The following is a 115,465-nucleotide window of genomic DNA, read 5'->3' on the forward strand; positions in this document are numbered from 1 at the left end:
CTGCCCTCCAATTAGCTCCTGGAGGACAAAGCACAAAACAACAACAGAGACGCCACCTAACCCCTCTCTCATTTCTCAAATTGCACATTCTCAGTTCCTCTCCTCGTGTCTCTGTGCTTTCCATTAAAGATGTGGGGAGGAACAATGAAGAGAGAGGAGACGAGGCAACAGACATTTAACAAAATGAGACATCCTTTCCTCTGAGCTTCCTTTTTAAGTGACGTCAAGCTGCCTCATAAATTATTTATTCACAGCTCAACTACAGTTGTATTTTATGATTACACAGTTCATCATAGTTGATTCCTCCCTTCGTGGTTTGTATATTACAGCTGTGTGCCACACCTCTTTTTAAACACTTCTACAATGAATGCATCTGTGCACTATTCATTATATCTCCCCCTATATGGCCTCCTCTATTCTCAAGATGCATTTTTGAGTGACATCCTTCGGGATGGTGTACTGAGATTAATTTCTGTGTTACAGGCAGGAGCATGGAGAACATGAGGAGGCACAAATCAGTGCCCACTAACAATAAATATCAAGTATAGGTCATGATTGCAGGTGTCATTGTTTTATTTTGAAAGACTGCAGGTTTTCTGTTGATCCACATGGTGATGCTACCAGTCTTTTTACAAACAAACAGAGAGACAAATCTTAATAAATAGATTTTAATTAATACAAATAGACAAATAATGATGAATGAAGGAGGGCAATTAATAATTTAGTAATGTTTATACACACAAAACAAGCAAGAAAGTGCATTCATACTCAATAATGTTAGAGTATATAAGCATACTAAAACTATCTGCCCTATTTTTAGACATGTAATTTCCAAAATGTAGAATTTTAATGCTGAAGAATTCTGGAAATTTCAAAGTTAAATTTGTAAAGGTCATTATTTTCACACCTTGGCAGAGTGAGATGTCAGACAGTTTTTACTTTTCACTAGGTTGCTTATATTGTTTAAATGCTGGTGATATAAGAAAGTTGCAGGTCTTTTAAAGCCACCTACAGTGTGCGCTTCTAATTCTTTCATTGCAGTGCTTGACCCTGGACTTTAGTGGCCTGACAATCAGACTCTCTTTGCTGTCTTTGAGCACTGAGAGGCTGATGATTCAGAGGTCTAGACTGGAGGTTCAGTCCTTATTTAACCTAAGTATATTTTGCTTGGTGCAAGTGTGATTACAACCATGTGATTAGTTGTACTTTATCACTGAATTATCATAAAATGTGAACCCCTTTTAACATTTCCAGTCCTTTACTTCTCATCTAATCTATTGAAGGTTTATTTTAGATGAAACAATCTTAGATTTTGATGGAGAAGGCTTAAGATCAGGACCCCAAATCATTGTCATGCTGGTAAGAAGTCATGTAATTTTAATATGTAGCCTGTAGTTCACAAAATCACACAAGCCTGTGGCATTTGTCCCAGCCTTGTCATTACCTCTCCTCCAGCAGATCAGTGATAAATGAAGTTTTTAAAGAGCAAACAGTCATTCATTAATCAAGCTGTTGCGTGCTGAAAATTTGTCTACATAAATGGTCACGCCTGAGGATGTTATGCGATAAGAAGATAATAAGAACAACAACCCTGGGCCTATTGTAATGTGTGTGTTTGAATGAAGCTGCAGATAATGGAAGAAGATAAGATGGCTTTCTTTTGTCCAAGAAAGGATAAGGAGCGAGGCATAAATCAACCTCAGGCTATTTTACATAACAATTACATAATAATTCGACACTCAGCATTCAGTTGAAAGATCTCTGTGCAAGTATTTCTATCAGTTTTATTTTGAAAGCTGGAACAGGAAATTTTATTTTGAAGCTTCTCTGCTTAATTGGATACTCCTGAGTAAATTGAAACCTCACCATCCGGGCATCCCTGTTTGTGCTTACTTATTTACCAAGTTCTCGGTTACTGTTTAAAACAATGTCAGACAAAACGGAGATTGACCTAACTGGAGTCAAACAAAGTAAAGGCGTGTGGCTTGTGAAGGTTTGTGCACCTGGAAATGAGCAAATCACGACCTCATGTCACCTTTGCAGACGGTAACGGCTGGTAAACATGACTTTAAGAAGTACTGTTAGTGTATTTGTACACACAGGCAGTGGTTTGAGGAAAGATTTTACTCATCCATCTTACTTTAGGTATTTTAGCGAAATTTGTCAGTTTCATTGAAGGACTGAACGTTTATTCCGCATTCACGCGGTTTCTGAATAATCGGAAAAACGAGCTTCACGATTGTAAATTCGAACAAAATGTGAGTAGTTGGGAAACAATTCGGTAAATAGTTCTTTATAAAGAAATGTTAGTATCTATTGGCGTACATTAGGAGTTTTAACGAACTGAGTTTGTCAGTTTGTGAGGAGAAAAGCTATGACGTGTAAAGGTAATGTATGAGTTTATTGTGCATTCACGTGGTGTCGTGGTAATCGGAAAAATTTTCTGTAAATGAATCTTAATCCTATGTAATAGATCAAAATCGTTTTACTACATAAAAAGGTTTCATGAAAATATTAATAAAATAAAGGTAGAATCGCCCTGCTGTTGATGTTATAGTAAATAACAATGTCATGTAATGCAAATAGGTTTTATTAAATTAATTTGTATAAAGGTTTTAGCTTTGAGATGAGTTATGAAAGTTATTTGTTAGAAGTATGGAAGCTTGTTTCTGCCTTTAAAAAATTCCTTGGGTTATAATCTCACTAGTTCAAGTTATTTTCTCAATTTTCAGTTATTTTCTCAGACATTTGAGTTAGTAAGTCGAAGTTTTGAGATCATAATCAGAAATTTTGACTTCTAGATGGCATTTTTTTCCCAGTGGCAATATGACAAGCTTCCTCAGAGCAGTGATGCACTGATGTAAAATTAAGTTTATTTCAGTTTATTCAGTTTTATTTTTGTCATTTAGTAGCCTTGTAGAGACAAATAAACCTTGATTAAATAAAAGAGTAATTGAGTGCTTGCACTGGTCCTCCAAAAATTTGATCATAGGGCTATGGATCAAAGATATGTGATGAATTGCCAATCCATCAGTATCTGTACTTATAACAGCAGTAAATTAATATGGAAGAACAAATGAGAGAAACACCCTTCAACCATGTTATGAGCGTTGGTGCAGCATAGTTTGTCCACCAGAGGGCACTGTGCACCTTCCCTGTTGGTAACGTGTTTGAAAAGCCACAAACACTACAGCTATTTGATCCGAACGGAGTCGGGCAGGGCGGAGCATAAACAACTGAATAACTATATGTAAGAACTGTTAGGGGAAATCTGTTTTTGTGTGTCTGAAGAAGAAAAATATCAGCCAATATGTCGGAATATCAGATTTTTAAAAATCACCAAATATTGCTATTGGTCCTATATCGGGTCCGGCGCTACTTATGATTCCATTAGATGTGCGGCAACATATTTAAAAAACAGCACCAGGTCTATTTTTCAAAGAAGCAACAATGAGGACAGGAAGTCAGACACAGGAATGGCATATTTTCAAAATTTTGAAAATAACTCGTGGGGAGTAAATTCTCCTCTCCTGAAACCCTGTCAGTGCGATTTGTTGTCACCTCAATGATGCAAACCTGGTGTATTTCACAGCAGATAAATATCAGCAAATAGCTGATTATATTGGTCAGGAAGAGTATTATATACTGAACAAAGCTACCAATGTGTTGTTTAAACACTGAGCAACAAACTAGGAGCGATCATCTGCTTATTCCCACACAGGAACACAGCAAATTCAGCGGAGCCACTCCCCAAATCACAAATTCCATCCACCCCAAGAGCACACGACTGCAGCCTTTTTGTGATGCCTCTGGTATTACTTTAATGTTTTATTGATACAGGAGACCACTTTTAACTATTGCATCACTCTCCAGGTTCCCAAGTATTTATCTCAGCAGTGGGACAAAGCTGCAGAAAAGGGAGAAGTTGGAAAGATTACCATTGGAAAGTATGTACAACTGTGTGTGTGTGTGTGTGTGTGTGTGTGTGTGTGTGTGTGTGTGTGTGTGTGTGTGTGTGTGTGTGTGTGTGTGTGTGTGTTCATATTGGTTATTAGTATTAGAGTTGCAGTGATTAGCTGATGACAGCAAATTGATCAGCAGCTGTTTTAAAAAATTATTTGTAACCGAAATGGCAGTTTTTGAGTTTTTATCATCATAGACTGAATGTTGTCTGTACTGTAGCTGATTGTCATTAGTGACTTGAATGGCAGATTAATGAGTTACAAAGCTTAACCTTAGCTCACTTCTGTTTTCTCACAATCCTGACAGGAAGCAAGGCAAAACAGAGGTGAGTCAGCACACACAGAGAGCTGTACAAATTTGGTTTGTGGGTCTGAATACAACACACTGATTTCTAATTATGATCACATCACCTTTAAAGACCTTTGCAGCTGTTTGTTTGGTTACTTTCCTTGTTTTAGATTAGCAGGAACAATTCATCTAATGATTTTTACACATTCATACGGCATAAAGTTGGGCCCAATATTTTTGACACTAATTCTATTTTTATTTTACTTGCATAGCAAAAAGTTGCACTTACTGATGAATTGTGGCTTTAAAGTGCAGACTTAGATTTAATTTGAAGGTATTTGCTTTGAATTAGGATGAATGGTTTAGGGGTTACACCTTTTAGTATGTTGATGCCTCTTTTTCAAGAGACTAAAAGTGATTTATATAACACACTCAAATTGTGTTTTGAAGGTAAAAAAGTAAAATATTTTGTAATACCTGATCAATCACTTGATTCCAGCTTAATTCAGCATATAAAACTGTCTTGAGCCACCTCTCATTTCTTTGCTTTATTTCCAAGGAACCCAATTTTCTTGTAGGGTTTTTTTTTTTTTAGTGGTCTTGTTCTCCAGGCTTTCTGAAGGTTTTTTTTTTTTTTTTTTTGGGGTGGGGGGGGGGGGGGGGGGGGGGGGGGGGGGGGGGGGGGGGGGGGGGGGGGGGGGGGGGGGGGGGGGTTTGGACATTGGCTGCTTCATTTTTAGTCCAGTCCTTGTATCTGATTTCAGCTTTGCAAAGAACCAATTTTAAATAGTGTCTTTGTTACTTGCGGCTTGTCATGAAAACACACAATTTCTTTGAATCTTTGAAAAATACTAAAGAGAGCACAATTTGACCCACATAAAATTACACTTCTGCACAAACAAGGCAATTCCTAAAGAGCTGTTAGCTGATACCTTGACGTATCTCAGGACAGTGTGCAGTGTATCCTTAAAAAAATTGAGAAAACTGGAGGACAAAAGAAAAAGTGGCATCTGCTTCGTTGCGCCATCTACTGTTCGCTGAAGCCTCATCAGAAATGGTCTCAGTGGAAGGGCAGCTGTCAAGAAGCCATTCTTAAGGAAGGGAAACTGGGAGAAAAGCCAAATTACACAAGAACTAGACTGAAAATCAGTGCCGACAGGTCTGATGGAGTGAGGAATCCAAATTTTAAATTTTAGGTTCAAATCGTCATCAGTGTACATGCAGGAAGTCGGGAGAGAGGTGAGTGATTGTCAGCACTTATCTGTAAAACATGGTTGAGGCTCTCATCATTTGGAGCTGCATTTAAGCCAGTGGTGTTGGTTCTTGTTAAAACTGATGAAATTATGAACACAGAAAAGTGCAGTCAGACTTTGATGCACCATGGTGTTGAAGAATAAAGGCGGTCATACCAAATATTGACTTTGAAGGTCATTAGAATTATACAGACTGTTTTTTGCCTTATATACTGTATTTCCATGTATGTTTGCATGTTTCCATAAATCTCTGCACCTGCTTTCCATTTTCCTGTCAAAATATAAAGAAATGAAAGGTGGCCCTAGATTTATATAACACTGTATTTTACATGCTGAAAACAAAATGAAGGTTTAAAGAACACCTGACAAAACATCACAAAGGAGAAAACCCATTTATTGGTGGTGTCGTAAGTTTCAGATTTCAGACCGTTATTTTGTCAAAGTATTAAAAATAAGGACAATTTTTTACGTTGTCTGATGTATTTAAAGTGGCTTTCAAGGCTAATGTAAAGCTGTTTAACTCTTTGAATTAAAGCCGAGAGTCTGCACTTAATATGAATTGAGACTCAGTTGTTTCATCATGCATCTATTGTAGTGGCATACTGAGCTGGAATTATTAAATTATTATTAAATTGTGTCACTGTCCAAATATCTGCAGACCTACCTCTATATTCTATATTTAAAATCAAAGTTACACCATAGCTTGTTCTTTCTAGCTCTTTAGCTCTTTCTTTCTTCTTTATTACATCCCATCACTGTCTGCTGCTGCACTGACCCACCTCCCTCTGAGAGATCAATACAATTTCAGTGCATCGTGTTTGACCTCCAGCTTTGTTTCTCAGGCATGTTTCAGCCTCAATGAGGAGCTGACAGCCTTGGATGCTGTGGAGGAGAATGATGCATCACTGCAGGTCCCAAAGGATCATCCCTTCACAGTGCACACAGTGGGTGGACAGACCTTGGCGGTCTTCAGCCAGAGCGACACAGGTCAGTCTGAACCAGCTGTTCCAACCCTCGTCTCTGTGTTTCTTTCTTACACTGGATAATGCCATCTGGAACATGTTTGGTAGCCGCCTCGAGGGTTCAAACTGAAATAGATTTGAGAGCGTATGTGATTCCTGCAGTGTTCTGTAGCGCACCATGGTGCTTAACAAAGTCGAGAAAGACCGGTGTATGATATGAGAGGGACAAAATCTGAAAATTCCTTTTTGTATAATAATTAAAGAAACTTTTTAACGTTGTCACCCTGCTGAGCACAGGGCGAGCAGTATGGACACCCAAGTTTGTGAACACAAGAATGAGGCAATGCAGGGTTTTTAAATTGATACCATAGATACAGCTACTAAAAAATCTTGGATGAGTTTGAAGTTCAAGGTCGCTGAGCTAATGTTCTAGTAACTTGTCTTTTCATTTTCTGACCACCCAGCAAAAATTGCATCAAAAAGTTGTTTAACTTACAAACAACCAGGACTTTTAGGATGGATAAGAATTTGCTGGATGTATATGTAATAGCTCATCTGATTAATCACTCAAGTAACTCAGCTTTCAATGTTATTTCTATGGCACATAACACATGCAGCACTGTTTTGACATATTATTGAGTTGAGTAGAATATTTTTCAGAAACCTATATGGTCATAAAGGAACGTCCAACTATAGTTCTTACCATAATAATGCCAATCACAGAAAGTGACCATATTCTCAGAGGTTTATATTTATGATTTTTGCATTTCTTGGTTCTTACTTAGTCATTTGCTTTTGAATTGATATGGTGAATAAAGTCACAGAGGCTCATATGAAATCCCCACTAAGATCTTCTGAGACCTGCTAATTATATGATCTACTATAGAACTTGTACTTCCAGGGGATTCGTCCCCTCTAAAGATTGCATTGCCAGCAGGCTGAGGGCCGGCCGCCGGTAATTGTCTTTTTTTTTTGTCATATTTTTGTAGCTCTGAATATTGTCATATTCAGAGCTACAAGCTCTCCAATAAAGCAGGTGTAATGCTTGTTTGTTTCCACTGTTTGTAACAGTCAATGTAAGCATTCCTAAGACAGCTTATAGGAGTGAGCCCATTTTAGGAGATTGTGTGGCAGAGGAGGCACAAATACTTCTTAATTTTGTCCAGCAGATTGATTCTGGGGCCATGGGACCACTTTTTAATGAGGCTTAATAAGCCTATTTCCATCTTTATATTTTTATTCTTGGACTCTTATTAGAGTGCTTTACATAATTCACAGTTTAAAAAAATCTGATTTAAATATCTTATACCAGGCAGTGGTGCAGCCCTTGGGTTAATTTCAAACAAGCTGTTTTATGTGGTGCTTGGCCCTTTAAGGCCAGCTTTCTTCTGATTGGCTGCACCTCACAAACAGAAGGTTTCAGCAGCTCGCTGTTTGACTGAGATGACCATATTAGGGATAACTACAGTCACTGACATCATACAGAGCCAAGACTTGAATAAACTGCACTTGGAGCTGTATGAATTATGAGCTTTCAGCACACTGGGATTACCTGTACTCATTATTTAAAACTTTGTCCATGCATAACATGAACATCCACTGTTAACATTTAAATTTTGCTTTTAAGCACTGTTTACTTTTTACTTGTGGTTCAGTTATTTTTTTTTCCTTAATTACCCAGTGGAGCTGTATATGAGAACTCAAATGTCCAACTCAGTCAGATCAGATATAAAACTGGTTTTAACCTCCTAGCTCCATAGCAGAAAGTCAGTGTGATGGCCACCTCATTGATTTAGCCGGTGAGTTGTTATGCACTCATTAGCTGGTTCCAGCTTCCGTGGTAACATCCTGGTGTCTGTTTTGCCTTTTTTCCTGGGATCAGTTCATCCTGCCCTACAGTTCTTCTTACAAGAAGTGGCACATTGGGCTGCTCATATTCCACATCTGGCTACAGGCCAGTGAGCCAGGCTTCTCACCCATTAGAAGATAGAGAATAGAGATTGTTGAGGCCTTAAGGCCTCTAATTATTTGCTTTGCCCAATAAAGCAGAGAGACTTGGCATCGAGGATCTTGCAGGAAACTCTAACGGGAATCAGCTACTTGAGAGATCGGTTAGTCTTTCACTTTTAAACCCAGGACAGAGGACCAGTTTGCACATCAGGATCACTATGGGTCTTGACCAGAATCTGGCTTTATGGAGTTTGATGAGATTATAGCAGATATGGACAATTCACAGCAAGAAAACAGGCATTGTGTGTGTTACCTCCTGTGTGCTATACCCAGACAGCACCTTCGTCTAAACCTTACCTACACGCATGTCCAGACTTGATTTTCCAGCCATTATAATTTAAGGGTAGGAAGAGATTTAAAATGGTTTAAAATACAGCTTTTACTCAGAAAGCTAAATTTTCTAGGTCAATGGGGTGCTGAGTCATTTTCTGAGGTAGCACTGTCTGATTAAGAAGAGAGATGTTGTTATATCACAGAAAAACAGGAAGAACTGCAGTTTAGATTCAAGGCAGAGTTCAGCATTTCTCGTGCACGTGTTATATCCTATGTTAATATTGTGGAATGAGCTCCTGTCAAACCAACCATAAAAACCATTTTCCAGTGCCTCTAAGTGCGAAGTATTGATCAAGATGGCTCAAGAGAAAAGTCTCTAAGCTGCCGTGTTGACAACTAATGCAGGGGGAAAAAAGCTGTGAATCTGCTCAGGATATGACATTTAAGTAGCCTTCAAGTGTCTTAGGTTTACTCGCTCTGATGGAAAGCTGGTTTTCATAAATTCTGCACTGATTGCACTGTAAAATTCATGAGAATACTCAGAGTGGCTTCTGATTTGTGGAGGACGTTTGCTGCCAGGCACGATGTGTCATACTGCTTTCTGAGCCAAAGGGATTTGTCGGGATTTGCATCAGACCAAGAGCTTAAAAATAGCTGCAAGTGTATGGTTTGGTGTCTGAGAGTGTGTGTGACCTGTGAATCACAATAGATTAGGATGTTAATTTTAATGGGATAACTATTTTGACTCCTTCAATATGTCAAGCGAATCAAAGTGAATAATAATGAACTGGATTTAATTATTATTTCAAAGCAATACAAAGGGGAATAACTGAAAGTTAAATTACTAGAAAATGGAAAGAAAAGCTCCCTGACGTGGAATAAAAATGGGGAAAAAAAAATAAATCAAATGAAATGGTACCTCAGCTCAGTGAAAACTTCCATTTAGTGAAAAGGTAAATAAATAGCAGGGGGTGGGGTGCTCAAATCAGCAAAATGTCAAGAGCAATTCTGCAGCTCCCAGGGTGCCAGGGCTCAGTAACAACAAAATTACTGTTTGCGGTAGTTTTTTTTTTTTTTTTTTTAAAACAGAGATAAGGGGACGCACAGTTGGGTGGAGGTATATTTTGAGCATTCCCCAGGCGTTACCAAACTGGTTTTGACTGGAGACCAGAAGTCTGCCCAGAGGGGAACGCTCCAGATGGAGCACTGAATACATTTCATGGTCAGTTTGTAGAGAAAACTAACAGAAATTGTGATTTTTAACCAACAGCAACAGAACAGCTAAATAGTTTTGTTTTTTTTTTTAATTGCAAGACTTTTACTACAGCAAACCTCAAAAATATGTTATATCCATTTAGTTTTTAATCCTCTCTGTTTCATCCATTTTTGTCAACTTTGAAGAGATTTTGACTGCACTAAATTTTATGAAAGCTGCTTGACAAATAAAGTTATATTGATTGATTAATTTAACAGAAGATCCATTCATCTCAAATCATCAGATTTTTAGAACATTTTCTGCTCAGCCACCTCTGATTTGCTTTTTATGGTTTATTTTATGGTTTAAAATTTGGACATGTATAGTGATTGTGAAATTTTCACTTCATACAACAACTACCCGCTTCCATCACATTTATTCGCACTTTGAAACCTGAGACGATGGTTGGAAATGAATATCTAAACAAATATTAAAGATAAAAGCCTGAAATTTTCACTGACCTTTCTTGACAAATACTTTTAAAAAAATGTCTGCGTGTTGGCTAGTTGAAAATTTTTTTTGAATTTTATATATAGTTGTATTTTATAATAATGCAAATTAAAATGTTTAGATTGTTTTTTTTTGTTTTTTTTTAACTACAATTCTTAATCACAAAATTAAGAAAATAATATTTTCATTCAACATTCATGCTGGATTGAGCAAATATGACCAGTTATACCACAAAACAACAACAAAAAATGTTAGTAGATATTCTAATTTAAATTGAACAAAATACAGGAGTTTCCAAATGATACTCTAATTATAAATAAAAAAATAATAATTTTGTTAAATTTATACATATTTAACCTAACCCCAGTAACTGCATGTCTTTGGCCTGTGGGAGGAAACTGGAGTACCCAGAGAAAACCCACGCTAACACGGGGAGAACATGCAAACTCCACACAGAAAGACCCCGGCCAAGGTGGAACAGAACCTAGGAACTTCCTGCTGTGAGGCACCACGCCACTGTGCTGCCCTAGTTACTGGGGTTAGGTTAATTGATGATTCTAAATTGCCCATAGGTGTGAATGTGAGTGTGAATGGCTGTCTGTCTCTCTGTGTTAGCCCTGCGACAGGCTGGCGACCTGTACAGAGTGTACCCTGCCTCTCACCCTGTGACAGCTGAACAGGATAAGCAGAAAAGAATGGATGAATGGATGGATATACATATTTTTCATTTTTGAGGCCCACTTTTTTTTTTTTTTTTGGCCACAGCGGCTTTTGTCTACAGTGGTGAGTGACAGGAAATGGGGGAAAGATACGGGGGAAGATACGCAGGGAAATTGGCAACGGGCCCGCGCCGCCTGCACCGCGCCGCCTGCACCGCAACGTGGCGTATGTATGTGGTCGCCAGCTTCACCACTAAGCCACCCAGGCGCCCCTTTGAGGCCCACTTTGTATTCATGCACGTTCCCCTGGAGGAGACTGATTATTCAGGTAAAGATTAAAACATACTAAGATGCATAAAAAAGGTAACAAGTACCAATGTAAGATTTTCCATGCGTACAAATAAATATGGCAAAACAATTAAGAGTATTGAAAAAAGGATTAGTAGCTCATTTCACATGAGTAGTCTTGCAAGGCCAAGTTGTTGTGCCCACATGGCATGATTGGTAGTACGATGCAGGACCCAAACCACTCTTACCCCCAACCCTGATTTGAGATGGTATGGCCCTAAAATAAGGTAATGTTGGACTATATTACAGAGAAATTGAAGCAGTGCTGCTGCTTTGTGCTATGTTTTATATGACTGACATGTAAATAGTGACTCGGCTGTGCAGCTTGTATACATGGACATCAGTAACAATAGATTTTGAGAGCTGTTTTCTTTTCCCATCTTGTTTGACATGAAGATGGCGGTGTAGCCAAACCATTAATGCCAACACATGCACCATGTCAGCTTTGCAGACACTTTGGTGTTTGCTCTCGGCTGGAGTTCTGGATTTTTTTCTAGTTTGCTGAAGGAAAGTCACAGAGTAGATTTACAACATGAACAGATGTAAGTTCAGTTGTTAACAGGAGCATCCCATAGATGACCCCCTGGTGACAATATACAGCTACAGCATGTGCGCATGGATCTACAAAGGTCTGTGTAAAAGCAACCATGTTGTGCCCCTAATAATTTACACTTGCAGCCTTTAAACGGGTGAGTTATAAACAGACCCCTGTACAGTTGTTATTAAGATCTAAACTATCTACCATCTTGAGACCAAAAAAAATTGTACCAGGCTGTAAACATGTTTATTTAATGCTATTAATATGGGCAATTTAAAATGGGAGTGTATGAGGACTCACTTTTGGAGTGTTTTTTTTTTTTTTTTTTTTTTTTTTTTTTTCTTTTAGAGGAAATATACTTCAAATTGGCTTCAATTTTTTAATCTTCAGTGAAAATAGATTTAAATCCCTGTACTTCTAGATCTGAACTAGTATTTCTTTTGATAAAAATCACAAATCACAAATTTGCCCCCCCCCCCCTTTTTTTTTATTTATTTTTCATTCCACAGAAACTGATCACTTCTCAAATCCTCCACAACTTGCGTGTCCAAAAAAACAAATACATCCTCCAGCATTTGAGAGTATTATGCAACCCTTTTAAATGGTTTAATGGAACCCAATGTGACCGTGTCGGAAAGAAAATTAAATTTGGGTAAAATGTGTAGGCCAGTAGACTGACATTGACACAGCTTTTGTAGTTTTGCTTTTGTGCACCACCACAGTGGATTTTAAATCAAAAAATCAAAATGCGAGTGAAGTGCAGACTTTCAGCTTTAATTCAAGGGGTTTAACAAAAGTACTGCATTAACTGTTCAGGAATTACAGATGCTTTTATGCATAGTCTTCCATTTCCAGTGGCTTGAAAGTATTAAAAAGAATCTTTCTTTAAAATTATTTAAGTTTTTCTTAATACTTGGATGAAAAATGCCTGAAGTCTAGAACCCACTGACATCACCAATGCTGTGTTTCCTCCCTTGAGTTGCTCTGCCAGGTCTTTACTGCAGACCCCTTCAGTTGCTGCTTATTTGTGGAGCTCTCTGCATTCAGTTTTGTCTGCAGTAAAAAGTGGCTATATTGCATGGACATCAGGTGACAGACTTAGCTACTGAAGAATATCCCAGATTTTTTTACTTTATTTATATATATAGTTTTTGGTTTTGGTCATTAGTATTGCAGCATTTGGCCAAATTATCCACTTTAGTTGTCTTCTTTGATCTTTCAGGCGCTTCGGTGTTGCTAAACTGGCCAGTGCATTCTTTCTTTTAAAAATATACCAAATTGTTCATTTGGACACTCTTAAAGCTTCTGCGATCTCTCTGATTTTGGTTTTTCAGCCTAATGATGGCTGAAAAACCATTTAATGGAATACTTTTGTTAAACTGCTTGAATTAAAGCTGAAAGGTTGCACTTCAGTCACATGTTTCATTCCAAATGTCATTTTCCAAAACCTTATGAACCTAATTACATTCATGATAATTTGCAGTTTGCTCAAAAAGTAGAATAATAATCTATATCACCTTAATCAGCCAAATCTGTCTCAGAAAACTATTACCAAACTGTGATGAAAATTAAAATAAAGTGTTCTCCTTATCGAGGTTTATTCTATCACCGCCCTCACGCACTTTAGATGCACCCACACTTGCATGTGCATGTTAATACCTCCTACATGTGATAATGGATATTCCAGTTTCTCCTTTTCAAGGCTTTTATCTATTTGTTCAGTCCTTTTATTAAAACCATAAACCGCAACGCTTTAACACGTGCTGCATTGCAAATTTTCACCAGAAGTTTATAAGTTGCAAAAAAAAAAATTAAACAAAATAAAAAAAGAGGGGAAAAAACATTAAGGCTTTAGTCTGCAGCAGCAGCAGTAGTGGGTGGGTACAGGTGTCAGAGGATCATCAGATTATAATCTTATGTTTGTGAATGTGGAAACAGCATTCAGGAGGCGTTCAAACCTCTTCATTTTTTTTTTCTAGAAGGTGTCAGTGCTCCAGATGGCTGGCTTGACTGTGAGAGTGCACTGGAAACAAGACGTAGGATAATGTCCTCTGAGATGCGGTGGTGTGTAGTCTCTATTTACCTGACCGGCGCTCAGCTCCACCCCCACTCGCCCACAGGAAGGTGTACTGTATGACACGGTCTCCCACTCGCTTTCCCACAGTCTCGCTCTCCGAAACACACATGCACGCACACGCAAACATACAATTACACAGCAGCTTTTCAGCCTAACTGTACCTGCGCGTACACGCCTGCATCGGTTTGATCTGCACTTGCACTCTCGCTCTCACACTTTTTGCCTCACCTACTCAAATGTTAACAGATTCTTGACATCTCGGACGAAGCCGATTTTGAAATAATAGATTTTTATGTGATAAATTTGGGAAATTACATAATCAGCTATCAGTATTCAAATTTCTACTATATTACCATCTCGTGAATCCTTGTTTAACCTTTTTCTTCTTTTCGCGTGGTCCCTTTATGGGTCGCCTCAGCTGATCATCTGCCTCCATCTCACCCTATCCCAAGCATCCTCCTCTGTCACGCCAACCCTCTGCATCTCCTCTTTCACTACATTCAGGAATCTTCTCTGTGGTCTTCCTCTTTTCCTTTTGCCTGGCAGCTCCATATTCAACATCCTTTGTCCAATATATCCACTATCCCTCCTCTACATATCCCAACCATCTCAGCCTTGCCTCTCTAACTTTGTCTCCAAACTGCTCAACCTGACTTGACAAATCCTGGTCACAACTTCATCTTCTACTCAATGCTCCTGCTTTCCTTCCACCTGGCCGCTTGCACACACAATATATCCATCTTCCTTTTCTCTATCATATCAGCCAGCTTTACCAGTCATAGCCAATGTATTTAAAGTCCCTACTCTCACCCCTTTGTTAACCCCGTCAGTATGGAAATCTCATTCTTCAAAAGCTACATGTTTGAATTGGCAAAGATTTTAAGCCAGATGCCTTTCCTGACACAAGCATGCCCATTTATGTGAGCTTGGGACCGGCACTAGGAGTAAAGTTGTTTGTGCCCCCCACCCCCAAATTGGCTGGGTTTGAATCCTTGTTAATCTCAATTTAATAAATATGCACAATCATTATAGATGTTACATAATGTGTTTTTAATTGACATGTTCATAAATTAAACCTTTGTGCTGTATTTTCATGTGTTTTTTCACCATAAAAGCCAAAATTTGCTCTCTACCAGGCTGTGGCACATTGACTTCAGGTGTGTGTGTGTGTGTGTGTGTGTGTGTGTGTGTGTGTGTGTGTGTGTGTGTGTGTGTGTGTGTGTGTGTGTGTGTGTTTCATTTGAATTATAATTAAAGTTTGAGGAAATCTGCTTAAATTAAGTTGGATCACCTGTCAGACTGGCTGGTGCTGGTGCTGTTACCTGCTGGGGTGAATATTTCTTCAGATGCTGCTCTTTACCTGTTATTACTATTATCCACAGAATCTCACAAGATATAAATCTTGATATAGAGGAATCTTTGATATTTTTAGATAAATAACTTAATTAACATAGCTCATTATAAGTGGTGTTATAACTACTGTCAACAGTGTATTATTTCCTTAAAATCTTGTAATCAAGTGTATTTACTGTTTTCTATAGTGTTATTTACTATCATTTTTTTAAGGTACACTATATTGCCAAAAGTATTCACTCACCCATCCAAATCATTGAATACAGGTGTTCCAGTCACTTCCATGGCCACAGGTGTATAAAACCAAGCACCCAGGAATGCAGACTGCTTCTACAAACATTTGTGAAAGAATGGGTCACTCTCAGGAGCTCAGTGAATTCTCAGTGATAGGATGCCACGTGTGCAACAAGTCCAGTCATGAAATTTCTTTGCTTCTAAATATTCCACAGTCAATTGTTAGTGGTTTTTATAACAAAGTGGAAGTGATTGGGAATGAGAGCAACTCAGTTATGAAGTGGTATGCCACATAAAATGACAGTGGGGGTCAGTAGATGCTGAGGTGTATAGTGCACAGAGGTTGCCAACTTTCTGCAGTGTCAGTCACTACAAACCTCCAAATTTCATGCGGCCTTCAGATTAGCTCAAGAACAGTTCGTAGAGAGCTTCGTGGAATGGGCTTCCATGGCCAGGCAACAGCACCCAAGCGTTACATCACCAAGCGTAATGCAAAGCGTTGGACGCAGTGGTTGTAAAGCACACCACCGCTGGACTCTAGAGCAGTGGAGACGTGTTCTCTTGAGTGACGAATCAAACTTCTCCATCTGGCGATGGAAGAGTCTGGGTTTGGCAGTTGCCAGGAGAAGGGTACTTGTTTGACTGCACTGCACCAAGTGTAAAGTGATGGAGGGGGGATATTATGGTGTGGGGTTGTTTTTCAGGAGTTGTTGGGCCAACATCATATTAAACTCTATGGATTAAGAATGGAATAGTAAATGGACTGGTTCATATTTGGCGCTTTTCTACTCGAGCACTAAAAGCACTTTATACAACATGCCTTCATTCACTGATTCACACCCATTCACGCAAGCACTTTTTCTATGCCCAAGTGCTTTCTGTCTAACATTCACACTCCACAGAGCAACTTGGGGTTCAGTATTTAGCATATAACACAGAGTTATAGTTTTGACTTTTTAAAATTTCGGTTTTTACTTAGTTTCTGATCTGAGTTTGCACATTTTAGTTTTTAATAGTTTCAATATTAATTTTAATTGGGAGAGAAGACACGAGAACGTATAAGTTAGCATAATGAAAAGCATCCTGGGTTAACAAAGCAAAAAAACCTAGCGTCATGTCTGATATTCTCATGATGAACGCATGGCAGTGGCCACAAACCAAATTCAGGTTTTCAAAATAGAAATCCTCAAGCCAGCAACATCCATCTTTATTTATGACCTGTGTATATAACAGATGAAAATGCCATGCAGTTCAGTTCATGACAGAATAACTCTAAAACTAATTCTTAAAAGCAACTGCAGTGATGATTTATCACTGACAAACAACTGCTGCAAAGCTAAAACACCACCATCTTAGGGAATTATTGAGTTTAAGCATTAAAATATCTAAAACTGTGTGGCAGTGATATGCAAATTACATAAAGTGACGTACAAACATTTGTTCCATTGTAACATCCCAGAGTTGGCTGGGCCAGCTTTATCCCTGTCTGCTTGTAAGGAAATATGTAATTTAGCCAACCACGCAGTGTCTAATCCTTATAATCCAAACATTTCAGACTCTGTATAATGCATTCCTCCACCTCTGTTATACAAGTATTCAATGATCCAACAATTGTAAAAGGTTTTTAATTGTGACCATCCCTGATTGATACGAACACAAATGGTGCCTGACATGCCTTTTGTCCTGCAAGGCTGCTAGCTAAATGCTCCTCCATTATTTCCCCTCTCGTTGTTCTGCTTTCTTCCGGCAAAAGAACCAGGTATTGATTAAGAGGTTGCTAAGCAACAGGCTTAGCTGCAACAGTAGCGTGCAGAAGAGAAAAGAAAGCCAGATGTAATGTGCTGCTCTGCTACAGCAGGACTTTACCTCAGCTGTCTCTGTGAAGCTTTCACTTAAACTTTGCAGTCCTTGAGTGCTTTGAAACTATTCAAAGACACAGAACAGTTTGTACTCTTATTATTGGTGTTTTAAACCCTACAGGATGCACTTTAAGATCCATTACAACTTTGCACTCTGGTTGAAAGACTCAGGTGTGATCCTAGTCTTTCTCTTTTGGCAGTATGTTTCTGGTTTGTATTCGGGTCTATTGAGAATATTGTGGATGTAAAACCTTCTCTAAAAATGTTTTATTTTGTAGGGCCACTGCCAGAGCTTGTGTTCAATTTAATCATAGATTTCTGAAGCCTATTAGTGTCAGATATTTTATTGCTAAAGCTACATGCAATGCAATATAGTGTGTTGAGGGAAAAAAAAAACTAATTGCACAATTTATCACCAGGTAATGCTGCTAAAACTGGTACAGTTGACCTATAGTAAGTTCACACCTGAATATAACAGTCCTTTACTCATATTTGTTTATGAAAATGTAGTTGACTCCTCTTATATTATAAAGCGTTAAAATATCTGATTACTTGATTAGATATTCAAAAAAAAAAATGCAAATAGTCCAAAGTTGAGAAGAACTATAACTCTTAGGATAAATATTGATCTTTGAGTCCAAACCCTGCACTGCTAATTAGTGTAGAAGTCAATGCAGAGCTTTGCAGATGCTTGTCTTCCTGTGTGTTCCTGCTGTCTGCTGAAACTTGAAGGCAGTGTCAGAAATATATGGCCCTGTTGGAAATGTGGGTTTACTAGTGTTTGTGGCATCTGTCCTTCGGGTTTGCCTCTGCTGTGGAAAAGATGGAAGTCATATGCTTTTCATAATTCTAACGTATGCTTCCTTACATTACCTTTACCCTGTTTGTGGCTGCTTACTCCTGCTCAGTGAAGAGGAGGGTGCTCAGATCATTTAACCTTTTTGATTTATACTTTATTTGTTTTTTAGTGACCAACTTTTAAGCTTTATGTTTTCTTCTTTATTTTGGCAGTGAAAGTGGATTGTCTGTTTCTTTTAATTATTAATAAAAAGAACTTAGTTGTGCTGACCTTGTCCTTGTCCCATTTCTTTCAGCATGGACACTTTTGTTACTTCTCAACATTCCTTAGACGTTTAGGTGAATGTAACAAATGGGGGCTCATGCAGGATCCTGAAAATAGAAATCTGGAAGTGACACTATTTGGTTTTTTGTTTTACTTTGGTTTTGTTGGTGACTGACACAGTGAGTGCTCCTGTTGAATATACAACTTCTTAGTTAAGTCAAGTGAGTGTCCACAAGAGCTTTTGGAGTTCTTCCTTGAGGCACTCTTTTGTTATTTTAGTCTTTTGGATTTTTTGAGTAATCCTAGCCAGGGATAAGTTCTGAGAAGATTTCTTTTGAAATTATTTGGATTTCTTCTTTAGACAATAACATTTATTTTGAGTTTTGCATCCAGCAATTAAGCACAGTATTTTCTTACCAAATACAGTATTTAAAGTTTAACCTGCCTGCTGGCCACCATATTAAAAGAACAGATTTAGTTTTAATCTGAAACACTAATTGACAATAAAATAAAGTACTAGTTCAAAGCATGGACACACCTCTACATTTGACGATCTCTGTGTTGTGGAGCTTTATATTAACACCACATGAACAGCTTTACACACTCAACCAGGCCATCACCTGGAAAGCTTTACAACAGCCATGAAGGAGTTCTCACATATGCTAAGTACTTGTTGGCTGCATTTCTCTCACTCCAACTCATCCCAAACTCTCAGTTGGTTTTGGTTAAAGTGATTTTAGGAGCCAGGTCAACTGATGCAGCACTCCAACACTTGTGTTTTTTCAGTCAAACAGCCCTTACAGAGCCTGGAGGTGTGTTTTTAGTCCTTGTCCAAACAAATATAGTCTCCTAAGCACAAAGATTAATTAGACCAGTAATTCAGCTTAATATTGTCTCATTTGATTATTGTTCAGTGTTATGGAGTAGTGGTGCAGTGGAAACATGAAAAAAATTGCAGGTAGTACAAAAGGTGCTTTGTTGTAAATATAGAACATTTTAACTGCATAAATATCTTGGTTAACTTTTAAACAGTGATTACTATATTACTTACTTGTATTTATTAGGAATATTTTTTCTTACAAGGATTCCATTTATGATGTATACAAATTTTCAGTTTATACAGAAAGGTGATCCTAACAGGCTGCAGAAGGACATTTAATGCACATGACAGACGTGTGCCAGTGGCAGCCCTGCCAGTTCTTGCGTTCTCTGGCAAATGCCAGTCAAGCTGCCCAGTGCTAGCTGTGATCATAGGTCCCGCTAAAGGACGACGGGTCCCCATGCCACTTTCATGGAAGTCTAACAGTTTGGTCAAAAACATGTACAAGTATCCCGCTGGAATTCATTTTGTAGGCCTTTGTGTTCCTCCTGCTCTTCCTCACAAAAAGGAGCAAATACCAGTCCCACTGCTGTGTTGTTGTCCCTCTACTGCCCTGTTCTGCTCTCCGCTTATCGCCTGATATCCTCTTCACATTCTTGAGGCTGTGCTGGGAGACACAGTAAACCACCTTGTGGAGGTATGTGTGGATGCAGCATCCTGGAGGAATTGGACTAGCTGTGCAACCTGAATAGGCTGCAGGTACCGTCTCATGCTATCAGCAGTGACAAGGACACAAACAAAAAGCAAAACGAGAGAAAAATCAGTCAGAAGGGGTAAAGAGAGCGCAATGGTCTGTGGCCACCACCTGCAGAACACTTTTTAGGGGTTGCTTTGAAAAGCAGGTGAAATGGATTAACAATGGTTCCTGCTTTCTAACTAGACAGACTGATATCCCTGACATTCAAAAACTTTGTGTTATGCTGTGATGATCAAGTATTACCTCCAGTCAAAAGAAAAGTAATGTCTCAGGCTGTGAAAGAATTGAATATACTGCTGAGAAAGATAACATGAGAAATCAGAAACACTGGATTAAAACAAAACAAAAAAATATTAAAACAGTGTATCTTTTCCAGAGCTCCTGACCACAGGTGGAAATTACAAAAATTAGCTGCTCTGCCTCCTGGCTGTAGCTGAAGAGGCAAAATACTGCACTCCAAGTTGCATCGGAGTGTGAATGTGTGTTAGGTGAAAAAGCACTTAGGCGTGAGTAAATGGGTGAATGAGGGATGTTGTATAAAGCGCTTTGTGTACTCAGAGTAGAAAAACGCTATATAAGAACCAGTCCATTTAACGGGTGTGCTATAGTAATAGACTTATTTATGTTGAAATGTTAAGTTGTCACAAAGTTTGACAAACATCGGGAAGAACTTGTAAAGGAAGCAGTTGCCATGTATAAGGTTTGATTGTTGTATTCTAAGGAGCTTGTCTTGAGTGTCTGTATGTGTTTTGTTTTTGTTGAGATGTTGTTATTGTGCATTGTCACAATGTGAAGTTTTGTTTTTGCAGACCCCAGAAGGAAACGCAGCTAGCTAAGGTAATTCAAGTGACTTTGAACACAGTGTGGTTGTTGGTGCCAAATGGTCTGGTTTAAATATTCAGAAACTGCTGATCTACTGGGATTTTCCCACACAGCCATCTGTAGGGTTTACAGAGAATGGTCCAAAAAGAGAGAGAGTTTGCAGCAGTTCTCTGGGTGAAACTGCCTTGTTGATTCGAGTGGTTAGAGGAGAGCATGGCCAAACTGCTTCAAGCTGATAGAAAGGCATCAGTATCTCAGATAACCACTCGTTAAAACCAAGGATGCAATAGAACAGGAGGTTCTTGTCATGGATGTGCAGCTGACAAATCTGCAGCAACTGTGTGATGCTTTCATGTCAGTTTGGACCAAGATCTCAATGGAATTATTCCAGCATCTTGTTGAATCTAGGCCGCAAAGAATAAAGGCAAAAGTGGGTCCAACCATTTACTCGCAAGATGTACCTAATAAAGTGACAGGTGAGTGTATATGTCCTGTTCAAACCCTCAATCCACAATAAGACAAAGAGTGAGCAGCACATCCTTTGATTGATTAAGCATATTAACTTTGTCCAGCTTTATTTGGGAGCAACGCAGGGTCTCTGTTCCTGCTGGGGTGAATATTTCTGCAGACACTGCTCTTTAAAGGGCACCTGTTACGCTTCGTGTATGTATACAGTGTCAGTGGTGGATTAATTGTGGACAAAGTTTTAAAAATCCGATCTGGTCTGGCCGTGAGCAGAGGGGTTTCACCCACCTGTCGTTCAAACCTGTCAGTGAGGGGCAGCCAGTCAGAAGAAAGCTGGTTTAAAAGGGAGGGTGGCCTTAAAGAGAATGGAGCTATAAACACTTGTGTTAGAATTTAGACAGCGTATGAATTGAGGGGCTGCACCAAGGCCCAGTGTAAGCAAAATTATTAGAATTGTTTTGAATTATTAAGAGAAGATTTAAAGATATGAAAATATGGAGCTACAAATAAGCATAAGTCAATTTTAAGTACAAATGCAGATGGATTCGTGGGACACTCTGGGCAATATTTGTTGTTGCTCACATTGGCCAAATCATGCTTGGAGGAAATAATGAGCTGCTTTTGAAACAATGTCTGTAATGGCGATCACTCCTTTACGTTTTCTGAATACTGTGAAGTGCCTACTACTGTGATTCCTAATAAGAACATCTATAAAACCAGGGCCTCCTCCCACTTTGCAGCTCCATATTTAAGATGTGACCCTGTGTGTTGGAGTGCGACAGCTTGATAAAGTCACCATCTGTTGTCTGACTGATAAATACTGATTGGCTTGGCTGTTGTTCTGAACAGGATGCATCCTTTTACAACAACAATATCAGATCTCTGAGAGAGAATCGCTGACAAAAGTGGAGATGTGGGCAGCAATTCAGAGGGCTGTAAGCAGGCTAAATATAAAGCAGAAATTGTCCTGTGTTGTTATTTGAAATCCCTGTTGCACAGTAGCATCATGCTCAAAAGTTCTGGAAGTGCGCAGGCTGCTGGTTGGATCCTGGGCAGACTGTCGTAGGTGTTTTATTGAAGGAGTGTGTGTGGCTTAGCTTTGTAGGTTCATTCCACAGTGTGGTTTATGAATTGCTGAGGGTTTAACGAGGAATCTCTCTTGACTGGATACCTTTTTAGAGACAAGTATGGCTTTGTAGTCAGACGACACTACCAACTGACTTCATTCAGAAGGGTTCATCAGGCTTCCAGTATGAATTATTGGCATTCATCTCCAGATTTCAGCCATCCTCTCGTCATGCTGGAAATTGTGCACTAATAGTGGAAAGATTGGGCTGTTTCCATGGCTGACGTCAAAGAGCAGTATTTCTGTGTTTTGTTAGGCGAGTCAAGGCTGTGTAACGCCTGCGGTAATCCAATGGGAAGCTTCAGACTCGCTGTTTTCACAGGGCTTAAACCTCTTGGGCATCCGCATAGTCAGGGCTGGTTGAAGCTGTCAGCTCTCTCCTGTTGCAGTGCTCTCTCACAGCACAGAGCATATTTCTCAAAATATAATGTCACAGGTATCGTTGGAAGTAATTTGTTTCCAAGCTGGCATTTGTTTTGCTGTGTTTATGTATCTGGAGACGCTCACCTGAGCTCCATGCTTTTTTTCCAATGACCCCCCCCACACCCTTGTTTATTCAGGTCACGTTCGCACTGGTAGCTTCACATTGAGAGTGTAAGAATCCATTGTTAGTAATCAACACATACGTTTTAAAAGCTTTCATGCACCCTACTGTGTAGGAATGAAAAATGTATTTAGTGCTGCTCAATTACTTGCAAGTTGAGCAGAATCGTGACAGCACCGCCTCATCTACATGCACTCAGTGCCCAGTTTATTAGGTACAAATGACTCAGAAAAAAATGCAGTAGATCCCTCTATGATGAAGGTTACAGTGGTCATTTTTGTTGGAAATTTTGTAGACTTGTGTTAACTGCTTATGGTGGAGGGTGTAGTTTGTGGTGCTGATGAATTACACAGAGTTTTTTGTTTTTTTTTTAAAGCCTGTGATATAAATGGTTGGGACAGTTTCAGCTAAATGCACTTGGTGGTGATGTGTGCAGTTATGCATAAAGAATCAAGGCATTTGGAATATTTGAAAAATTTATGTATAAATGATACGTAACCAAGAGGAATTGTGTCATGTCGTCAAAACCACAGACTGTATTTAAAAGATGGATGTAGTCACCATGATGTTCCCCATTGGTTTGAGAAGTCTTGTTAAAGCACTGATTTGAGCTTTTCGGAAGGTGTCATGTTGGGTTTTTAGAGAGAAAATTGAACGTATTATTTTAGAAGAAGGTGCAGTGGTAAGTTATCCACTAACGGTAGCAGGCCTGGTTAGCAAGCTGCATCCATAGATTGTATGGGTGCATTGCAATGGTTAGGGTTGTACCAGTGGATGATGTCATTGTGGATCTTCAATTTTTTTTTTTTTTTTTTTTTTTTAAACTTTTATTTTACCAGGTAAAATGTTTGAGAACCAGTTCTCATTTACAAACATGACATACTCAAAACCATTTTAAACCCAGTGAAGAATTTAAATTCTTCATACCATATTTAGTGGTAAATCGAACAAAATTTCGTCACACATACAAATTTTGGTGACTGTTATGTGTGACAATGTTAGTGAAAAGTTTTGTTCAGATTGGCCCACCTGTTAAGGAGGAGATGGGATACATGCAGACATATACATCATTATAATATATTGAATCTGCCTCCGTGTAGTTTAATGTTGCATCTCTGCACATAAATCACACAACACAGATGTGTCTGGGTGCACACTCAATGCTCATACACTAATACACTTTGAATTTAGTGTGTGTGTGTGTGTGTGTGTGTGTGTGTGTGTGTGTGTGTGTGTGTGTGTGTGTGTGTGCGTGTGTGTGTTGGGGTGGTGCAACAGCACAGATCCGTCGTGATCATCAAATGAGCATAAACAGGAGGCTATTTCTGACTGCTGACTGATTTTTTTTTTTTTTTTTTAATTAGAGCTCGGTGTGGTGACACTTGGAGAGATGGTCCTTTATCTTGTCTCAATTTTTTTACAATTTTTTATGGGATATTTTTGTTGGTAAAAAAATGACAGTTAAACCATTTTAAACCTAGATAAAAACAGAGTGGAAAAGTCAGTATAACTACAGGTGTAAGGTAAAAAAAAAAAATTAAAGAACCATGCGAATGTTATGACTTAATACTGTAGTAGCTGTTCAGCTGATATCCGATCACTTATGTTCACTAATTATGTAAGTGATTTTAACATAGAGGCCTATGATCCGCTAAAGTGAGAAATGAACTCCCAGTGTGTGGGTTTCTCTTTCACCAGTATGCTGTTGAGTTTTTCTGTTTGGGCCCCACATTTTGCATTATGGAGGGTTGAAGGCACTATGGGATGATGGGACCATTGAACTATGGAGCAGATCACCCAAACCTAGTGGTGGGAGCAAAATAGTCCTAAGCAGCATACAGTATTAATAAAATAGTAGAGTTTCTGTACCACACAGCAATCCATATAATTCATCAGATATTTGTATAAAAAATTTCTTCAAAGGTCATCAACACCACAAACCCAGTCAAGAGGTCCAGTTTCATGACATGAAGTAAAGCTACAGGCCAGGCAGCTAGTGGCTGTAGCTGCTAGTTTATGCACCTACAGATAACTCAAAGCAGCCCCTAATAATACGTATCATAAAGCCTTAATAAAGTTAAAATATTATTATTAGTAATTTTTATTTAAACAGGAAGTCATACTGTTGAGATTAAGAATCTCTTCTGCAAAAGTGTCCTGGGCTCGCATTAACACATGAGGTGGCAATAAACCAGCATATTTTTTGATCATGGAAAAAACAAATGAAGGTCCCGATGAATTAACCCAAACCCTGAGTTTAGCATTTCTGTTGTTGCCATTTTGATGTTTTAAAACTGAACATAACCTGTGAGGGATGGATCAGGCTAAAAAGCTGAGGTGCACTGCACATTCATGGGCTCACAACTTGTCACTTCTACTGTATCCTCATTATTTACTCTAATTGGGATTCATTCAGATTCAGATAGCTTTATTGATTCCAAAAAGGGGCAGTTTGTTTGCAGTTTACCCACACAATTATACTCACACAACGTGCAATCTTTAAACAATAATTGCAAACACCAACAATCAATGAGGTCAGTAGATAAATAGCCATAAATGGTAAAATACATAAAAAATAAATGGACAAAGAAATGTGTCTAAAAATGAAGTCATAAAAAAGATGGTAAACTGAATGACCCCTGCCAGAGTTAAGTGATATAAAGCTGAGGGAATGAAGGATTTTAAGGATCTATTTGTTCTGCACTGAGTTATGAGGTAGCAGTGACCTGAGAGCAACTTCCTGAACTCAGATGACAAAACATGATCAGGATGGTTAATAATGAGGACTACAACATCCAAAATGAACATAAGGTTGTATTTGGTAAGGCTTAAAACATGCAAACTATCAGTAAAGGGTTTAGTGGGGTCAAAGGAAGCCAAGGGCCATTTTTCACATAGACTTCTGCATAGTCAGACATCTTACTGAAACCAGAGAAATCTCCTTTCTGCTGAAAGAATGCAAGTTTAAGGTATTTTGCATTGGCGTCCTGTTTAGCCCCAGAATCTGCTTCCATCATTTATATACAGTCTTCTCTTTTAACATGGAGACCTATGGGGACTGACTCGCTTCTGGAGATGGCTTCAAGTGACCGTTTGTGGCACTTCTGTTTGTAGCACTTCCATATTAGCTAAATTTTTCACCTCATAGGTTGGTGTTTGGTCAAACTGTGCAAAACACTGCTAAATATGAGCATTTAAGTGTAAACTGTCTGATTCAAATGTTGGTAGGTGAGATATGGAAGCAGTAATTAATTGTAGCTTTAAGTTACTGAAATATGGGCAATATGCTTATAAATTACCCAGACAGCAGGAGGACAGGTAGGTGGTTTTGTGCCTCTCTCAGTACATAAAAAAGCTACTGCACTTTACCAGAGAATGAACATCTAGATGAGTGGATTAAATTATTTATTTATCTTTTGCACCCTGCAGGGTTCTCAAAAATGCAGATCTCACATTTGTTTTTCCAGGTAGTCACGGTAAGGTGAATCACCGGCTCCTATTCTTCTCAGAGATGCATGTTTTGTTATTGCCCAAGGTGAAAATATGAGAGTGAGCCAGCAATTGTTTGGCTAGAGAAATGCCATGTGTGTTCTCATTTCTGTTTTGCTTCTTGAAATAAAGGTTTATCCAACCCCTGCTGCGCTCCCACACAGCAGACACGTGACACCCGGAATAATGATAGAGGGCTAAAATGTGATGTTCTGTCGCCAGTAGATACAATGTTCGCCTCTGTCAGTGGGGTGTTGAAAGGCTGGAGAGGTTTTTTTAGTAATGCACATTGGAGGGGAATGTTTTCAATGAAGTTAGAGGTGGAAAATGTTGAGGTTTTGTTACTTTCGTGACCCATGCTGCTGTCTACAAAGCCCATCATATTAATGGACTTTTTTTCCTTCCAGTTCATGTTGTTTAAATATATTTCAGTTTTTCTGTATCTTTCAAACAAGGTGTTCAGAGCAGCTAAACAAAGACAGACTTGATGTCAAAATAATTTCTGATAACTCCATTCTTTTTTCCCCAGCATTGGAATTACAGCTCCAATTTTTGGAATCTGTCTTTTTGTATCTGAGCCCAGTACTGTGCTTTATTTCCATCTCTCCACTGCTGTATTTCAAATGAGGAACCCAATTTACTCTAACAGCCCATTTCTGTATTTAACATCCAGAAGCCAAGCTGACCTGCACCAGTGGGTTTTCAGAGGTGGATTAGAGTCGACGGTTGCCTTTTGTAGAGTGTCATGCACACTGACACATGAATAAAAAGTATCACATTATTGTTAGGCTTGTGAGCATGAGCTGGTTGGAAACTCGGGCTGACATTGCCGCTCTTTTAAAATATAATTATATCCAATTGGGGGGGTGTTGTCCACATCAGATACTGTCTACACACGGGTCACACAGACCATACATTAGTAATACTTTCTGTGTGAGATGTCTGAGAAAGAAAAATTGTTTTATTTTGTGTGGGAGGGTTTTACTCAGCAGCACTGAAACCTGCCTGATTCACCCACCCATTCGTGTGGATTTCATTAGAGATTTGCTGCTTTTAATTTTCCAAATTAATCCTGTGTTTTGTAAATTGTTTTCAGATTTCATCTACTGCAGATAAGACAGATTATAGCAGGGATGTCTTAAAGCGCTTTACTGCTGCACATTTTATATCAGGCTGCGTGATAATGATGTCCTTGTAGAGCCTCGGGCAGATGTTTGTTGCTGTACCTCCTCAAGACACAAATACAAAGTTATAAAAGACATACGAACAAGTCAGCATTCCATAACACACACTACAGGTACACACATAGAAACAGCTCACTTACCCACACCCTGAGACCTCAGCTGTAGTAAAACTAATAAAAACAAATAATTGAGAGATTATTTGGCCAATATTACCAGCTGATACTGGCCTATCACAGATAAGACAGTATTGGCATATACGCACACCAGCTGCTTTATTAAGTACACCTTGCTAGTACTGGGTTGGACCCCTTTTTGCCTTTAGAACCAAATTAATTCTTCGTGGCATAAATTCAACAAGGTGCTGGAAACATTCCTCAGAAGTTTTGGTCCATATTGACATGATGGCATCACACAGTTGCTGCAGATTTGAATCTCCTGTTCCACCACAGGTGCTCTATTGGTTTGAGATCACGGAGGCTATATGAGTACAGTGAACTGTCATGTTCAAGAAACCAGTACGGTCAGAAATCGGGTATGATGTGAGCTTTGTGAAATGGTGTGTTATCCTGCTGGAAGCAGCTATCAGAAGATGGGTGCACTGTGGTCATAAAGGGATGGACATGGTCAGCAACAGTACTCCGGTAGACTCAATTGTGTGTGCTAAGAAAACATCACTGATACCATTACACCACCAGCCTGAACCATTGACACAAGGCAGGATGGATCAATGCTTCCATGCTGTTTATGGCAGATTCTGACCCTACCATCCAACTCTTGCAGCAGAAATTGAGACTACTCAGACCAGGCAGAGTTTTTCCAGTCTTCTCTTGCACAGCTTTGGTGAGTCACAGGACCTGACAGCAGTGGCATCTGGTGTGGTCTTTTGCTGCTGTTGCCCATCCATGTTTAACATGTTGTGCATTCAGAGATGCTCTTCTTGCATACTTTGGCTGTAACCAGTGGTTGAGTTCCTATAAGCCTGAAACAGTCTGACCATTCTCTCTTCTGACATCAATGAGGCATTTATACCCAGATATGATCACTGGCCATATATAATTATAGCATGCAGCTATGGAACAATAGGCAAGGGTTCAAATTGAATGCATTCAGGCCAGGCCCTCCATTCTACCTAAGCCCATCTTGGACTATGAGTCAGAGATATATGATGAGGTGTTGAGGAACCAAGACATACAGATATACTGGCAACCAGGACACTGATGATAAGTGGGCTACTGGAACAAGGAGATGGCACAAGATGAGAACAGGAAACTGTTGAAATGCTACTATTCATGTAACCCCAGTGGGACCTATAGATTCTTCAACACCCAACATCTAGACTAACACTGAAACAACTAGTAGCGCAGTGTTCCAACATCCGCAAGAAGCAACTGTTATCACAACTAGAGACTGATGAGGTACAACTCAAATGGGGGAGCCAGGACGTCAGGTCAGGGGGTCCATGACGATTTTCTGCAAACCCTGCAGATGGTTGTGTTGAAAATTTCCAGTAGTTCAGCAGTTTCCAAAATACTCAGATCACCAGTTTAAAAGGTATACCTAATAATGTGAACAGTGAGTGTATGTTATCTGATATGTGGCTGTGTGTATACTTATCGTACCGTGCAAAATAAAGCAGGAGGATGTTGTCGTCATACCGTCTGTCTGTGAGGTTTAACCTTTCTGGTAAAGACTCCAATACCACTAGAAGTAGAGCCATGAAATTTGGCAAATTTGTTCTTTACTCTTGAAAGATGTCCAACGTGATATTCATTAGGGGTGCAGGAAAAAATAGATTTGAGCTCGAATCGCGTTTCTAACATTGAACGATTCAGAATCGATTCTCATTTTCGAAAAATTAATTTTTTTTTGCGGGTGCGGGTGTGCCTTCTCAGCCACCATAGTGCTGGGCAAAACAAGGAAGCAGCGTGGCCTAGTAGGCTACGGGGGGGGGGAGGGGGGGGGGGGGGGGGTAGTGTCGTGTTACAGTGTTTGTTGTTGCGCCGCTAAATTATGGAGGATGAAGAAAAAGAAATCCAACCGTCTCCGCGGTCTTTGAAAGCAACCATTTGGAAACACTTTGGGTTTTACCGTCAACCCGGCCCGGGTAAGAAAGGGCACGACATGACTCATGCGTTTGCAGAGACTGTAACGGTAAAGTATTTCGGGAATACTTCAAATCCCCGTTCTCACCTGGAAAGACATCACCCAGAGCACGCTTCACCACTTTGAAAAACTGCCACTCGATTGTGAACGGGCAAAGAAGATAACCAAATCCATCGCAAAAGACCTGCGACCGTACAGCGCAGTGGAGAGAGACGGCTTCAAATTCATGATTAAATAATTCATTCATTCATGATAAAACCTTTATAATTATAAAATCTTTATAAATGTACTCTGCTTTCATGCCAGCAGACTGGAGTAGATCCTGAGAATCGTTTTGAATCGAGAATCGTTTTTGAATCGAATCGTTTGGATTTGAAAGAATCGGGAAAAAAATTGAATCGTGACCCCAATAATCGATTCTGAATCGAATTGTGGGATTCCCAAAGATTCACAGCCCTAATATTCATACGTCCTTCCATCTAGGCATCTGTCCGTGAGGTTTTACCTTTCTGGTCTACAGACTCCAAAACCACAAGGAGTTGAGCCATGTTGAGTGCACAGAACATAAATTATGGAACGGAAACAATGGATCATTAATAACATCTCTCCAAAGAGACTTTTTTGGCATAGACATTAATTAATTCACACGTAACACACACACACTCAGACACACTCGTCTGTTGCAGCCTATAATGTCGTGTTGTGTCAAAGTGCGTTGATTACCACTTTCACACATGCTCTGGAAAGGTGGAGGGCAGGTTTGCTCTGATTTCCTCCTCCACATTGTTCTGTCTCTGCCTCGGCTCTGCTGGAGATCCTTTTTGTATCTTTCTATTTTTGATCTGCTCTCTTTACTGCTTCTGTTGTCTGTGTTTCTGCCTGCCCCCATTTCATTCTCAATATTTTTTATTTATTCATTGATTTATTCACTATTTCATGGTCTATATTGTTACATCTTTTCTTTTTATGGTATATGGTTTCTTCTGTCACTTGTACTGTAACATTTCCCAGCTTTAAATTAGTTCTGTAATATGAGCTTGTTTCTACAACAGCAGTCTGTAAGTTTGAAGATGTTTATTTCTACTAAATTCATGAAGCAGCAAGCTGCACTGAAAACAAGTGGATTGATCTCACACCCATGAAGTGACTTCAGGGTTGAATTTGAAGCCAAACTTTTGAGACACTGAAGAAAATTACATAGATCTTGAGGAAAATGCTACTATTGACATTCCATGTCAATTACTTAGGGTTTGTGCATGGAGCTGTATTGGTAGTCTTTAGGTGCTACCTAATAACCACCAATCTGGGCTGTTCTGATTCATGTGTGTTGTGTTGCTCCTTTAGTTTAGCCCCTGCTGTGAGGAGCTTCTTTGTAGTTAAGTGAAGTAGCCATAGTCTGTGGTTGCCATGCATACTATTTTAATCTTTAATGTTTTTGGTGCTGCTTCCTTGAAAAAGCTCTCAGCATTTGAGCTACACAGTGTCACTGCTGTTGGACTCTCCCTTCTACATAACGCTCCATAAATGTACACCAACATGGGACTGTAAATCCTATTTAGCAGGCTATTTATGCTTGCTGTTCTTGTGCACAGCAACATGGGATCCTGAACATTTCGTCTTTTGTAACCTGATGTGTGTGTGTGTGAATATGGGGAAATTAACAGGAGAATAGAAAGGGATAATAACATTTCAGCCAGTAGCGTACGGGAGCAGCCAAAAGAGGGTAACCAAGGAGTCACAGAGACAAAAAAGGCTATTAAAAATGATGAGGAAAAGCCAGTACTCACAGGACTTGGGCAGAGTTTTGAACTACAGCCTGCTGCTGTAATGTTGATCTAGTGCCAACAACACTCCCGTCTTCCTTGGCATCGCCACCGTGGCTTTAACTCTACAGTTCATTCCCGTCCATTTTCATTCTTGTCCCTCATGCTCCTTGCTTTGCTCTGCTGCCTTCTTTTAAAAAGTGAGCTCATTTTGTTGGCTAGGGGAGATGTAAGAACTAAAACTATCTAGAGACACTAAAAGGAGTATTTTCAAACTAAAATCATGCACATAAACATGCAAAGTATGCACAATATAAAACAGCAATCTGCAGATAAAACAAATAAACACACTGCACAAAATAAAATTACTTCCACTGGGTGACATTTGCAGCATTGCTGGGCTCTACTGTGTGAGCATGTCAATTTCTATTGGCATTTCTATGATCTATCAGTGCAAGGGCAGGATTTCAGCAACCAGTTGGTAAGAGCCAACTTCTTTTTTTCTCTGCAGAAAACCTCAAGAGGAAGAAACGGTGCAATCGCTCTGTTTCCTGTTTGAGCTTCTGTTCCTAATCCTGCAGTAAAGTGGTGTCTTTCCTGAGCAGAGGCACCTCTTGTTTAGGAGACCATAACAGTGAGTCATGAGTGCCTCAAGTACAAATGGTTGTGGCCAAAACATAATATCCTCATATATGAGCCTTTTTTGGTCTTAAAAATCTGACTAGGATGCAGATATATTTTAAAAAGTTAATGAAAAGTTCAATGATCTTTAAGTGGTTCTAAAATGTATTTTGGCTTCTTAAGGTTTTATCAAGCGTATTACAAGCCTGGTTTAATATATATATATATATATATATATATATATATATATATATATATATATATATATATATATATATATATATATATATATATATATATATATATGAAAAAAGCTACAACTAATAATAGATTTATCTAATTGGTCTACTGTTCAATTAGCAGTTTTTACACATATAAACAGATGAGAAAGAAAAGCGGTAAAGAACCAGTGCTGATGTTGTAACTTAATCCTTTTTGACCTGTTCAGCTGGTATCTGTCCACTAATTACAAATTGTCCTTTGCCCTGCGTGAGCAGTGTTAACCGTGACTCAGTGCTTTCTCTACGATATCGGCAGTAAAGTGGGAAATAAAACCTCTTATAACAACTGTTGTGGTGGAAACCCTGTACTCAGACTGCAAACAGAAACCCACAGGGCTTCCCATACCAAAAATCTAGAGATTTTGCATAGCACATTCATACAGTACTTGTCTGTGCTGAGTCTGGAAGTGGTAGGGGCCTGACCTCCCCTCCCCCTCTTCTTCTTCCTTTCATCCTTCTTTCTTCCTCCTCCTCCTCTGCTTTTACTTCTCTTTCTGGAATTGAAAGATAAAAAATCTGAGGTATGTTAGTCATTTTCTGGCTGAGTGTCACCACACGACTGAGCCATCATGATAAGGAGGGGTGTGTTGGAGCGACAGAGGGGAGTTGAGTGTGGGAGTTGAGTTTGCCTGGCAACAGGTGAAAAGACTGAGATAGGACTGTTGATATTGGTATAGTTTGCGTTTTTCCTCACTGCTGTTACCGCCTCTCTCCTTTTCTCCACCCGCACCTGCTGCCGCTCTCATCGCCCTTTGCCAGCTTTTGATGAGGTGTGGATCTCTTTGACCCTGCAACTAATAAGGAAAGCAGTCATGCTCATAAAAATTGCATGGAGGTGATGTGCAATTAAAAACTGCCTTAGGTTTGATGTTGTTGACAGTAAAGTGTGAGTGACATCTGAACATCACAGCTTCACTGGGTAAATCTCCTCTTCAGGGTGTTCACATTTTACTTTCCTGCCATGTGTGTTTGTATATTTGTCGTCTGTGTTGGTTTGCAGAGAGTGGGCTGTGGATTAGGTTCGCCTGATGTCAGAGGTTGACGTGGGCGTGTGAGTCATGAGTGTGTGGTGGTGGTGGCGGTGGGGGGGGGGGGGGGTCTGGGTTGTTGGTTTGACGACATCCCCTGCTGGAGCAGATGGTTTCAGCTGCCGTGCCAGCGGAGCGCAGCTAGAAGTAAAACAAGAGCTGCTAGTCATCTGAAGGTGGCTGATTGTTGCTCTCCATATGGGCACGGTCTCGGTAACTCACAGATCCAGCAGGCAGGGAGAGGCAATTTAACTTGTTTCATGAAGGATTTTCCACTCCTAACAAGAAGAGGAGATGAATGCTTGTCACCGATTGGGACAATTGAATTTAAACATTTCCACTCCCACAAGTTTCCGTAAATGGATCTTGACGCATCCCTCTTAGCATTGTTTGGATGTACGCCAGGCTTTTTTGTATTTGCTTTGGTGCCGGAAATGTTGCCTAGTGCAGTTTTTTCATCCTTAAACGCTCCAGCCATCACACACACACTCACTAATGTTCTTTTTTTCCCTCTAAACCCATTTAATGAACCTCTTGGTTTATAACATGTGGCAGGACACGTGTATTAAAGAGTTTGCACTCTACTCCAAACACACTCAAATGAATTGTTACTAAAATTCACTCTATTGATAAACTCTGAGTGTTTATTTTGGTGTTTCATTATTTTTTTAGGGTTTGTGTTTAAGTGAAGAGAAAATACAGTGGCTGCTGTAACCTCCTTTTTTCCTCATTCTGATTGGAATCACTGTAATACAGTGAATGTTCAAAATATGTTATGCATTTGTCTTAATCAGTGTTCATTAATCTTATCTCTGCACAAGGACAAACAGACCTTGTGCAGAGAGCTATGCTGGTATTAAATGCTGCAGTGTCCACGGGTTATGCAATTTGGGAGAATTGAGAAAGGTTGCTTTTGTTTTTATTTGTTTTTATCTCTTATAAAGTTTTATATAGTTCAAAGTTTTTATATAGTTTTCAGAACTGTTGTGAGTGATCTTTGCACTCTTGAGATTGCACCTAATTTTGCTGTACATGTTACAGTGACAAAGATATTCTATTCAGGAGTCCTCGTTATTGTTTCTCTAATCCTTTTAAGAGTTGGTATTTAGTTTTGTGTTTGTCATTAGTTTTTAGTTTGTATTTGAAGTTGTCTTTTTTATTTCATTTGGTTTGTTTTGCTTGTTTTTGGGTTTAGGTTTTCAGATTTTTTTTAAATTAGTTTCGGTGTTTTAATTTGTACCAATTACTGTGTTAGGGGAATATTTGAAAGAGGCAAAAGCCAAAAAGCTCAGAACAGATAAATTATAAACACTTGAATGACAATGACATAAACATCCAAGTCTAAAAAAACTGTATCAGATTGACAAAGACTAAAACATTTTCATATATACATTCACTGGCCACTTTATTAGGTTCCCGATAAACTGATAAACTTAGGCACTTAGACATGGTCATGATGACCTGCTGAAGTTCAAAACAAGCGTTAGAATGTGGAAGAAAGGTGATTTAAGTGACAGTGAGTTTTTATTTTTATTTTATTTTTATTTTGTGATTGCACAATCTTTTTAAGCTACCATTTCTTTGGAACGAGAAGAAGCCGTAGAGCAAACATCTCCATGCATTCACATCCAAACAGAGGGAACGCACATAAAGATCGCAGCCAGAAGCATGAAGCCAAGCTTGTTTGTCCTGATTTTATGTGTAATTGTATTTCAGTTTCAGCTTTAAACCACTTATGATCAGAATATTAGGCTCCATCTAAACACAACCTTTTAGATATGAACTTAGCTTATACTGTACTCATTAAAAGGAACTTTATTTATCCTTTTTAGAAAGGAAATTGAATCATACTAGAAACTAATTTACATACCTCTTCATTTGTTGTATTGATTTAGGTCTTTTCCATCTTTTTGTGAGAGTGTAGGAGTAGACATTTGATGATTTATTGTCTGTTACTTAGGGAGATTAATTTCTACTTCTCAGTAAATTCAAATTAAAGTTTAATTAATGTTTCATCATTTAATTTTGTACCTGTTTTATATCAATGCTACAGTTTTTTTTTTTTTGTTTTTTTTTTAATGTTTTTTTGTTTTTCAGCCAGGAATGTTCCAAATACTTTACGCCTGATAAAATCAAAGCAGCAGCATCCATATGTAGTCTTTAATTTGCATTACACTGGTCTCATAAACCTTCAAGTGAAAGTATCTCGTTCCATTCCTGCTAGTCACAAACTCATGAAATTTCTGCAACATCTCTCAGGAGACTCATTATGGTGGGGGTGGGGGTGTCACTAAATAAATAGTTTTACTAATCCACCTGCTATTAACATAAGCACGCCAACAGTTGTCACTTTTGACCACTACAATTTTGCAAAGTCGGACTTAGAAATGATTACGCTGCTCATTACTAGAAAAAATAACTGCTTGAATGCATGACACAAATTAGAGTACAGTGCAGCGTGATAAAAAGAGATCCTCCTTCGGGGAGGAGGGCAGAATTTATCCCAGAGACTGACCCACTTTTAAAATGCCAAATATCTATACTAGAGCTGGTCGGGTTTGAAGGGGCTCCCTCGAGGCTGCTGCTGGGGAAGCTGCTACACTGTGGAGGCAGCACAACTTAGATTGTCAGTTACTGTAGCAGGCGGTGTGAGGGTGAGAGCAGGGCATGTTTTGATTAGACTGTGTGACAGACGCTGTTGCATAATGAGCGTTGTAACCAAGTTTGACTACTTACACTGAACTCATAGGGTATATTGGAAAACTGGGAAAGGTCATCATGCAGGATTCTTGTGAAATTGTAAAAATGTCGTAAAAATACCACATAAATGATTAAGTCTTTATTTGACAAATATGAGCCACATTAGTTAAAGCAAAACATCAACTTAAAGTATGGTCTTTTAGTTTATGAGCCACATGCTGCCCAGGTTGATTTTAAGCGAGCAACACACATTTCCCCCCTGCAAGTATTAAGAAGTACACTTCAAAATCTTTCACCTGAGCCATGGGAAAGTTTTATAAGCCCAACAAAAAAAAGACACCTGTGCTACCCTGTATGTTTAAAAAAAAAAAAAAAAAAAGGATATTATCTCTTCATTTAATTAGCATCCCAGTTATAGAACACATGATGAGCAGCCGGACATGTCTTTAAATAAATGTGCGATTTCAACAATATATCTGCTTTTCTACATTCATTGAGTATGAATTTAAAATATTAAATTAGTGGAAAAACATAAAAACATCTCATGTAGTTTTTCCAGCTAAAGAACATTTTAGTATTTTACATCTTTATAATTAATAGAACTCGTCTAACTCTAGAAATACTTCAACCTTTCCACATGTGTCAACTCCTGTGTAGTAAGGCTGGCATCACCACAAAAAGATTCATCATTACAATAAGATTTATTTACTGAAATATTAAACTAGTGAAACACTTCATTGCAATTTTCCCACTTTGCAGACATACGGTGAGCTGAATTAGGACCCTTTGGCAGACCTGCTGGTGGGTGCATGTTAGACATTGAACTTCTGAACTTTCTCAGTATCACTGTTGAAGTTCCTATAATGGAACTTAATGTAAAATCTCTTTATTCTTTATTCTCTTACAATCTGTTCTCCCTTATTTCACAATAAGACAAATAATAGTTTGATATCAGATTGAATCAAAGTCCTTCTAGACACGTCTTTCCATCTTGATATGTAGCTCTGGCTTCTTTTGGAAGTTATTTTGAAGCATTATCTTTATTTACTTTAATTTCAGTGATCACCAGGACATGAAAACTGCAGGTATAGGATCAACAGTCACATCTGATTTCAAAAACTGTTCAAACAGTTCCCCCCTCCCCGGAAGATATACTACTTCTGCATCTTTGCTGCTGTAAGATTTCCTATAGGCTTGAATTCAGGGATCTTTGCTGTGTCTCTGTTTTATGATTTTGCTTCCATGTCTTGATTTTTTTTGTTTTTTGTTCTTTTTGTTTGTTTGGTTTTTTTTTGCAGTTAATATTGTTTGAGCACTTTGCAGTGCTGGGTGATGAGAAAATAGCATCTTGGAACAGCGTCACAGGAAATATTCTAAATAAGCCCGTTAATTTCTGTAGATTATCACTGGTTGGCACATGAAACCGTGGAAAATCACTCCCTCTCCTTTTAATGTTCTAGACATGGAAAACAGTGTTTAGCATGTTTGGAGAACTGCATGAATGTATCATTTATAGCATGGAAAAGTACTGGCTTGGTAAAGCTCTAAGCAAGAGCCAAGTCTCTGTATAGCTCCCATTTGGATACGTAATATTAATAATGCTCCTGTCTGACTCAGTGGGTAACAGTCACTCTCTGTACAGACTGTAAGTTCAGCCAGGTCAGGAGTAAATGGTTATAAGTGTAGCTTTTAAGCTGCTGTATGCAATAAAAAATAATCTAATACTAAGACTTGCTGTCTGATACTGTAGATAAACAAGTTTGCTTATCAATGCTAAACATTTAATAGAAACTGCATTTGTGAGGTTTGTCACACAAAGCGGCGGCATTAAACGTCAAAACACTCTGACCCAAGAGTTTTCGTCTCACTTTTATTTGTAAAATACTCACATTGAAAAGTAATAGGCATTGTTGTGGCACTGGCTTCACAGAGGCTCACAGCACTAACAAACACACAGTTTATTTAGTGCACATGCATCATGCTAGATTCAAAGCCCTTACAATAATCACAGTTCTTTGCACTTAAAACTCAACTCGACATTTGGTTGTGAAGTTCTTTGTCCCTCCAAATCGACCTGAATGAGCTGTGGCTTGCCCTTCAGGCTCCAGAGAGGCTAATAAACTGAACACAAGCTATTAAACCAACTAAACACAGCGCACGGGGGGATTTAGCAGTGCACACACACACGCACGCACGCCAAAACACACTCACACACGCACAGACTGTAGTAAAAGCTGAATGGCACAGCAGTGCACATCACGGCAGCAGAAGCAGTTCTTGTGCAGAAACAAATCCACTGATAAAGCTGTTTGTAAAATCTCAGCTCGGTGCGTTTGTCCTATGAAAGTCAGCTTTCATGTCATTTAAACTTTTGCATGATACCTAATCAGATTCTGTTAAAGATATATTAAATGTTGAGATGATGTGGATCATTTTGAATTCTATAAATACAAAGCAGTGCAAAGGTTGACACTAAAATACCATTCTGCTCAGAACTATCACCCAAAAACTTATCCTGTGTTTGTAAGCCACTATTGTGCAGTAAACATTTAAACCCTGTCCTGTAAGACAGACCTACCCACCTTTTCTTCTATCAACGACACATTACAGCTCACGTCTCACAACATTTTCAAACCAATACCTCACAGGGTCGATATGGAACCAGGCACTACTCTTTCCCCTCTCCTTCTACCTCTCTTCTCCCTCTGTTTTCCCCCCTATATCTTCATCTTCATCCTACTTGACAAAATGCAGGGCCTCAGCCACCACCACAGAGCCTTTGCTGCTGTCAAGGCAGGTGACGAGCTTGAAGCCCGATCTGAGTGCTAGCATCACTGTCTCTAGTTTCAGGCAGTCAAGTGTGCACAGGAATGTGCTGTCCTCCTTCAGAACGAGCCGCGAGCCAGGCTCCGACTTGATGAAGTGTCGGAACTGTATCACGTTGGATGACACCACAAATTCTTCCGGAAAGCCATCCAAGCGGCTCTTGGAGATCTGCACCAGCCGCCCTTTGACCTTATCGATGAAGGCGGGGTCACTGCAGTACACCTTGAGGCCCTGTGACCTCTCGTGGCTATCTGTCACCTCCAGGAAGGCGGCTTCCCTCTGGGCCGCCCTCTGGCTTTCCCACTCGACCACGGCCTCCACCAGTTCAGTCAGGCGATAAAAATCGGCCTCTCGTCGCAGGAGCCCCGCCTCCCGGAAGTCATCAGGCAGCTGAAGCTCTCCGGTTCGGAGGTAGTTGAGCACATGGCGAAAAACCGGACCATCTCTATCAATGAAAGGGTTGCCCATGGAATCGGTGTGCTGAACCGGCTTCTTACCGTTGGCCACCTCCTCAAGAAACGACCCCTGATGCTTGGCAAGGGTGGTCCGGTGGGCCGTGTACAGGAACCCCCCTACATTGAGGGTGATGGTGCCTGAGGAGGGCTTCTTGAAGCTCTTGCTGGGCTGCAGCAGGTCCGGGTTGATGTGCCTCAATTCACTTTCCATCCTGCTGAGGTCCCATTCCATTATCCAGACGCCCTCTCCAGCCTCGACCCAGCCTCGGAGCTGGTGTGTCTGCTCGACTATGTGCGCTCGGTACAAATCGAGTCAGTTTTTTTTTTTTTTCTTCCCCCTCTCCTTTGATCTGACTTTGCGGGTCTGTGGTGCAGCTGAGGAAATGAAAAGGTGTTGTCAGCTGTCGGTATAGTGAGAGCAAATGTGTCTGAGAGTGTATGGTGGTGGATGGGTGAGTGCTGTCTGGCAGAGGAGCGACAGTGAACTGGGAGCTGAAAACAGACTCGCTCTCTGTTCTGCTCCGTGTCCCTCCTCTCTCTCTCTCTCTTCTACTCTTTCTGTCTCTCTCTCTCTCTCTCTCTCTTTAAGAGTGGGTGGGCAGGCAGCATCACATACAGGGAGGAGAGAGGGAGTATGTGAGCAAACATCAGAAGAGTGCAGACTCCAGAAGCTCGCTCTTTTCTTTCTTTTACTGTCTTTAATTATCTTGGATAAAAAAGGTGCAAAGCTCAGCTCTAGCTGTTAGTTCACACACACACACACCATGCTTTCACCAGATGGAGGGGGGAGGGTTGCTTCCATAATTTTTGTGGTGTGAAATTGTCTCAGCGTGTGTGAGCCTGAATATGAAACTCCTTTTTGCAGCCAGATCCATCTGTTTTACCACACAGCGCTTCATGTGAACTGGAATCTGTCTGAAATCTCTGGTCATGACAGTGGAGAGGGAGGCTGCCGGCCTCACTCATGTAAATTTATGTGAATCTCCTGCTTTCTGTCTTGGATGGTAACAAGCAGCCCTCTGTCTTAGCAAATTGTTTATTGATCGTGCCTGTGTGTGTGTGTGTGTGTGTGTGTGTGCTCGCTTTGAGGGCCTGTGAAGGAAATGGACCAATTACAGTCGATGTTGGTCTGGTCGTGAAGGACAGCTTTTGAATTGGTTAATGCTTTTGGCCTGAAGCCTCCTGTTAGGGGAAATGGAGTCCACCGGTCGTTCGGTACAAACGACTCACACCGCCACTGCTTGTGTGTGTATTCTTCTGCATTTCACATTTTTTGTGAAACACAGCGTAACTGCAAATGTGAAAGAAATGCAAATGTGAGACAAATCACAGTTCATATCAAACACAAGGAAACACGCAGAGCGGCTCTAGCAGCGCTGACTGGTAACAGCGTGTGATAAAACCATAAAAGTCTGCGCAATACCATGCAAATGATTTGGTCTGATGCTTCGTGCTTACACTTTAACACACTAAACACTATGCTAAATAACTGTAGTTGAGCTCAAAATGGAAGAAATCACCACTCTAGGAAGACAGTAAATGAATAACACTAAATGATACATATGAGCTTTGTGTTAGATGTGCATTTAAAAGCAGGGGGTGATTTCTAATGTGTGAGTGCATGGTCATTAGGAGGATAAAAATCAATGTGTACTTCCACGTGGTGATTTAACGATTTTGCTAAACATATAATCCATGAAAGAAATATCTTTCTACTAAAGTGATTATCCAGTCGCTTTCTGAGCGTACATTTCCTATGTCCTATTTATTATTTTGTTGGTGTTTCTATATTAGAAGTAGAAAATGCCAGCAATCACATTGCTCCCATGTTGAACTCCCTGCATTTCTTATTTACCATGCGAAGATTTACACAAGCGCTCAGGCCAATAGCCTGCATACTAAATCCATGTTTATTCTTGATTCTGACCTGGACAGCTCTTCTACTGCTGCAGAAATATTTCAGTGCAGACGGTTTGTAACCTACTTTAGATGTGTTTTTACACCAGGGAGGCAATGCCAGTCAATTTGCATAATTTATCATCACTTGCACAGAAGTCTGGCAGTGACAAAATACCTGGATTGTGGCAGTATTTGTCACTGCAGGGCAACAGAGACGAGGCGCCTTCGTTTGCAATGATGTTTATATGTTTGATTACTCAGTAGCAAAATATTGTTAAAGTATTTACATTTATTTACTTTGTGAGAAGGATGAAGTGGAAATTCTGCATTACAAATAGTGGAAGATTATGTAACATTTAACTATAACAGCAATTTTTTAAAAAGCTATTGAAAAACACGTCAGGCTAGGAAAGCTCTTTATGATGTGTTTAATAAAGCTAAAGGCTTGGAATTATTTGTTGAAACCCAGTTGCAGTTGTTTGATAAGATCGTCTTACCAGTATTGCTGTATGGGTCAGACGTGTTGGACTATTAACATATCTTGTTTATTGAAGCTTTTCATATTAAATTTCTGAAGAAGCTAATTAAGGTAAATAAAAATGCTGCAAATTGTGTTAAATATGGAGAAAGGGGTAGAGTCAAATTGGGGGGAAAAACTGTTGAATATAGGATTTTTGGATTCTGGTGTAAAACACCAATAAATGATCCTTTCTTATGTTTACTTTCTTAAAGAATCAATACGATCAGGGTGTTTTTAAATCAGCTAAAGCAAATATTTGATTGCACAGGATTTTCTTATTTATGCAGGTGTACCGTGTGGTGAATGATGGCTATGATAAAAGCTGCAGTTGAGATGAAGGTTTTTGATATCAGGAGGAAAAATTGACAATGTAGCATTTTTAACAACAGCAAGATATTCAATTAGAAAAAATTACCTGTGGGGTTTAGATGATTCCACTTGGTGTTTGGCAAGTTTCAGATGTGGGTCCAGTGAAATTTCAGTAGTTACAGTCAGATTTCATGGTGTTGAATGTGCCAGTTGTTTATGTACACTCTGTAGCCTGGGAAAGCTTGGGGATGAGTACCAATGTTTATTTGAATGTAGTTATTTTTGATTGAGACCAAATGTATGTAAGATGGAGAAGTTGTATAGTTCTGTTGTACAGTAGAAGCAGTCTGCGTGCCTAGGTGCTTGGTTTATACACCTGTGGCCATGAAAGTGATTGGAACACCTGAATTCAATGGATTGGATGGGTGAGTGAATACTTTTGGCAACACAGTTTATCTGCATTTGGATGTGAGTTCTCTGTTGACATATCCATTTATTTATATTCTTTGTTTGAAGATCAGTTTGAAGAAAACCTTTTTAAGTGTTCACATTTGAGTTTTTATAACTAGTCAATATTTTGGCTTCATTGCTTAAAAATACTTCACCCATAAAAAAGTTTGCTGCTGGTTTACTTTCAGCCAGTCGACTAATTGACTAAATGACTGTTTAATCTAAACATATTCAAATGCAATACATTAAACCAAATAATGCCTGTGAGAAAACAAGCTGGGCTGCTGCAGCTTTTAAGAAGCAATAATAAAGCAAAAAGGTTATAAAGTAGAGTGTATTACATTAAAAATCCTTGGCTGCTGCTATTTATCATTACTCCCCAATTTAGGGGTGGTGGATAAAATAATTTTTACTCAATTTTGTTTAAGTGTGTCTGCTTGTTTGAAGAGCTTCTATTTAATTATCCATGCTCTTTTGCCCTTACCAGACATAAATAAATAAAAGAAGCCATACCGATTGCTTTTCCACCTAAAAAGAAACGGAGAGCAACAAGTATGTTCTGCAACAGGTTATCACCCACTTACTCCTCAGAGCCGCTGTTGTTGTAGATGTAAATGAATCATGTAGGCAAGCGCACTGATTGAAGATTCACTTGAACTGAAACACTTTATTCAAACATGCGAGCGCTCAGATGATTGTTGTGGGTGACTGAAATGCTTCCTGTCTTTGCCTCCGTGGGGTAGTTGATCCCAAAATGACAGCTCCGCGGCGACTTTTCTGATCATAAGTGATTAGTTGTACCATCGTTAACAACACTCAATTGGAATTGCAAATGAGGACAAGATGCAGCAGAGAGGATTGTGGGAGGTTTGACCTGCTTTCTGCTCTCTTTATTAAAACGCTCTCAATGGGGGACAGTCGTCTTCTAAAGTATAGTGAGAATCTGTTAGTCGCAGCTGTTTCATCTGTTTATCAAAGTGACAGCTTTGGATGTTTGAAATAAATTTCCCAAAATGCTGCCAGCAAGGACTCTCCTTCGCTCTTAAAGGTGGTGAATTATTCATAGAGCCGCTCTAAGAGCTTGTGGTGTAACATGGAGTCACTGACTGCTGTGAAGCTGGCATGGCAACCACTTAAAATGGGGTCTCGTGTGAGCTCAGAGCTGTCAATCTCTTGCTTTATTCATTATGGAAGTCTATCTGCTGTAAAGAGTCTATATGTGTTAGTCCCACTAGATTAGATGGCAGCAGGACGCTTTTGAAATGACTGCGTGAATTTTGATATTGATCACAATTTTTGTGCCAGTTAGTAAGTGTCAGCAGCCTATTACTGATATTATAGTTAAGCGGAAGAGAATGAATGGATGGAAAAGTGACATCGTTATTTATTTTAAACATTGCTGCATACGAGCAATCTTCTCCCAGAATATCCACATCCACAAAGGAAAAGGAGAAAGGCAAGTATATCAAAAACAGTGTTCAAATTCACACTTAACTCTTTCCTCAGTTTAAAATAAAATCAACAAAAGACTGCATGATTTATGACAAGCAACTATAGTTAAGGTTAGTTTACTAATTAGTTAGTTAATTAGAAGTTAGTTAAATACCATCATCTCTGTATAGGACAGCCTCACAGAGCTGTTGACATGGCTATAGGCTTTAGCTTTAGCTAATGAATGTACATTATAGAGCATCATATTTTTGGGTAAACAACTTTGAATTTTCTGAATAGAAAGAAACAGCCGAGGTATGCATTAATTGGCCACTTTATTAGGCACATCTTGCTAGTACTGGGTTGGACCCCCTTTTGCCTTTAGAATCATATTAATTCTTCATTGCACAAATTCAACAAGGTGCTGAAAACACTACTCAGAGGTTTTGGTCCATATTGACATGATGGCGTCACACAGTCATTGCAGCTTGGTCAGCTGGACATCCATAATGGGAATCATCTGTTCCACCACATCCCAGTGGTGCTCTATTGGATTGAGATCTGGTGACTGCGGAGGCCATTTGAGTGCAGTGAGCCCGCTCTCATGTTCAAGAACCCATTTTGAGATGATGTGATCTTTGTGACATGGTGCGTTATCCTGCTGGAAGCAGCCATCAGAAGATCAGTACACTCTGGTCATAAATGGATGAACATGGTCAGCAACATTATTCAGTTAGACTGTTCTAATTAAATAATGCTTGTATGGTATAATAAGGCCCAAACTGGCCAAGTTGCCTCGCACAATTACACCACCCCCACCAGCCTGAACTGTTGATACAAGGCAGTATGCATCCATGCTTTCATGTGATTTTTGCCAAATTCTGACCCTACCATCCAAATGTTGCAGCAGAAATTGAGACTCATCAGACCAGGCAATGTTTTTCCAGTCTTCTACTGTCCAATTTTGATGAGCTTGTGCGAATTGTAGCCTCTGTTTCCTGTTCTTGGGTGACAGGAGCTGCCCCTGGGATGCCCTTCTGCATAGCTTGGTTGTTATGAGTGATTATTTGAGTTACTGATGCCTTTCTCTCAGCTTGAAGCAGTCTGACCATTCTCCTCTGACCTCTGGCATCAACAAGGCACAGAACTGCCACTCACTGGACATTTTCTCTTTTTCAGGCCATTCTCTATAAACCCTACAGATGGTTGTGTGGGAAAATCCCAGTAGATCAGCAGTTTCTGAATAGTTTCTGACCATTTGGCACCAACAGCCATGCTGTGTTCAAAGTCACTTAAATCACTTTTCTTCCCCACTCTGATGCTTGATTTGAACTTCAGCAGGTTCTCTCGACCATGTCTACATACCTAAATGCATTGAATAGCTGCCATGTGATTGGCTGATTAGATATTTAAAAAGCAATTGAACAGGTAAACCTAACAAAGTGGTCGCCGGGTCTAGGACAAGAAAAGGCGTTAAGAGTCCCTCAATACAGATCTAATTGGGAAGAGGCTCAGCTTTATCCAAGCTGCTAAAAAGTTTGCCTCCACACGTTCTAGAGCACAATTAAAACACCCTGAATAAATGTTTATACTTTATGATAGGCTAATCTCATTAAAAATGTTCAGAGTACTGATGGAAGTCAGGGTTCATTCAGAGGCTTCATTACCAGCAGGTCCACTGTATAGATCGGATGTGCAGAACAACATTATTTTCTTTCACATCCTGACTGATTCCTTTAATTAAGTTTCCGCAGCTGTGCCACATGCGGAAATGAGCACATCACTCTCAGTTTAAAGGCACACTTATTGTTTCTGCTGCTGGGTGATCCTTCAGGTATTGAAGTCAGAGGAAAATTTTACACATAGCCAGTTGTGGGCAACACACAGGAAGTCAGTGAGTTTAATGTTTCTACAATATCCCAACTGAATTTCAGTGATCCCTGAGTAAAATCATTCTAAGATTATAAGAAGTAAAAGAAAAACTGTCAGCAGTTTTCTTTATGGATCAAGCGTCAGCCTGCGAGGCAGGAAAGTCTAGCTCCTAAAGTTAGTCAGTTCATATAGAGGCCTGATATGAAATGCTCAAAGTCAGCCAGGATAATAACATATTTACAGCATAGTACAAAAACAGTTTTTATCTCTATAGCTAATATTTATCTTCATGACAAGAATAAGAGCGTGATTTTGTTTTTAGTAACTCATCTATTTAGATACTGACAAGGCTGTTTTGATCGACACGTGTCCTGGCACATGGAGCAGTCTTCCAGGCCACTGAACTGGACTTACATACTGTGTTTGTGCTGTTGGTGACTTTTAGAGCATTTTAATGGATTTTTCTGACAAACGTATGGCTTGATGTGCAGCACAGTCTGCTCAAGAAGTCTGTGTTCCAGTTTTGGTGATTGAAATTTAGTACTGTGTTAGTCTTTTACTTAGAACTAATTAGCAAATTTGTTTTTGTTTGTTGTACCCCTAGCTGTTAACTTAGCACTTGACCCTCTTATCTAAATATGGTGTCTAAATATGGTGAATTCTGGCTCTGAAAATTCACCATAGCAGTCAAAACACTAACAGTGAAGCTTCAAACTCCAGCATCCAGAAACCATAGACTGTATATAAAGGAGGGATGTAGCCACCATGACATCACTTATTGATTTTAGCTCTTTATAACCAGATTTCTTGAGCAAAGGGTGGATGTGACTGTGAAAGCAATGCTTTGTCAATTGTAAACCATTAGGTGATGAGCAAACCCTGGTTTATCCACCTTTCTGGCTAATAATAACCATAATTTACAAAATTATGTTGTATTCAGTATGACTTTAAACAGCTGACAGAGCTCATCAAGTCATCAGGAAAGTGTTTACTAATGTCACAGGTCCAGGGAGCCAAGAGAAGTCGCCCTCTGCAGAATGCAGGTTAAAGGCACTTATGTATTGGATTCGGTTTTCAGACCAGTTTATCTTTTACATCCATCTTTTATATACAGTCTATAATCTATATGGAAACTGCTCCATTCGCTGCAATAAATAACTCTACCTGCCTGTAAAATCTTCATGGCCTGTATGCATCATTAAAGTTCAGCTTTTATTGTACAAAGACTGCCCTGTGAGATTGAAAAACTGCAAATAATAGATTAAAGCTCCATTTACAGGGTTCACAAGGTGGACAGATTTCATTTTCTACTGTATATTGGAGGTGATCTTCTCAGTAGTAGGGGAGCATGACCTCCTCACAAAATGCATGGTGACACCATACCCTTAAAGGCACAAAAGTGAGATTTGCAAGAAATGTTATTTAATACACTGGTTTGTAGTTCAGCCTGTCTAATATTAAAATCCTCATTATTTTTGTACGTTTTTAAAACTCACAATGCACTGCTCTGTCCATGAGCTTATAAGGTGAGAAACCAACTCACTCCCACTGGACCAATCCACTCATAATTAAATCGCCCGGCAATCCTCTGTATTTACAGCACTTCAAAGCCTACTTGTTGCATATGGATGTTGCTAATCAACCCTAAAAATCAAAACGAGTGGGTTGAGTACAGGTACAAACGTCAGAAAATCACTTCAAAGTTAACAAATGGAATCATTAAATTTCCTTAATGAAGCAGCCTCTGGGCTTGGAAGAGATCAGCTCTAATGGGAAATTATATTTGGAGATCCAATCAGTGATTTTGTCCCCATCGCATCCTCACCCCCACCCCTCATTGCTTCCTTGTCATTATGTGTAGACAAGCCTGACACAGCTGTGTGTATATATGTGTGGTGTGTGTACTGAGGTAAGTATAAGATAAAGCAGTCCATTTCACCTTTTCTATAGCATTTTGTAGCTCATAAAGTGAACTCCCAAGTATAAGAATTTGATGACAAAAGCTAGATGCATAATATTCATTAAAGTTTAATGACCCAAACAAAGTGGTTACACAAAAATATCAAAATTCTTGCAGTTTAATCTGAGTTGTAAAGCTCTGTGTCCACACATTTTTATTTATTTATTTGTTTTTGTACACATTTCAATAATAAACCTCAGTCATTTCACATGAAGTCAACCAAATCCGACCCCTTGGAATCGACCCTTTTTTTTTTTTTGACAGCAGCTTTAGCATATTTAAAGAAACTGCAAAATGTAGCCTTCATATTATGAATATTTTCTGTTTTGCAAGCTGTTAAAGTACAAAGGGTTGGGTCAAAATATTGCACATTTTCATTCATATTGTTTTTCGAGCATTTTTGAGTCCTCATAACTCTTTAAGTACGGGAGGTGGCTACATGACATTTCCAGGGTTGGATAATGCATTTAAGCTCTGTAACAAAATATATTTTACCAACTCCAGGTGACACAATATGTTCACAGTTCACTACAATTTTTTTTTTTCTATAACTACATCAGTATCATGGGCTATATCATTTCAGTTGGAAAAAAATGCACAAATTTAATGTCTGTCATGTAGACTAAGTACTGTGGACTTTTGATCTGTTTTCTTATGATTCACTGGAGAAAGCTTTAAAAGGTGCATTTTGGGTAAATCTTTAAGGGTCAAATCACCATGTGGGAAAGGTAGCTGGTCAAAACAAGTTACAGCATATCAAAGGTCTCCTTTTTTTTTAACCTATATTTTGATAAAAGGCTCATGTTCTACCCACTATTCCTTTAGTGTTGAAACTATTTTCTGATGTAGTCATATTTTAGAACTTTTAAGTTCTGGAGAAACAACATATTCTGTAGTCTAGTTTGGCCATATTACATTGATCAAACAACAAGATTCATCCATACATATATAATCTCTACAGCAAGTCTACTCTGGGAACTCTTCCCAGTTGGAAATGAAACTCCTCACCTGAAGAGATCGTGGAGGCATCCTAGTCAGATGCTCAACAAACCTCAACCAGCCTCTTTCCACCAGTCGTTCATTTCCACTGCTTCACCACTTCAGTCTGGCAACAATAAGATTTTTTTTTTTTTTTTACAAAATCCTGGACAGAAGCACTCCTTGTTCAAATATCCGTACTTCAGTCAGAGTTAATAGAGTTTCACTACTTCTGTGGCAATGTCAGGGTTCTCCAACAAAGGCTAAAGCAACAGTCATTATGTGCAGAGCAGTGACTTTTTATAGCACTGTATTATTAACTCATCACATAATAAACCATCAAGTGTGAAGTCACTTGTATAATAATGTACATTTCTCAAACACCAGAAGGGCTTCACAATAAAGTATAACAAGCTCATAAGCAAAAAAAAAAAAAAAAAAAAAAAAAGATCCCTACATCAGCATCTACAACCTGGTTTCCAAAACGTAATCAGAGTACAGTAATTTGCAAATCATTGCATTTTGATTTATTTACATTTTACACAGGATCCTTATTTAAAAACATGGTTGCAATTGAAGTTGTAATTTTGTCTTTGCACTTCTGATGTGCATTTACTGACAATGGAGTCAAGACGTGTGTGTATGAATTTTGGATGCAAAAATTAAGAAGGAAGCCACAATTAATTAATAGTAATAATAATAATAATAATAATAATAAAGGTTCAGGAGAAATCAAAGTCTAAATCCCTCCAAGGACCAATAATGTCAGCTTGTTGATGCCCTGGAGAGGATGAACCAAAAGCTTTGCTGCTGAACTGCTGAGGAAATTTACAGCAACAGACTAGTTTATTTATTTTTATGGAATGTCTGAGCAGATGGACTGTTTGTCTTAAAATAAATGCCATTTAGCTGCGCTGACATTTAAGTTTGGCCTAAGTGCTCAAACACCTTTTTGGACTTTGGTAAAGTTTCCAGTTTTAATAATATTTTGCATATTGTTCATATCATATACTTTGGTAAGGTCAGTTTGTTTGTACCATTGATTTTAACTGACAGTGTGATGGTCTTCCTGCTAGCAGCAAAAACTGTTTTAAGGTGACTCTTAGGCTTTTCTCCAGCACCATATTTTTCTTAGACTCTTCTAGTTTTGCATGATTCACAGTTCAAAAAACATCTATAGCTTATACAGGTCCATGATGCAGCCCCTCAGTTCAAAACTGTTTTTCTGCTTTAACTCCTGTCATCCTTCTCTTTAAGCCAGCTTTCATCAGATTGGCTGCCGCTTTCAACGGGTTGGTTTGGATCACTAAATAGTGCAACTAATACTGCCCTTGGTAACATTTAAGTCTGTTAACTGCAGTGCTTTAATTTCTTTTTCTGTCTTTTCTGTATTTGAAGAATTTGTGTATTTGGGTTTTTTTGTTTTGTTTTTTTAATCTTAAGTTGCCTCTTCTGTCAAAGTGATTCTTGATTTGCTCGTGTATCTGTTTATGTTTGTTTTTTTTCTTTTCAAGCTACAGTGCATGAAGTTCATAGGGCCACGGTTTATAGGAGTGTATTTGTGATGTAATTGAGAGAGAGTAATGTGAGATGAATTACAATATACAGTGGTATGCAAAAGTTTGGGCACCCCGATAATTTTCATGATTTTCATTTATAAATCATTGGTTGTTCAGATCAGCAATTTCAGTTAAATAACAGTGATATTTGAGAAGTGAAATTAAGTTTGTAGGATTTACAGAAAGTGTGCAATAATTATTTAAACAAAATTAGGCAGGTGCATAAATTTGGGCACCCCAACAGAAAAATGACATCGATATTTAGTAGCTCCTCCTTTTGCAGAAATCTTATAGCTTCCAATGAATCTGGATTCTGGTTGAAGGTATTTTGGACTATTCATCTTTACAAAACATCTCCAGTTCAGTCAGATTTGATGGTTTCTGAGCATGGACAGCCCGCTTTAAATCACATCACAGATTTTCAATAATATTCAGGTCTGGGGACTGAGATGGCCGTTCCAGAACATTGTGCTTGTTCCTTTGCATGAATGCTTTAGTAGATTTTGAGCAGTGTTTAGCATTGTCTTGTTGAAGTATCCAGCCTCGGCACAACTTCAACTTTGTCACTGATTCTTGAACATTGTTCTCAAGAATCTGCTGATATTGACTGGAATCCATGCGACCCTCAACTTTATCAAGATTCCCAGTACCTGCACTGGCCCCACAGCCCCACAGCATGATGGAACTGCCACCAAATTTTACTGTGGGTACAAAGTGTTTGTCTTGAAATGCTGTGTTCTTTTTCCACCGTGCATACTGTCCCTTGTTATGTCCAAATAACTCAATTTTAGTTTCATCAGTCCACAGCACCTTATTCCAAAATGAAGCTGGCTTGTCCAAATGTGCTTTAGCATACCTCAAGCGACAAGGGTGCCCAAACTTATGCACCTGCCTTATTTTGTTTAAATAATTATTGCACACTTTCTGTAAATCCCATAAATTTCATTTCACTTCTCAAATATCACTGTGTTCGTCTTTTTGATATATCTAACTGAAATTGCTGATCTGAAAAACCAATGATTTGTAAAGGAAAATCATGAAAATTATCAGGGGTGCCCAAACTTTTTCATACCACTGTAGTTTGCATTGTTCTGCATGTTGTTATTGTGCAGTTTTTTCTTAAAATTTGTTGCAGACATCATATTTTGCTGCATCTCTCTTGACTATATATTAGGAATCTCTGCTAACATATTTCTCTTTTACTGCTCCCATGTCTAGTCTGCTTTCCCTGCACTGTATTGTGGCTGTGGGTGCAGCATTTTTAGATGGTATTTTATGTTATTATTATATCACTCACACTTAACCGTCCAAAAAACTGACCAGTCGTTTTGCTATACAAATTAAACAATTTAAAGCAACCCAAAACAACAGATCTGCCACTGCTTTTTTTTGGATAATTGTTTGGACTATTCAGAGCCGGGGTAGGCCACATGTTTTCATTGTCACTGGACAAAAAGTCTATAATAACCACTAAAAGATTCTGCGCCGGTACGCAGTACCTGGAAGGGGGGAAGCGGCTGCCTGCTGTAAAGCCGTCATTCAGAACCAGTCACGGCTGCACTTTGGGTCAGAATAGATCCATTAGCAAGAAGCAGTCTAAAACACAACTTAATCAGTTAATAAATAGCTTTTTTTTCTCATTTCAAATAGTTTCTGAACTGTTTGTGCTATGCTGGAGCCTCAATTCTCTAGCTTCTCTCGAGGTTTTCGACAACAGCCAGCCTTTAAAGCGTTCACCACTATGTTTAATGTCTGTCTGCTCGTTACAAAATATCCCAATTAAAAGCAAAGTGAGATTAGCTAATTGTGCTTCATGTTATTTTGCTCAATTTCAACAACACAGCAGAGCTCGAAAACACTGCTTATGACCGGAGATTTCACTTATGCTACACGAGAGCTCATGCGCATTTACCTCCAAAACACAGTGGCTGCCAAGGGGATTGGGATTCGATTTAATGGACTGTGTCATTTTACACAGGATGTTGCACAGACGTTAAAAACCTCCGCTTGCATTGGAACAGGACGAACAATAAATCACTTATCATCTACAGACTTTTAAATAAAAACAAATAAATAATTTATATATATATATATATATATATATATATATATATATATATATATATATATATAAATAAATACACACACACACACAGTTTTTGTCATAGTGCCAGCAAGAATTTAAAACTACTTTCACCCCTGATAATAACCTTTCAACATGTTGTTATTCTGATGGTGTGAGAGGCAATCAGACTGTTCCATTTCTTCTTGGTTCAAATTTTTGGCTATAGCAAATCTACTCTGTGACAGGAGACTTTGGCTAATCAAAGCTCTTTTTCAGGCCAGGTCATCTGTATAAAAAGGAACAGTCTGCTTAGGAAGTAAGACACTGCACAGAGGAATTTAACCTGGGATAGCATGATTGGAAACTTTTGTGAAGCCAAAACTGAGCATTGCTTGATTTACTGTACAGCTTTAAATCTGCAGCGTAGCTCTGTATGCAGCACTGTAACTTGATGTGCACTTTCCCAAAAACGCAACTACACGTCAAAAAGACAGACCTAAACAAATGTGATGGGTATGTTTGGTACTAATATAGAAGGATTGATGGGGTATCGGCAGTCATGCAGATCCTTGTACCAGTTTTGGTGACGAAAGTGATGAGCCTGAAAGCAAAGCAGGTGATTTGCTGGTTGATCTACGTTCCTTCTGCCTCCTGTAACAGGGAGCTGGAGGTAGTGACAGAATGAGTTAGCGGATCCAAGCACGAGGAGATCCCAGGGCAGACCTAAGACATGCTGGAGAGATTATGCATTTCAGCTAGCTTGGAAACACTACGCTGTCCCCCCAGAAGAGGTGGAGGTGGTAGCAGGGGGGGAGGGAGGTCTGCTGATCTAGAAGATGGGTAGTAATAATATGCAATGTAAACACAGTATATTGATTAGCACAACAATTATTTTTGCAACACAACATGTAGTAGATTTCAATTGTATCTAGCAATGCAATAAAGCCGCTTTTACATTAGTATCTACTCAGCGCAGCTCAACTTGACTCAGCGCGGTTTGAAGGCGTTTGCATTAGTACCAGGTACTTTTTTAGTACTCACTCAGCCAGGGTTCCAAACAATCCAAGGCGATCTGAAAATGTGATGCAGAAGAATAGCATGCTACTGATTGGCCAGGGACTGTCGTCACTAGTTGGGTCATGAGAGCAACTCCTTCACCAGAATCAACCGTGCCATTTTTAAAACCCGACAGCATGAAAATGGAGGCGCAAAGCACCGGTTTAATGCCCAGATGACAGTTTGCAGTGGTAATTTTGCAACAAGAGAGCCATCTGAAACATACACATACAGCATACATATTATAATATTATATGTCCTCTCACCCTTCCTGTTCAGTCTGTACACCTCAGATTTCAGGTACAATTCAGACCATTGCCACCTACAGAAGTTCTCAGATGATACGGCCATCATCGGATGCGTATCAGATGGGAACGACCAGGAATACAGGGGGGTCATCAGTGACTTTGTCGGCTGGTGTGAGAACAACGCACTCCAAATCAACGCCAGCAAGACGAAGGAGATGATCATAGACTTCAGGAGGAAGCCACCCCCTACAGCACTGGTGAACATCCAGGGAAAGGACATTGAGACAGTGGTCTCCTACAAGTACCTGGGTGTTCATCTCAATAACAAGCTGGACTGGAGTACAAACACAGACGTCCTGTATAAGAAGGGCCAGAGTCGACTACACCTGCTGAGAAGACTGAGGTCCTTTGGTGTCTGCAGGACTCTGTTAAAGACTTTTTATGACTCAGTGGTAGCATCTGCCCTTTTCTATGCAGTGGCCTGCTGGGGGGGTGGATGCACCGAAAGGGACAGGAGCAGGATCGACAAACTGGTGCGGAGGTCTAGCTCTGTGTTGGGATGTCCTCTGGAGTCTGTGATGGTGATGGGTGAGAGGAGGATGTTAGCAAAGCTGACATCCATCATGAACAACCCCCATCACCCTCTTCATGAGACCGTGGGTGAACTGAGCAGCTCCTTCAGTCAGAGACTGAAACATCCTCGCTGCAGGAAGGAGCGCTTTCGCAGGTCATTCATCCCAACAGTAGTTAGACTGTATAACACATCATAATGTCTTGAGTCACTTGGACACTTTACCTACACTGCCATCACTTTATCCATACAGTCAGATACATTTTATTTATTACACTCACCCATATAATGCATACCGTGTATGCTGTGTACCTTACCGGCTACAAATGTATATAATATTTTGATATCTGTATATAGTGTTTGACGTGTGTGTATATGTGTGTATATGTAAATATATATATATATATATATATATATATATATATATATATATATATATATATATATATATATATATATATATAGTGCTTATGTATATGTGTATAGTTTTTTGCTATTTTATTTTATTCTATTGAATTTTAGTTTTAGTTTTTAGTTTAGTTATTTGTTCTTACTCATCCTTTTCATTTTTTCTCTGTATTGAGCTGCTGTAATGCACAAATTTCCCCGTCATGGGATCATTAAAGTTTTATCTTATCTTATCTTATCTTATCTTATAACCCTAAACTGCCTATAATAGACCTGAACAGCTGGTTAATGCTGAGCGCTGAGGCGGCTGATCAAAGGTACTTTGAATTACCGTAATTACGCAACTGTTTGTCCTATCCGAAAAATTCAAACAGTTTCTGAAAGCTGAGAAACTGCACTTCACAACCAACATAGGGTATATGAACAGCAGCACATTTGAAGTAATTGAGTCGATTATGACATGTTCGGTGGTCTAGGGTAATACTTAACAATGATAACCTTCATCCATTAAAACATTGTACAGGGGACTTATGCATGATGATAATATTAAACTGGCATTAGCTGTTAGCTTGCCTGTATCTCATACATTGTTGTGTAGTGTTTTGAGCTGCATACAAATGACGTCAAGAGACTGCTGCTATATCGACTCCACCCACATTGAGGTGGTACTCAATTGCAATGGAAAAAAAAGACTGTGGCGAGTCGTGCTGAGTAGATACTAATGGAAATCTGACATATCTAGTATAGTGTTGATGTAAATATATGGCATTTTTCTGGTTTTCATAGATCTAGAAGTAAATTTAATTGGTTCCTCCTTTGTTTCAGTAAATTTATCACATTAAAAATTAACATTTAAGGCAGCGGTGCCCACACTTTTTCAGCTTGCGAGCTACTTGAAAGATGACCAAGCCAAAAGGATCTACCCACAATAAAAATGCAAAACGCATATTTATTTTATATTATTTAAATTATTATTATTGCATAGTTTGTGCTTTTAGGATAAAGTATATTTTAACTGAATTTAAATTTCATCTATAACACATATTAGTTTGTCTTGCATAACTGCATTAACCCACATTGCACAATTCAACTGTGTACATTCATTTTTGTTACCTTAGTCCAATGAGGAAAGGCAATGTCATAGTTTTTGTGGACAGTCCGAAAATGCCACTCTACGTTTTCCTTCTTTGGTATAGCAATGGCGCTCTGACAGATGAGGCAAACGCAAACGCATGACATCGTGAGAAAAAAAAAAAATCCTCCTCCCATTCCTTATGGAAGTGGTAAGTTTTGGGTTTCTTATTTGGAACGGAACTAATTTTTATAGCCTTTCCTTTCTTCAGTTTTGTTTAAAACAAACTGGAGGCTAGCTTTGCGACACGGCAGCTTGTTAAAGTGGTTAAAGCAAATCCAGCGTGGTTAAATGCACATGCGTAGGGTGCCATGCGATCTACATTTTTTCCCCAACTTCACTGGGAGTTCCATGCGATCTACCTGCACTCCTCTTGCGATCGACCAGTAGATCGCGATCGACGTATTGGGCACCCCTTAAATTTTAAGGGGTGCCCGGGTGGCTTAGTGGTGAAGCCGGCAACCACATACATATGCTGCACTGCGGTGCGGGCGGCATGGGCTCGAGTCTCGGCCTGTCGCCAACTTGCCCGGTGTCTTCCCCTGTATCTTCCCCCATTTCATGTCTCCCTCCACAGCTGAAATAAGCCGCAGTGGACAAAAATGCAAAAAACAAACAAACAAACAAAAAAATTAACATTTAAAGCTCAGTTTCACGTGTCACACCAGTGCACAAATATAAATGCAAACAAAGGCAGGGATTCAACACTTTACTATAAATTAAGCTTTATTGTTTATGAAGCCTGTGCACATCTGGTGGGAAGGGCTTAGAAGAGAGGGCCATTATTCTTTCTTTTCTTGCTCTCTACCTACTGCGGTTTTAAATTAGAATAGAATAGAATGCTTTTATTGTTATTATACAGAATGTACAATGAGATTGGAGGGCCACTCCTGTTCAGTGCCATGTAGTAGAAAGTCACACTTTCTAAAATATAAAATAGATCTTCTAAAAATATACAGAAAATAATATAGAATGTATAAAAATATATACATTGTAAAAAATAAAATATGTATATATGTACAATAATGAAAATAGGTGAGTATTGCACTTGGTGAATGAATATTGGATATTATACATTATAGAGGTGATAGATATTATTCAGTATGAATGATATAAACATTGCACAGAGATATGGCTATTGCACAGTTAGAGTGGGTGTGTGTGTGTGAGTTTAGATGGTGATTGCTTTTGCAAAGAAACTGTACTTGAGTCTGTTTTTTCTGGCTTTGATGCATCTGTAGCGTCTGCCAGAGGGCAGCAGGTCAAACAGTTCAAAGCCAGGGTGTGAGCTGTCCCTGATGATGATTTTGGCTCTGCTGAGGCAGTGGGAGGTGTAGATGTCCATCAGGGAGGGGAGAGGGCAGCCAATGATTCTTTGTGCTCTCTTGACTACCATCTGAAGCCTCCCCCTGTCTGCCTCAGTGTAGCTGCCGTACCATACTATGATACAGTACGTCAGCAGGCGCTCAATGGATGAGCAGTAGGTCAGCAGCAGGTTTGAGTCCAAGTTGTTCTTCCTGACCCTGAGCCCAGGAAGTGAAGTCGCTTCTGAGCCTTCTTGATAACAGCTATGATGTGTAATTGAGCCATTTTCTGTTGTGATCTGATCTGCTGCTGCACTACATCACACCTAACTGTGTTTCTAAAGTCCTTAGCTCATGTTTGTAAATGAGGAAGGTAAAACATGTAATAATAAAATCCTGTGCATGAAAGTATAATGGAAAAAGTAGGAGTGTGCATAACTTTGAAAAGGCTGCATGAGATAGTCTAGAAGAAATCAGTTCATTTTCACATGATCATACCATCGATTTGTAGATTCACACCTTAAACTTCCATCTCCACTTCATCTTATTACCTACAGCTGGCTCTAGAAAACCATGTGTATGCCTGTGCGTGCGTTCTCACTGAACCATCTGTCTTCATAAACATCGGTTTGTGTGTGAAATTATTCAAATCATGCTTTTTTGAGTACTTGTGTACCTACAAACAGTTGCTGAGAGCTAGAACTACTGTAAATCCAGAAAGATCAGAGTTGGCAACATAACCAGGAGGTCACTAGGCTTCAATCCCATCCCAGCTGAGGTTGGAGGAAGGAATGTTGTTTTAGAGAAGAAATGAAATAATAATAATAAAATAGAACCGGGTCACCTGAAGAGCCTGAAGCACGGCAACAAAAGCTGCTTATGCAATGGGTTAGATCTTGTAAAAACAAAATCTTTTTGTAGCTACCAAATGAAGTTTAAGGTCAATAAACCTTGAAAAATACAAAACGGATGTGCTGTTAGGCAAGAAGAGGAAAAAGCATGCACGGCTGATGAATTTCTCTGACGTATTTATTGCTATGATTCTATATGCAAGCTCTGTGTGTGTTAGTGAAACAGATCAGGACTGATGGAGAGACAGTGATGTTGGATGGAGCCCTAGTGGGCGGCAAGCTGTTTGTTGTTTTAACATTAGGAAGGTCACAGCTTTGAGGAAAGGGCCTCGGAGCAGATGAAGGTAAGAGATGAGCATGAGGGGGTGGACGAGTGACCTCCTAACCCTCCTTGCGCTTGTGTCTCACTTCCTCTGCCGTCTTTGCTTGGACATTTTTCACTTCTTTGCTCTTACATAATTCGATAAATGTAATGGCTTGAAATGCATTTACACATCTGGAATATAGTTAATAAAGGTCTTGTCTTTCCCATTACCTTTTTTTCCCCTCATCATTTTCTAATTATTCAGCTGTTTAATGCTTTTGACCTGGTATTCTTAATAGCATTCCCCAGATCTCAATGAATTATCATGCTGCTCTTTAATCAGTTAATTTACTTAATCCCCTGGCTTGTTTTGTATTAAAAGGTGCTAATATTATGAATGGCTTGAACTGCTGTTTTTTAAATAGAGAAACTATGCCAGCAATCTTGGCAATTTGCATTTTTGTGTGCTCCATGGCATCTGTGGGTACCACCACTGTGTACAATAATTGTGGCTCCTGTTCTGTGATAAAATGATTGTGGTCATTAAAAATATTACCCTTGAACAAATTGCCTCAGATTTTGGCTCACTGGAGCTTCGTTTGTTTTCTTCTGTATTGATTGCACTTTCGAATGTAAGGACATATTTGAAGAAGTCTGTTTGTTTTATTAACAAATGGATGCCTTGAAAAAGCAAACCCTGAAGTCCTCCGAATATATTGAAACGTGCTACAATTAGAGCCAGCGTGTGTGCTGATGGTCTTTGTTCTCAGTTATTTTGGCAGAGCTGCATCTCTGAAAAGTGAAAATGTATTTTGAAAAGATCTGCATCAAATGAAAGCACAAGGGTGTATGAAGCAGTGGATTAAAAGCAGTTTTTTGGGGGGGGGGGGCACATTGTCTGATACAAATTTCCAGTTTGAGTGTGAAAGAGGGAGGGCATGTTAGAAACAAAAAGACAAAAATGGGTCCTTGAATTCAGTAAAGCTGCATCTAAAAACCAGCATGATTGAAGAGACAACTTTAACCACAGCTGTGCTGGGATGCAGCTGTGCTCAGCGGACATCAGTTCTAATGTGGAGACACCCAAAGCTGTTTCTGGTTTTATTGTAATAATTGTGCAACTTACAGCCTTTTAATATTTGGGGATCACTCAGTGCCATCTAGATTCAGGATGGTATTATGAGTCTGCATTAGCTTCCAGTCATTTTTGACATTATCTGTATTAAATCCAGGCCTCTGTAATTTATAGCATGACATGATGGGCAGGCAGAGAGGAAATGCGAGTGTTACACAACAATGTGGGAGATGAGTGATTTCAGCTAATACCTAAAAAAGAGTGAAGTGCATGTGGACTTTTCTGTCTCTGAGACTGTTTTGTTCACATGTGAGGGACGTCAGACAAGGAAGGTGTCTCACTGGTCCTGAATTCACTTTGCAGAGTGAGACCGCAACCTTGAATATATAGAAAGAGTCATAAAGTATGAAGGAGTCCAACAGCGGCTAGTCTGACCTCTCCCCTGCCACAGAGATCTGATCTCAACATCAGTGAGTCACAACTGGGATTACGTAAAGAGACAGGAGACATTTTTTTTAAAAAAGTTTTTTCGTTTCCTGCACTTTGTATGAAGCCAGTTGATAAAAACCTCACTTTTAGTGTCTGTAGTTTTTGCCGAGTTTCGTACATTCAAACCCACTACAGGACTGAATACTCTAACAAATGAAAAAAGAATTAGGTAAAATTTATACAAATCAGTCTGCAAAACTAAAATTATCCTTATCTTTAAATTATCTTTAGCCCCCCAAAAACAAAGAACTTTCTAATTTATGGTTTATACGTACTGAGTGAGTACTAGGTACAGACTATCGATAAAAAAGATACTGTTCGGTTTTCACTGGGAACTATTTGACTGATCTTCAAAACCTCTTCCAAATGACCGTCTACAGTAGAGACGGTATAGCCTCAAAGTTATATCACGATATTTCAGGGAAATTTGTGATATGGAAAATAAATAGTGAACAACATTTTTGCTCAGCTGCTTTGAACCCTCTTTTTCTACCATGTAACTGCATCAGTAATTTTCACCCTCTTCCTGTCATGTGGACTCCAACAAGTGAGTACTCCAACGATGCTCGGTTGAGTTATTTGTTTACTTTTGGGTCACACATCGCCAGTCGCTAGTATCTCCTCCTCGCTGCTTCCGTAGCCTGGTTGTACTCGACGGTGTTTTTGCCTCAGTGGTGAAACAAGTTTGTTGTTTCCACCTTCAGCAGGAACAGTTTTCTTGCATATTTTGCAAAGTGCTGTGTTTTGTTGGAGGTTGTTGAAATAGCTCCCTTTATATCAGAGGCTGACACTCAGGTCTTTCTCTGAGGCATGAAATATGGTCATTTGGGGTGGAGGGTTGTGGGAGACAAAATAAAAAAGGGATTAAAAGAAGAGTCAGTTGTATATACTCATAAAATGTACTTAATATTTCAATTAATGGGTAATAATAAATAGCATGCACTTATATAGCACTTCAAGTGTCATTGGTTCAACAAAACACTTTACAAACAGACCAGAGGAGGCACCTGGAGGAGGGAAAAAACCTGTTCTGCCACTTAAGCTACAGTAAGTCCGTGTTACTGCTCAAAGGAACTTAACGGATAGGATCACACAATGCTGCTCCAGTTCCAAAAACTTGTATTAACACAAAATAATTACTCACAAAGCTCAAGGACAAATAAGGGAGATGGAAGCCCCAGAAAAAAAACAAACTAATGAAGAAGACCACCATACTTCACATGTACAAAAGGCCTAAACCACCCCTAGATCTGTTTTATTCCTCAGGAAGGAATCCTGATAAGAAAAAAGTAGTAACAAAGAAAAACTCTGTTCATGTGACTGTCTGTTTTGTTTTTTTTTGCTGAGGCCTGGTGTGTTTGTGGTACGTAATAGTCATGAGTAACAGCCATGACATTTCTGTATCACTGAAGAGTAATGAGGCTCTATGAATGATATGCGCGTAGGAGAATTAAAGTATCGATTGTCAGCTGAAGGTGTGGACCACAACATTCATGTAGCACTTAAGAGGTTTATAGTAAAGCCAACGTGCAGGAGTCTGCAGCTTGTCTCAAGTGTTCCTCCCACACAGAAGCCTGGCGCTACATTTGTTGTGGTCACTCCTCATCCCATGCCGGTCCTCTCTCTCGCTCTCTCTCCCTCTCTCTCGCACGCACACACGGTCTCTACTGTATGTTTGTTCATGTTTACAAAGGCGTTTTGCTCCTACAATCAGTGTCCTTTTGGACCTTGGAAAGAGGAAACGTTAAGACTTGAATGGCAGGGGAAAACAATCCTCTTGTCCTTGACCCTATTTGACTGCAACTACTTCACACCAGGGATGAAGAGGGAGGATGCTCAGCGGCGTGGTGCATGTGTGCTCACATGTTTCTCATGTGTGGGTGTGTGGTTTTTTTTTTTTGTTTGTTTTTTTTAGGCATGTTGCTCTGACGCTCACCAGCCAATAATTGCACATAATTGCATCCATTAGTGGGAAAAAAAAAAGGCAAAGATGAACATTAGTGAGAAATCTGTGACACGTAAGTGTTTGTTGCCTCAAGATTTAAAAACGGACTCTTGGCGGGCAGTTGATGAAATGTTGTGTGACACATGATGTCAGGTGGTGGTGTGATAGTTACTATGGTGACTGTAGCATTGCACCTGCTTTTTGTTCAGCTTTGGTTAACGCTGAATACGTAAACATACATACATACATACAACCACTTGTCCTGTGTACAAGTGTTTCTCACAGGGCTCCATTGTTAAAAATGAAAAGGATTAAAAAAAAAAACACACACAAATGAGCTGCAGCGCTGAGTGACGTGTTCAGCCTTTACACTCTGTAATGTACAAAGAGTGAATTTATCATTTCCTTTTTCCACCTATTTTCCCTGTTTGTGCAATAAAATGGAAAATATATTTATTAGCTTTGTTAAATTTAGTGTTAGCAGGATTACTCAAAAAGTTGTCAGATCTTTACTAATATTGAGTTTGAACCAGTAAAATTTTCCTGGATCCAGGATTCTCTGCTTTAAACCCACAATACAATATGCAGGAGGGACAATGGTTAATTCAGGGGGCAGGGAAAGTAAGACTTTGCCTGTAACAAAGAAGGTCATGGACTTGTAACTCAGATAAAGCAAATAAATAGTTATAAATAAGGTCTGATAAAGCTGATGTGGAGAAAAGAGAAGCCTAACAGAAGAAAAAATCTCTGAATACAGACCTGTCGCCACAAGATGAGAAACTCACTGCAGTTATTGTGGGTGTTTTATTAAAATGAATCTGTGGTTACTGTTGTTTATGAAATGTCTGGAAATTTTTTACATCCTCTGTTTAGTTTGTTTTTTGGGGGTATTTTTTATTGGTAAAATCTAGCAGCCTGCTAAAGTATACTAACATTTTGTGTTACATGTCATTTAATTCCTGTCCTTTTTTATTTTTATTGTAATTTCGATGATCTTTTTGGTTTTAGATATTTTGGATGGTGGTTTAAAAAAAATGACCAAAAAAGAAGAAATAATAATCTCACTATTATTTGTAACATCATAATGTTACAAATAATAGTAACCCAGTAATATTGTGGCAAGCTCGGGTGGGGAAAGAAATGTGAGACAGAGATCCGAGTCTGTGTTTGCAGCTCCTGTGTTCTGTACACCACTCAAGAGTGTTGTTTTATTAGCATTAACACACACCCCCACAAACATGAACAGTGACCAGAGGTCATTAATTGCCACAACAGTCTCAGTCACGGAGGCCCATTGCCACCACACTCAACACCACCCTCAGACAACAGACAAGAAAACTGGAGTTCACATCATAAATTAACAGTAACTACAACCATTTTAACACCTTAAATTGACGAACATCAGCATGAACAGTCAGATAAGAGAGGATATCTTTGTCATTGCTCAATACAATGAAATTTTGTTGGAGCCATTCTCCAGGTATTGAAATAATAAATACAAGATAGAAATAAGAAATATAAATAAAATAAATAAGGATCTGGTATTTACAGTGAGCAGAAGAAGTATGATGCGATATTTGCAGTAAGCGGCAGTATAAATGGCAAACGGTTTATTTACAACTGAGTGCAATGTGCTGAAGTGGCGCAGTCGATCTGCAAGGGGCTTGTCTGTTGGGTTTGATATGGTTCGTGTTCAGTAGTGTAACAGCTCTGTGAAAAGCTCTATAAAAGCTGTTTTTCAGTCTTGAGGTCCAGACGTACAGTGTCCTATAGTGCCTCCCAGAAGGCAGGGGGGGGAAGAGGCAGTGACCGGGATGTGTTCTGTCCCTGATTATGGCTGTGACCCACCTGGTGCAGCGGGTCCTGTATATGTCCTCTAGACTGGGGAGCTGGGTGTCGGTGATCCTCTCAGGAGTCTTGATAATGCACTGGAGAGCTTTCCTGTAGACTGCAGTGCAGCCAGAGTACCATACTGAGATACAGTATGTGAGGACAGACTCAATGGCTGACCTGTAGAAGCTCACCAGCAGCTGTTGGAGGGGTTGCTCTCTCTTCAAGCACCTCAGGAAGTGAAGCCTCTGGAGACCTTTCTTGACCGTCATTGTAGTGTTGACGGTCCAGGTCATGTCGTGGCTGATGTTGACCCCCGAGGTACTTGATGCTCTGCACGACCTCCACTCTCTTGCCGCTGATGGTGATTGGGCTATGGACAAGGGGCCTCAGTCTTAAGTCCAGGATCAGTTTCTTTGTCTTTGCTGCGTTGAGGATCAAGTTGTTCTCTTGGCTCCAGTTCTCCAGGTTCTCAACCTCTGTTCTGTAGGTAGCCTCATTGCTGCATGTAATCCTGCCTATCACGATGGTGTTATCTGCAAACTTTATGATGGTGTTGGTCTCGTGGGTGGGTTTGCAGTCTTGTGTGTAGACGGAGGAGAGGAAGGGGCTCATCACAATGCCCTGTGCTGCGCTGGTGTTCAGGGTGATGCTGGAGTAGACCCGCTCCCCCGTGCACACAGTCTGTGATCTGTTGGTGAGGAAGTCCTGGACCCAGCTGCTCAGGTGTGTGTTGAGGTCCAGGAGAACCAGCTTGGTGGTGAGTTTGTGGGGGTAGATAGTGTTGAAGGCGGAGCTATAATCAATTAATAGCATCCACATTTAGCTATCCCACTGGTGTAGGAGGGTCAGGGCAGAGTGGAGGGCCAGTGACACACCATCCTCAATTGACCTGTTTGCCCTGTAGGCAAACTGGTGCTAGTTCAAGGAGGGGGTGACGCTGTTCTTCAAGTGCCCCAGGATGAGTCAGTCGAAGTACTTCATCACCACTGGTGTCAGGGCCACTGGCCGAAAGTCATCAAGGGACCTGATAGCTGATTGTTTTGGCACAGGGATGACTGTTGCTGACTTGAGGCATGCAAGGACGGAGGTCTGCTCCAGGGAGATGGTAAAGAGGTCTGTGAGCACTGCTGTCAGTTCCCCTGCGCAGTTTTTCAGAACCCGTCCTAGTACTCCCTCAGGTCCAGTAGCCTTTTTGGGGTTGGTGTGCTGCAGGGTCCATCTCACCTCATGGGTGTTCAGCATCAGTGGTGAGGGTCCCTGCTGTGCCCGCATGTTTTGTAAATTGTCAACACAATCAAATCTGGCAAAGAAGTGGTTCAGGTCGTCTGGGAGGATGGAGTGGATGGAGCTGGTGTGGGTGCTGTTGTAGCCGGTGATGTCTTTGATGCCCTGCCACATGAGTGGGAGTCAGCACTGTTGAAATGCCTCCTCAATGCGCTTCTTATAGCAGTGTTTCGCTTCCCTGATGCCTGTCCTCAGTTTTGACCTAGCTGTTCTGTAGGCCTCACCATCACCTGAGTGGAAAGCAGCATCTCGGGCCCTCCGCAGACTGATAACAGCACCATTCATCCATGGCTTATGGTTGGGGAGTGTCCGTACTGTCCTCTGTGTGGTCACACTGTCCATGTAGAAGATGATGTAATTCAGTACAGATGAGGTGTTGGTGTTAAGGTCTGTGTGGTTGTTGTGAGTGGCAGCCCATTTAAAAAGCTCCCAATCAGTGTCCTCGCAGCAGTCCTGTAGTCTGTCCATACCTCCTTCTGGCCAGACCCTGATGGTGTGGACTGTGGGCTTCACTCTTGCAATGAGTGGTGTGTATGCAGGAGTTAGAAGCAGGCTGATGTGGTCGGACCTTCCAAGGTGGGGGGAGGGGGCCCCTTTGTAACACTTGGGCATGTTACAATAGACTTGGTCCAAAGAATTGTTTCCTCTGGTCAGGAAATCAATTAACTGGTGGAGTCTTGGCATCACAGTTTTCAGACTGGCATGATTAAAGTCCCCTGCTATTATGTCATCTAGGTGGTCATTCTGCAGCCCGTGAACAGCATCATGCAGACAGTCCCATGAGTCTTTGTGCTAGTAGCCACTGCCTCCCAGGCCGCTACAATATAATCACTAATTTTATGATCGTATGTACATACTGTTTGTGAATGAGGCTTATTCAGTTGTCTTCGTGCATGTTGAGGAGGGACTGCCTCCAACCTTGGTGGAGGCAGTCTCAAGCCTATTATACGGTTCTGCATTCATGTTCATTTCCATGACTGTTCGCCTACAGAGAGCCCACACAGAGGGGTACAAAACCTATGCGGGGATGCTTGGGTGCAGTCCTCCAAAAAAACAACTTGTGGACTTGTGGAAAAGTAGGCCGGAACTGGAAGGAGAGCAACAGTGGTGTTTACCATGAATGAGAGAAGCAAGACAAACATCAAAGATCGTTAAAAACAGCATAAAAAACACAGAGTAACTACAATGGACAGCTTTCATTGTTTTTAACACTCAGTTGTACGTTATAACTTTGCTCTTATCTGCAGGCAGCTGAAGGACCAACAGAGTGGTAGTTTGTGACACTGGCGACAGTAAACAACTACAGCATGTAGCTGATGGCCTACAAAGCTCTGCGTAGGATAAACCACAGCATAGCACAAAAGCATGAAAAAGGCCATCAGACTGCTCTTGTTTAAATAATTATTACTTCAGCAGGAATAAATCGGGTTGAGGTGGGCTTTAATTTTCCATAACTGTATTTAACATGCTTTTAAACAGCTCTCAGTTTGTGACGCACTTTAGAAATTGTCAAATTCAATCTGAACGAAGACGTTTCCCCTGTTTTCTTTGTTTTTTCCACTTTCATCCATTCCCCATGCAGGAGATAAGTCACCACAGCGCTGCAGTTTATATCGGTGATAAATGAAACCAACACAGGGTGTTTTAGTCTTCCCAGTTTATAGATTTTTCCTATTTACTATCCTGTTAAAATTACTGTATAAAGAGTAAAATGTGTATATTTGTTAGTGTATGTGCATTTTTTATCCAGTATATAAAGGCATGTATTTTCTGCATGCAAATAAGAAATCCTATTGATTTTCTGAGCAAATAAATTCAAAAATTCTTTTGCTACACAGTGGATAGCATGAGCATGCAAAGTCTGAGCAGTAAAGAACAGATTTGATCATGCTTTCATTATAGGTAAGTAGAGAAGGTGCATGTGCTTCGGCCAACGTGCAGAGATATTTTTTTTACGTTGTTTAGACATGTGGGAGGACATCGGTAAAACAATAACTGCCTCAGCAGCTGTGATATGCACCCTTGTAATTATCTGGACAAGATGCCACATCATCTGTGGTAACACAGACAAAGGAACAAAAGATGCCGCGCAGCAGTGGAAGCTGACTGACAGGTTATCCTGCTGTGCCGCCGTCATCAGAAACTGACGTTCCTTCGGATGACGCCCGAGAGGGAGAGACGTCTATCCCAGGGATCTTTTCTTTGCGTTATGCCCACGTTTTAAGTGGGAGGGACTAAGACAAAAGGAAAAATGTGCAGGGTGCAGATGGATGAGAGAAGGCTGGCATGTATCCACTAAGGATTTAAAGGATTTAACACCTGAAGATCTGCAGCTGTTGAAAGAAATAGGAAGAGCCTGTTGAAATAAGGTTGACAGCCTGTCTCTCTCCTACAGGTCACTCAGGCCTCTCAGGTTATTCATTATGCCTCGCCAACTATTTGTTGGACTCTGGAGCTCTCTGTAGACTCACTCTCTCTGTTTACCCTTTGAGCATCTCTGTCTTTCTGCTGGTTTTGTTAAATGATGGGTGCGAAATGTAGTGGCTTTTTGGACCTTTTATGTGTCCGGATACGATTGATGCCAACAATACACAATAGAGTGAGCTGCTGCCAATCTGACGCCAACGCTCACCAACTGGACTCCACCATTTCCTGAACATTCAAAAAGAAAAACGGCAATGAAAGCAGCTCCCAATAATGATTGGAGAGGCGCAGAAGAGGCATCAAATTGTTCAGGAACAAGGTTGTTGGTTGGACAGTTGAATAATTGGCTGAAGCACCTCATGAAAGAACAGCTTGAAAACAAATCTAACAAAAGGGAAAAACACCTTTGTGCAGGGTCAATGACAAATGGCAGGAAATGTCAAGCTGCGAGTTCTGGCTGGACTGTAGAAGGTTAAAGACTAAATGTGCTTTTATTCTAGTTGAAATATATAATTTCTTGAACTGAAAATCTCTGAATGTGTTAAAATAGAAGACATTTCTGGTTTCAGGAGAAAGCCGTTGCATCTAAACATGCAGGTATAAAGAGACAGCGGCTTGTCTGTTTCTAGTTTTATGAGTGAATCCTCTAATTATGCAGTTTGGCGCACTTGTTTAAAAGAGACAGCTATACTCAAGAAATATGCCACATAGTTTATTCAGTGCACTCAGCTATTTGTAGATCTCCACTGACAGCAATTACAGCTACAAGTATTTTTGAGGCTCCTTCTAGCAGCAGCGCACACCTGGTTTTGAAGCAGTTTTGCTTCTTGTGTTCTCTCCCCTGCTGTGCCAGGATAGATGGGGAAGTGGTGGTAAATAGCAGTCTGTGTCTCAACTGATTTTCAGTTAGGGTTTAGGCACTTTGTGGTGGTTGAAGACATTCAGAGGCACATCACAAAAAGTCTCTGAATGTGTATTTTTGGGGAAATTAAATTAATTGCATCAAAAATAGAGTAACTTTCATGCTGATAATTGAATTTTGAAAAAATTACATATATATCGAAACATTTTAACTGCCCTCTTCAACCGTTTCCTGTACTCTGCCTATGAGAGGTGCTGAAACAAGTATAAAGAGAAGCATAGTGACCACAACAAGTATCCTTGTTTTTGTTTTGTCTCCTTGTTAAATCCATGGGTTTTGCTCTTATGTTGGAAAAGCTCCTAATCGGTCCAGGCTGGGCCCTACTCGAGTCTCAATGGTACCGCTGATGAATGTGCACTGACATTTTTAGAAACGCAGTGAGCTCTGGTTTCTGAAAACTAGGGGTACCACAGCCCCCACATTAAATGACCTCCAATGAGAAATCCTCAAAAAGCTTTTATGTAAAGGGGTATTGAGAGTGGGCGAGCAGGCTGGCTGTTTTTGTTGCTTTAAAATGCAGATAAACACTGAGTGTGAATAATTGGGAATCTTCAGAGTAGAAAAGGGCATGGTATACAGTAAAGCTGTGATGCGCCATCAACATTAACTGCCACACATCAGTGTAATGGCTTTTAAGTATCACATTCAATTTCAGTGTCACAGTCTTCCTCATCATGCTCTTCATCTGCCCTTTCTCTTTATCCTCCACCCACGACCTCATCTTCAGAACCGTTGTCCTTCACGTTAACCTCAGCCAGTGTCACGATGGTTTTGCGTGTCGTCCTAGTTGTTACTAAACACATATTTACAGGTCTTACTTGTAGGTCTTTTTAGACCCTGAGAGTGGCTTTTTGTCTCCTCTTTCATCACCTCAACATTCACCACAGCCAAAACCTCTTCATCTTCAAAGATTTCATTATTATCTTCCATGATGTCTTTCTTATAAGCCGTCAGCAGGTACAGAGCAATTCCTATGATCTCAGAGATGGCACGAGTCCAGTAATTTTCCAAGGGGAATACTCATCATCTCACTTAATCTTTAAAGTTTTTTTGTTGGTTTGTTCAATGTGTGGCTCTGACAATGTTGATTTCCTTGTGTTTAAACAGAGATCTACTGAACTGAATTTTATGAAGACCATTAGAACAAACCTAGAATATTTTCCAACATCATTCAGAAGGCAGGCTGCCTCTTTCTCTTATTTGTTGAATATTAAAGTGGACCTATTATGCTAATTTCTAGTTCCATCTTTTCATTCCTGAGCTGCTGAGCTGAGCTGCTTTATGCGATTTACAGTTTCACTGTACACTTTCTGCTTTTTTTTCTGCTAATGTACAATATTTACAAAATGAACTTCCTTTAATTCAGTATGACCTAAAATAGTGTATCTGAGTATTTGTGCTCGTAAACTCCATCGGGAAAGTGTTTAATGAGGTTATTGATCAGGGAAGCAGAGGGCCGCTTTCCCATAGACTTCTATACAAACCGAATACAGATTTAAGGATCACGCTGGTTTTAAAATTCAGACCTGGGAGCTACATACATCTTTTATGTACAGTCTATGGCTAAAATCTCTAAATTTCAGCTTTTAAGTAAGCAAACATATCATACTGGTTGCATAAAATGCTTTCACCCACCCACACACATCCATCCTTCCTCCCTCTTCCGCTTATCCTTTTCAGGGTCGCGGTGGGTCCAGACCCTATCCCAGCTGCCATAGGGCGAGTGGCAGGGTAAACCCTGTACAGGTCGCCAGCTTTCACATATATTAAAATACCTTTCAAGAGCTCATCAAACTACAGTGTGCAGGATATGTCTGTTATCTTCTTTGAAACATTGATTGAAACTTTATTAACAGCTTACAGTTCAGAGCTCTTAACATTGCCCTTTGTAGATTGCACAGCCTTGTATTTTAGCTTTATTCTAGACAAGATCCAGCTTCATACTGGGCTGTGTTGATGAGTCCTCTATGAAGTGGCATGAAGAAAAGAAAAAAGCGGCATGTCTTCTGTAGTCATGGGCTTTGCTCTTAAGGAAAGCCAACAAATTAAATTTTTCTTTTACTAGTGAAAAAGTTTTTTGGTTAACCTCTAAAACATGTGGTTTAGCTACCTCGTAGATAAGCCGTAGAGGTGGTGGGTCATGGTTTTGTGCTGAGAGCAAAATGGTTTCCGTGAGTGAGTGAGGAAAACCCTGCCAGGTTATGTTATCCAAACCCAAGAATTGAGGCATTGACTACATGATGTTAGCTTTTCCACCATTTTGGACATGTGACAATCCTGGTGACAATGTAAGATCAAGTGAGGCCTCAGTAACACAGGCCTAGAGACTGATCCGCAACCACCTGTTGCTAGACAGTTTACCTTCAGTTGCGCCTTTTGAAACATGTTGCAGCCCTGTGGCACAAATTTAACTTTAAAGGTGAACCTTCTCCAGTTCTGTTTTGCATTGCACTTTTTCAAGTTTTACTATTGCAAACATGAAAAACTACATTGAAAAATCAGAGTCAACCATGGCAATGTGCTAGCTACCAAAGCACCATCTTTACAACTGATTTCACCCAGTGAGAGCCAGCAACCTCCAGGAACCACTGCTGACCAGTTGGCAACACGTGGTTGTATCTCATCCAATGTGGCGGATAGCACTCAAGCAATGTGTGCATGAAGTCATGTGAGAAACCTCAGTAGGAAAAAAAAGTAAGTTGGAAAGCAAGCATTTATAGAGATTACTCATATATATACATGAAACTTTGGCCATTTCTTAAGCATCTACAATGTTACAGTTTAAAAATATATGATAGATATATAGATATATGTGGCTAGAGTCACAGTGTCACTACTGGTAGCAGGAGGCAATGCCTGGAACCTACAGAGGTTGCGCAGGTAGTTCAACTCCTCCAGGATGGCAAATCATTGCATGCCATTGCCAGAAGGTTTGCTGTGTCTCCCAGCGCAGTCCCAAGAGAATGAAGGAGATTCCAGGAGACAGGCAGTTACTCTAGGAGAGTTGGACAGTCTCATAGAAGGTCCTTAACCCATCAGCAGGACTGGTGTCTGCTCCTTTGTGCAAGGATGAGCACTGCCAGAGCTACAAAATGACCACCACTGATGTTAATGTCTCTGACCAAACAATCAAACATATTTAAGGACGGTGGCCTGTGGGCTCACTGCCCAACACTGTGGAGCCCGATTGGGGTTTGCCATAGAATGCCAGAATTGACAGGTCCACCACTGGAGCCCTGTGCTTTTCACAGATGAGAGCAAGTTAATCCTGAGCACATGAAAGGTTCTGGAGAAGCTGTGGAGACCATTATGCCACCTGTTATTTCATTCAGCATGACTGGTTTGGTGGTGGGTCAGTGATGGTCTGGGGAGGCATATTCATGGAGGGACACACAGACCTCTACAGGCTAGGCAACGGCACCCTGCCAGCCACTGGGTACTGGGATGAAATCCTTGGATGCTGAAAATTCCATCCGGCGCTGCCAGGTTGCACCTCAGACTGTCCAGGAGCTCAGTCCTGATCCAGATCTGGGAGGAGATCCATGGTCTCATTAGGAGCATGCCCCAACATTGTCAGGCATGCATTCAACCATGTGGGGGCCATACAAAGTACTGAGTACTAATTTGAGTTGCTGCAGTGAGATTTCAGCAAAATGGACTAGCCTGCCACATAATTTTTTTTCACTTTGATTTTTGGGGTCTCTCTGAATTCAGCCCTCAATAGGTTGATGTGGCATCCTTTCATTCCTAACACATTACCCAGTTCATATCAATATAGACATCCAGCATGATTTTTCCCATTAAGATCTGATGCGTTTCACGTCTACTATATGATAGAGTGAAACACTGTACTTTTTACATACAGTGATATGTAATGAAATAAGTTCTATTGGTAAATAATAGATATTTAGTAGAAATAGGAAAACAAAATAGTTAACTATCTTTAGTTAACTGTCATAAATCTGTAAATTGACTCTTCCCATTGCACACTAAAGATACCTGTGCTTTAATAAAAATAAAAAAAAAAGTGGTGTTGTGGGAAATATGTGTGTTGTTTGAGTTTTACGTCAATAAAATAACAAAGACTTGACTCCACTTATAGAATCTGCTTGTCTGAATCATGATTAAGCAGTTGAGTCACTGTCTTTGTTGTAGATGAAATCAGTCTGGAGGGGATGGTGGTGCACAGAGCTGAATGCAGACCAGTCGTCACTGACAACTACATGAAGCTGAAGAAGTGAGTGAACGTTGAAATTCCTCTTCTCAGATGCTGCAGTTTGAAAGCTGCTAAGTTCATGGAATTAATTCATCTCATGTAAGATGAATTTAAATCTTACACTAGTGTGTAATTGATATTCATTAGAATAATATAAGGATATACTATATAAATAAAATTGAATTGAATTGAAACATGCAGCAACTGAAGGTGGCTGCAGTAAAGGTCTGGCAGAGCATCTCAGAGGAAGAAATGCATCATTTAGTGATGTCCATGGGTACTAGACTTCAGGCAGAAATTGACAGCAAAGGATTTTAATCAAAGTATGTAACACAGCTTATATTTAAAATTATGTTAGTTTGTCCAATTACGTTTGAGTCTCTGAAAAAGGGTGACTGTATAAAAATGGCTGCAATTCCTAAAGTGTCACTGCAAGTTCAGTGAAGTCAAATACACTGTAGTCCATCAAAAGCAGATATTTTAGACAGGCATCGGTAATGATGACACTTCATTGTGTATGAAATTTGGAGAGCATCAAACACACCAATGTACATCAAATGCACAAAGCAGTGATGGGTGTTATTTGTTTGTTTGGAACCGCGCTGTTGAATTTGCTTCTTTCACCCCTGAAAAACACAAAATCTATTCAAGTGTTGTGAATTAATTCCTGCATGAGTAGACAAGTTGGCAACGTGTTGACAGCAGCACGGCTGCAACTGTTAATTTGTGTACACTAAACACTCGAGTCCACTCTGGCCCCCCCCCCCCCCCCCCCCCCCCCCCCCCTCCCAACTGGTTTCTGTCTCCTCTTCATGGGATTATGCTATTCCAGCCAGAGTTAGTGGATGGCATTGCTATAGCAACAGCATCACTGTGGCAGATGCACTGCTACAATCCAACCCAAAGCAAACACAAAACACAGCACTGTGTGAGACACTTCCTGTGTCAGCCATCAAATCAGTGAGGCACATTAGTACTAACAGAAAGCACCTTGAAGGCTGAAGTGCAAAAGAATTTCCCTCCTGACCCTCAGACACTTTCCTGTGGCAGTGTTCTGTCCTCCATCCTTGCCACGACAGGTTTGTGTTCATAACAAAGCCGAGATTCTCCTTAGACTTAACAGGATAGTAATATTTATCTAACACAGAGCACATACTGAACTTAGATTTGTCCAATTTGTACTTCACTACAAACTTGAGAAGAAAATTCTTCACTTTTGGATCAGTTTTTTTTAATCTCCCAGTTGGACAGCAGCTGACAAATGGCCCTCCATCATTTCAGGCTACAGGATAATGAAGGACATTATGTTGTCATGGTGGCATCTGTGTGTGTGGACACAATTCAAGGACACACTTGGTGGAAATTTCACTACATGTTCAAGCAATTAAATGTAGCTCTTTACCACTTTTTTTTTCATATCAGTGAACAAATGTATGTATTTAGATAGATGCATGTGATTATTATAGAGTTTATTTATAAATGGGGAGGATAATCAGCTTCACTAATGGCTTCAACGGGACTGCTGGTGGCCAACATATCAATTATCATAGTCATCATGGCAGGACATTAGGGAGCTGGAGTGCTTTGCTGTTTGATTTTTAGTGGTAGGCTAAATAAAGTTTGAGTCAAGATGAATGAAAGTCAAAAAAAAATATTTATAAAGTAGGATATCTTTAAGCAAAGCAGCTGCCATTACTTGTTTGCTTAGCTTACACTCAAGGTGCCAACAGGCCAATCTGTCAGCTGAGATCAACTTTAGAGCACAGAAAGACAAACTTTCTCTTTCTCTTTTTGTGTGTGTGTGTGTGTGTGTGTGTGTGTGTGTGTGTGTGTGTGTGTGTGTGTGTCAGGCTGCAGATTAAAGAGTCCATCAAGCCTCAGCGCTTGTCACAGCAGCTGGAGAGAGCCATCACCACTGTCTTCAAGCCTGTGGCCAACCATGATTTCAATGTGAGAAGCAATATCCACAAGCCTTGCATGCATGTGTCTACTAGTTTGACTCATGGTATTACTTGTTTGATAAAGTGTTTAAAAAAAACTGTTGCACTGAAGAAATGGAAGTAGCTACAAGGTTGACCTGCATCTTTTGACTTCTATATAAAGTAATTTAAAGGTCTCTCACAAAGAGAGTGAATCACCTCAAAAAGTTCACACAGCACAGTTTGAAGTGTGTCAGTGGCCCAATCTGTAGCCCAGCCAAACCTTTAATCACAACACTTCATCACACAAGCAGATATTTATTTCCTTTGTGTTTTCTTTAATGCCATTTGATCTCCTGATGATTCACTTGTTGAATTTGACTTTCCATCAGCAGCTTAAGTTTTCATTATTAAGTTCTTTCCTGCTAAAGATGACATGCAAGATGAGTTCAGGATCAAAAATAGGTCAGAAATGGAAGAAAAGGTTTTATTTTCAATTCCTCGTGGCAGTTTTAACCTATGAGAGCCCACACACATTTCTCTTTCGAGAAAAATGTGTGAGAAATAGAATTTCAAAAATCTTTTAAACTACAAACTTATTTAATGAAACTTTCTTTACATGCAAAACTGTGACACCAGCGTCACTGTGGGAAATTGCAAAACCACAGTTAAAAGGTCATTTATAATCAAATAAACTTTTATTAAGAGGCTACTTTCTGCTGCTCTCGTATTCAAAAAGGGTCGCCACAGTGGGGAGCTGTGCATATTTGATTTGGCAGTATTTTTTACTCTGGATAACCTTCCTGACACAACCCCAAAGGGATCTGTGTCTGTGAGGATCTTTTGGTTGTTAGGTGAATGTGTAAACTGCTACACTATGAAAATTTATTGGATTTTATAACTAATCCCAAAAGATTTCATCCATAAAATCTTACAAGATTTAAACCAAGATGATAAATATTTGATTCTATGAAAGTGCATCCTATCATTCATTTTTACAGGATTAAGGTGAAGATGTGACTTTTAGAATGTGTTTTTAGTATAAGATTTAAAAATTTTAGAAGAATTAACTATTTCAATCAGAAAGCTTCTTTTGGTTGCTTGCTTATTCGCAAGGGGTCAAAACAGCGGCTGGATCTGCGTATCTGATTTGGATTTTTTTTTTTAATGCCAGATAGCCTGATGCAGTGTCTTTCCAGTCTCAAACCAGGGATCTTTCGCATGTTAGGTGAATGTGTTAACCACTACACTGTGCTTAATAAAAATTCAAAATTTCAGTTAACTGAATTAAAACAAAAAAAAAAAAAAAGTATTTAATTTAAATGACCTCTTGTGGCAGTACCTTTATGGCCTACACTTTGGAAACCACTGACTTGTATTTGAAAAAAAAAATGTATTTTTTTTTTTGTAACATAGCCTGCTGAAGGGAATAATAGTGGTATAAAAGGCATTTTAGCTTCTGCAGGTCAGCATTTTCTTTAAATTAACAGCTTTACACATTGGCTTTAGGTATTCTTTGGGCTATGGCATTTTTCATAGACTGTATATCAAAGATGGACATAGCCATCATGTGGTCACCCCCTGGTTTGTGACGTCACAGTCTGAGGCTTCCGTTTGAGTGTTTTAGTACGGTGGCCTTGAAGTGCAAACCACATCAACAAATCACTATTCACAGCTATAAATTTAAAAACACAACAAATCCAAAACGCTACAACATCTTACAAAAACGCAACAAAATTAACTAAGCACACTTACAAATTACAAAAACATAACAACATAACTAAGCACAATTACAAATTACAAAAACACAATGACGTTAACAAACCAGTAGAGGTAGTCCCAGTGAGAAAACCTGGGAAATTGCTGATTGGCCGACACCACTTTCGGCTTTTGAATCGAAAGTTAGGGCATTAGCACATTTGTTGAAAACATGAATATTACTGGTGACAGCTCAACCAGCTCTGTTCCGCAGCTAGGGCAATACATAGCGCTGTGACTGTCTTCCCGCCTATCCAAACATTGAAAGAGCAAATGCACTAACTTCCGGTTCAAAAGCCAAAAGTGCGTCATCCAATCAGCTATTTCCCAGGTTTTCCCACTGGGACCTACCTCTTCCGGTTTGTTAATGTCGTCATGTTTTGTGATTCGTAATTGTGCTTAGTTAACGTTGTTGTGTTTTTGTAATTTGTAATTGTGCTTAGTTAATGTTTTTTTTGTAAGATGTCATAGTGTTTTGGATATGTTGTTGTGTTTTTAAATTTGTAGTTGTGACTAGTGATTTGTTGATGTGGTTTGCACTTCAGGGCCACCATATTTTAGTCAGGATCTGACTCAGAAACTGAGGATACTGCACTTCAAAAAGACACTTGTCTTATTCACAAATTAGCCACACCCTAAAGCATACCCTGCTTTATGTTCTAAATGGGGACAGAATTTACAGAATGAGCATCATGCTATATTAAAGAAGATTTAATGAGCAATGAAGACTAAAAACCTGTTGGGAAATTATTTCTTGGGGTCATATGAGCAGTAGGGTAATTCCCTCATCTTTTTCCAACCAAAGAAGTCACCTCCTGGTGGCCATTTGATATAATGCAAGTTTAAGCCTCACTTCTGCACTTCACTTTTCAGGCACAGACACGACAGCCATCTGTGATATACAGACTGTTGGTATTTACATGACTGTGGTCTTCTAGATTATTAGGCTTTGGCTTGTTTTCCCCTTTGGTGGGATTAATTTGTGAGGATATGATTTCAGTAGCAGAATAACACAGTGGTTTGATCCCTGACTTTGGCTTTTAGCAATGCATTTTGGTTTGGTTTGACCTAAACAAACCACGGGGGAAACACAACAAGTTTACCATCATTCATTGATTCAAGTCAGGGGAAAATACAATTTATGGTGTTTGAATCAAACAATTTACTCTGGCTATATTATAACTGTCATTAATGTCACTATCATCAGTGGTAATACTGAGCTTGACTTTAAGGTGGAGTATGAGAAGAAAAAGAAGTCTGAGGGGAAGATGGTGAGAGCTGAACGGCAGCTCGTGTTGGACATGCTCTTCTCAGCCTTCGAGAAGCACCAGTATTACAACATTAAGGCCCTCGTGGACATCACCAAACAACCTGTGGTAAGCAACGTGCACACACACACACAAACACACACACAAACACATGTAAAACAGGCAACAGGTACACACACACTCAAGCATGCACACATGCAACAATATAACTGTAAAAGCCATAAAAAAAACAATACACCTGCCCACTATCCACCTTGCTTTGTTAAATTTGAACAAATCGCCCACGGCATGACGTTCATGCCTGTTCACACTATCTGTTGTGGCTGAAATTTGGGCCAATGTGTGCACACACATACACACACACGCACACACGCGGTATGAATCGATACAGCGCAGTGGATTCGTTCCAGCTCGCAGTGAACAGAAATGTGTAGGTGCTGATGAGACCTTTAGGTCCTCCTCTCCCTCTGATTGCATCTGATTGCATAACCAGTGGCTGAGTAGGAGTCAAACGCCCCAATACACTCCACACCATCATTTCTCTCCTAAAGCACTTGGCTAGCACTCAAATTAACTGAACTAAAGTAACCGAAATGCCCATTATGAAAAGTCTTGAAGCACATTACAGTTATTCATCAGGTGGCGGCCACCTCTTTACAAGCTCAATAGAGACACCTGCTGGTGATTGTAGAGGATTGTCTCTAACAAACACTACTGCTAAATTGTAGCCCATAGCTCCTGCTATTTTGTTAGAAATCTGTTTTGTGAGTTCATGCATGTTGATTAAACCAAAAGACACTGTTAGTGCAAGGTTTAAAGTGAGAAGCAAAGCTGGAAAACTTGCAGCCACAGCACCACCTCCGTTTATAAATCATTTTATATAATTCCGTTATGTTAATCTAAAAAAAAGTTCATATTTTTCCCTTTCTGATTTTTTATTTTCTAACAGGAGTTACCACAATTAGACTGGGGTATGAGCCACTGCAGGGATGACCAGTGGGGCAAACATGCCTTTTTAATTAGTAATTTCTTTCCTGAAATTAATGAATTCAAAAAATTAAGTTTACATCAGATTTCAGGGAAAGGTGTGTGTGTGTGTGCGCGCACTGTAAGGGGGACAGTGTGCTCGTTGCACATGGCTTTGTAGCTGATGGTTGATTAGTAGGCTGTAGTTGCCTAGGTAACCTTCTACTGCATTTGACACCCTGTCATATATCAATCAGCAGCACTCCCATTGGCAGTCGCTTCAGACGCTTACCTCAAAGTTCAGAAAAGTTTAACTCAGGACCCAAATGCAGCAGTTATGTCATCCATTGTCAATTGAAGTTCCTGGATGTCATCACCTTCCTGTAGTCTCTGGTTGCCATATTGATGCTGTTTGCTAACCCTGTGGCTTAGTTTCCCGGAGATGGATTATGCCTAACCTTAGACTGAATTCTGTGAATAGAGACACAATCTCCCTCATGTGCCCTCAGTCTCCTCATGGTTCAACATGCCAGAAAAACCTCACCTGGGCAGCAACATAGACACGTACCTGATTTGACTGAGTTGGCTTCTTGGATCTTCTCTGAGCCCTTTCTGAGCTCCATACCCTCTCACTAAAAGTGATGCTGTGTGTGGTGGCCCTCCTGTGGACCCACCACATGCAGCAGATTAAAGCAGGGAGTCAATCCCCAGCTGCCAGCAGTGTCATATTTAGTATATTTAGTAAACTATGTCTGACTGTTAAATATGATACTACTGCCAGCAGCTGTTTAGTTTAGTGCAAACACAGGAGACAGTGAGGGTGTCTTTGTGTCGATTAAATTATCAACATGCAGCGTGATATCTGTTGGTTTCTTCTTTATTTTAAAGCAAAGCAGGTACAAAGGTTTGCTCTTTCTGCTCAGTTACAAATTGTGCACAAAGTCATGCAACACATCTGTTTAAATACACTGTTTTCAAGCTGCTTCTCCTGTCTGGCGCAGACCTACCTTAAAGAAATCATGAGGGAAATCGGGACATACAACAGCAAAGGAGCTCACAAAAGCACCTGGGAACTGAAGCCGGAGTACCGACACTACCAATCTGCTGAGGAGGAGGAGGAGATGCAGACCGCCTAGGTCCAACCGAGGTCCTCTGAGGCCTCTTCTGGGCCTCAGATTTGCAATGAATTCAAGGTTTTCAGTCATTTTTATGTTGACATTATTATAGGGAGAAAAAGCCTGCCGTGCACTCAAACATAAATAATATGGCACAATGGGATAAATCTGTATTTTGTGTTCAAATTTAGTTTTGTGTGTATTCCAAGAAAGAAATACATCCTCCGCTGAGGAAAACAAAGATTAAAGAGCAAACTGGTTCAAAACTTTCAGTGATGCTGCATCTTTCTGGGAGTGTTACCATGGCAACTGTGAACAGCCTTAAACTATGATTACAATAAATTCCACCAGGAGTAAATCTGCTGCAGCTTAATGTCTGACCGCACCCCAACTACTGAATGCATATCAGCAGGTCTCTTTCCCATTAGCTTAGAGTGAGATCAAGGGTGATCTCAACCTTTTTTCTTTTTCAGTCTTGCAATTAGCTTTTAAATGTAAAGTTTAACAGGAGATGTGGCAGGTGTGAACATGGCTGGTTTTCTGTATTGACTGAGTACAAATTGTGATAGGATCTTCATCCAAGCCACAAGTATAAAGAAGCACAATGTCTTCAAATTAATAACACAATTATTGTCTTTGTTCAACCCATCTTTGTCTGCAGGAACTTCAAACAAGCATTCCCACTAAAGAGAAATATGGATTTTTGTTCCTTATGGAATTGCTTCCACTTAAAAGGAATGCAAAGACAAGACTGAACTGTCTCCATTTGTAGATTGTGTAACTGGAGACTGATAAATACACTTTGAGGGTATTACTTTTGTTTTTTTCACCAACAGAGTGCCAGTTCTGCCCTGGTGCCTTTTGAGAACCAGCCCACACTTTGAAAGGTTTGAAAACTGAACGCCACATAGCAGAAGTTGGGGTAATACCTGTGGGAAGAAAATTACAGTGGACACTGTGATTTTCATTTGCCAATCCTTGATGAATTTCTTGTGGTAACCTCCCTAATAGCTACTCAGCCTGGTAGTTTGTGGTATCATGCCAGTGCCAGCCTGTTGCGTGGAACCGGTTCTACATTAACCGGTCTATTGGTAGAGAAGAGTTACAGTTACATGTATTCCTTTCCAGATTTAAGCATCAGCAGAAAACAGAAAAATTTACTATTTTATTGGTTGTTTTTTTGATGCAGTTCAGCTTCAGCTTCATTGATTAAAATATTTACTTTTTAAGTATTAGTTGTATTTTTATCTGGGTCCAAGTCTAAAGAGAGATGTCCATACCACCCTCTTCCATGCTATTTCCTCCAGCTCTTCTGCAGCATGTCTCAGACCTGCTCCAGGGGCCTCCTCCCAGTTATGTTCTAACCCAGGGGTGGGCAAACTTTTTGGCTCTGGGGCCACATTGTCTTTTTGAAATTTGACAGCTGGGCCAGGACCAGATGCATACATATCAAACATAAACATAAAAAAGGCATTACAGTGTTGTTGTAGCAATTCTCAGACTCCTTGGCATCAGTCATAATTATATGATATGATTTGGGCAATTCTGCACCAAGACCAACAGGCTTGGTGTGGCCCACTGGCCGTAGTTTGCCCGCCTCTGTTCTAACCTGAAACACCTAAGAGTTGTCTAGGGAAGCATCCTGGTCAGATATCCGAACCACCTCAGCTGGCTCCTCTCGACTTTTCCCAAATAACTGAGTGCCTTTAGGGTGGTGCCCAGACACCCTTCAGACAACGCTCATTTCCCATGTTTATATCCTCAATCTCATTCTTTTAGCCACTACCCACAACTCATGGCCACAGGTGAGGGTAGGAATGTTGATTAACCAGTTAATCAACAGCTCTGCTTTCACTGTCATCTCTCCAATCTCTAAATGGTGTTTTAAAAAAAAAAAAAAAACACAAACTTGGATGTAGGTTCTGGGTAGGAAAAATAAAAGCCAATGCACAAGTGTCAAACCTGCATTCTGAATGAACGCCACCAGATGGCGATAGCTGTGGTTGCAAAAACATTTCTGCTCCTATAGAAGTCTACGGGAAAACAACTCTCTCTTGACCTCTGTAAACACTTTCCTGCTGAGTTTATGTGCTCAGTCACTTGTTTTGGGTCCTATTGACTAAGAAAAAAAAGAATTCTGTTTTGTAAGTCTTGGTCATATCACCTTTCAAAATGGGGGATTAGCTGAGATATGAAACCACACTCATTGGCTAAGGAGTTGTCAATCACAAGTCACTAGTAGTTTCAAAGTCAGACCCACCCCTCCTTGTTAGATCTAGTTTTTTGCAACCAAGACAGAGACAGCAGAAATGCTCATCTCAAGGCTTCATAAATCATGTTGCATACATCCATCTTTAATACTGTTAACAGGTCAGCACAGCATCAGCCAGTCTCCTACCACTCATAAAAAAAAAAAAAAAAAAAAAAGCATATAAAGTAAAATATATGATTAGCCAACCTTGCAGCAGGTGTTTCTTAACAAGTCAAAGTACTAGATATGGTTTGTTAGTTTTAAGTCATTAGCCTCCAGGTTAATGATTCTACTGCTGCAATTAGTTTCTTGGCAGGGAAACTAACACTGACCATCCTTACTCCTTGTACTGTCCTGATATCCAGGTATACATGTAATTAACAGTTGGCTACACACATTTCTTTGTACTGCAGTTATTCAGAGGTCCTCCTGCAGTGATGGAATAAATCTGAGACCACTCAGCTGCTGTGAGTTCATCATATTACTGTAAAACCTTCTCACATTCAAAGCCAAATTAATCACTAATTTACCTTCAGTAAAGTACATTCAGCATAAAACTAAGCCTAAGCCATGCAGTGCCGAGCACTGTAGTTCATTCCTGGACAATTGTGAAAGACATTGAAGCTGCCTTTGCACAACCATCTCTATGCTAATTTTTGTACTAATTATTACTTTGGGCCACCTCTGCCTTACTTTACCCAATCTTCAAAACACTGTAAGGCACCCTTTTCCAGTAAAGAGACCATTTTTCTCAGACTTCAGCATTTGTACCTAAGCACCTTTTACTTGAAGCCCACACATTACACTGCCAGCAACTACTGCCTGTGACTGGTCTCCATTTCACCAAAAACCTGAGGCTTAAAAAGAAAACCAAGGACAACTGCACATTCAATCAGCTAGCTGATTTGTCAAAAAGCTACAAAAGCATCTTTTAAAGTAATTCAAAACTCCACTATTCTTAAATTCAACCCACAAGCTGCTTGTTTGTAACAACAGAAATGAAGGTTTTCCCAGAAATGTAGAGAAATGAAGGTTCTGGTGCTTGATTTTATTTATTTTCAATTTAAACCATAAGTCTTTTTATTGTAGATGAAATCTCATTTAATGCAACCACAAACCCAAACACAAGGGGGTCTGGGGATGTCAACCTGTATGGATCGTTGCTAAAACAGTATGCAGACGGAAGGAAAACAAACGTCTTCTTTCAGCCAGTCAGAGCTTTGCTCGCGGTCCAGCCTTTTAGTTTCAATCACAAAAACTGGATCAATCCTGGGACAAAAAAAAAAATCAAACACTGCAAAAGCCAAAAAGGAAACGGTTAAAAACTGTACTCAGTGACCTATCATGTTTGATTTCCACCCCCCAGGTTTGGGAGCGGTTCTGTGAGCCGTAATGTGAATATTTAAGAAATTGGACAATGTATCCATTCAGGCATGATGCAAAGTCGTGCTCCTCCGGTCTGCTTTTTAGGCCATTTTGGAAGCAGCAGTCAGGTGAACAGTAGATGTAATTCCAGGTAGTTACTGTGGGAAAGAGGAAAAACATGTTTTCCTTTATCTACCATGCTGCAGTGCATAGTTTTTATTCAATTCAAAAATTCAACCATCTACAGCCAAGTGGACAATACACATGATTTTACACACATGACAGATTCACTTAGAAAACCAGACTGAATTACTGTAGCTCTGATTTACTGATAACATATGCATTGCTGCGTTAGTTTCAGGTAATCCTTCCTGCTGTGTAGTGCTGAATGAGCAAAGATGTTCTCCAGTGAAAACATCTTGTAGTTTGAGAAATGTATGAAGTCCTTACTATGTCACAGCACTTACGCATTTCTCGATCTCCAGGCCATCTTTGAAGAACAGCATGAATGGTGTGATGCCGTCTTCACGGTAATCCAGCAGACCCACCATGCCCTCTGGGTTCATGGACTCTCCTGTGAAAAACTGCAGAGAAACAGAAATCAGACTTTCCTCTCAGTCTAACAGCAAGATGTCTATTCCTGGTTAAAAAGGGGAATCCCCCTGCTTAATCAGGCCTTGTTATTTAGGCTTTTATTTATTTTTAGTCTGTTTTTAACATGGTTCCCTTTTGGTAGTGTTTTAATGGTTGTACAGCTATTCTGTCTATGAAAAGAGCTGGTGAACCTGTGCTGTATAACCCACTCAGGATGTTGGCTGACAGCTGCAGACCAACATGTCAAAGAATTTAAGTGTTTGTTTAAAACAAACAAGGTGGTTAAACTTGTCTTTTTGATACAACTTAACAGCAGCAGCCTGTCTAGATGTGAAGTTTTCACACTGCACAATCACAAAGTCTATGTAAAGCCACAAACTGACATATGGAGGCGGATTTGCTTCCAAGTCAAAAATATTAGCCAAAAAAAAAAAAAAAAAAGTACTTGATGAGTCACGAATGCCTGTCAGCCGAGATTCTCCCATAAACTGAATTCTCCTGACACCAACGTGCTTATTGTCACCATTTTTAGACAGCCTAAGCTGTACGATTTAACTTTGATTCTGTATAGATAGAGAGGAAAAAAGGAGAGCACGTGTAGAAAAGTGACTTGTAGGACTTGCTCTAAGTTCTAAAAACGCAACTCCAACATAAATTCCACTCATCAGCTGCACTCCTCATACTCCCATTGGCTGTTATGGGTTTACACTGCAGTTCCTGTATTCTCAAGAGTAAGGCAAGCCAAAATGTTGTGTTTGGTGTGAAAACACTAAGATATTGTTTAATTTTTGTATCGCTACCTGGTAGTTCTTGATGTTCCCTAAGATCTTCTTGACTTCTGGTTGGACGTCAGCCATGAAGCTCTCCACTCTATCTGGTTTGCTCTCTTGCAGCTTGGCCTTAACACTGCACGTTCAAAAAGAGAGACATTAATTTAACAGAGCTGTTGCTTGTGCTTGATCATTCAAGAACTAGAACTACACCTTACTGGTGCATTGAGCTACTCACGCCTTCACGTATTCCTTGATGTAAGTCATGTACTGCTTCTTGTCAAAGGCCGTCTCCTGCAGTTTGTGGTTCAGTATGATGTCGACACCAGAGATGGTGGTAGACTCGCTGCCTTCGGGTGCTTCCTCGGCAGAGGCGTTGGCTGCAATTAAAGAATCATCAAAGCCTTCTGTCCTGGTGACCGTCTGTAAGCATGAAGTAGAAGAGGAAAGAAGGAGGGGGAGAACAATTATTGGTGCATCACAGAAAGGCCAGGATACATGTATAAGCTGTATGTTGTAAAAAGGCACAGTTGACTGGGCATCTGACATTTTCAGTTTCCTCAGGCAAATTGTTGATGATTAAAAAAAAAAAAAAAAAAAAAAAATCAGGTTAGTGGGAGAAACTTTCTATCCATGACAAATGTTTGAGAATTTCCACCTGAAAGGGGACCCATTATGTTCTGAGTGGACTCTGCTTCAGCTGCCCATACCAAACAAAGTGTGAGCAGACTGTGGGTGGGGGTTTTTGACCATATCTGGGACATCAGCTCTCACTGACAATACAGACCCAAGAATATAGAAGCTGTCTGAAACTGAACAATCGCATATATTACTTATACAAAGACATCTGTATTTGAAATTTTAGCCATGCTTCACATGAGGACCCTCCATCTTAACACTTTAAATATGACATAAGAAAAAGCACAGCAGGTCCCCTTTAATCTACAATCAAATATGTTCAAATCATTGCTGAAATAAGCAAGAGAGTTGGTGCTTCTCCTGATTGACGCAGTGCTATAAACACAAACCACGAGGTACCGACAGACCAGCAGAGCTGTGTAAATACAGATCTCATTCTGTGCAGACGGAGACACAGCAGACATTCCCAGCATGAAGAGAAAGTAGTGCACACTGTAACACCGCGTTCCTATACTGTGACTTATATTATCCCCAATTAGTGGACAGCTGGGTTTTTTTTTAATGCATACTAAATGAGGAAGGCATTTATTATAATAACAAGATACTTAATTAGACCAGCTTGGGGATGGGCAGATTGATATTGTCAGGTAAACCCCCTATTAGGTAAACTACTAAATCACTTAAGTTGTAACAATTATTTGGTAATTTATTCATTTGGTGGACAAACTATACAACCTCAACACTCCTAATATGGTTGAAGGGTGTTTCTACTCTCCTGTTTTTACTTTATTTTCATTTATTTTGAGTATACACATAGAACAGTTATCCATTCATATTTATTCCCCTTTTCCCTTTGTAAGAAAGAAAGTAAAAAAAAAAGTCATCAACATCCCTACAGCACTCCCTCACACACACACACACTCATCTTAATGTTTATATCTATATGTTAGAAAATCTTCAAGCTTTTTCCTGTTCTGTGTGCTGTCTTTTGTTTAAACCTAAAATATTACTTTTTAGGTTTAGGGTTGAGGCAACATGGTGACGCAGTGGTTAGCTTTGTTGCCTCACAGCAAGGGTTCAAATTCACCATCTGGCTAGGGCCTTTCTGTGTGTTGTTCACATGTTCTCATCTAGTACTCCGGCTCAACGCTCCAAAGACAGCCACTTCCTGGGATTAGGTTAACTGGTGCTTCTAAATTGCCCATAGGTGTGAATGGCTGTCTCTGTATTAGCACTGCAACAGACTGGCGACCTGTCTTGAGTGTACCCCGCCTCTCATCCTACAGTAGCTGGGATAGGCCTACTCAGCCAGAGTTTCAAGTGAACTGAGTCGAGCAGAAGATGTGACATCAGCCTGCCTGCCATAGATTGGCCAGGGAGTGATATTACTAGAAGGGTCATGAAAGCAACTTCTTCACAACAATCAAACCTGCTGTTTTTGAAATTACTACATGCTAACGGATGTTTTTGTGCTTAGTGGCTGAAGAATCCAGATGGAGCTAAATGGAGTGACCGTTTGCTGTAACAACCCCACCCACATCAAGATGGTACTCAATTATAATGGAAAATGAACAAAACTAAGTAGAGCTGAACTGAGTAGGTACAAGGGAAAAAGAGGCATTTAAAAAAAATCTCCACGATGCTTACGGCCATGGAGCTTGTAGTTATGTTAATGGAAAACCTGCCACCATGACTCATCTTTAGTCAAAAGAGAACGTCATGTAAGGACAGTCAGAAATCATGACTAATACGACAAAGCATCTACCAACCTACTTAAAAAATGTGTAGTCAGCCCATCCTGAATAACTGAGGGTGCTCTCCCTGACCAAAAAAAAATAATTTGACACTTGATATCCTCAAGTCCCCAGTTATGATTATCCCATGAACACTGGCCTGTCTTATGTACAGTTACAGTTGGAGAGAAATTTAAAAAACAAAACAAACAAACCAAAAAAAAAAAAACTGACTGGGCATCACATTAGTAGTGGTTTACACACTGGCCTAACAAGCCAAAGATCCCAAGTTCATTCCTGGGACAACACAAATCCCCGTAGGTGGGGGGAGAGGTGGATCAGGAAGGGTATCCAGCATAAAATATGGAAAATAAATAAATCTGCCAAATCAAACATGCATTGCTACCTACTATGGCGACCCCCTGTGAATAAGGGAGCAGCCAAAAGTAGCTTCTTTCTCTATGAAGTTGTGTTAAAACACCTTAACTATTTAATGTTTTGGGTGTATGCCAACTACACCGTGAATTTCACTGCAGAAACAGCAGCTGTTGCAAAAGGGTGAAACTGGTTAAATCTTCAGCTGAACATGTGGGGTTTTTTTTGGGGGGGGGGGGGGGGGGGGGGGGGGGGGGGGGCAACTCACCTTTCCTTCAACTTCAAAGAAGATCCCGTTTTCAGATTCTTTCACTTTAAAAGCATCTGAAAACATCTCATCACCTGTAGAAGGAAAAAAAAAGGCACATATTACAACACTCCACACTAACACCTGGCTGTGACATAAAGTAAAAGAACAGAAGAAGCAGCAGCCTCCATTCAGAGGTATGAAGTTATTCCCAATGCTAGTCTGAATCTTTTTTTTTCCCATTTTCGCGACTAAAATAAACAAGTGTAAGGCGTAGCGGTAGGGGAGACCAACAATGCCAAATCTAGAAAAATCTGCCAGACAAAAATAACACTGCAGGCCACATTCACCGCCTTACTTCAGCATGACGAACCCCAACAGGAATACCCCCCAACCCCCAGGCCCGTGTCGAGCCACCCCGCCGGTGACTACCCGCTACGAGTCGGCGCTCTTTTATACTTTCATCCAACTTTATTTCAGCTAAACTGCGGCCGAAGCTAAAAGCTAACCGGTCACAATCACCGGCTAGCCCACAGGGTGGCTAACAACACTCTCCACATTGAGTTTTTCGTTAGCATCTGGCTAGCGCTAACTTCCGAACCATGACAACACGAGTTAGCTCGTTAGCGTGACCAACTCTCACCTATAACAGCACACCACGGGCGAAATAATCCACGCCACCGTCAAGTTAGCCGGCCCGCGTGAAAGAGGACACTTAAAATGACCACTCACCGCTGATAAGGTCCCTGTAGATGATCATTTTGCTGCTTCGGTGTTAATTCTTCCCAGAGACAGAGAGCAGGCCGACCGCCCAAACAGCACGGGAGAGGAAAAAGACCGATCAGTCCGTGAGGCGCTACATTTACATCCTGCTGACGTCACTGTCGGTCGGCTCCTGCTCCGAGTTCTGCTGCCACTCGTGGACGCAATGGTCAGAAGTGGTACTACACCTATTCTGAGCTTGCAGGGAGGGATTTTGCAACTGGGGCTCAGATAACCAGGTGGGAAATAAGTAATAATTTAAATAAAATTTTACTTGGATACTTTTTTAAACTGTAATAATTGATTAAAAAATTTTGGGGGGTTGTGGGCCAGTAAATTTTTTGGGCTTCTGAAGTGGGGTGTGCTAGAAAAAGTTTGAGAAGCACTGCTTTACAGGGAAGGGGTATTCAATACAAATCAATACAAAGCTGTTCAAAGTTTATTTTTCAAGAAACTGCTCCCATTCATAGGGCCCCGAGGGGTTGCTAAATGGTTTGATAATTTATATAAGATTATATTAAGTTATGCACAATAGCAGCTGTGGGACATTTTGTCATATCACAGCACCAGAGCAGCAGCTTTTGGAATCAGTAACATGATCTGAAGCTGTTCTGAGACTCTTTCTTTGAGTATGACCTGAAACCTACAATTTAGCCACTAGTCATCAGTGAAATGTTACTGAGGTCACAGATGTAGAAAGGTGAAGGAACAGTTTCCTATACAGTTCTACAAAACCAGAGGTATTTTTGTAACCAGAGTCGCCGCCTCCTGCTGGCCATTTAAATTTTGTATAAACTATGTTTAAATGGTGAAATACTGTTTTTCCTTTTTACAGTTCAAGATTAAATATGCTAAAAATACTCCAGTCAACCTGCAAAATGTATCAGAGCAGAAAGAAGTCAACACTTGCACCACAGTGCATTTAGTGAGAATTCATCCTCTCATCCTAAACAAGGATAAGCCACACAACCACCAATTAATTGTAAAGCGACTTTATTGTTCTTTATCAGCATATTATTTTGGTACAAGCAGCACCATTGTAGCTCTTATCTTAAACTATACATGAAATGGAGCCCCTCTGTAAAATTCAAACCAGATGTAATATCCAGCCACCACAGGGTGAGATGAAGTCCAGTGACCTGCATTGTGAAATCCATCTAAACAGAAAAAACAAAAAACAAAAAAAAAAAAAAAAAAAACTGGGGGTGCACTAAAGTTGGAGGAAAAGGCAGGGGAATGGTGCATTAAGACTTCTTCAAAAAGGGGAAAAAAATAATAATAATAAAATACAAGAGTGGAACTCATGAAGAGAACCAGCACATTCAAGCTGAGCACATGCAAGACAAAAGGAGGAAAACAAACATTAAAAAAGTAGTTCATATACATTTATACACACAAAATAATGAGAATTTATTGACAGATGATAAAGATGCAAGTGCAAAAGTTTACAACTTTTGTGAACACAGAATAGTGAAAGACTCTAACTTGAGGCTTCTGGGGACAAGTTTCTGCAATGAATCTTTACCCAGTAGTCCCGTGATCTGTGCCTCATGACTAAGGATTCAGTTTTAGCAGGAATGTAAGCACTGCACAGGGTACACACTGCTCTCATCCAGAGTCTCAGCTGATCTTAACTTAATAACCTAAACCAAGCTGTAAAATCTCAATCTTAACATTTAAAAAGCTACAGCTGTCCACAGTCTGTGATGACAATCTTCTTTGTGGGATTGCCTCCCTTTGAGCCCAGTTCTCCCATCTGCTGGACCACATCCATGCCATCCCGAACCCAGCCAAAAGCCACATGTTTGAAGTCCAGGTGTTCAGCTTTCTTCAGGGTGATGAAGAACTGCGAGTTGTTGGTGTCGCGCCCACGATTTGCCATTGACAGGATGCCCGGGCCCGTGTGCCGTACATCAAAGTTCTCGTCCTCAAACCTGTCTCCGTAGATGGACTTTCCTCCTGTGCCGTCACTCTTGGTGATGTCACCACCCTGAAACACCAAATGAGGACTTGTTAGGGATGTTAAAAATCTGCTGTTGACAAGGAGCTTGACATGTGCTATAACTACAAGCAAACAGCAAGCAGGGTGTATTTTTGTCAACCCTGAGTAAATTCCACTTTGTAGTTATCAGACACCTGGTCTTGATTATTTCCTCACCTGACACATGAAATCCGGTATGATCCTGTGGAAGATGGAGTCCCGCAGCCCAAATCCTTTCTCGCCAGTGCACAGTGCTCTGAAGTTCTCTGCAGTTTTGGGTACAATATGCGAGAACAGCTCTATATTGATTGTGCCCAGATGTTGGCCATCAGCTGTCACTTTGAGGAACACCTGTGGGTTAGTGTCTCTGGAGTGCTCCTGAATTCTGGACATCGGAGGCGAGAGCATTGACGAGGCATCGCCATCAGTTTGGCAGATACGGCGCTGACATTCGCAGAAGGTCTTTTTGAAGGATTCAGCTATCTCAGGGGTTTTGAACTTGGCCGCCAGCTGCTCCACCACACCTTCGCTATCTGAATAAACAAAAAGGAGTGAGGAGAAAGAAGGCCGGTAAACACCACGCTGGCACAGTAACATTTTTAGGCCATCAAAAACATCCTACATCTGCACCATACACAATTTTCTAATATCCCTGCAAAATCAAAGTTAAACACATGCAAGTTGTTTCAAAATCCAAGACATTATTAGTGAGTAGTTACAAACACAAAAAGAACTACTGTCATCACCACAAACAAATGCAGCACCGAACACAACTTCATATCTATGCTGTATGTGTACCTGAGTAATCTGTGGCAGTCCAGACCAGTGAATTTGCTGAGGCGTTCAGGGGTTTGAGCTCCATAGTCTGTGAGATGGTGTGGTTGGCACAAACCCGCAGCACCTGGTCTCTTCTCATCAGGATTCGGTAGAAACGTTTGGTGGGGTGAAAGAGGATCTTGATGTCACCGATGCCACGCTCCTTCCACTGGCTGCTATCCCGGTCCCATCGGTACAGTTTGGTGCGCTCCTTGAACAGGATCTCCTCGTCCTCCTCTCCAGACTTTGTCTCCACCTAAGAGATAAATACAATGCTGATGTATGAGGTTTGGTCCTGCACTTTATTTGGTAAATTTGCATTTAATTTATATAATTGTTCAGAAATGTTAGAGCTCAGCATTATTACATACCTCAGGTAATGATACTATTGGCTCAAAGTGAATTTCCACATTTTTAGGAGCTTCTTCTTCATCACTTCCCTCTTCGTCAGCATTGGTTTTAGGCTCAGAGGTCACTGCAGGCCCAAATACTACAGCTCCAGCGTTTGCCCATGAGAAATTAGCATCTATATAAAGAGAGAAAAAAAAGGGGAGAACTTAATAAAATAAAACAATTAGCAGTAAAACAAGACAACAGCCAAGACAAACAACTTTAGAAAAGGTTTAAAGTTAAAGCCAACCTTTGGTTCCAAATGCAAATCCGTCTGTGTTTTTGGCCAGCTCAGCAAAAGAAAAGCCAGATGTGTTGAACCCAAAGGTGCTGGAGTCTGCAGCCAGGGGAACAAAGACATTTAATAATGAAAAGTTTATAAAAAAAAAAAAAAAATCATGTCAGTATTCTTACAGATTCATTTTAAATGGCTAAGTTAATACAAGAGAGGGATGATGGACCTTTCCTTAAAGTACATAAAGCATATTCGATCTAAGAAGCTGTGCTCAGAATCGTAAATTAAAATATACAGGCAAATTCTGCAAAGATGGTAGTATAACTTTCAGGGGAAAAAAAAAAAAAAGTTTTAAAACCTTATTTTGTGGTAAAGTTAGCAAATGTAAAATAATCTGTCAATGCTAAAGCCATTGTTACATTATTCCAGGCTGCAGGTGAAGATGGTTTGAAGAGAGCTGTTTCAATTTAAAATACCAACACTGATCCTCACACAACAGGCAGATTCAGGTTTTCTGCAGTAACACAGAAGTACTTTTATACCTTGACTTCTTGTTGTAGCAATCAAAGCTGCTGGTTCAGTCTCCAGCTCTGCACTCTTCCTAGTTGACAGGTCAATGGGAGAGCTGCTGGGAATTTCACTTTGAGCCTTGGTTGGCTGGTCTGAGGTCTGGTTGTCTGCTGTAGATGTGTTGCTTGCAGCCTCTACATTGCTGGATGATGGGCCTGGGGCTGGCTCTTCTGGGGCAACAGCAGGATTGCTGGAGGCTACTTCAGCTTGGTTGAACTGAGCAACCTGATACACATTTCCAAATGAAACTCATGTTATTCAGTAGCTACAGTAAAGATATTTTCTCAATAAGCTAGTTGTGTTTATACATGAAAACAATTACAATAGATATGAGCCATTTTAAGTTTGGCCACAGTGAAGTTGAACCTGAGTAATACTGGTGGTATAAACTTGTTTTTAAAGAAGGTATATTTGCTTTTTAAAGCAAAAGTTATACTTTCTGCCTGCACTCAGTGCAATTACCAGGACTTCGTGTGCTTTGCGGACTTCTGTCTCAAAGTCCTCAGGCTTATCCTGGTCCGGGTCACTGTCTGTGGTGCTCAGGCCACAGAAGAAGGTGGCTGGAAGCTGGAGGCTTTTGGCCTTTTCCTCCTCCTCTGGTGTCGGCTTCTTCTCCCACACCACCTGACAGTCTGACTCTAAATGCAGCATACAGCAAGTTTATGGTTAGAGAATGACTGGCAGGGGAGATAAGCATATGTAGAGTTGTATAGAATATGTAGCAGGGTATGGGCTACATACCATCACCACAAGCTGCAGCCTTGTACTCAGGAGGATCAGGGTAGAGTTTTCCATTTAAGGCCTTCACTGCTGATTCGTAGTCCTCATCTAAAGTTTAAAACAAATATTTCCTTTAATTATGTTTGCAAAGAAAATTATAGTCTGTTCAGACTTCAATCCACAATGAATCAAAGATTAAAGACAATTTTGTGTTCTCTGATAAAATCACCAGGATTTGCATCCGCACAGAGGCCAGCTTTGCTCGCATTACTCAATTTTGATGTCAATAAGAGGAGACAAAAGCAACAAAAAACACAAATGGTACAAGAAGTCTTTTGTTAGCATTCTGAATGGGACAGTTACTGTTTTGTCTTATAACAGCAGCAATGATTCACTTTCAAATAAAGACAAAATCCATTCACTGCTTTTGTAAGAAACTAGTCCATTTTTTAAAGCTCCACTTTATTGACATTTATGTCACAAGGCATGGCTATCCTTACACAGACATACCATGCAGTATGTGCATGCTTTAATTTAACAGTGAATTTTTCACGCTTTTAAAAGGCTGTCAGATACCCTATAAAGTCTCGTAGCAGCTCTATGGAGTCAAATGTTTGATTAGTCTATGGTAAACATTAGTGTCGCTGGTTTTATACTACTCTGCTGATCAGCTGTAACAGGCCACGGAGCAAAGTAAGAGTACTAAAAGACAAATCGATGATACATGGTATAAATGAGTGAATGTAAGCTTTACCTTCAGCTATATCAACTAGGGATGTGAATTTAAAGCAAAAATACTTTTTAATTTTCACAGGGACCCATTTCAATTTCTCTATAAAAGCTCCACCCAGCTAACCACTCAGCGTGACACGTTTTATTGGTCTGATGCCTGTTAGTAGTGCATTCTTCTGTTTTATTTTTGTTTAATAGCAGTTGCCAAACAGCTTATAGGTGCACTACTGCTACCTTCTGGTTCAAGTGGCTCATTACTTCCTATTGGGTACTGGTGACATAAAAACAAGGAAACGTGTTCCAAGACAAAAACAATCCCATAAATGATTTAAAAAATAAATAAATAAATAAAAAAAAAAACTAAAAAAAAACTACATGCCTGTTCAAATATTATAAAAATAAATAAAAATCTCTACATCGCCTATGGGCCAAATTGTTATTTTAAACATCAGTATCTGTTTCTGCCCAGAATTTTGTTCTTAGTGCATTTCTACAGTGTCATATCTAATGAGTCACATCACTGACGTTCACTTCAACAAACTCTGTCTTCATATCTTTGGTCTCACCATCAGTTTCATCGCTGCTGATGTAGCCCGGTTCATTCTTGTAGCAGAAGAAGGTGTGAGGCAGTTGGAGCTTCCTGGCCAAAGCTGCCTGCTCAGCTGTGGGTTCCCTGACATACACGACCTCCAACTCTGATTCCTCATCCGACCTACCACTGCTTCCCTCTGTCTGAGGGGATCCTATGATAGATGGATATGAGAAGTAAACAAGTCAGGCTGGGAAGGTACAGTTTCGAAGAAAGGCCAAAATTAAAAATGAAAAGCCTTTATAATCACGTGTTAAATACAAACACACACAAAAAGCATGCACAGCAAAACTGATCATCATGCATTTGATTTGCAACAGTGAGACATGTTTGATTAGGATAGCATTTCTGCATGGTCTCATTACACCACTTACTGTTGGACACATGGCATCGTAACATTAAACAGCATAAATACCTGAGCTTTAACTCTAATTAGCCTTTGCTGAGGTAAACATCACTGCTAGAAATCAAACCAGATGAGGAATTACATTTCATGCTGTTGCCACACACCCAGCACTAAAAATGGCACATGTGACGTTTGCACAGTGCATTCCTCTCTAAAGGAATGCCCTTTGCTCTCAGCTCACCTTTCAAAGACCTTTCTGCTGCTATTCCAACTATCCCAGAGTACAATTGTAGTGTTGTTACTCTTGAATATGGCCTCTTTTTTGTATACAGGACATGAAATAGTAAGATACAGTCCTTCAATCCCAATTAAAGACTCATGTAAGAAAAATCCATCATTAGACATTTGTTATTTGCTAAGGGTGGAAAATATTAAACCAACACTCATCCAAGAGCTCAAACTCATAAGTTCCTGGTTTGACTTTTGAACAGATTGTGTATAAAAGATGGATGTAGACACCAGGAAATCACTGACTGGATTGTGAAGTTCTGAGCGGAGTGTTAGACCTTCATGTTTGTATGGTCATACAGTAGTGACTTGTTAATCACAAGGTAAGGCTCCCTAAAACACACCCTGATTCATTGTGTTTTGACTGCAAATATAAAAAGGATTTGCTCATTGCTTTGTAGCTGGTCACTACTGGACAGTCCAGGCTCTGTTTGGTTACCATCTAAATGGCAGCAGTATCCTTGGCTCCCATTAGTAGTAGCTTCAATGGCTCCTCTCCAAGTTGAGAAGTGTGGACATAGCCACCATGATATCACCCATTAGTTAATGAAGTCCTGTTACAAAGCCTTGAGCTGAGGACTTTCACTGTTGCCATCTAAGTGTTTTCAAACAAGAGTTGGATCTGGCTGCGAAGCCGAACGCTCACTGGACAGCAATTTGTGGTTGGCAATCAATGAGCAAATCCTGGTTAGCGCTCTTCCAAAATGGTCTTAATGTTTCATTAAGTATAACTGGATACTAGCAACCAAGCCCATAAAGTCATCAGAAAAGGGCTCACTGGTCACAGAGTAAGAGAGCCAAATCTGTTGGTTGTTGAGTTCTCTCTCTAATTATTGTAGGGTCTTTACCTTACAATATAAAGCGCCTCAAGGTGACTGTTGCGATTTGGAGCTATATAAATAAAGTTGAATTGTTTTCTATTCAACCCCAAGTCTTCACAACTGTTCTGTGTTGGAGTTGCTTTTCAGACACATAGGCTACAGCCATCTTTTATACTGTCTATCAATAGGACCCACCCACATTGCCTTGCTAACAGTTATTTTGCCTTTCTGCAGTACAAGTGTCTGTATTTCACTGACATTCAAGGAACTTGTCACCAAACTGCTGCTGGTCTGTTTCTGTTTTCATGCCCTGTAAGGGGGACTATAATTTCCATAATGAACAGGTTGTGTTCACTGAGGCTAGAAACTAGCAACTGAGACCATCAAGAAAGCACCCACTGGGGTCAGAGAACAAAGGAGTAGTACGGTCATTCTGCCATAGGCTTCTACACAACCTAATTTCTTTTTGCAATAAGAAGAATTGCCCCCTGCTAGTCAATCAAAAGAATGCAAGTTTAAGTCAGTTACATTTTAGCATCACTCTTTAGACAAAGGGGCTACCTCCATCTTTTATCTATGCTCAATATAAACATAACTAAATATCACACTCTCAAAATGTCACTCATATAAAATCAATCATTAAATTGAATACCATTTCTAATAGGTAAATTAGAGATGGAATTTGTTATTCACCCCTTTTCTGAAGTTATTTCAATGCCTTACACACCATTTTCATGATGACAGATGAAGTCAGATTAAATATTCTCTGCAGTTTTGTGTACTTGTGTGTCTAGACTGTTTAATCTTGTGACATAGGGGCTACTTCAATAATTATAATTAATGTAATGCTGAACAATAAAAACTACACCTTCACACACTTGGCATGCAACACATTAGCTTCACTGTTTCTTTTTTCCCCCACTCCGTGCATCTAGGTTACTTCTTTGTAGTAGTAAGGGGCAGCCATGTGACAGCTGAGAAGTGTTAACACACACTGTAGTGATTAGAGTACCTGGGGGTTCAAATTGGGTGGTTGATGTGCTGGTCCAAAAAGCCATTGGGTTATCTTTGAAAAGCCTAAAATCCAGCCCTAAAGGATGGTAGGTTGTTGGGCGAAGAGAGACTAATTGTGAGGCTGGTATCATAATCAAAAAACAATGCCAAAATTGACTGAAAAATGTGAAATACTGTAGCTGTGCAATGACTGGATTTTATTAATCCTATGGATATGCAATAGGGTTTAATCCCGGGACTCCCGGGAAATGCGATCAGAACCATTTCCCGTTTCCTGGGAAAGTTAAGACGGGAAACCGGGAAAAAAAGTTGCATTAGATAGCCTATAAAATATGCCTGCCCTGAACAATAAAGAAATATCTGTTTAACTTCGAGTGTTTCTTTTCCTCGTTTGCAGCCGCTTACTAACAATCATGAATTAGGATACGGGCCTAATGTGTGAAGAAAGTATCATGAAATAGATTGCTTTAACATATTTCGCTTTTAAAATGGAGTAAAATATATATTTTTTAGGCTATAAGGATTGGCCAGTTTTTCAAAAGACGATTCACAACGAACCTACTTTAACCCTTAGACACGGCGTTATAAATTTGCTGTTGCCACAATGGCAATGACCAAGTCGTAGTGCATTACTCAAGGCCCTGTGTTATGTCATATTATAGTGTAGTACGGTAGATAACTTTTCAATGACTATTACAGCGTTCCACTGGTGGAACGGTGTGCATGACAGCGCAAGTGGCTGAGCCTTTATCAATGCTGTGTGGAGATGAACCGTATTGTTTTGCACCAGCAATTGTAAAATAGCTTGGTATAATTCCATGTACAATGCAGGAATATTCGAATTATATTTGTTAAGGGAGTGTTGAGGAACGATACAACGCCGCATACCTCGAGCACTCGAATGCCGAGATGTAGGTTTTATTGCATTAATCAAGCCAATGTTGCCCCCTACTGGGCATAACAGGACATAGCTGGAAAGCTACCTCTACAGTATCAAAATAGGTTAAGCCCAACACAGGCTACAGAAGGCCTAATTAAAATAAAATAAAAAAAAAAAAAAAAAAAACTTTTTCCCGGGATTCCCGGGAAATGGCTCGTCTTTTTCCGGGATTTGATTCATGTCAGTTTCGGGAAAAATATTAAACCCTAATATGCAACGCACACTATATTGCCAAAAGTATTCACTCACCCATCCAAATCATTGAAATCAGGTGTTCCAATCACTTTCATGGCCACAGGTTTATAAAACCAAGCACCTAGGCATGCAGACTGATTCTACAAACATTTGTGAAACAATGGGTCGCTCTCAGGAGCTCAGTGAATTCCAGTGTGGTACTGTGATAGGGTGCCACCTGTGCAACAAGTCCAGTTGTGAAATTTCCTATATAGAACAAAATGGAAGCTACGAACTGGTAGGCCGAGTAAAAATCAGAGTGGGGTCAGCAGATGCTGAGTGTGCAGAGGTCACCAACTTTCTGCAAAGTCAATCACTACAGACCTCCAATCTTCATGTGGCCTTCAGATTAGCTCAAGAACAGTGCGTAGGGAGCTTCATGGAATGGGTTTCTATGGCTGAGCAGCTGCATCCAACATTTACATCACCAAGTGCAATGTAAAGCGTCAGATACAGTGGTATAAAGCACACCACCACTGGACAGTGGAGATGTGTTCTCTGGAGTGATGAATCGCCCTTCTCCACCTCACAATCTGATGGATGAGTCTGGGTTTGGTGGTTGCCGGGAGAATGGCATTTGTCTGACTGCATTGTGTGCAAGTTTAGTGGATTAAGACTGGGATCTCACTCAAGTTTATATGTATGTGAAGGCAGACAAGTGAATACTTTTGGCAACAGTGTATGTGCAGTACAGTGACAAAAAAATTGTAGATATTTTCTGTATAAGTTTCTACTAAATGTCCAGATATACCTCGTGTATGACTTAAAGCAAATGGGCAGCATGTCGAAGGAAGGGGAACTTTAATCATAATCCACTTTCTGATCCAGTTAAAAATAAAATGTGAGCCATGATGGAGCAATGAGATGCAGATGAAACAGGACAATCAATTAAATATAAGATCAACTGAAACTGTTGTGATACTCATTCAAAAGTAAAGCAAACAAATTTCAGAAACTTTTCTTACCCTTTTCTGGGATTTTGAATGCAGGAGCTGGAAGTGAAGTCTTGGCAGGATATCCAGGATCTTTGGCTTTCAAACCAGATGCTGACTGCTCATTTTCAGAGTGAGATTTAGGAGTGCCAAAAATCTTCTGAAGGCTGTCACTGCCAAAAACAAACTTTGGGGGAGACACCACGGTCTTTGTGGGATTGACAGGACTCTGTGACCCAGCTGCACTTGGCCTAGTGTCTGGAGAAAGCTCAGTACGTTCCTTAGTTGTCTCTTCAAAAACAGCAATGGCTGCCTTCCCACATACAGCAGGAGCAATTGTTGCAGATCCTGTTGTTCCACTGTCTTGTGGTGCAACCACTCTAGATGTCACTGGAGTCATGAGTTGTTCTTTTTCTTGTGAAACCTTGGCCTCCTCAAAGACCTGTTTGAATGCATTTGCAGTTTCCTGTAGCTTGAATCTCACAGCCAGCTGCTCAATCCTGCCCTCTCCTTCTTCAGCAAAGTCCAAAGCACTCCAGACCCAGGCCTTCTCTGCACCTTTCATAGGTTCCAGCTTCATAAATGCATTGATCCACTGATTGGCACAGATCTTCAGCACCTGATCCCTCCTCATTATCAACCTCACTCGTTTGTTGTCATAATTCTGCAAGATCTTGAGATCTCCAATTCCTCTCTCCTTCCACTGTTTAGACTCTTTATCATAGCGATAAAGTTTAGCTCTGTGACTAAAGACCACCTGTTCATTTTCTTCTCCTGTAGAAATGTCCACCAAATCTGGCAAGGGGACCACAGGTTCAAAGTATTGGCCATCCCGTTCGTCATCCTGGGTGACATCCTGTTCATCATCCGTACCCACTGAAGCTCTGCTCTGGTTGAGCTTAGCAGGAGACTTTGAGGGGCTGATGCCAGGTTGGAAGCTGAAGCTGAACCCACTAGTGGATTCCCCAAAGCGGAATAGGTTCTTTCTCAGGGGGCTGCTGGCAAGAGGTGAGGCATATACTGATGAGTCTGCTGTGTCATCTAAAGCCTCTTCTCTGAGGTCATAGTTGTCCCACTCCAAGGTAGGGCCAGTGGTGTCACCTTGAGGTTTGATAAGGCTTGAAACATCATTGGCTGTTGTAATGTCTCCCTGTGCGTCATCGTCTTTGATCTTTGTTTTCTCATCTGTCAAAAATGATTTCAGGTCTTTCAAACCAGACTTCATTTCCTCTGCTTTCTGAATGAGGTGTGCTGTTCTGCCTGTGTCAACCAGCTTGTGTGGGGTTTGTAGAGGAATGTCCAAGAGAAGTCTCTGACACTCTTCAAACTTTTCCTTAAACTCCTGAGCAAGCTCGGGGCTTTTAAACTTGGCAGCCAACTGTTCAAGTTTAGCATCTCCATCAGAGAAGTCATTGGCCATCCAAATCCAGGCTTTGTCTGAGCCTGCAAGGGGTTTAAGGTTCATGGTGGTGGTGATCCAGTGGTTGGCACAAACCTTCAGAACTTGGTCCCTTCTCATCAGTACCCTTAGCCGACCATTTGTATTGTTTTTCAGGAACTTGAGATTCCCCACACCACGTTCTTTCCACTGACTGGTACTCAAGTCAAATCTGAACAGTTTGACACGTTGAGAGTAAAGAACCTGTTCATCCTCTTCCCCTGTTACCAGGTCCACCTTCTCAGGCATCTGGATCACTGGTTCAAACTGAATATCATCATTTTCCTCCGTTTTATACATGCCATCGTCCTCAATGAGCTCATTTGAGGCTTCTGTCTTGGTTGGGGTTTCTTGGAAGGATGTGAACAATTGCTCACCTGCCCTAGAGAAACCTTTGAATTTGGGATCTTTCTGGCCAAACTGAAAGTTTCCACCAGTGGATTTTGCCAAGTCTGCAAAACTGAATGTATTGGCTTTTCCAGCAATTAACGGATTTTGTTCTTCCTCCGTTTGGCCTTCTGAAGGTACTGAAACCATTTCTTTCTCTTTGTGCTTGTCAGCTATACTTTTGAGAATACTGGAGGCAGAACCAGATTGAGTTTGATTATCAGTTGAAGGGGATTCTTTTGGAGGGTCCTGAACTCCAAACTTGAATCCACCAGATCCAATGGGCATTGAAAAAGAGAAGCTTGAAGAACTGATTGTACTAGATTCAGTCTGAGGAGCTTCAAATTTGAAAGAAGCAGCTGAGCTTTTCTCTTTACTTTGACCAAACTGAAAAGTGCCCCCACTTACAAAAGGAATTGTAAATCCAGTTCCAGCAGGCTGACTTGATGAACTCTTTGTTCCAAAGGTAAATTTGAAGGGGGAAGATGAGGAAGCAGTGTTGCTTGTGCTTTTAGCATTAGGATTTGGGGTCTGACAGGAAACACATTTATCGGCAGAGGCTTCATTTCTCACCAGACAAGTGTCACAGTCCCATTCTCCATCCTTCTTACCAAACCTAGCTGCTAAAGAGGCGTTCTCATTTGGAGCTTTGCAGGAAACACATTCAGCAGCTGATGCATCATTTCTGACCAGACAAGCACTACAGTCCCACTGCCCATCTTTCTTTGCAAAATCAGCCTGCGGTACCGACACTGCTGGAAGATTTGACGTTAATGGAGCCCCCTCTGTTGGTTTAGCAGCTGGGTTTGGGCTTCCACAGGCGACACATTTACTGGCAGATGCTTCATTTCTTACGTCACATACATCACAGTCCCACTGCCCAGGCTTCTTGCTAAACTGGGCTGCAAACCCAGAGTCAATATCAGACAGAGAGGGCTGTGCTGCATGTGCACCAGCAACTGGTGCAGACTGTGCTGTGGAAGTTGTTTTAGCTGAGGATTTAAGAACTTTGCAAGAAACACAACAATCTACATGGGCCTCATTTCTTGTAGAACATGATTCACAGTCCCAGTGCACTGGTTTGCTGGCAAGCACGGATCCAAAACCAAATGCACTCGTTCCAGCGTCTGCAGGTTGAGAGGAGCTGAAGCCAAATGTAAATGAAGAGGGTACAGAAGCTCCAAAACCTCCAAATCCAGTAAATGTGGAGCCAGAACTACTTGGCTTTGACGAATCAGTGCCAAATTTGAATGTAAAAGGGCTAGATTTGAAGTCCCCAGAAGCCTGAATGTCGAGCTTTGATGAAGAACTGAGATTGGGGCTTTGACATGATACACACCGTATATCTGTGGGTTTATTTCTTACACAGCACACAGAGCATTCCCATTCCCCTTCTTTTGGTGCAAACTGGGCTGCGATAGATTCAGAATCTCTTGAGGTTTCCTGCCTCTCCTGTTGATTCACCTTTTCAGGTGATTCGAGTACAGTTTTTTGGGCTTCCTCAAACTTGGCTTTGAAAAGTGCTGCTTCATCAACCGTTTTGAAGCGAATGGCCAGCTGTTCAGGTTTGGGCTCCTCATCTGCATAATCAATTGCATTCCATACCCAAGATTTATCAGAGCCAGCATTTGGTTTCAGCAACATATCTGGTGTTATGTAGTGATTTGCACAGATCTTAAGGACCTGTTCCCTTCTCATTAAGAGGCGGACCTTCCCTTTGGTGCTGTGTTTTAAGATTTTAACATTGCCAATGCCCCGTTCCTTCCACTCTTTAGTCTCTGTGTCAAATCGATACAACTTTGCCCTGGTGCAGAAAATTTCTTCCTCTTCTTCCTCACCTGTTTTCACATCTACTTTATCAGGAAGAGGTACAATAGGTTCAAAGTGTGGCCCGTCTTCATCCTCCTCAGCATGAGTGCTGTCATTGTCACTCTCCGCTGCTCGTTCCTGCTCTGCTGGAGACTTTGGCTTGGACAAGTCCCCAAATTTAAATGGCTGCTCCACCTTCCCAAACAGACTTCCAGTGGCTGAGAAGCTGGTAACATTTTTGTTTCCAAAGGTGAAAATACCCGTTTGGCTGGTGGGCTGCTCCTGAGCTGGTAGCTTCTCCGGAACAGCATCTGTTTTATTGGGAATGTCTGATGTGAGAAGACCAAGCAAACTTTCACTGTGCTTAGTTTGAGAAGCCGAGAATGTAAAATCACCGTCATTGGACTTAAAGTTGGAGTTGAATTTAAAAGCAGGCGAGGGTGTTGACTGTGCCGCTGCACCTGAACCAAAACTAGGTACTCTGGGGACTTCAGCAGGTGCCTGCTGGCTGAAGGAGAGCTTTCCAAAGTCCACAGACTTCCCCTCAATATTCTTTGCTTGCTGAACAGGGACTACAGGTGGCTTGGTAAAGTAGCCAGGTTCAGGTAAAGTAGGGTTACTTGTTTGCTGGGTAACACTCTGGCCATAATACTCTTCACCATATGGGGAAAGAAGGCTTGTTGCTGGAGATTCAAACCGCAGAGGTGCACCAAAGACTTGTTCTTGAGGAGTGTAGATGCAGGCTGGGGCTGTCTGCAATGGAGGTGTGTGTGTGGGCTGCTGGTAGGCATACATATGCTGCTGAGGTGGCATACGGTTTACACCATACATTGGGGTCTGTGTAAAGACAGATTAAAAATAAAATGTCACTTAACATATTCTGGTTTAAAGTATTACACTTGTTCAGTGTCAAAATGATAATTACCTTAGTGGGGGTTACATTTGGTGCTGTGCGCAAGAGATACTGAGAGTTGTAAGCTTGAGATTGATTGTAGTACACAGAGGGGCCTGTGGTGGCAACTTAAAAAAAAAAGAAAAAGAAGCAAATATTTGTTACGTCACTAAACTGCTTTGTTAGGCATGTTGGCCAAATAAAATAAATTGTGTAATATAAATGTCATGTTTCAGATATATGCATCGTACTGACCTGTTAGGGGGGCTCCATGGTATGGCTGAACTGGGGTAAAAGGCTCCTGTAGGCCCTCAGCCCCATAAGTCTCACCATACATCTTATGGTGAGGGGAAACTGCACTTCCTGATGAGTTGTGTCTCAGATCATGAACCTCATTCTGTAAAAGAGGTATCATGTGAACTCACTCGATCTGACAAATGTATTAAACTAAAAGTAACATTCAGTTGTCAGTATTTGAAGTACAGGGAAGACGAGGGACAAACTGTATAACATTACATAATTCTTTCTTTAAACATAATTCTGACCTTGAGGGCTTCTACTTGCTGACACAATGTCTGAAGGAGACTCTTCTGGTCCTCAATCCAGTGAGGTGGTGTCTTGGGAGAAATCTGAAAAAAGGATGTGAATGACTTATGAAAAGTCATTGTTTTTTTTTTGTGGCCAGTTAAAGACATAAAAACTGAGAAAGTGTGAATGATAAATAATATAGACCTACCAGTCTTTTTGAAGGAGAGACAATACTTTTATTTGGAGAGGGCGTGGAGAACTTAATGTGAGATATGGTTGCACTGGTTTCTGCCAGATGAGCAGGGCTTGAATGAGGTGGTCCTCTTAGACCCCCCTCCTCCTTCCCATCCTCTTCATCCATGGCCTCCCCACTCTCCCCCAGCTGCTGGTTCACATCATTCAGGAGGTCCACAACTTCCTCCATGGACACAGGGAGCTGGGATACAAAAAGTTTACATTCACAATGCTTCTCCTCAAGCCAAAAATGTCATGAGTTTAACATTAGTTGTGCAAGTTTCTAGTTTGTCCTTTGACATTTTCATGGTTCAAAATTGGGACTCGCCTTTTCAATGTCATCTGCATTGGCGCTGTAGATCTTTGAAAGGTAGGTCCTGAACTTTCTCAAGAACATAATGCACCTGTCTTGAGTCTCCTCAACACCATTGCTGGCCTCTTCTGACAGCCGCTGATAGATCTGTCAACAAATCACCATACATTATAGAAAAATGAGACGTGTACAAGTTGTAAAAGCAATAACTTCAATTTGAGACATCTGAAACCACATAACAGCAGTCTGATCTGGATGAAGTTAAACAATCATTAGTCCTTGAAAAAATTCTTTATTTTTAGCAAGTAGGTTTAGACATGAAACAGCATCTGTACAAAACATAATATCTGAGTGCTTCTTGTGGTATAAACCTTAAAATTTTTAATCCAGCATTAAGTGATATAGTTTAATTACAGCAAATGGAAAAAAGTTATCTATTCTGAATCAGATACAACTTATCCCAGGTGGGGTTTTTTGCTTATTATACATACCTGAGCTAAATGCCAGATGGATGACATGTTATTAACAGTTTCCAAAGTAGCAATAGCCTCCTCTGTTCTTCCTTCAATGTCAAGGAGAACTGCATATGCTATCCTTGCTTCCTCTTCATAACCCTTCACAAACGAAATCTGAAAGGAACACAAACATACACATTTATAAGCCAACATGACACATATTGGGTCTGTCATACTGCAAATTCCTCAAAACAAAAAAATTGTTTATCATGGGTGGATAACATTTGCTGTGGCTACCCTGTGGTGTTTAGACCACAAAACCCAATGATGTGAAGCTTTTTATTTAATCTGAAATCCCTTGTTGAAAATGACAAAAAAAAAAAAAAAAAAACACCTAACTTACCATTTATTGGATTTTAATTTAATCACTTATGAATTAAATGTAAATGAGTAAAAGTATACATGTAAAACATGATTAACCTGAATATCTTTGGAAGGAAAGTGTATAAAGAGAGGGTCGAGGGGTTCTGGTATATTGCGTCTGTTTTTGATCTTCTCCAACAGTGGAAGGACAATTTTCCAATAGTGGACACTGCGACCGATGTACTCCTTCTGGTCATAGTAGGAGTTCACGCCATCCCCCTGGTTATTAAAAACATACAGAAAAAGTGAGCCTGGCACAGTAGCAGGATGGTACACAGTAGCCTTTTGTCACATCATTTCTTAGTGGTTTTAAATCCAGCAGAGAGACAGCCAAGAAAGTGGCACATGTGGCTGTTTGGACATCTTAAACTGCGTTTAGCAGCTGCACACTGAGTGATAGAAAGGAGCAGGTGTGGTGTCAGAGGTCTGAGTTACCTAGATGCTTTATAGCTGTCAGTGCAGCTTGTGTGACTGTAAATGACTGCAGTCCTTATAACACACACACACACACACACACTTCAAGTAAGCTGTGTGTTTATGTACCGTCTGGCTGAGACCCTGAGCCCAGTGGATGGCCAGCGCTGGTTGAAGCCCATGTTTTTCTCTGGCTCTCAAAGTGTTCAGCCCATGCTGCACAATCATCCGCAGCTTGCCTGATACGCCAGGACTGCAAAGCAAAGGGGCACACATCAAAAACACTGAATATATGAACACAATCAATCTTAGGGTTAGTTACAGTTAAATTACTGAAATGAGTTGAGGTTAGTAGCTGGATGAACAACAAATGCTCTTTTATGAATGTAATCTTTTAATGTGAGTTTAGCAAAATAACAGTTGCTCTCTCCATTTTCCTGAGATTTAAAACAGGTAACATAACAATTGAGTTAACCATTTCGAGAAAATACCGAAGAAAACAGTATATCCACCAATAACTCCTTTGACAACCAGAATGCAAAGTTGTGTCGCAATTACATAAAGAACTGAGTTGAACATAGAGGAATAAGACAATAGTAACTTAAAAACAAACATAAGTCTCAAATCAGGATTTATACTGTAAATAGTGTTTAAAACAATAAGTAAAAATAAACCAATCATATCCATTTTGTCAAAAAAGTAGCTGAAGTACTCCTATTCAGAGCTTACAGGCACTGAATTTTTCTATCTGGATCTCAGCAGTACTCACGCTGCTCGTTGGTGAATGAGGCTGTAGATGGCATCCCACCACTCCCTCTGTCTCTCAGTGGTCAAGAGGCGGAGGAGAGGAAGAGGGAGGCAACGAGGCTCAAAGAGCTGCTGTTGTTGTGACAGATTCACTCCAGTGCTGATCTTAGCCGTCTCCTGAAGCTGACAGTGGCTACAGAACACCACACCATATAAAAACACCTAGATGGAGCAAACAAGATGAGGAAAAAAAATAATGTATCAGATGTACCAAAATGAAACAGAAAAATACAAATTGTTCTCATAATTCCAGAAGTACAAGAAGAAAATCATTTTATCCATTCATAAATTCTGCAGGACTTGAGATGGGCTGAAAACAGTAACCCTCATTCTACGTTATGCCCAGCACATACAGAGCAGCACCTTACCTCCAGGTCCAGCAGGCAGATTGACTCTGGTGCATTGGTGTCTAATTTGGAAGTTTCCAGCGTAAGCCGAGGAAAGAGCTGCTGTAGCCATTCCCGCAGTGATGGTCTTTGGTCCAGAAGGCTCCACTGCAATCCCAACCAGCTCAGATGTTGCAAATCACCATTGTGGAGCAGGATGGAGCCTAAAGAGGAAGCAGAAGTTGTTATACTTCTCACTACTAAATGCAACTTCAACTTTTCAAGAGATCTTCAGTATTCAGGAAGCTAACCAGTGTCCAATTTGGCCAGTTGAGAGAGCTCTGGAGCCATGGCAGTAATGGAACGAATGTCATCATTGGCAATATAAGATGATCCGGCAGAGGCCTGTGGGCCCCACAGGAGTTCAAACAGAGACTCCTGACCAATCTGATTCCCAAAAGCCTCCACCACCTACACAGAGAAAAGTTAAAATGAATAAAAACACCACTTTCAGTCCCACCTACGATAATAAAAATAAGACGCAGAAATGATTCATGTTAGTGTCGATGTAAGAATACATCTGTCATGATTGTAACAAACTAGCCAAATGTCTGCAGCCGTAGAATAAAAATCTCAGTAATTAATTACATAGCCCTTCAAAGAATTAAAGAACTTTTCACTTCACAAGCTGAGTCAGAACACATGGTCAGACCTCTCTGATCAAGGCAGATGAATCTGTGCTCAGATTGAACAACATGTGGCCAGCCTGACTCTGTCGGTCATTCGCCAACAGCTCCAGAGGCTGTGGGGCTGTCTGGTCTCTTTTGGTCACTTTTGGCTTTGGTCTAGGGACCTGGAGAAAAAAAAGAAAAAAAGAAAAAAAAATTTAAAAAAGGAAAAAAAAAAAAAAACAACAACAAATTGTATTGCATGTCTAGAAAAGCTGCTTTCACTCAAACACCATTACTAGGTCCTGAGTGAGTTCATAGCAATGCAAAGGGTGAAGGACTTAACAAGTCACACAAAAGTAATTTAGTGAAATAAGGACAGCACAGTTCCAACTACTGGAATACATTTAAAGTAAAAGACATAAAAAGTAATGAATGAATCTGGTTATTTGGTGTGTCAGTACCTGGTATGCCAGTAGGTAGCACAGTGCAGCCAGGTCACTGACAGCCCTCCAGGTCTGTTGGCGGTCCTGAGCAAGCTTCAACAGCAGTGTGCCCGCATGAAGGTAGAGGTGACCTCTCATCTCCACAAACACCTCACAGAGATCGTCTGCATGCCGGCCTGCAACGCTACTCAGTGTCTGCATAGCTTGGTCAAAACTTCAAACAAAAAGTTAAAAAAAACAAAAAAACAAAAAGACAAAATTTAATTAAAAACAGTTTCCTGCAGCTGTAAAAACATGCAACGTAAGAAAATAAATGTTGAAATGTTAAACACAGAAACTTAACACAAGGTTATATTTTGCTGAAACAGTTGCAACAATTTGTCTTCTTGACTTGTAAAGTTTCCTGTAAAGAGTCAAAGCATGACACCTGTATGCTTCTCTCGCCTATAAATCAAGGTGTAAAAGCCTCACCCAGCCACTAAATATCTGAGTGGAACCAATTGTTACACCTAAACAGATCGATTAAAAAAAAAAAAAAAAAAAAAAAAAAAAAAAAAAAAAAAAAACTGTAGAAACAGCTGATTTCATGCCTACAATTTTTAACAATCTAGGACTCACTCTCTGAGTGCATTCAGACTTGGCTGCACACCGCTTTCAGACAGTGTGATTCTCAGCAGGCCGCAGTGAGCCAACAGCAACTCTTTCTGGAGGCGTCGACTCATCTTCTCATTGCTCAAAACGCTGGGCTGAGCCAGGTACTCCTGAAACAAAGGTCATTCACTCTTTAGTAATGTTCATAGACTTAAAGATCGATATTATAAAAGGACCAAAATAGAAGCATTAAGAAGCATACTGGTTCAGCCTATTCAGGTACACTTTACACCATTGTCCTGCTAAAATGACGTCCGCACTGACCTGCAGTGTGCGTACCACCACAGTGTACCAGTCCAGACTGTTGCGCAGCAAGCCCCTTTTCTCAGCAGCCAGGCAGTGTTTAACAGCCTCATCCAGCCGGCCATCCTGACAGAACAGCTGAACCAACTTCACGTTCACGTGGGCATCAGCCGGCCGCGCTGCCAGCTCGGCCTGAAGGAGGTCAAACAACTGGTTCCAACCTTGCTGACCCTGACGACTCAACAGACGTTCCTAAAAGGACCAGCACCGATAAACAGAAGATATTCAGCGTGGCATTTTTTCCACATTAATATGCACCTTCTTCTTGGAATGTTTATAAACTGAAATGAAAATCCCACTTGTGAAAGCGTAGAAGTTTTAATTTAAGACTGAAGCAAAATGATGGATGGAGCAGACTGAACTAGACAACTGTTGGTTAAATATAAGCTAAAAGACTGGGATTAAATGACTTGACAGTTGACAAGGGCAGTGTTTAATGAATGTTTTACTGGAGCTAAAAGAAGAAAGAAGGAGCTTACCTTTAGGTTAAAGACTGCTGGGTTTCCTGGCAGCAGTTTTGCAGCCTTCTCCACCCAAAATTCTGCTCTGCTGTCACATTCCTCCTTACTGACAAGCAAGTCTGCCACTTTCAGCACTAGGTCTCTCTGGGCTGGGTTCAAATCCACCGACCGCTACATAAATAGAGAGGTGAAAGAAAAATACATATTAGTTTATTTAAAAACGACATAGGATTTATTCAAAAGGATTAGACTTCACCCAAAGAGCATCCAAGATATGAAAGACCAGAAGGTGGGTTACTTCATTTACACCCTCATGAACTATAATAAAGTGACTGAATAAACTTGATGGATCCAAAGTCTGAAATTAGTGTCTCAGAAAAACATTTAGTCTTAGAAACCTGAACATATGCATCAAATAGTCTGCCAGATTTTTTTCCTCTCCCTGCTTTGTGCTTACACAAAAAGTAAAAACTCATTACCTCCTCTTCTTTCTCACACTGTGATTATAATTAATTTCTTTTAAAAAAAAAAAAAAAGGAGAGTCTGGAGCTGTTTTTATCCAAGACAAAACAGTAACAGGCTTGCACTACAGATGGCCAACTGTGCATTAAAAACCCTGTGTTTTAACTGAGACACCCCCCACAGGTGGAGAGCACACTTTGAATGCAAAAAGTGGCATTTAAAAGACTGGAAATGTATGTGCTGATGGGCCTCAGTACTGACTTAGCACATGGCTTCAAATCATGAAGGAAACGCAGACTTTTACCAACAGTCACGATGACTTTGTTTCAGGCCATCAACCAAAAGCTGACTTCATTACCATATGCATCAGTTCTTGTGTTCAAGTGTGAATGTGTGTCAATAAACCACTTCCAAGGACTTTAAATGTTCCTAGGAGTTGCTGTTACTAGACAAGAGAGACTAAATAAAATCACAATTCGTTTCATAATACCATTTTATTTTTCCAATCATTTGTCTTCCAGATTTGATATTGTGCCAATAAAATTTAACAGTGCTTTTGGGAAGCTGATGATCAATTCCTGAATGTCAGAGTGAGCTGGGTGATTCATCATTTAAAAAAAATAAAAACACCACAGAGTATTAAACATTCAGTTTGATAGACTACCCAATGCAAAAAAAAAAGAAACACAGACCAAAAGGCCGACGGGAACCACATCTAAAGCCTTATTGTTTGCTATGAGAAATGACCCATAGGAACGAAGAGGATAGTTACCAACCCTTCAATGGAAGCCCAAAATACCAGTTTGGTTGCTCCATCTAAATTGGTCTAAGTATGAATCAGCTGTTGCGCTTACAGAGCTGTTTAACAAAGATTCACTCATGTACAAAGACAATGGGAGCAATTTTAGTTTAACTGTCTTTCTTTGCGACACGTGTCACATGTGAACAAAATGAAGCCAAATTTGACCATCAGAGATTGCAACTAATAGCAACTACAAGGTTTGAGGAAAAAGCTCATCTTTTTCTTTAAATTATAAAATTTTTTCCTCATTTCACACCTACTGAACCTTATGATTTCTTGAACCACATTTTGCCATGTTTTTAAGGAAAAATGCTTCCAGTGACATGTTTTTCTTACCTTGTAACATCCAATTGCCTTGTTGATGTCTCCCTCTCTCTCATAGAGCTGTCCAAGGAATTTGTGTGCTTTAGGATCCCTCTCCTGGACCTTGAGATAGTCTGACACATGCCTAGGAGGAGCATGAAAGACAATATTAGAGACATTATAATGACAGAAAAAGCATTGGGTCAAACAAGGGAGAGGCTCGTATGCTTACCTTTTAGCAAGTTCATATTCCTTTGCTTCAAAGTACAATTTAGCAAATAAAAAACCTTTGACCGGCTTCTGTAGAGAGAAAAACATGTGGACCATAAGAAAATGGATTTCTCTCATGATAGTGAGAAGATGCATTTACACATGTCCTGAAGAGTTATATGGCTTACTGGGATTCAAGTGATCACCAGTATTCATGTGGGAAAAATTGGGGGTGTAACATTTCTAGTTCTGAGACCAAAACTGCAATAGAAACATCCACAATATTAAATTGCAAATCCATCTTCCTTACTTAAAAAAAGGGCCCATTTTGAGCCAAAAAATCTCAACGTGGAGCGCCCACTGCCTATTTAAAGCATGCATGCTTGTCATGTTTAGAGATGGTTCAAGTAGTGAGTTAACTGGGAACATATCAGAATATTGGAGGATATTTCTGTTCATGATCTAATCTTGATTAAAAAACACAAGTGGAGAGTATGTTGTCACCCAGTCTCATGATTTGCACGCAGACTACACAAATTACTGTACACAACAACAACATGCCCAGGTGTTTTGCAGGTATGTGTGTAGTAGTGTTAATATTTTCTATTAATCTAAACTACATCTTTACCCGTACTGGGGCTCCCCCCACAAATGGCATTGGACTAGATGGTTAATCTTACAATACCAGGATTTCTTCTGACTCAAAGAGAGCCTCTAGAGGGGCGACTACACATGCAACCACAATTGGTCCACATACAATTGAGAATCTGTGTTACCTTACTTTAAAGAACTCTGTCCATTTTTCTGTTAATTTTTATCGTTTGATACGCAAAATGTATTCTAAGCTTGAGTACAATAAACCACGTCAAAGAAAAAAAAGAAAAAAAAAAAAATCACAATCACAGTCCAGACGTTTCTTTGATATGAGGCAAAAACATTTTTGGGTGCCAAAACCTTAGTATGCAGAAACAAAACCATGAATAGGTAACACCACTGGATGAGGACCAGTGACCATACCTCAGTACTTCAAGCACTTGCTGATGTACAGTTAATGTACTTAGAGTAGAAGTAATTCTAAGTTATGCTCCTACTCTTCTATATTGTATTTTTACAGTATAGTGTACTCCACACCATGCATGTTAATTAGTTTAATTAAAAAAAATAAACCTAACATAATATGTTGTCATTTTATAGATAACTACCCTGCTGTAGAAGTAATTAAAAAATAAGGACTATCAACGCTAATGAATCAATTTTCACGATCCAGTATAACAATAGATATGACTCTGCATTTTACTTTTTCCTTTCAGTACATTTTTAAGCTAATCACTATTACTTAAACACTTAAGTATCTTTCAGGCTCTTGTGCAGCGCTACAGTTCACACAATACATCTTCTAGGGTTGCCCATCATCCTGAAACCCGATGTCGCTGGGTTTATTTCTGATCAAACATTCTGAATTTCTTTGGGTGCCAGGAGTTCCTCTTGTGTTATCCTACTCAAAAAAAAAAAAAAGGTCCTTGCAGGAATCGCCCCTGATTAACAGACAAGCCTGCCTGCGATTAAGCTAAAAACAGCAATTTCTGCACAGGGTGAGCGTCCTGCTCCCGTTATGAGGGACAAATGAGCAGCTGATTCCTGACCCGAAAGTTAGTTTTTCCAAGTAAATGAAACTTAAACGAGCTGTACAAGCAGTCTAACCAGCGTTCAAGCCGTCTGTGTCGTGGCTAACTAGCATGGCTAATTATTAGCTGGTGCTGCTCTCGGGATCCCATGCCGCGCATTTTCCGAGCATAAAGGGGAGGACACGACGGGGCGTCATCACACCGGCCGGTTAGCTACCTTTTTCACAGCTAACCGGGGGACGGAGGTTATACAGAGGACGACATATGAGCCTACCGAAACACCGTCATCGTAATTAAACCTGCAGCGAGTGCTCACTGAACATGTGTACAGGTCGTATCCTCATGCCGGGTGCTCTAACATGATGGCAGCAGTACGCTAACATTAGCCTCGGCGGGCTTAACTTACCTCTTTGAGTGAGGGAGAGGAGCTCTGAACTGAGGAAACGTAACGGTCCACTTCAATCTTACTTCGCCGCATAGCTTCCAACGTCAAGCGCGTCTACAGCGGCTAAACGTGATACATGGAAAAACAGAAATTTACTGATTCTATTTAAAAAGAAACTGACGCTAAGATCAGGTCGCCTGACGTTAACTCCCCATGATAGTATTGCGCAGTCTCAATACCGTCAAATGGCAGCGGTCACGTGTCCTCTTAACCAATGAGAGGACGCATTCAGTTTGACGCACGCTGACGCACGTTATTTTGAAGGGCTTTGTTACAACCATCTGATAATCCCAATTTCTCCAGCAATTAAGCTTTTATCCTTAATTTGTTAATTATTTTGGCCAAATTTTTATTACATAAATTAAATTAAACAAACAGATGTATCTTTAAATCCTGTCGTATTAAAGCAAACATTTAAAAATGTAACAAATACTATCAATCTAAGCAAAACATCCTAAATTATACCAGGTGTTATAGATTAATATGTGTGCACTCTTTTTCTGTTGTTGAGCTTCAGTCCTGTACATCTGTTTGTTGAGGGCCTGTCACCCATTTTTTGTCACAGTCTTCTCACACCTGAATAAGTAACAGGTGTGACAGAGGTAGCAACTCGGTGCATTTAGGCATGCAGACATGGTGAACCACCAGGAAAAGCATCAGAATGGGGAAAAAAGTTGATTTAAGTGACTTTGAATGTGGCTTTTGGTTATTGGTGCCAGACGTGTGGCCTTTGTATTTCAGAAACTGCTGATCTGCTGGGATTTTCCCCACACAACCATCTCAAGCTCACTGGATATTTTCTAAAAAACAGAAAATATCCAGTGAGCTGCAGTTCTCTGGGTGAAAATGCCTTGTTGATGCCAGAGCTCAGAGGAGAATGGCCAGACTGCTTCAAGCTGACAAAAAATTAAAATAACTTATTTATAATGAAGGTATGCAAAATAGTATCTCTGAACACACAACATGTTGAAACTTGAAGCAGATGAGCTACAGAAGAGCACAATGAGTACTACCCCTGTCAGCTAAAAACAGGAGACTCAGGCTACAATTCACACAGGCTCACCAAAATTGGACAATAGAAGATTGTAAAATCATTGCCTGGTCTAATGAGTCTTGATTTTGGCTGCAACATTCAGATGGTAGAGTCAGAATTAAGTGTAAAGAACATGAAAGCATGGATCCATCCCACCTTGCACCAGCTGTTCAGGCTGATGGTGGTGGTGTAATGGTATTTTCTTGGCACACTTTGGGCCATTTAGTACCAACTCTGCATTGCTGAAATGCTGCAGCCTACCTGCTGACCATGCCCATCCCTTTATGTCCATAATGTACCCATATTCTAGTGGCTGCTTCCAGCAGGGTAACACACCATGTCTCAAAGCTCAAATCATAGAACTGCTTTCTTGAATATGACAATAAATTCACTGTACTCAAATGACCTCGACGACAGTCACCAGATCTCAATCCAATAGAGCACCTTTGGGATGTGGTGGAATGGGAGACTGACATCATGGATGTGCAGCTGAGAAATCTGCAGCATCTGTCTGATGCTATCATGCCAATGCTACTTTCAGCTGCTTCCTTATTCACAAGGGGTTGCCACAGCAGGTAATTCTGCATATTTGATTTGGCAGATTTTTATGCTGGATGCCCTTCCAGCAGAAATCCTCCCAAGAGATTTCTGTCTCCTCCTGGGATTTATTTGTTGAATGTGTAAAGCATCATGCCAATATGGACCAAAACCTCTGAGGAATATTTCCAGTACCTTGTTGAATATATGCCTGAAGAATTAAGGCAGTTCTAAAGGCAGAAGGAAGTAGACTACTAAAGTAAATAATTGAGCTGGTATACTCTGGAGATATGTATTAATAAAACTGATGTTCTTTTATCTCTAAAGTCAGTATGTATCATATTTGATGCTCTTTTTTTTTAAAGTTATTGTGCCCTATTTAAAGTTTTTAAAAATAACTTTTAGTCCCAAAAGTTTAATACACTGCATGATTGTCACTGTATAAACTC

At 40.2% G+C, this 115,465-nt stretch overlaps 4 protein-coding genes across 4 annotated transcripts; 1 reads left to right on the forward strand and 3 right to left on the reverse strand.

The window, feature by feature from the left end:
* Positions 1 to 1,873: 1,873 nt before the first annotated feature.
* LOC115800114 (general transcription factor IIF subunit 2-like) lies at positions 1,874 to 80,006 on the forward strand. The gene is made up of 8 exons (XM_030757364.1): positions 1,874 to 1,993; positions 3,874 to 3,947; positions 4,270 to 4,288; positions 6,347 to 6,491; positions 72,614 to 72,695; positions 74,525 to 74,624; positions 77,584 to 77,727; positions 79,587 to 80,006. Exons 1-8 carry the CDS (start codon positions 1,928 to 1,930, stop codon positions 79,719 to 79,721), a joined length of 765 nt encoding a protein of 254 aa, XP_030613224.1. The 5' UTR covers positions 1,874 to 1,927; the 3' UTR covers positions 79,722 to 80,006.
* On the reverse strand, positions 38,172 to 40,043 carry kctd4 (potassium channel tetramerization domain containing 4). Its single transcript, XM_030757363.1, has one exon. It carries the CDS (start codon positions 39,799 to 39,801, stop codon positions 39,025 to 39,027), a length of 777 nt encoding a protein of 258 aa, XP_030613223.1. The 5' UTR covers positions 39,802 to 40,043; the 3' UTR covers positions 38,172 to 39,024.
* A 2,972-nt stretch (positions 80,007 to 82,978) lies between the features above and the next one.
* tpt1 (tumor protein, translationally-controlled 1) lies at positions 82,979 to 88,556 on the reverse strand. The gene is made up of 6 exons (XM_030758622.1): positions 88,407 to 88,556; positions 87,696 to 87,769; positions 84,919 to 85,103; positions 84,711 to 84,816; positions 83,784 to 83,900; positions 82,979 to 83,474 (listed from the first exon to the last, which is right to left on the reverse strand). The coding sequence occupies exons 1-6, from the start codon at positions 88,432 to 88,434 to the stop codon at positions 83,472 to 83,474; spliced, it is 513 nt and encodes a 170-aa protein (XP_030614482.1). The 5' UTR covers positions 88,435 to 88,556; the 3' UTR covers positions 82,979 to 83,471.
* An 856-nt stretch (positions 88,557 to 89,412) lies between these two features.
* Positions 89,413 to 113,605, reverse strand: ranbp2 (RAN binding protein 2). Its single transcript, XM_030758652.1, has 29 exons — positions 113,408 to 113,605; positions 111,399 to 111,466; positions 111,200 to 111,311; positions 109,618 to 109,770; positions 109,100 to 109,330; positions 108,803 to 108,945; positions 108,203 to 108,398; positions 107,783 to 107,923; positions 107,382 to 107,541; positions 107,113 to 107,294; positions 106,707 to 106,906; positions 106,067 to 106,190; positions 105,581 to 105,742; positions 105,137 to 105,274; positions 104,661 to 104,792; positions 104,307 to 104,534; positions 104,116 to 104,199; positions 103,826 to 103,967; positions 103,604 to 103,698; positions 99,078 to 103,515; positions 94,447 to 94,623; positions 93,170 to 93,256; positions 92,891 to 93,066; positions 92,401 to 92,653; positions 91,874 to 91,960; positions 91,605 to 91,759; positions 91,216 to 91,489; positions 90,595 to 90,950; positions 89,413 to 90,426 (listed from the first exon to the last, which is right to left on the reverse strand). The coding sequence occupies exons 1-29, from the start codon at positions 113,477 to 113,479 to the stop codon at positions 90,121 to 90,123; spliced, it is 9,072 nt and encodes a 3,023-aa protein (XP_030614512.1). The 5' UTR covers positions 113,480 to 113,605; the 3' UTR covers positions 89,413 to 90,120.
* Between the last annotated feature and the right edge of the window lie 1,860 nt (positions 113,606 to 115,465).

This window comes from Archocentrus centrarchus, chromosome 21 (assembly GCF_007364275.1).
Source record: "Archocentrus centrarchus isolate MPI-CPG fArcCen1 chromosome 21, fArcCen1, whole genome shotgun sequence".
Classification (NCBI taxonomy): Eukaryota; Metazoa; Chordata; class Actinopteri; order Cichliformes; family Cichlidae; genus Archocentrus; species Archocentrus centrarchus.

Coding starts and splice junctions, on each gene's coding strand:
- LOC115800114 (XM_030757364.1), top strand. CDS start 1,928: ATGTCAGACAAAACGGAGATTGACCTAACTGGAGTCAAACAAAGTAAA. Junction 74,625..77,583: donor TGGCCAACCATGATTTCAAT/GTGAGAAGCAAT, acceptor CTTGACTTTAAG/GTGGAGTATGAGAAGAAAAA. Junction 77,728..79,586: donor ACATCACCAAACAACCTGTG/GTAAGCAACGTG, acceptor TGTCTGGCGCAG/ACCTACCTTAAAGAAATCAT.
- kctd4 (XM_030757363.1), bottom strand. CDS start 39,801: ATGGAATGGGACCTCAGCAGGATGGAAAGTGAATTGAGGCACATCAAC.
- tpt1 (XM_030758622.1), bottom strand. CDS start 88,434: ATGATCATCTACAGGGACCTTATCAGCG. Junction 84,817..84,918: donor ATCAAGGAATACGTGAAGGC/GTGAGTAGCTCA, acceptor TTGAACGTGCAG/TGTTAAGGCCAAGCTGCAAG. Junction 83,901..84,710: donor GGAACATCAAGAACTACCAG/GTAGCGATACAA, acceptor GTTTCTCTGCAG/TTTTTCACAGGAGAGTCCAT.
- ranbp2 (XM_030758652.1), bottom strand. CDS start 113,479: ATGCGGCGAAGTAAGATTGAAGTGGACCGTTACGTTTCCTCAGTTCAG. Junction 109,771..111,199: donor AGGCAATTGGATGTTACAAG/GTAAGAAAAACA, acceptor CTATTTATGTAG/CGGTCGGTGGATTTGAACCC. Junction 92,654..92,890: donor GCAAAGCACACGAAGTCCTG/GTAATTGCACTG, acceptor AATGTGTATCAG/GTTGCTCAGTTCAACCAAGC.